Genomic DNA, 109,838 nt, shown 5'->3' on the forward strand with positions numbered 1-109,838 from the left:
AAATATGCCAATTTATTAATGTATTGGAATAAAATAAAGAACTAAGGTGGGTAAGTGGATGTCGCTCTGCTGTACAGTAGGTTACAAGTGGGTCAATGTAATGGATGGTGTTAAATTTGAATTCAATGATATAATGTCATTGTACAAGAAAAACGATTCTGAGCGAAGACGGTCAGTCAGCCTATGATATTACAAATTATATTTAATGATATTATTGTGAATAAAGTAATTCATATATAACTCATTTACGTGGAGCCTTGTTTTAAATTTTCAATCCTTAGCCATAAAAGTTGAACATTTTATAAATTTTTAACTACAAAAAAATTATTAAACTTTGAATTTGATACATTTTGTCAAAATTTGAACTTTAAATGCTTATACAAAAAAATTGAGCATGTGTATATTTAATATTTTTCAATTGCTATTGTAACAATATATCAGGAGCCTTGCATTAATTTTTCACGCTTTTCTACCCAACAAATAAAATATTATTGATATTTATAGAAAAAAACTAAAACAATTGAAAACTGACAATGTTCGTAAAGAGTCAAATTATTTTCAAAATTTTATCGTGTATAGAAAATGCTAATATAAACATTCAATGAAATTTTCAAGTATCTACAGTCATACGTTTTTTAATTACAACAAAAAAAGAAAAACGTTATACGAAAAATCGAGTGAATATCAAATGTTGTAAACATATAAATTTCAATCGCTCATAAAAATTTAATTTGACTCTCTTGTAAACATTTTTTTTTGATAAAGGTATACAAACTTATGGATAATCTTGTATTATATTTTCAAATCTTAGATTTAAAAAGAAAAAATTTTATGAATTCTCAGCTTAAAATAATTTGCCAATTTTAAATGCTTATAAATAAAAACTGTGACTAAGGATTTTCTATATTTTTCAAATGTCATTGTAACAATATAGTAGGAGCCTTGTATTAAAATGTCAATCTTTTTTACCCGACAAATATAGTTTTATTGACATTGATAGAAAAAAAGACTATTAAAATTGGAAACCAGAAAATGTTTCTAAACAGTTCAAAACAAATTAAAATTTTTGAAAATTTCATCGTATATAGAAAATGCAAATATAAACAACCAGTGAAAAATTCATGTATATACGTTCATTTGTTTTAAAGTTACACCAAAAACTAAAATTCGATTTGGTCAAAAACCGGTTTTGCGTAAAACTTCCCGTTTTTCCTTAATTTTTATATTGTTTTTCCTGGCGCTTTTGAAAAATATTGAAAATTTGACCTCCTGAAGCATCAATTAGATTCACTTTCCCATCAAACAAGATACTGTTGAAGAAAATCGGAGCAGTTTTACTGCCCCAAACCGTGATGACCCACAAAAATAAAAAAATAAATAAAAAACACACATCATTGTAAAATCAATACATACATCGCTCCGCTCATAATCGAAAAAAATACACAGATATATTATATTATTAAAAATATATATTATTATTATTATTATATTTATTAATCTATAGCTAAATGAAACAAATAATCTGATATTTATCACAATATTTTTTTTCGTTTGATTTAGCTATATAGGTTAATAATTATAATAATAATAAATATTTTTAATAATATAGTCAGGACCTTGCACCTGAATTAACCGGAACCCCTAACACCTGAAATCCATATAACCCGAATGATTCTGTTTTCAAAACACCCGAATAAAACATTCTGATTTCTGGTTAACCCGAAACCCCAGTGGCGTATTTACGATTTTGGCGCCCTAAGTACACATATTTTGGCACCCCTTTTTTTCTCAATTTCCTATTACTCATTGTCACAAAAAACTTATAAGTCCTTTCTAATTTACAATTTACTTTTTTTCTCCGTTAAAAATGCAGGGCTTGAAACCGGTATAAACCGTTTTAAAACCAAAACCAAAAACAAAATCAAAACTGAAACTGAAAACATTATTTATGTGTAGAAATATGTATAGAAATATAAAAGATATTATAAGAAAGATACAGGTTATCGTTTATCAGTTACCACTGATATAAATTCTCAACAAATCCAATACAATAAAAAAATATATTTTTTCTAGCCTCGGGGAAATTGCCTCCCGTCACCACCCCCTAAATACGCCACTGTGAAACCCGAATATTTTTGTTTTTTCACAATGTGAATATGTGATTTATAATTTTGTATGTAAGAGTGAGACTGCCCGACCAGTGAAATCTGTGACAAAGAACTGACAATCAAACAGATCACACTAGAATGCGCTAAGTTCAGCAGCTCCAGACAAAATATCGGAATCCAATCAACGATGCAACTAGCACTTGGCAAAGAAAAGTCCAAATCATATACAACTTTTATACACAAATATAGGCTTATATTTTAATATTTATATTATAATTATAATATTTAGCAAAATTACTTAAATAAAAAAAAAAATTATATATTTTATTTTACAAACTCCCTCTATTGTTAAACATAATATTGTATCCCCATAGTTATAAGACTAATACTTTTCGCGCCGCTGTCACCGCCGTACTCGCAGCATAATTATTAATTTATTATACACAATAGCAAGGCTGGGCAAGTTAACGATTTTTTTTTAACTCGTTAAGTTAAGTTATTTTAAAATAATTAAGTCAAGTTAAGTTAAAAGTTCCTCGTATTTTTTTTTCATTAACTCGTTAAGTTGAAAGTTAACTTTGAAAAAAGTAACTTAACTTAGTGTTAAGTTAAAATTTACTAATTTGCAAAAATAAAAAATTTCAGACACATCATATTATGGTTTATTAGATAGGTTTCCTTTACGTTCAAGAAAATTATTGGGGAAATTTAAAATAATACATCAAAGTAAAAACACATTCAAAAATTTGCATTATTCTACTTGAAAATTAACTTAATTTAGATATTTTTGAATTAAAATTATCTTGAAGTTAACATGTCAATCTTGAAAAAAGTAACTTATTAAGTTAAAAGTTAATAAACTTAACGTTTTAACTTAATTTTAACTTTTAACTCGTTAATGCCCAGCCTTGCACAATAATATATTCCACCGACTGACACACACACTCAATAATCACTATTTTTTGTATTATTTTTATTTCCGTTATTATTGTATTTAAATGTGTCTGTGAGTTATATAATATGTAAAACCGATCGCCGACGACTCACCGCTCTACGCACGGGAGTTTTACCACGGCCGCCCAAGCTATATTCAGTCACAAATTATTGTCGTGGGCAAATCGCCGTACTTTAATTTATAATGTCGTGGTCGCGAATCGCCCTTATTATGGGTATGGTCGAATTGCACTTATTTTAGTCAAACTGCACTTGGGTTTTAAAAACTGTCGAACTGCACTCGAGTATAATGAGCAGGTAGTGGTCGAACTGCACTTGATATATCATGCATTTGAAGGGATTAAACGTAAATTATTGTTTTATACATACCATTGTCCATTATGTTAATATAATATTATATATACATATATTAATAAATCATGAAATATTATTATTGTAATTATTATAACTTTTTTTTTAAACTAATTTTGATAATTTTTGTAGTAACAATATATAATATATAATTTATTTATTCTTTTTTTAAATCGAAAATATTATTATAATAATAAACGTGAACGTCCATAGTGACCTTAAATTTTAACTCTATATTTTGAAAGAGTGCAGTTCGACCACTACATGCTTTTTACCCGAGTGCAGTTCGACCATTACCTTTTTTGAACCCAAGTGCAATTCGACCATTTCTTTGTAGGTATTAAGAGCGATTCGACTATCCCGGCCATTATTATATAAAATTTGTTGTGTCGTGGGCACGAATCGAAATCGCCTCTTTAAGCCTGGATTAAAGGGGGTCATGGCCACGGGCCCACGGGCATAAGCATTAAGCATGCGTACGGGGGAGGAAGGGGAGGCAGCTCTTGGTGTAACTCTAAAACAAATTACTGTTGATATATGAAATGCTAACTGAATGTTCATTTTAACATTTTCTGTATACCATAACATTTTCAAAATATTTTGACTTATTTTGAGCTGTTTACGGACATCTTCAATTTCCAATTCTTTAGTTTTTTATTCTACAAATATCAATAAAAATTTTTTGTTGGTAAAAAAAAACTTGAAAATTGTATAGAAGGCTCATAGCATAATGTTTCAAAGACAGATGAAAAATATTGAAAATCATTTGTCACAATTTTTTTTTTTATAAGCATTTAAAGTTTAAATATTGACAAAATACGTAATATTTACGAAAATGTGCAAATTATTTTGTGTTAGATATTCATAAAAATTTTTCTTTTTAAATCTAAGATTTAAAATGTAATACAAAATTACTCATAAGTTTGTTTACTTTTGTCAAAAAAAAATTGTCTACAAGCAAATCAAATTAAATTTTTATGAGCATTTGAAATTCATATTTTTACAAAATTGGATATTCATTCGATTTTTCATGTAGTGATTTTGTTATTTTGTTGTAATTCAAAAACAAATAACTGTAGGTACATGAAAATTTTACTGAATATTTATATTTTAATTTTCTATACATCATACAATTTTGAAAATATTGCGACTCTTTTTGAGCTGTTTATGGACATTGTAATTTTTTCAATTTTTTTAGTTTTTTTTTTCTATAAATATCAATAAAATTTTATTTTTTGGATAAAAAAGCGTAAAAATTCATACATTTTCAAAATTTTGAAAAATGTCTTAAAAATTAAAAGACCCAGCTTTATTAATAAAAACTTGGAGCCAAAAACTCCGAAAACGTTGGAGCCTTGTATTATATTTTACATAATTTACATCTTCATTGTAATACCATTACATATACATAATAGTTTGATCTCACGTGTGTCAATATGTTGAGTTTCGGTGGGTAAACACAATGGCTCGTTTTTACATAGGTACCTACCACGCAGTCTAATTCAGTGCTCGTATTTGGTCGTCATCGATGTTATGAACATGGGTTTTCCTCATTAAATTGATTATTTCCGTCATTTGTTCAATTGTTTCTTGTTTCATCTCAGCAATTCTTTCTTTTTCAGATATTTGTTCGCTGATTGAAATATATTAACAAATATATTAGATAAATATTATGTCTCGTCTCTCGTGCATAAATAATAGATATAGGTATACACCAAATGAAACGAAAAAAACAAAATTACAATAATAATAATGCACTGTCTGTGTCTCACCATTTTTCGGAAATTATTTTGTTGTACTTGTCTGTCAGTTGTAAGTTTTTAACATTTAATTGTTGGTTTTCATTTTCAAGATTCTCAATTTTCGATTCAAATTGTTCTCGAACATACGCATTAATCCAACAACCAGCCCTGGTTTCCCACTGTTTTATTTCATTTTTCAACTCAACACCATCTTCTTTTAAACGGTCGATCGTGATAATATAGTCCTGGTTTTCAAGTGTCTGCAAGTCAGATAAAATTATATTTATTAGATAAGTATGTTATACTATAATTATACATTATTCATAAAATGAATCATTTATTTAAATTAGCGAAAATGTCTGATAAATGTTTTTTACTCATACCAAACGTTTGACCATCAATTCAAGTTCCAAAGTAATATCTTCCCTAAAATTAACAAATACACATTTGGCACATTAAATTATCAATACTGTATAGCTATATCGTCAAAATAATTAATCTCACATGATTCTTATCTGTTTTTGCTGTTTAATATTTAAGTCTGATTGTTCACTTAATCCCATAGAACGTTGCACAAATTCGTATCTCTTTTTTCCTACTTCGGATCTCAATTCTTGCAGTTTTTGATTAGTTTCTGTATATCTATTACAATTTTATGTAAATTAATAAAATATGATATAATTATAGTTTCTAGATATTTTACTTATTCTTAAGTACAATTATCTCTTCTTGAAACAAATCTTTCTCCCTCAAAAGCTCAATAAAATCATTTTTTAACTTATTTCTTTCCTTGAACAAGTTTTCGATTCTTATGGTTTTTTCAGAGTCTGTCTTTTTTAAATCATCTACTGTACTGTTTAAAATCTCTATTTTTGAATTTAATGACGAGGCTTGAGCAGCCATAGTCAATAGTTTTTCATTTTTTACACCTAAATCACGTTTTGTTTTTGTTATATACTTAGTATTATTATTAATTAGTTTTTTTTTTTACGAACCCAGTTCCAAAGTCAACAATGTTTTTTCATTGGTCATATTTTTCAAACTAATTTCTTGTTGTTCTAAATTAATTGCTTGTTGTTCTAAATTAATTGCTTGTTGTTCTAAATTAGTTTTTAAATGTTCTAAATTATTTTCTAATTCATCTAAACTAATTCCACACGTCTGAATTTCTTTATCATGTTTAACTTTATACAACTGCGCTTGAAGAGATTCTGCCATAAATTTAGTTTGTTCCAATTCAATTGTTACGTCCTTGTGTTGCTCTTCAAGTTCTTTATATAATGTTTGGTAGCTTTTTTTAGTCTTAAGAATTAAAATAAAAAACTTAAACATATATTAGGTACGTATACACAATTAATTGGTAGGTACGTACATAGGTCTATATATATATACATATATACTACCTATTACATGAGTTTCTTAAACGTTATATCTATTATTATGAATTAACTTATTTTTTATTTACGCTTCGTTAATTAATAATACAGGTAGGTAGGTACTAATTAGGTACCTAGTATATAACATGTATATTTACCAAATTGTCAGACCTGTCGATAAAATGTTTCCTAAGTTCACTTTGAGATGACCTCGGAATCGATGACGTCAGTGGATGATTTGATCCTGGAATCTTATCATACTTATGACTCCCTAGCGAATTTGAAGACACGCTACAAATATAACTTTTTTCCTCGGTATACGTGTTTTTTTTCTTTGTGAGTATTTTCATCGTGGTCCGGATCGGTGCAGATACTTGTTCTAAAATGACAGTTTATTTAAAAAGTTATTTTAATTCGTTAATGCCTGTTTCAGGTACCTACTCACTTTTAACCGAAGAAACGGGCCTTTTAGATTTATGTTTAATAACGCGATCGGGCATCGTTAAGTTGTTGAATATTTTGTTCTGCAAATGTTAACGAAATAAATTTTTAATAAAACTACGTATTCTCTCAACACATGTACCATGAATAATTAAAATGTGCAAAATTTAAATTTTTCAATATTGTTATAATTATTTACCATGGTAACGGAATAATCAATATAGTTTTGTCACTACACCTAACAGATAAAAAACATGTTTTTCCCAACTCTTTTAGGAGAGGTGTTAAAGTAATAAAAATTTTCGAAGTAAAACTTCTTTAGATAGTGTATAACGCTGAACAATTTGTAACGAAATAATGCGATACACCCCATGAGAAAGAAAAATAAATAAAAATAAATAACAATGATATTTATCTGATTATTATTTTTTTTTTATCTATTTATCTATTAAATAACTAGTATGAACTGTGAAATAGAATGTGGTTTAATATATTAAAAGCATATATATATATATTTGTTTATATATATATTTGCACTTATTACTTCAAGTGCAAATTAAATTTAAATAGATATATTGTTAGTATTTTAGATTCTGAGCGGAGCGAGGACGCTAGTGGTTTTACAATGGTGCTTATTTTTTTTTTATCCTGTATACAAAATTTCTACCAGAAGGAGTGCTTTGATTTCAACAAATAGTACCTTATCTTTTGGCAAATTTGATCAAGATGGTACTTTAGAGATTTTCTTAATGCCACAGGAAAAACCACCGACTAATTACAAAAAACCATTAAAAAATGGGATTTTCATTTTTAATGCTTTGTTTATCACCATAGAAACGAATAAAATATTATAATATTAATTCAACCTACAGGATATAATAAATAATAACAATATAAAATATCCAGACTGACAAACCGTCTTCTCCACTCAGAATCGGTTTTCTTATACAATAATGATAGTATATCATTGAATTCAAGTTTAATACAATCCATTATACATTGACCCACTTATTGTAACCTACTGTACAGCAGAGCGACATCCAATTACCCGCTTTTTATTGTTATTTTTATTACATGCACCTAAATTTAGTTTTATTATTTATTTTATATTTATACATTTAATAATTAAGTAATAATAATTTATATATAATAATTATAAATATCGAAACGATTGCAGGGCTTGATATTACAATACCTAGTATTGTACGCTATGGTTAAAACCATTAAAACCATGGTCCATGTCAACATTATCTTGCATTCTTGACAATAATATTCCACGTCGTATAACGATAACGGTCCAAGTTATTATGTCGGAAAAAAAATAAAATTTAATAATAAATAAGATAACGGTTAATAAAATTTAACACGATTTTTGAATTAAGTAGATTTAGTATTTTTGTAATGACCCAATGGTTTAATATAATATTAAAAATATAGGAAATAATTATAAGATCCAACCTCCCCGTGGTGTCTCCTGAGTAACGCTAATAGACTCTAAAAAATAAAATATAAAAAATATGTATTAGCTAAACGTATTGGTATCCACGCTTTGTATTAATTTTTAGTGTCTAAAAAAATGTGTACCTAAACCTTTTACTGGAAAGTTGTCCCAATTCCAATGTAAAAATACCTTTTTGTGCCCAAACGTGTTTCGGCGTTTATTTTTACAATAATAATCAGTATACAGCTGTTGAAAAATTTCAAATAGGTGCTCTTTTAAATAAATTGGTTTCACATTGACAATATTTATGTTATAATTTGAATCTTATTTTTTTTGCGTTTATCAGACAATAAAACGATTGCAGATTTTCTTTTGCTTTGTGACCCCCCCCCCCCCTCTTAATTCCAAAATCCTGGCTACACCACTGGTTAAAACTAGTGCTAAACAATGTCGTTTACTAAGTTAAATCTGTTAATATTAACATGTTGTTATATTGGTCATTTTTAGAAAAGCCCAGATACACTAAAAACTACAAAATAAATTTCACATCATAAGTGCGTGCTAGCACACACACCTTTTTTAATAGACATGCAAAAGATTGGAAATTTGGAAATAATGAATTATCATATTTTTCAAAACATAAAATACAATAGACGGCCAAATGTAAACTCCTCCACGAATAACCTTTTTACCTGAATTATCATTAAATGTAAACTCCTACACTAATAACCTTTTAAAATTTTTACCTGAAAATCAAATATATTGTAATCTCCTACATATCTTCCCTTTAAAAAATAGGGTTATATTACTTAAATTTACAATTTTGAAGTTGAAAAGCTCAAAAAGCTCAAAATTATCATAACTTGAAAATAATAAATATACATTATTTAATAAACAAACGCTTGAATAGAGCTTGTTTATAGGCTGTTTGATGATTGTCGAAGGTTAGATTATATCCATATTATATACTATACTATACTATACGTTCATATCGGCACTTGCAGTACAAAGTGTTTTAAATAGATCAGCGATATGGCATCGAATATTGTCGAATAACGATAAAACATGATAATCTCGTCTGTATCGGAAATTTCCGAACAAATTGGCGTTTATTGCCGATATTGTAGTCCGCTCGTAACTGTATAACTGTGTATTGTTTGAGTTTAGTCTAGTGAATCTTTTGCGTCTTTCGCCGTTTTGTGCAGTAAAGTTAGTCACTCTTATAGTCGTACATTATTACAAATTGCAATGGAATTCATGTATAGTCAGAATGGTAAAAAGTTATTAATAGTTGATAAATATAAATTTTTTTTACACTATACTGCAAAAAGTGGCCAAAAAACGGCGTTGTATTAATAATAAGTGTCAAAGTAAAATTTACACAAATAATACAGAGGATGAAATTATCGAAAAGCATGTAGTTCTAATTCACAATCGTGATGAAGATACTACATTAAATCGCCAAGAAGTCAATAATTCACTGAAAAGGAAAGTAAGTGAAGACAATATTGTAGAAAAACCTTCCAAGTTTATTTTAACTGAAAATAATTTAAATACAACTGATCTCAATTATATTAGACGAAATGTGTATAATGCACGTAAATCTATTTTGCCACCTTTGCCTAAAAGTATTGAAGAAGTTCACGATACTTTAAATGTAATGGATATACAAACAAACCGTTCTGAACAATTTATTTTATTAAATGATCAAGATAGCCATATTATTATATTTTCTTGTATAGAAAATTTAAAATTTCTTTGTTCTAACGAAAACATTTTTTTAGACGGTACTTTCAATTATTGTACAAAATATTTTTTGCAGTTATTCACTATTCATGGTTTTAAGAATCAAAATTATATAACATTAGTCTTTACTTTGCTTCCTGACAAAAATAGCCATACATACAGTACATTATTTTTAAAAACTATCGAAATTTGCTTGCAAAATAATTTACGGTTTCAACCAGTTACAGTTATGGTGGGGGCTAAGTAATGTGAAAGGGGCTAAGTAATGTGAAAGGGGCTAAGTAATGTGAATGGGGCTAAGTAATGTGAAAATGGGGCTAAGTAATGTGAAAACAGTCCGGCCCCCATGTAGTGATGGAAAAAAAAAAAAAAAGTTACAGTTGTGGTGGACTTTGAAATTGCTATTCATAATGCAATTAAAAATATTTGGCCAACAGTGCAAATTCATGGTTGTAATTTTCATTTGTGCCGAAATTGGTACAGAAAAATCCAGCAATTAGGCCTAACGAATGATTACAATCAGTGGCGTATCCAGAATTTTTTTTTGGGGGGGGGGGGGGTTAATAAAAGTGTAACATATAACATTTTATTGAATTGTGTGTTTTTATTATAATAAATCATCATACATTAAATATTTTATAAGTGTATAACTATTTTATAACGCTGACTATAAAAAGTTGAAATATGTAAATATTTTTTTTTTCAAACTAAATTTTTATTCAATTTTCGTTTCGATTTTTTAGCAAGTTCATCTAAAACATCATTAATATCCACGTTAATATCACGATGAATATTAAGTAAGGCTAAACCATTTAAATGTATTTGTCCAGAAGAATTTCTCAAATAAGTTTTCAAACGACGGAGTGTTGAAAACGATCGTTCTCCTGTGGCAGTAGATACTGGAAGTGTAATAAATATTTGAAGAAGCTTAGATATTATTGGATAAACATCTGGACAGGTTTGGAAGTATACTTCAATAGCATTTTTGTTCTTGAGTTCAGCAGATGTTAAAGTTGAATATTTAGAGGAAAACTTATGGAAAGTATTTTCACTAAAATAGCTAAAGCTGTTTGAAATTTTAACTGTCTTATCGCAGTAAGTAGATGACTTGCAGAACTAGAAGTGTCAGAATCTGGCCAAAGTGTTATTTTATCTAGTGCATGTAAAATGGCTGGTTGAAGTTCTTCAAATAATATAACTGCATCATGGCGATCGACCCATCGAGTTGCACATAATATTTTTAGTTTAAAACGATTAGTCTGTGGAAATATTTCTACTATTGATAATTGCAAAATACTTTGCCTTTTTGGATAACCGAAAAAAGTACTTAGGTACACTTTGTATAGTACCCATACAATTTCTTACTTCTGGGACTTTACAGCTAAAAGTTATTGCTAAATTTAAACAATGGGCACTGCAATGTAAATAAAAGTATCATAATGTCATGTAATTCGGGTTTTGCTAATTATTAGTCAGTTTTATACATGCGTCGTACACTATACGAAAAGTTATCTTGAAAGTTACAAGAATCTAAAAGTTATAATATTTTGACGTGTAATGGTGACCGCTGGGTGCCGCGTGCTGTGCCGGTCGATCATTAAATTAATTAAATATTGAACAATTTTCGGGGGGGGGGGGGGGGTTACTGTAACCCCCCCCCCCTGGATACGCCACTGATTACAATAATGGTAAATCTGAAATTGGAAAATTTTTAGTTCTCACATTCGGTTTACCATTATTGCAAGATGCTAACGATATTGAAGATTGCTTTGTATTTGATTTGTTAGAAAATATGCCATCTGACGATAAAGTCCAACAATATTGCGACTATTTATCTGAAAATTATATTTTTTCGTTTTCATTATTTCCTCCAAAATTGTGGTCTTCTAATGATACTACAAATGCATGTGAATCATTTCATTCAAGATTTAATAGTAATTTTTATCATCACTATCCAAATCTCCATTTATTCGTGAAAGTTTTGAAAGATATTCAGACCGAAACATACATTAAAATTAGAAGCAGTCATACAACACAACGCAGACAGGCAAAAACTATTTCTAAATATCAATTTATACTTAATCAAAAAGATAAATATATACGAGGAGGAATTTCACGTTTAGAGTTTATCTCCAAAGTATGCCACAAAAATATACGTAAATGATTATGACTTAGTATTGTTTTATTGAATTTTTTTATTATTTTTTTCAAAAAAAGTTTGTTTTAATCGTAAATGATAATGATTATTGTTTTATTAACATTTTTATTATATTTTTCAAACCATTTTTATTTTATGTGTTAATATATTGCAAGACTGATATTTTTACAGCAATACGGTATTAATTTTTTGTAGGAGTGAACACTATCTTTTATAGGAGTTAACACTATCTTTTGTAGGAGATAACACTACATTTGTAGGAGTTAACCATTTCCCCAATAGACAGGTATCCCATGGGTAGTGGTGAATTTAGGAGGGGCAAAAGGGCCAATTTTATACAGGGGGTAGTTTTTGTATATATTTATTAAAAAATAATTGTTGAATATAATTTAATATTGTATAAAAAGTAACATCATATTGTGCAATAATAACAACGTCGTTATCCTTTTAGATGCCGTCCATCGCGGTTGGTATTAAGGGGCCTCGCTACTGCCGTCAATTTTAGCTGAAAATACCTAAAGTATTGACAACATTTAAGTTAGTTGCCGTTGTCCGATTTTAATTCTGAAAAAAAATTTGAACTCACTATAAAATTGTCTATAGATTCTACGAAGCACTTTCTAAAAACCAAATTTTATATTATTGTGAACTGTAATTGAAAACTTGAAAATATGAACTTTTTCGAATCATAATTAAAATTAAAATTAATATTGAAAACGGTAAATGTTTTGTAGGATCTATAGACATTTTTCTGGAGAATTCAAATATTGTTTCAAAATCAAAATCAAACAACGTTAACCAACTTTAATTTTGTCAAAGCAAATGTATGTTTTTGTAAAATTTGTGTAGTGAAATTTAAATGGTTATCGAGTTATTGACATTTGCATGCGCGTACGAGATAGGATACCCGCATTTATTTTCACTCACACTAATAATCATTTACAACTAACACATATAGATCCCGGGCGGCTATGACAAGATTAGAAATTGCCAAAATGTTGCTCCTTAAAAATGACCGTAGCGAGACCCCTTAACCTGACCGGATATTCTATTTTCTACGAACGGCTAATTATATACTAAAAAATAATTTGAAGAAACATTTTACACATTTCTCTGGAATTCAACGAGTTCAAAACTTTAACGCCAATCAACAATTAATTTAAAATTGTCCAAGTAAAGTTTTCCGATATACATATAATATATTTAGAAAATAATCATCGTTTTAAATCCAAAAGATAATATTATTTTATGGTTTAGGTTTCTTAAGTTAGCAAAAAAGTCTTGGGCAAGTTTAATGATGAGTTTAATAGAAAAATTATGACTGAATTATAGATTTAAGATCTAAATTATATTCACATCGAATCTTAGATACTAAAAAATAAATTAAAAAGCTTAAGGTGTTAAAAAAAATATTGTGGGAAATAAACTATGTTTGAATATTTCAAAAATTGTTTATATAGTAAAAACCCAAAATATGTTAGTCAACATTTTTTTTAAACAAAGAAACATAATTGTTTTACAGTAGAACAAAACAAAAAAGCTTTTATGATGATAAAAGATTTATTTTGGAAAATGGAATTGACACTTTAGCTTGGGGACATTATAATACAAATAAAGATAGAAATAATTTCATATACCATCTCAATACATTAATTAAAAATAAAAATAAATCATAATAATGATTGGTTAATTTTGTGAAACATTTTTATATTATTAATACCAATTTCATTTTGCGATCGGTATCTTTAATAGAATGTTAGATTTTTTTTTATTTATGTTGCGATTAATTATATTAAGGTAGCGGTTTGTGATCTTATTTTGATAAATTTAATTTTATGATCTTTTGGGATCGGAATATGTTAGATTTATTTTTATTTATTTTGCGATCTTTTTATGATATTTTTATTTTGATAGAATGTTATATTTATTTTGTGATCTCTTTGCGCATTGTTTTCTTTGCGGTCTTTTACTGATGTGAAATGGGGTGTGCCAAGGATGGTAATATTATACTACTCCTATCAATATGTACCTCTTTTAAAATAATTATTATTACTTAGTTTAAAGTTATTTCTTCAGTAACTTTTTTTTTAAATATAAAAGTTTTGTGTTTGTATATCTAATATTATATAGACAATTCTTCGGTCATTATTATGATTATATTATACTATGTTACAATCATTAGTATTTATTAATATTATATGCAACAAGTCAACTATTGACACTGGTAGGTATATTATAATTGAATAGATGTAAATTTACCTTATTCACAGAATGAAAAAGCCATAATGAAAATAAGTGACATTAAGGGAACCTTAAATTATCATTAAATATGACAGGGAGACACCCATCGAGGGTACAATAAATTTACAAATTAAGTACATAAAAAAAAACTTTAACTTTTATTTCAGTAACATTAATAATATTAATACATAAACTAATATATGTTTTCATTATTCCAATGTTTTCATTAATCTCAGAAATTTAAATTAGATTAACTCAATAAAAATACTTACAAATATTTTTAATTTATTTAGCATTTTCAGAAAATTCTTAACTAATAATTGCTCAATTAAGAATTACAAAAACTTACGCTACAGTTTACTGATGATTATTTAATAGTTTTAAACTCAAGATGATTTACAATCAGAGTAGAAAGAATTCACATTATGAAATACGGATTTTACAAAATTACCATACGGTAAATGTGAGTTTTTTTTAATGAATCTTATAATATAAAATGGTATGTTTAAATAAAGTAATATAAATATAACTCATATAAGATATAATATATTATTTAGATTAGTACCTTAGAGTTAAAATCAATAAAAAAAAGTTATGTTCAAAATGATAATGAATTAGGATCATGTAATAAGGAATCCAAACTAAAATCATTGAAATTGTCTTGATTGTACTGCTGTTCTTCAATAACCTTGTCAATGTCCAAATCACTTAAACCATCCCTCTTCAAATCAGCTACAAATAATAATAATGATTATTAATATTTAAATGCCTGATTAATAACAAAACATATATTAATATATATTTATGTGTCATAAAAATTGTATGAAAGGGAATGAGTAGAATTATTAGTGTATACGAACAACAAAAGTCAGATGGGTAGTGTTATAAATTAATAATATAAATAATTAATTAACTTAGAAAAAAATTAAACTTATAAACTCTAATATAGCTCTAATATATATATACTTTCTTAAAAGTTAAAAGAATAAGCTCAATATGGGAAATTGGATTTGATGTTCCAAGAGTTAAATAAATAAACTAACAGATTTTAAATATGTTTTTTCTAGTTAATAAATGCAGTATTTTTAAACTTATTAGTTACTACATTGATAAATAAAATGGTTAGAATTGTGTTTGTATATTATATCAGATTACCAGATTGGTATAACAACATTGAAGGTCTGTCCACAATTTACTATTAAATTGTGCTGGGCAAATAAAATATCATCTGCACATGCTTCATTATAAATGTCTAAGTCTACCAATAAACTTTGACACAACATTTTAAAAGTTGATTCGAATTTTATATAAAATATGTGTTCTAATTCCACTTGATTTAAATGCACCAAAATTAAATTTAATAAATTGAATTACATTGTGTAGGATTACTGACAGCGTCGGTCTGTTTAGTCGCATTCAACATTTCAGCTACTGTTATTTTAGTGTTTTTCTTCAATACATTTCTTCCTTTATTCTATAAAAAAAAAATATTTATAAAAATAACTAATACGGTGGGAAACTAATAATATATTAAAAATTACCAAATCAGTTTTGAGCTTGTATTTTGCTTGTAAGAAACTTGAACCATTTTGAGGAATTCTCAACCCACTAGCAGGCTTTATTGCAGGCAGAGGTTTGTTGTTTAATTCATTACTCGCTTTGATTAGTTCCTTCATGAAACAATTCAAAATACAGTTTTATTTAAACTTTAAATTTTAACTCTGTAGTTCTGAACGTTTTTGAGTAGGTACCACTATTTAACCAGCAATAATTCATACACACTTTGACCAAAGTTGTGCAAAGGGCAATTAATATAATTGTCCTTCGACACCAATGATCATTAGCACAGCACTGGCTATAAAAAATATCTAAAAACGGTTATTTTAAATTCTGTCATAGTTGTAAGCAAAAAATTTAAGTAACAGAAAATATTATACAACATTATCATCAATAATATACCTATAGTATTAAAATTAGTATATTAATTATATTATATTTAACTAGTATCACAAGATTCAAAAACAAATTAATCACTTCATTGAAATTAAATATGATTTTTAAATACTAAAACAATTTTAACAAATATAGTAGGTATAATGTTAACTAGGTAAATTATAATATTTATTGTAGAAAATAAAATAAAATATAATTATGTAATACAATAATCTATATTATAGATTTAATAATATTATCTACTATTACATGCACTATTGAGTATAATAAAACTGTATATAATATTATGACTAATGTAATGCATCTATTAAAATATAGTATGTACGATAATAATAAGCATTAACACATTTTCCAGTAAAAAGGATAAGTAAATCTATTTTTTGTCTAATTAAAATGAAGTTTTCCAAACATTATAATTAAAAACCAGATTTTTGTGAAGCAAACACTTAAAAAACCTTCAATTAAAATGCTGAAATGTGTGCAAAATCGTACAAAAACAAATTAGGAATTATATAACAAATTTTTCTTCAAATTAACTAACTTCAAATTTTATTTATTTTTTTGCTATTTATTATTTATTAGTTTGCATTAAATATTAAAATCATACAAAAATATAAAGTTAAAAAAAAAAATTAACTTTAATTTAAATGAAATAATATATTTACAAATTTAAAATATACAATTTAAACTGATTTACAATATTTCATGATATATAGATATGTATATCTGGATGTAGAGTATATCTATTTTATATTGGTTATTTTACTTTTTCTAATAATTTAATTTGGTTATTGAAACTGTATACAAGGTATACCTAACTGTGTATGTTGGTAAGTACAATTTCTACTAATATTATCAAATGGATTGAAACATTTGCCCCCCCCCCCTACCACCACAAAACACTAAAAAAATTATTTTGGTTTATAACATATAAATCTCTCAGTCCAACCATTGTCATATGTAATCTGTATAATGTAAGTAGGTACATGTATAAATGCATGCATACATTAAAATAAATAATTAGGCGCGTACTATTTAATAAAGTTTTAAAATGTACATTTTCGAGTAGATTTATGAAATCATCTGCGTAGACGTAAAATACTCAAAATTGCAAACTTCAAAAGGTTGCAACCCTGGAACTAAGTCTGACCAACAAACTCTGATTACACCATTAATACTGAAAATTTTTTTTTAAAAATCACTCTACAGCTAAACTGCATTTTCTACGTAGATTTGTGGAATAATTTACACAAAATCTTGAATTTCAAAATGTTATAACCATTGTGCTTAACTAGTTGAAATGAATCCCAAAAATTAATGTAAATTGCATTATATCAATATATTTGTGCAATATTGCAATAGTGTTTATTACCTAGTAATATTATCTTAGTTACAGCTACCATAGGGGATTTGGGTTTTTATTTGTTGTTTCTATAAAATACCTATACCATACAGTAGGTACAATAGTACCTATAAATAATAATATTTATATAATTACATAAGTTAGTACATAAATATCGTTTTCCAGCTTAAAAAAAGTCATAGGGGAATATGACACCCAAATTAAATTAACGAGTAAACGGTTAAATTCACGGATTCACGTGAAGTTTAATTCACAGATTCACGTGAAATAAATGCACGTGATCGCATACGTGAATTTTAATTTCACATGAACTATACATGAAATTGAGACCTTTAATTTTGATATAATAACTAATAAGATTGGTTTAGACTTTAGACTTTCAACACAGGAAAACCGTGACTTAGATTATTATCTACTTTTTGTAATATAATTTCTAAAATACAAGTTAGGATTGGTTCTTAAATGAAAGATATTCTTCTTCAGCTACAAAAATAATTTTAAAACTTTTAAGATTAAGAATAATATTATATTAGATTACATCACGTGGAGGAGATTTAAGAAATACACCATCTTCGGTCATTTGAATTGCCATTTTGACATCATCCGCATCAATTTTCTCCTTATTAGCAAATTTTGAACAAGCCTTAGCTTCTTCCAGAATGAGTGATGTGTATCCTAATAAACAAAATAATAAATCAATACTTTTATTTCACTGCAGCCTGCAGGTAGGTACCTACTGTAATTAAATTCTAGCAGGTGGTTTAAAACTTGTTGTTCATATTCACGTATTCCTAAATCATTCATCATCGACACTATGGTTTGAGAATCTTTAGGCATGCGGTTTCCTTGCGAAGACGACATTTTGCAAGATCAAAACCAGAATAGTTATCTTTCGTCTTCAGATTCCTGTGAAATAAAAAAAATCAGATAAAACGACTTGAACACATCGATATTATAATAGTGCCTACTAAAATAGTTAAAACAAAGATGTGTACTCACAATGAAAAAGCGCAAATGCCAGAAAACAAACGAAAATACGAAATCAACAATTAATAAATTATTACCAATGCTTTATCACGATTTAATGTAAATATGATAATGATAATGTTTCATTAAAAAGGGATTCGCATACGGACTGTAGTGTACCTACTGGTCGGACTGTAAACAAGCAGCTTATCAGTGACCACGAATGTTTGTACAAGCTACAAGACATACAGGGAGGTCGCATAATATTAAATTGGGAATTAAGATTTGAGACAAATAAAATCACCGGTAGCTGAATACATTCAATGTCCTATAACCTTTTGGTAACCGTCCCCCGGCCCCCGCCAACCATGTCGTTACCAGTTCATAATATTATAAAAAATTGAAAATTTTCGTAATATCGAATGCAATGCGCATGATTCGTTAGCGGAAATTTCGCTTCCAAGGCCACACTCTTCAGACATTGTTACTAAATTGTTATAACTTACACTCACAACTTACACTTACAGTAACTACTGTACTATACGTACTTACTTCTAATTTACACTACCCACGTACTACGGGCTACGTGTCGAAAATTACTTGAGGCTATAAGAGGCAATAGCAAAGTGTATCAATACCATAGACGTATACGTCTATGATCAATACACCTTGGACAATAGAGAGATAAAAATTTAATGCAAGGTGTATTTTTTATAAGGTGATTAAACTAACACCCTCCCGCCTATGCGGAGGGGTACGCTGATGGTAGTTGGTGTCCGATTTTTATCATTTATGAGTGTCCGGCAATTTGTACTATACTACTTTATATTATTGTACTTGTACTTGATCCGTTTTCGCAATATCATATTTGAAAATATTTCTTTCTTTATTTCAGTAATTTATGTTACTGCAATAAAATGAGTAAAAGCAATAAATGTATCCACCTTGATTTAATGTTACCAATTTATCACAGAACAAAACAATGGATGATAATATTATCTATTTTAATTTTTATATTTGAACCAGGGCTTATATTGCTTATAAACGTTATAATAACGTTATGATTATAACGTTATATTTGACAAAAAACGATTGAAATTTGTAAACGTAATAATAACGGAAAGCGATAATCAAAAATAATTAAATACCGCTAAACAAAATATAACGAATAACAAAATATATTATATATCATAAAACAAAACATAACGTAAAACGTAATTTATACAATATCATTAAACGAAAAATAAGGCAAAACGAAATATTTTAAAATCTATTTATTTAAAAGGTCTATTAGTTTTGTAGAAACATTTATTTCATACGACAATCTAATAATTGATTAAATTATATTTAGAAACCAGGCTATTATTTACCCGAATTAGTTATTATTTTTTAATTTTATATATGTATTAACACTATTTTAAATAACGATAAACGCAAAACTTGTAAAACGTTTTAATTCTGTATAACGATAAATGCAAATCTTGGTTAATGTTTTAATTCTAAATAACTATAAACGCAAAAATTGCGTAACGTTTTAATTGTAAATAACATAAAACAGAATTTTTTTCAAATGCAAGCCCTGATTTGAACAAATTCGCCACTTTCGGGAGTGAGAGACAACCTTTCTCCTCTTCCCCATTAAAGACCACGACCACTTGCGTTGTATGCATTAATATGACCTATCTATTCTTCTATTAACTTTGGTTTTCGTCCTCAGTTTCACATGGTTTCACCCACGAATTAAGATATACCCCCATGGTAAAATTGTCAGTCAGGGGGGTAAAATATCCTAGTATATAATTAACGATCTGTTTAAAATACCTATACTAGAATATATTTACCTCTCAGGTGAATTTATATAATAGGATATTTTTACCCCTACCGGTAAAAATGTGTTTTTAAGGCGTGTAAAAATATATTAGCATATTCTTAACAATCTGTTTGAAATATACTAGGATATGTTGTATTTTCTGTTTATAAAAGTTAAAATAAAAAAGGTTTTATTAGACGCGCAGGCATCAATAATGTATATTATAATATATGAAACAAAAATAATTAAAAAAATATTGATTAGGTAAAAATGTATTGTATTTGTAAGATCTTGAACTCTATTTTATAATAGTTACAGGGTTAGTCTACGCGTGGACTGAATAGTTATTAAAATTGTACTAGAAATCAAATTTATTCTACTGTATTTATAAACATTAGTTAAAATTTCTATAAATCACTCTACAATTTGGTCCAAACAACAACTTTAAATGTTGATAAAAAAATGGTATCCATGTATTTTGTATATTATAAAATTACTTTAACGAGTACGTCTTGTACTTATGTGGAATCTTGTATAACATTGTCTTACATTTTTACCGGGGTGTAAAAATATCCTACGATATAAATTAACCTTGGAGGTAAATATATCCTAGTATATTTTAAACAGATCGTTAATTTTATGCTGATGAACAATTTTACCGGTTGGATAAAATTATAACCTAGTAGGTATATTTTCACCCCCTTAAAATTTTACAGGGGGTATAAGTAATTTATTTTATTTTACCCCCGGTAAAAATACTCTAGATTAACTAACGGAAGCACCGACTGACCTAATATCGCAAGGATGTGATGCGTCACAAATTGCGACAATGGTAGAATTATGGTGATTTGCGCCAAAGTTGTTATGTTTAAAAAACAAGAAGGGCAGTCAAAAATGACTAAAATAAGTTTTAGGCAATCAATTCAAAATTAAAAATATTCCCGAAGAAAAAACGTTATAACTGTAGGTAAATTTTATATATTTCGTCGTTGGATAAAATAATACGAATTACCGCGTACCTATAGCGTGCGTTTTTATAATAAAACGAAAAAACCAAAGATATCATTGATGTGCGGAGTCTAAACAACAACTGAGTTACATAGTGTAAATTAGTTACTTATAATTATAAGTAGAGTACAAAAGGACCATTTTGCAATTAAACTAATTATATACGGCAAATGATCAAGTATTGTCAAAAAGCAATTTATTCCAATTGAGACCGTTTTTCTAGAAAAATGGATTCATCCGCTTGAGTGGGCGGCTAAAAAATACTATCATTAGATATTTTCCAAAGGCACCCCAAAGGACTCCGCGTGTACTAATTTTTTGTTTCAACGGGAGTATGAACATTTATTACATGGTGGCCCACAAGCAATGTAAGCGTCGATCCGGCAGCAATATTGGCCACTTAATGCCCGGAACATAGCACGCATAGGTGTGCGCACGGTGGGGAGGAGTGTCCGCCCCTCCCTCCACGGCACCTGGCTTTCTCTTTAATAAATACATAGATATCGATAGCTATGTTATTCTAAATAGTGAACGTTTTTACATTTTACATGAAAAAAGTGAAACCAGTTTTAATTTCATAGTATAGATATCTGTGAATAAATGTAATAATGTTATTAATTAATCAGTTATTATCGTCTATCGACCAAATGATTTATTATTATCACAGAGTACTCTACTATCCACTACCTATATTAGCTAGTCGACTATTTTTTTTTATCACAGTGTATCTGTAAACTAGATACTTTATTTATATATTTACGTTATTTAACGGTTGTAACTTTTAAATAATATTATATAGGTACCACATAGGTTAGTTAAAATAGAAATAACAAGTAACCAATATTTCAGACCTAAAAAAACAGAAAATTTTTATTACCTACATTAAACGTTTACATATTATACCTAACTAGTAAATAAAATACTGTTATACTGAGTGAAAAGGAGATCATATAGCAGAAAAATAATCATTAAGGTCATTAAAGTTCACACTTTTTTTTTAAAGTTTAATTTTGTCCGGAGTGACCCGTAAAATGGGGTGACTTTGGCCTCGTACCTACCTATTAGATTTCATTAAAAACCGATGTTAAAATAACAATGGTTGACTTCGGACAATATATATGTTTTTAAAAAACAATTTAAAACCCCATACTTACATTAATCACAAATACAACATAATTTATTTTATATTCTAAAAAAATAATTCTTTACTTTTCTATAAACATGTCAACTTAAAATTTATTTTTTACTTTTCTGTTTTTACTTATTGACTATTGTATTGTCATTTTTTTATAACTAACACCATCAACGACATTTTAAATATCATTAGGATCATAATTCTTATACACGGACGACCTCCTACATATTATGATCTGGGCATTGTTAATGTGTTGTCCGAAGACAATTTAACACTACAGTGTGAGATCAAGTAACTTAACAATTTGCACATATACCAATTAAACAGACAAGTTAAAGAGTATAGCCGCAGGGGCGGATTGGCCTATCGGGAAATCGGGAATCTTCCCGATGGGCCACTATAATTATTATAATATAATCACCCAAAAAAATTATATTTTTATAAATTAAGTATACAGTTTATTGAAAAATCAAATACCTACGAAGGTATTATTTTTAATATCTTAAACTATTGAAATTCATATCGTAGGAATTTTGGTATTTACACTTTTTCCACCGATTCATGCTAATGTTTTATTTAGAAATCGGTGGTATTGGTATTTTAGTATTAATATTATATACTCAATGGTAGAATTTAGTTGGTTGCGTGATAACCTTATCTTATCGTTTTTTGTTTAGTGTAAAAATTCAATTGAACTGTGCAATTTAGATTATGCGTGGTGCTGGTGAAAATCAAAAGAAAGGTGGCGCTAAAGGGGTACGAGAAAAAAAGAAAAAATTGTTAATGGAACCCATTTACGTGGAACATTGTTTTAAATTTTCAATCCTTAGCTATAAAAGTTGAACATTTTATAAATTTTTAACTACAAAATAATTATTAAATTTTAAATTTTATAAATTATGTCAAAATTCGACTTTAAATGTTAATAAAAAAAAATTGTGCCTTTGTATTTTTAATATTTTTCAATCGCTGTTATAAAAATATATCAGGCGCCTTATATTACATTTTCACACTTTTTTACCAACAAATAAAATTTTATTGATATTTATAGAAAAAAAAACTAAAAAAATTGAAAACTGGCAATGCCCGTAAACAGCTCAAAAAGAGTCAAATTATTTTTAAAATTGTAGGTATGGTGTAAAAACATTCAGTGAAATTTTCAAGTATCTACAGTCATTCGTTTTTTAATTACAACAAGATAAGAAAATCATTACATGAGAAATGGAGTGAATATCAAATGTTGTAAAAATATGAATTTCAAACACTCGTAAAAATTTAATTTGACTTTCTTGTAGACATTTTTTTTTTGATAAAGGTAGGAAAACTTATGAGGAATCTTGTTTTACACTTTCAAGTCTTAGATTTAAAAAGAACATTTTTATGAATTGCTAACTCAAAATAATTTGCAAATTTTCGTAATTTTTACTTATTTTGTCAATATTTGAACTTAAAATGATTATAAAAAAAATTGTGACTGTGGATTTTAAATTTTTTTCATTTGCCTTTATAACAATATACTAAGAGCCTTCTATTAAACTTTCAAGCTTATAGAAAAAAAACTAAAAAAAATGGAAACTGAAAATGTTTGTTAACAGCTCAAAATAAGTTTAAATATGTGGACAATGTTACGGTTGTATAAAAAATGCTAATATTAACATTCAGTCAAATTTTCATGTAACTAAGGTCATTTGTTTTAGAGTTACACCAAAAACCAAAATCGATTTTCTCGCAATCAGATTTTGCGTGAAAATTCCCGTTATTCCTTAATTTTTCTTATGTTTTTCACGGCGCTTTTGAAAACTACTTGGAAATTACTTTTAACCCAATGTACCAACTAGATTTACTTTCCTATCAGAAAAGATACTGTTCATAAAACTCTAAGTATTTTTACTGTCCTAAAAGGTGATGACAGACACAAAAAAAAACAATTTAAATAAAAATTAAAAAGAAGAATTAAAAATTAAAAGAAATAACACACATCATTGTAAAGTGAATACATTCATTGCTCCGCTCAAAACCTAAAATATAATAAGATTAAACTTCAAGTTCAAGTTAGGACAGTCTGAATAGGTTAACCTTATCTAACTAACCCAAAACTGGGTTACATTTTTGGTGCAGGGCCGGTTTGATCCATATTTCCCTGACCGAAAAAATTTACCAATCCACCCCTGAGTATAGGTTACCGAAAACCACAATCAAATATTTATATTTGTTGTAGTGCTACAGTAGTCAATGTACCTAGTTCTGTTATTTAAAAGTACAAAAATATAATATTTTGTATTTACCTCCATAACATGTACCTACTATGACATCAATAAATATTATTTTTATGGAGGTTATAATAGATATTACCTTGGAGCAGTGTTGGGCGTAATCGATTAATTTACAATGAAATTACGTAATCGATTACGATTAATTTATTAAATTACATTAGTTATTAATCGTTTAATCATTTTTTAAAGTAATCAGTAATGGCGATTACATTTGTAATCGTTAACCGTTATTACTGATTTTATTTATATTATATTTCTTTAAATAATAAAATTCCCGAATCTCTTAATGCTGCTATAGCAGCATTGTCTTATCCGCGTTTTAAAAAACGTTGGTTGACATGCGTTAAAATGGAATTTCACGACAAGCTCATACAAATTTTCAAAAAAACAGCCAATGAAATACTTGTTGAAAAAAATACACCATTAGAATCAGAAAAATCACCTGAAAATCAAACATAACTGACGACTTTTTTGACTTTGGATCTTCTTCTTTCACGTTAACCGGTATACCAAAATCAGAATTAGAAGTTTTACATTACTTCGGTGATGAAGAAAATGACCTTCAAATTCTTAACAAATATCCAACAATCAAACAAGTATTTATTCGTTATAATACTCCGCTTCCGTCATCAGCTCCGGTAGAAAGACTCTTTTCATTTGCTACAATGACAAATCAACCAAAAAGCCATAAAATATCGGATCATTTATTTGAAAAACGTGTTGTGTTAAAGTCAAATATATTAAAAAAATGTTTTAAATTCTAAATTACTATGAATATTATATTAACATATATTATAATTATTTTTTATTAACATTATTGAATTATTACAATGATTGTTACTAAATTAATAATACATACTAATTATTATACCTAAATAAATATAAAAATAAATTTATATATTGTATATAAGTGTCTTAACTGGAAGGCTTCTTAAATCCGTCCTTTCCTCAAGCCACTTATTCTATTATCTATTTTACTTATTGTTCATTTTATTGTAACAGATTGTAAATAAAAATTATAAAAATAAAAAAAAAAAAAAAATATTGTATATATTGTGTATTGTTATTATCATCATATTAATCATTACATTTACAATAATTTTGTCATAAAAAAATATTTTTTGTTTCTAAAATGCGTAGTTTTTTTTTATTATATCGTTAATTTTGTTATCATGTGTCAAATGTATTATTGTAAAATTAATTTTTATTTTTAAACTAGATATAAAATACAATAATTATATAAAAAATAATAAAGATTAATCATGATTACAAATTAATACATTTTGTAATCGTAATCAATACTATGATTAAATTATTATTTTAATCATTTGGAATTATTTTTAATTGTGATTAACGATTACATTAATCTTTATAGCGATTAACGATTATACAATTTAATCATAATCATTAATCATTAATCAGATTACAATTTGCCCAACACTGCCGTGGAGTATATTATATATAGTACCTATCAGTTTTCAACTTTTATTAAACGTGTATTGTAAAATTATAAGATAACTAAAAAAACATGGTGTTGTCTGAATTCACCCCACATGTCCGAAGTCACCCATTTTTATGGTAGTCATAGTACAAGAATCTTTGGTTCAGACATTTTTAAGGGGCCCCCCTGCGGACAAAGCCTGCACACGCCTATGATATCACGAAAGACGGTGCATAACCATGTGAAATGTTTTCGGATTAAGCCTATTGTGGTAGGTACAACCAATGATGGGTAATTTACCAAGAGAGCGCATAGAAACTCAATATCGTGCATTTAAAATCTGCGGTGTCGATTTCACTGGGCTTCTAATGGTTTTCACCCTAGAAATTCACCCTCGACAAAAGGCGACAAGCATCCTTGTATATTTGTATTTTTTTGCAACTAGCTAGGCGGTGCACATGGATGCAGTTATAGATTTGAGCACTAAGTCATTTTTAAATGCGTTGAACAGTTTTTTTTTTATCGCAGAGGTACTACAATTTATTCTGACAATGCTATACACTTCGTAGGTGGACACTAGAAAGAAGTATATCAACTTTTTCAAGCTCAAGAGTATCAAGACATCGTTCAATCTAGTCTGGCTACAATAGGGGTACAATAGAAATTTACCCCCCCCCCCCCCCACCACCAAGATTGCCTTATTTTGAAGGGATATGGGAGGTCGCAGTTAAATATATAAAAACATTAATACGAAGTGTACTATACTCATTATGATAGAAGCGTGTCTAAATTATCGGCCTTTAGCGCCCTGCTCTCTAATCCTACCCATTCACTATACATATTATATCACTCCAGCTAGTCCAACTCATTTTCTTATCGGACACTCCCTATAATATCGATACCTATAATATCTTAAAATATTTTCCGATATTGTGAGTATGGTATACATATATATTATATAGGTACGTGTCTCCTTCACTGAGCGTTACGATGAAAGCCCATGGGTGCAACAAATAACTCCGAGAAGTTGATGGATAGGTCTGTTAGTAACATTAAACGTATGCGTTATTGTGTGTTCCAAATTACGTTTTATTACAATTTAGTGGATAGATTTTTTTTATTAATTGTTAATGTGTGAAAAAGGTCATTGGCATTGGCGCAAATAGGGGGGGGGGGGCTTAGTCCCCCCAATTTAAAATCTAATAATTAGCACTTATTTTTATATTCTGTGGTACTAAGCAATATGGCTATGGAAAGGGGGGCTTGAGTACCCCCAAAAAATTTAGTCAATTTGCGCCTATGGTCATTGGGTATTTAAATTTGTTTTGAACCATGGGAAATATGGCAAGTTTTAAAACGAACCCCTGTAGAAATAAGTTTGTGATGCCTGGCTGGTATAGACCGTTGGCGCCGCGTTCAACAATTATCACTGATTTTGTAGAAACGTTGGAGTCGTATTAGTAGTATTTGTATTCATTCCAAGAGTGGTCAAAATGGACGAGTGTAAAAGGCCTCAAAACAGCTGTCAATAGTTTAGTTCATATCCGTAAAGAAAATCTACCACCCTTACGGTGGAAAATTAAACGAGTAATGGAAGTGACACGGGGAGATGACGACATCATTCGCTCAGTGGTAGTCACAGCGATTGATGCAGAGGTGATTCGGACAGTGCGCAAGTTCTGTCCACTACCATTTGAAGGAAATAATGACTAAGTCGAAGGCCGTAATAAATTAATTCTTTTGTCTTAATTTTTAGTGTTTTTTTTTTAAATGAATATTTTGGTTTTTTTTTTTTATTAAGCATCAGCGCAAGCGCACGTTAGGGTTTTGGGCTCCAAGCACTGTCAATCGATTTCACACAGATTGTTTAGGGTTATTTGCAATAGGTGCCTACACCTGCTATTGTATAGCTTATTGTTGTTACTTATAAAACACACACAATTCATATGCTAATTTTGTATAGATACAATACCGATATATTGTAATTGTATTATTTATACAATATAATCTTATTTTACATTTACAATAATAATTTAATTGAATTTGAATTTGAGTTGGCGCTCACTGCTTAAGTGATAGCGTATTAACTATAATAATGGTATTAAACTTTGTGACCGTGACCACCATCGGTTATGTGATACGTGGAACCTGCAACTGCTTCGATGTACAGTCGCAGCCGGCTGTATTGTATTATCTAATATCAATGCCCAAAGCCCCAATGGCCAATGGTATTTATACACGTCTGGTCGTCAGAATAATATAGTACCTATATTATATCACACACTATGTACCGATGTACATTTGCCTCCTAGTTTATGGAAATAAATTAACTTTTAGTTATCAAAAAAATATTTTTAGTGCATAAATATGAGCCTAATGGATCAACTTTTTCCAGCAAATCATAAAACCACATTCGTGGTGGACCACACTCCAAACTTCGGATTGACTAGTGACTCACACATCAAAATGGTCTTCACCAAACAGCCATTTGATGGGATACCACCCGTAACCATATACAAATCGATTTGGACGTGTAGCATTGAAGCTGTACTCGAATACTGCCGTATCGTCTGGGATCTGTTTCCAGAAGGGAAACTTATTCGTGTTATAAGTAGCGACGTACGATCTCGCAATTTGAATAATTGGTCATCTAATCAACAAAATGTTAACATTATGTTAAGTAGTTTGTCACTTTTGGGGCCACCCGATAAACTTGTACCAAACCCAAATCGAGACTACAGTGTTGTGTATGGATTTCGCACTGCAGCCGAAGCAATGATTGAGTGTACTAAAGAACAAATGGATCAAGAAAAATCTAAGAAAAATAACATTGAAATTCAAAACAAGTAATTTGTTTTAATTATTTTAAATTATAATTTTACCTAATATATAAGTACTGTACATGTTATATGTACAATAATCAGGAAATTTATTTTTATACCACATTTTCTGAGTTATTAGTATTTTTTTTTAATTATTTAAGTTTTCAAGCACATATCAGAAACTTTTTTCAGTTCTGATTGGAGAGGTATAACTTTTTTGTTACCAACTACCTATATGCAGTAATAATTATTTTGAATTAAAAGTTTCCTAAATAAAATATACTTTAGGTTAGGTAAGGAACAACTTACTGTTTATTATTATTTTATCTTTCACAAATTCATTATTATTTTTGTACCTAAATATAAATCTTTAAATATGTATTAAAAACTATTATTATAACCATTTTTTACTAGTATAAAAAGGGCCTAGCCCATTTATCAATATAAATAAATAATCCATAATACTTAATATATTGAAAAATACCTCATGTCTAGTTCATTAATATAAAAGAATCATTTGAACAGTGGTTAAACTATGAGTTAAGCACCGTGTTATGTTTAATATATTGGTTATATTGTAACTTCGGTTGTGGCAAAAGGCCTAAAAGCCTATACTAAATCAAAAAAATAAAAAATAAAAAATATTGTAACTCCAGTAATTTATAGATTAGATGATTTCTCATGTTTTAATAAGCTGCTGAAAATGTTCATTCATTTTTTTTAAAATAATTAACCCGTTTCACACACGCTTCACGGTCAAAATGACTGGATGTTTAGAATTTTGTTCATTGTTTCAAAAATACGAAATATTAACCTAATCTAACTTAGGTGCCTTCTAATAAGGTGATACAGTAAAATTAGAAACAAATCCCAACTGTATACGATCTGATGTCAGTAACATAAAAGTGTTCAAAGTTCATTAAGGGACATTACCTATTAATATACGGTCAAACGAAATTTGAGGATTAAAAAGTTTTAAGAATAATCATTGTAATAAGTAATAAAAATTAAGTTATACACATGTTTCTTATTAAATACTATTTTATACAATTTCAGATGCAGAACATTTATTATCACATCAGCCAGAGACAACCAATCAATAGATAATCTCACATCCATGTTTCATAATGAAATGATCAAAAGCAACAAATCTGTATCTAAACCTATTTCGACGTCAATTCATCATTGTCATTTAGTAATAATTAACACATATCCAGATTCTATAACAAGCGAAGTCACTGATCGTCCACTTTATCCTATATCACCAATACTAGATTTGGAAGTGCATTCTATTCCTGCATCCAAAATTGGTATTAAGATATCAAATCTTTTATTAATACACTACAATCTAGCTAGTACAACAGTTATCGGTATTCCCATGAAGGAAGAACAAAATGGCAATTCATCAGCAAATTATGATGTAGAAATATACCATGCTGCTACTGTGCATACAGCTATTTCAAATGCAAATGCAGCCAATTCCAATGCCAAAGCAGTGGTTGCAAAAAAAGAAGGAGCGGACTATGAGACAATTAAATTAAAATGGTGCACAGCTAGGTTAAATAACAACTTGCCAGATATTCACAGTTGTACGACGTTACATAGAGTAACTCTAGTTGATATAAACAGCAGACCAAGCACATGTTTGATAACATTTTTACTGAATGGTCGATCAGTTTTCCTTGAGGTGATTAAACAAGGTGGTGGTAAAACCATATCACATGTTTTAAAATCGTATAATGGTGAAATATACATACATACAGTGTCGTCTGGTCGCACAGTATTTGAAGATCTACCGTCCATTAGTGAAGGCCCCGGAGGGAAAGTAATTCAGTACAGAGTAGCCGATTTTAGTAATTTTATGAAGTCAAATTTACTGCAACCAACAAAAACAAAACACACAGGTGATAGAAACTATATTGAAGATGCAAAAGAAAAATTGATGAAACAAACTGCATATTGGCCACTAGTATCATCGTCAACTATAATATATAATTTGAAACAATACACTGAACCACTGTTGTCATTAATGGTTAAAGATAACATTAGTGATCAGGAAGTAATGAATTGCAAACAATGTATTCAAGATTTGACGACTGCTGAATTAAATAATCATCGCCTCATTTCACCTAGTCCATCATTTCCACGAAATATGAAAAGAGTTGACCAGTACAAGCTTATGTGGACAGAGTTGGAAAAATTCTTAAGATCAAACTTACACACTGTTAATCACTGTAAAGTGTTGCAATATTTATTTGAAAGCTGTTGTAAACTTGATGAAGAAAAAATCATTGAGAAAACTTTAATGCGCTTAAAGGAACCTTTAGCAGACGGGCCAAGTGTAATACGAGCTACCACTGATTCGCCTATGTCTCCGCCATTAACTCAACAGACAGGAATAAATCATAATATAGCACATAAAGCTGTTGATGTGGGTCCAAACAGTATTATGTATTTGCAAATAATTCGGGATCAAGACAATAGTGCAACAGTTAACCCTTCTTCACGACCTCAGTTTGCTGGTAGATTAAAATCTATTCAAAATAGAAATGGAAATTTGTTTGCCAAACTTTATGAACATATAGACGATGACACGGATACCAAGAGTGTAACATAAAATATTTATTAACTGTTTGACTATGGTATCTTATAATATATTTTTGGATTTTATTTGTAATGCAATGCATATGTCTGACTCAAATATAATAATATTTTAATATCTATCAAGTAATAAATTATAAAACATATTGTACTGTATTATATTTACTGTATATTATTGTTATCGTAATATCACTATTATTTTATCCCAAACATCTCAATTTCAATCTAAATAAATGGCAACATGCTTAAAACAATCATTAATGTTTTCATTAGCAAACAAGGCAATCACTTCTGCTACATTGATAACCATCACTGCTCCCCCGTACCGATACATAAAAAAAAAATATAAATATACACATCACCAATCACTAATAAGCTTAAAGAAAAAAAAGAAACAAATTGCATATTAACCCTAATACCACTCGACGCGCAGATATAATAACTACAAGAACCAGAATTACAAATACCTACCTTAATTTGCAACTTTTCTTATACTGTTCCAATTTATTGAGTAAGTTGGTTTTAACCCTTTAGTGGTAAAAACTAGAAGTATTTATAAACAATGTTACCTACTGAATACTGACTGTCGCTTTCTGACATTTTTTTATATTCTTATGATCAGTGGTGATTAATTATCTACCTTGTTTTTATTTATGAGCTTATTGAAACTATAATGCTATATTTGTACGTGATATTTTTTTTAATCGTTCTATTATTTTGAGGTATTGCTTTGGGTATTTAAAAAGTATTTGTAATAGGTGCCTACACATGCTAGGCAACCTGTGCCCACAAATTTATTGAGTTTTAACCTTTTAGTAGGCACAGAAAAAAAAGTAAATTATAAAATTATAAAATATATAATATAGGTACGTGTCTCCTTCACTGAGCGTTACGATAGATCCTATCCCTTATGGATTATAAATAATACAATTACAATATATCGGTATTGCATCTAAACAAAATTAGGATATGAATTGTGTGTGTTTTATAAGTAACAATAATAAGCTATACAATAGCAGGTGTAGGCACCTATAAATGCAGTGCATAAATGCAGAATATAAAAAAATGTCAGAAAGCGACAGTCAGTATTCAGTAGGTAACATTGTTTATAAATACTTCTAGTTTTTACCACTAAAGGGTTAAAACCAACTTACTCAATAAATTGGAACAGTATAAGAAAAGTTGCAAATTAAGGTAGGTATTTGTAATTCTGGTTCTTGTAGTTATTATATCTGCGCGTCGAGTGGTATTAGGGTTAATATGCAATTTGTTTCTTTTTTTTCTTATATTTTTTTTTTATGTATCGGTACGGGGGAGCAGTGATGGTTATCAATGTAGCAGAAGTGATTGCCTTGTTTGCTAATGAAAACATTAATGATTGTTTTAAGCATGTTGCCATTTATTTAGATTGAAATTGAGATGTTTGGGATAAAATAATAGTGATATTACGATAACAATAATATACAGTAAATATAATACAGTACAATATGTTTTATAATTTATTACTTGATAGATATTAAAATATTATTATATTTGAGTCAGACATATGCATTGCATTACAAATAAAATCCAAAAATATATTATAAGATACCATAGTCAAACAGTTAATAAATATTTTATGTTACACTCTTGGTATCCGTGTCATCGTCTATATGTTCATAAAGTTTGGCAAACAAATTTCCATTTCTATTTTGAATAGATTTTAATCTACCAGCAAACTGAGGTCGTGAAGAAGGGTTAACTGTTGCACTATTGTCTTGATCCCGAATTATTTGCAAATACATAATACTGTTTGGACCCACATCAACAGCTTTATGTGCTATATTATGATTTATTCCTGTCTGTTGAGTTAATGGCGGAGACATAGGCGAATCAGTGGTAGCTCGTATTACACTTGGCCCGTCTGCTAAAGGTTCCTTTAAGCGCATTAAAGTTTTCTCAATGATTTTTTCTTCATCAAGTTTACAACAGCTTTCAAATAAATATTGCAACACTTTACAGTGATTAACAGTGTGTAAGTTTGATCTTAAGAATTTTTCCAACTCTGTCCACATAAGCTTGTACTGGTCAACTCTTTTCATATTTCGTGGAAATGATGGACTAGGTGAAATGAGGCGATGATTATTTAATTCAGCAGTCGTCAAATCTTGAATACATTGTTTGCAATTCATTACTTCCTGATCACTAATGTTATCTTTAACCATTAATGACAACAGTGGTTCAGTGTATTGTTTCAAATTATATATTATAGTTGACGATGATACTAGTGGCCAATATGCAGTTTGTTTCATCAATTTTTCTTTTGCATCTTCAATATAGTTTCTATCACCTGTGTGTTTTGTTTTTGTTGGTTGCAGTAAATTTGACTTCATAAAATTACTAAAATCGGCTACTCTGTACTGAATTACTTTCCCTCCGGGGCCTTCACTAATGGACGGTAGATCTTCAAATACTGTGCGACCAGACGACACTGTATGTATGTATATTTCACCATTATACGATTTTAAAACATGTGATATGGTTTTACCACCACCTTGTTTAATCACCTCAAGGAAAACTGATCGACCATTCAGTAAAAATGTTATCAAACATGTGCTTGGTCTGCTGTTTATATCAACTAGAGTTACTCTATGTAACGTCGTACAACTGTGAATATCTGGCAAGTTGTTATTTAACCTAGCTGTGCACCATTTTAATTTAATTGTCTCATAGTCCGCTCCTTCTTTTTTTGCAACCACTGCTTTGGCATTGGAATTGGCTGCATTTGCATTTGAAATAGCTGTATGCACAGTAGCAGCATGGTATATTTCTACATCATAATTTGCTGATGAATTGCCATTTTGTTCTTCCTTCATGGGAATACCGATAACTGTTGTACTAGCTAGATTGTAGTGTATTAATAAAAGATTTGATATCTTAATACCAATTTTGGATGCAGGAATAGAATGCACTTCCAAATCTAGTATTGGTGATATAGGATAAAGTGGACGATCAGTGACTTCGCTTGTTATAGAATCTGGATATGTGTTAATTATTACTAAATGACAATGATGAATTGACGTCGAAATAGGTTTAGATACAGATTTGTTGCTTTTGATCATTTCATTATGAAACATGGATGTGAGATTATCTATTGATTGGTTGTCTCTGGCTGATGTGATAATAAATGTTCTGCATCTGAAATTGTATAAAATAGTATTTAATAAGAAACATGTGTATAACTTAATTTTTATTACTTATTACAATGATTATTCTTAAAACTTTTTAATCCTCAAATTTCGTTTGACCGTATATTAATAGGTAATGTCCCTTAATGAACTTTGAACACTTTTATGTTACTGACATCAGATCGTATACAGTTGGGATTTGTTTCTAATTTTACTGTATCACCTTATTAGAAGGCACCTAAGTTAGATTAGGTTAATATTTCGTATTTTTGAAACAATGAACAAAATTCTAAACATCCAGTCATTTTGACCGTGAAGCGTGTGTGAAACGGGTTAATTATTTTTAAAAAAATGAATGAACATTTTCAGCAGCTTATTAAAACATGAGAAATCATCTAATCTATAAATTACTGGAGTTACAATATTTTTTATTTTTTATTTTTTTGATTTAGTATAGGCTTTTAGGCCTTTTGCCACAACCGAAGTTACAATATAACCAATATATTAAACATAACACGGTGCTTAACTCATAGTTTAACCACTGTTCAAATGATTCTTTTATATTAATGAACTAGACATGAGGTATTTTTCAATATATTAAGTATTATGGATTATTTATTTATATTGATAAATGGGCTAGGCCCTTTTTATACTAGTAAAAAATGGTTATAATAATAGTTTTTAATACATATTTAAAGATTTATATTTAGGTACAAAAATAATAATGAATTTGTGAAAGATAAAATAATAATAAACAGTAAGTTGTTCCTTACCTAACCTAAAGTATATTTTATTTAGGAAACTTTTAATTCAAAATAATTATTACTGCATATAGGTAGTTGGTAACAAAAAAGTTATACCTCTCCAATCAGAACTGAAAAAAGTTTCTGATATGTGCTTGAAAACTTAAATAATTAAAAAAAAATACTAATAACTCAGAAAATGTGGTATAAAAATAAATTTCCTGATTATTGTACATATAACATGTACAGTACTTATATATTAGGTAAAATTATAATTTAAAATAATTAAAACAAATTACTTGTTTTGAATTTCAATGTTATTTTTCTTAGATTTTTCTTGATCCATTTGTTCTTTAGTACACTCAATCATTGCTTCGGCTGCAGTGCGAAATCCATACACAACACTGTAGTCTCGATTTGGGTTTGGTACAAGTTTATCGGGTGGCCCCAAAAGTGACAAACTACTTAACATAATGTTAACATTTTGTTGATTAGATGACCAATTATTCAAATTGCGAGATCGTACGTCGCTACTTATAACACGAATAAGTTTCCCTTCTGGAAACAGATCCCAGACGATACGGCAGTATTCGAGTACAGCTTCAATGCTACACGTCCAAATCGATTTGTATATGGTTACGGGTGGTATCCCATCAAATGGCTGTTTGGTGAAGACCATTTTGATGTGTGAGTCACTAGTCAATCCGAAGTTTGGAGTGTGGTCCACCACGAATGTGGTTTTATGATTTGCTGGAAAAAGTTGATCCATTAGGCTCATATTTATGCACTAAAAATATTTTTTTGATAACTAAAAGTTAATTTATTTCCATAAACTAGGAGGCAAATGTACATCGGTACATAGTGTGTGATATAATATAGGTACTATATTATTCTGACGACCAGACGTGTATAAATACCATTGGCCATTGGGGCTTTGGGCATTGATATTAGATAATACAATACAGCCGGCTGCGACTGTACATCGAAGCAGTTGCAGGTTCCACGTATCACATAACCGATGGTGGTCACGGTCACAAAGTTTAATACCATTATTATAGTTAATACGCTATCACTTAAGCAGTGAGCGCCAACTCAAATTCAAATTCAATTAAATTATTATTGTAAATGTAAAATAAGATTATATTGTATTTACATCATAATTCAGTTATGTAAGCATTTAATAATATAATTCCGCGGAGGGAAAATCTGTTACTGGTATAAAGAAAACTTGTTGATTTGTTATTTAATTTTATTGATAATGTTCTTGTACCTATTCTTATTTCTAAAGCTTTTAAATCACATTGTACTATTGTAGTATTACACTGTAGTATATTGAGAATATTATTACCATTCGATAAATACAATTAATAACATCTTCCCACTTTTAGATTATGAGCGGAGTGATTTTAATTTATAATATAATCAATTAAATTATTAAACATTTTAATGGATTTTATTTTCAAGAAATTTCCTATGATTGTTTGTTAGATTGTTTCTTTTATTAATATTATTGATTATTTAACTCTAAAAAATCGAACTCACCACAAGAAATACATACGAAATGATATGTCGCATGAAGAATGAGAAAAAAAAAATTATTCGGGATTTCGGGTTAACCCGAATATTTATTCGGGTTTTGGTTAACACGGGTGTTTTGAAATTACTGCGGTGAAAAAAAAACGTACTGCGAACATATACAAATGTATACTACCTAAGTGTATTATTTTTTGGGGGATTTCGACAAAAAAAAAAATAATCATCATATTACCTACATTGCCTGTACATTATTATTGTTGTTATTATTATTATTATTATTAATTATTACTCATTATTTTGGGGATTTTGACAAAAAAAATAATAATCTTATTACATTCTACACTATTGTCTTTATTATTATTATTATTATTAATTATTACTCATCTTTATTATAAATATTTTTTTGACTTACATGTGGTAATTTTTGTTAAATCATAAATTATATTTAACTGGTCATTCCTAACCACGTTACAATTTATTATTGATTATATTTTGACTCATCTTTATTATTATAATTATTTCTATTTTACGATTTTTATTAATTATATATGATTTATATGTGGTGATTATTGATTATGATTATATTTTGACTCGTCTTTATTAATTTTATGTGAATTATTTAGTAATTATTGACTTTATAATATGTGATATATATATTTATTTAAATACTTATAATGATTAATCTATGTTATTTCTTATATTATTATTAAATACTAGGTACTTTGTAAAAACTTTATTAAGTAATAAGAACTTTTTACTTATAGGCAGGATGTGTTTATCAATAATAATTTTTTTACATGCAGAATTTACATACGCCCCTTTATCCCATGTTTGAACCTTACCCGTAACATACCCGTAACATACCTATACATATTATGTATTTATGTGTATTTGACATTTGTTTGCGACTTTACGACTCATTGAGATATAATACATTTAAATCCTATCCCTTATGGCTTATCAATAATACAATTACAATATATCGGTATTGTATCTATACAAAATTAGCATATGAATTGTGTGTGTTTTATAAGTAACAACAATAAGCTATACAATAGCAGGTGTAGGCACCTATTGCAAATAACCCTAAACAATCTGTGTGAAATCGATTGACAGTGCTTGGAGCCCAAAACCCTAACGTGCGCTTGCGCTGATGCTTAATAAAAAAAAAACCAAAATATTCATTTAAAAAAAAAACACTAAAAATTAAGACAAAAGAATTAATTTATTACGGCCTTCGACTTAGTCATTATTTCCTTCAAATAGTAGTGGACAGAACTTGTGCACATTACTTTTAAAAAGTATTCAGAATACTTAAACAATTGTACCTATTGAGAATACCATAAAAATACTTTAAAAATTATTTAAAAATACAAGTATCCAAATAAAATAAATATGGTCCACAACTATTCTAAATTTTTTCTATAAATGCCAATCAAATTTTATTTGTTGGATAAAAAAGCCTAAAAATTTATTACAAGACAGTTGAAAAATATTAACAATACATAGTCACTGTTATTTTTTTTAAATTGGCCTTAGTTTGTTTAAGGTTGCGTTATTGATAGGTACGTTGTATGTACAATGTACCTACATAATATAAGAATACAATTTATATGGGTGCTTTATACTTATTAGTTACCTATTATATAATGCTCTGGGGCAGGGACACAGTACTTGTGCATATCAAATTACTGAGTAATCTTTCATATATTATTTTTTTAATCTATGGCTATAGCCTATAACTATGTATAAAAATATATTTTCAAATAAAAACAAAACTATTAATCGTTACAATATTATGAACTTCAGCTGAAAGTCACGAGTTCAGTATACGCTCTACCTCAAAATAATAGAACGATTAAAAAAAATATCACGTACAAATATAGTATTATAGTTTCAATAAGCTCATAAATAAAAACAAGGTAGGTGATTAAATGCAGTCACGCAAGTACATTACATTGTTTTATAGCGAGAGGTCGGTAGGATTAAATTCTATTTAATAAATATAAATATATAAATATTCAGTTTGTGTATATTTTTCATTGAGTTTTCATTTTTTTTTTTTGCATTCTCAAAATAATTTTTGACTAAATATTTATATTCATATTAATTTTTAATAATAATATAATACCAAGTTATACATTTTTTAAATTTAATTATTAACTATTATACCAAACAATTCCATACTCTATATATTATTATGTATAATTTGAAATGTTGGAAATATTATTATTATTATTATTATATTATTAAATTAAAAATATATATTTCAATGAATCCAATAGTTATATATTTTATATAATTTGTTATTTTTACTAATGTACATTAAATGTTTATTCAAAATTAAATAAATAAATAGTTTTTAAATAAAAACAAAAAATATTCAATCTATGCTCCAATCAAGAGTTTTCTATACCAAAAGTCGTCTGAACAAGTCAAAAATACTGCTGAATTTGGAGAATGCACTATTGAACGAATAGGTCCATTATGGTCTGTAAAATAATTCACAATTAAAACATTTTAAGAGGACGCTACACAGCCATTTGTTGTATTCGTCTTACAAGTGCGTAACATAGTAAATTTACGTTCAGGAGAAAGCGTTAAGCTCCGCTAGTTTAAAAATTAGACTGAATCCACCTATTATAAAACTTGATGGTAAGAACATTATCTATGTTTGTATAAGGGTTTTTTATGACGGTTACATTTTTTAGTAAATTATGTGTATATAATATAGTGTAAATTAAAAATGCTCATAACTCACTTAAAAACTGTATTATTGTAAAAAAAACCCTAATACAAACACAGATAATGTTCTTACCATCAAGTTTCATAATAGATTTTGAACTTACTGAGTTAAACGTGATCTGCTGAGCGTAAATTTGCTATGTTATGCACTTGTAAGACGGAAACAACTAATATCTGTGCTCTTATTAAAATAAATGCATTTGACAAAACTAATTACCTAGAGATAAAAGTTGCTGCCGAGAAGCATTGCGTGCATTCCATGCGCACAAAGATGTAGTGGCTTCATCTGGAAGCATGACATTTTCCTAGGTATGATTAAACAATGCTTGTGTACGATGATCTTGTTTTCCTATTCAGAAAAATTGATTATTTATACAGTTGTAATGAAAACAAACATTAGTTTACCAGTTGTTCTAGGCTCCAGATCCAGTATATGCAATCAGACATATTCTACTAGTGGATAAGTCCCAAAGTTTCAAAAAAGCACTTTTAGATTATGAGCGGAGCAATTAATATATTAATTTTACAGTGATGTGTTTTTTTTTTTTTTAATTTTAAATATTTCTGTCCGTCACCACCGTTTGTGGCAGTAAAACTGCTTAGATTTTCTTCAACAGTACCTATCTTGTTCGATGGGAAAGTGAATCTAGTTGGTGCATTCAGGACGTCCAAATTTTTAAATCCCAATAGTTTTCGAAAAGGCGACGGGAAAAATAACATAACAATTGAGGAAAAACAGGAATTTTTACGAAAAATCGGTTTTTGATAATATCGATTTTGGATTTTGGTATAACTCTAAAACAAATAAAGATATGAAATTTTCACTGGTTGTTTATATTTGCATTTACTATACATGATAATATTTTCAAAATATTTTTATTTGTTTTGAACTGTTTAGAGACATTTTCACTTTCCAATTTTGTTTGTCTTTTTTGAGAAGGTCAATAAAACTTTATTTGTTTTGTAAAAAAGCTTGAAAATGTAATACAAGGCTCCTACTATATTGTTACAATAACATTTGAAAAATATTAAAAAACACAGTAGAAGTCACAGTATTTTTTATAAGCATTTAAAGTTCAAACCTTGACAATATACGGAAAAATCACGAAAATTAGCAAATTATTTTGAGTTGAGAATTCATAAAAAATTTTCTTTTTAATCTGAGATATCAAAAAAAAAAAAAAAAATGACTTAAAGCAAATCAAATATAAATTTGTATGAGCGTTTGAGGTTTATATTTTTACAAGATAGGATATTCACTCGATTTTTCATGTAGCGAATTGGTTATATTGTTATAATTCAAAAACGAATAACTGTAAATACATGGCAATTTCACTGAATGTTTATATTTTAATTTTCTATAAACCATAAAATTTTGAAAATATTTTGACTTTTTTTGAGCTATTTACGGACATTGTCAAATTTTAATTTTTTAGTTTTTTTTTTCTATAAATATCAATGAAATTTTATTTGTTGAACCAAAAAGAGTCAAAATTATTAATATTAATTAATACAAGGCGCCTTATATATTGTTTAAATAGCAGTTGAAACATATAAAAATTACATAGGCACAATTTTTTTTGATAGGCATTTAAAGTTAGATTTCTGACAACATTTATCAATGTCCGTAAACAGCTCAAAAAGAGTCAAAATATTTTCAAAATTGTATGGTTTATAAGCTAGTATCGGCAGTATCGATGTATGTCATTATAATTTATAAAGTGTTTATTTACTCAAATAGTAAAAATTATTATTGTTTTTTTTTTTATAACTGTGAGCGCCAGAAGGGCATATTGATATTATATTAATTGTTAAGTAAAATTGTGGGCACAAAACACCCTTTTATATTATATTTTGTGTTGCGCGAATACCGACGTGTGGTGTGCAGTCAGATTTATTATACTTATTTTATAATTGTGAGCCATAAAGGCAATACGTTTATACTATTGTGTCGCATCACCGTTTTATATTAAATAGCCATAGGCGCAAATCGCCACCTTTTTAATATTACCTAATTATTTTATTATTGCAAACTGTGCGTGAATTGGCACCTATCATTATTTTTTGTCACGCCTGCATCGAAAGTTTGGTTTTCGATAGCGGTTGAAGCGTTGGAAAGCGTCCTTTTTCAGTCCCATATTTTTAAAAAAGTATTCCTGAGGTTCTAAAATTATTTCCTTCTTTTTGCACTCCACTTCGATATAACCAAAGACGCGATCAGGAGGAATAAAAGAGTGCCCTCTTACTGGGAATACAACTTCAATTTTTGAAATTACATTTTGTTTGGCGAGCCAGTTGCAACACATTGAAATTAGTGTTGTGTTTTTGTTCTGGCCCACGCAGCCATCACACATAAGCTTAATAGTATGAATATCATTAAAAGTTGACGATGTCAAAACGTGATGAATACAGGAAGCAATCGCATTTGAATCTTTGTCGTATTCATTTTCAGTCCAACAGAAACTGGTGACTGTATTGGGATTTATTTTGCTTTTACAAGTGCCTCTCACAACAGTAAAGTTAAACTTGTAAATTTAGATTAGTACGCTTGCTGATCAAGAACTTTCGGTAGAACCTGATTTTTTTGACAATCAAACGAAAAAATTACGACACCCTCTCTGCAGATTCTCTTAAAATTTGGTAAAATGCATCTGCTCTCATTTTATGTACCTTTTTCTCCGTCAATAAGCTAGCCTTGATCATTGCATCTTTTAATTTTTTCGATCAACTGTAAGCATGTTGAGCAAACGTCAGTCCTAGGCGTGCCGAAACCTATGTTGTATTCAGTGTTAAAAATGAATCTAAAATAACTCTCTTTTACTGGAAAGTTGATGTTTTCCTTCATGTACATTTTCCACATCAATCTGATATTCAAAGTGAAGTCGAGATATAAACGTTGGCTGTGTCCTCGCCCCTCGGTAATAGTGATATTCAATTACCTTAAATTTGTTTATAAAATGCATAGCTGAATCTCTCTGTGTCCTGTTTTTTTCCAATTTTCTATCGTCTCCACGATTCTCCTCGGATGGTAAAGAGGTATTAAAAAAGTTTCTAGTGACAGTGTCAATTTTTCTTCTAGTTATGCGTAAAATGTCCATAAAACCTTTTTTACAAACAGGCAAAAAAGTTTTTTGCTTAGTGAGGACGAAAAATTGCGCTTGAAATACTTTTTGAGTATGTCAAGCATTTTTTGGTCATTTCGCTTTACAGGAACAGTTTTACAATATTTCAAAATAAAATTGTCTTGTACTATTTTTTCTTTCGTTTCGTAAAACTTCGAATGGAACTCTTTTATTTCAGTCATAGTAATGGAAGCACACTGAAATGCATTATTTGTTTTATGTCCACAAGTTGGGTAAACTGGAAGCATATGCAGACTATACCTAAACAATAGGCACCACCTATTAGTTACGTCAAAGAAAGAGTATTGTTATTCAATTGTGTCATGCGAATAACTAACTTAAAATTGATTTTTTTTGCTATTTTTAAATTGTTCAAAACAATATTTCAATTAATTAATTCATAAAATTTACTGCTATATATATACATATATATTATATGGAAATAAAAACATTTTATAAAATATATTGTCATGCGTGTTATTTGTTGTCAGAAACTTTAGCACCATTTCTTCTTGGCGTACGCTTATAATATTTGACTGAACTATTTTCAACTTCATTTTAAATTGGTCTAAACTACTCTGGGCGAAACGGGAATTATAATGAAACACAATTTGGGCTAAACGGGTAGCCGGGGAAACGGGCAGGGTCATTTTTGGGTGAAACGGGCTACGCCCAAAAAATAAGGTCAGGCGGGATAAGATCCTAATGGGGTTAGTGTTTATTCAGGTTGTATTGTAAAATATTATATTTTTAATTTTAAAGTTGATAAGTAGTATGGATATTAAAAATTAATCAGAATTATAATCATAAAAATTATAATAATTTCCATGTCCACGTCGACGAATAAAAATAAAAAGGTTTAACTTGCGTCATATTTTTTTAGGACTATTTTTTGTATTCTTATAGGTAATACTAACACTAACCGTATTTTTTTCTGCTGGTTTCTTTTCCATTCAGCTGTATTTCGTATCCTTTTTCTGGTTTTACTGTCGGTTGTAGGAGTAATATTAATTTCCATTATTCTTGTATTAAATTTTAAACAGAATACACATACACAAAAAAACTATACGTATGAACAAAATATAATAATAATTATACACGGACGAAAGACACGGCGTGACATTTACAACAGCGCACAGCCAACTGGAAACGTAATACCTATCCTAATATTGTATAATAAAATATTATTTTCAATGATCATTAAGACGTCATTTTCGATAAGCGAAAAACCATGCAAACGGTTTACGATGCATTTATAAATATTATAAATCTATTTTTATAGTAAAACTCATGAAAAATAATATTTTATTAGTAAGACAATAAGATGAAAAGAGATTGTACGTTTTGAAACAAACTTGTCAAAGGAGATTGTACGGTTTGAAACTAAAGGAAATTTTCAAGCTTAAAATACACTGGAGATTGACTATTTAGCTCGAAAACAGTGAGTTATTCTAATTCAGCTCTGAAAATTGAATATGCAACATATATCTCAGTTTTCATGAAACTTGGAGATTGTACACTTCGAAATAATTATAATATATAATTGAGTCCTCAATATATATTATTCTGTTCGACCATAAGGGCCAGACATTTATATAATATATTTTAATTATTATCTTTATTATTACATATTGTTGGACCAGAAGGGTCATATTATTTATACGTGGTAGCTGCTCAAATAGCTTTTCTATATTATTTATTATTATTATTTTGTTGAGCCAGAAGGGCCGCATATTATTTTATACGAGCTTCAGTTCAAATAGCAGCGTCAGTATTATAATTTATCCTAGTTGGCCATAAATGCTGTAATTTATTATTATTATTATTAAATCATTTATACATTTGTGTTACGGTTAGTTTTGTTATATATTTCGAACTGATATTATTTAAATTTGTGTATTAACTTACCTACCAGAAACCGTGTTACCATTGTTTTATTATTTTTGTATACACACCCACACACATACACATATTCATACACAAATACACATAATTACACACCTAGCTTGTCCTCCATATTTCTATAGGACTTAGGTGCTAGTGGTGTAAAGACCCTAAGTTGGTGTCCAGGTGCGCGTATTATTATTGTACGCTCCCGGCCCGCACACTGTGAGTATGGATTTTTAATATTTTTCATTTGTCTTTGAAACAATATATTAAGATTTTAGAGTTATACTAAAAATATGAAAACCTATTTAGAAATTCCTGTTTTTCTTTTCTTTTTCCCTGCGCTTTCGAAAACTATTAAGAATTTTTACTTTTGACCACCTAAAGTACAAACAAGATTCACTTTCCTATCAAAAAAGATACAGTTGAAGAAAATCTATGCATTTTTACTGTCCTAAAAGCTAGCTTTGACAAAAAAAATTTTAATAAACACACCTCATTGTAAAATCAATATAAATTTTCATCGCTCCGCTCAGAATCTAAAATATATCTAAAATATGCATTTATACTCAAAATATGCATTTAAAAATAAAATTTAATCCTGGCAATCCGACATCACATCGTAAACGATTATCTATCTGACTACCTATTAATAAAATAAAATTAATACACTGTTAATTCAGCTTATATCATATTATTCGTATTATCGACGATCTTCAAGCTCCTTTAGGAAAAACGTGCGCTCTCGCGAGGACAGTTAAAAACCATATTATTATATACGACAAAAGTCAAAAACAAATTTATCTTTTGTATTAATTAATATAAAAACGTCAGTGGAGAAAAATTGATAAAATTATTAATGAAGTGCAAATATTATGTCTCCAAATGTATGAAATTGAAGAAATATGCCCTAAAATAAAAAAAACTGAAAATATGCATTTATATGCAAAATTAGTTTTGCGAAAACATAAAACGTATTTGTTTTACACTCCACTATTTTTGTGACTGTGTAAAACAAATATACAAATCGCAAATGCTAGGCCTCTGCTCTAGTTATAATTATTACCTATTGTGAACGTAAAATTGTCTATGTTGCGAGTGTGTCAGATCGAGATACCAAATACGCTACACTGACATCCTCTTAAAAATAATTAGGTATGATAGCTCGTTTTTTTTTTAAATGTGAGTTTTTATCCTTAATATTTTGGTGGTATCAGAAATTATATATCGTATTTAGTTACTTTTTAGGGTTCCTTATGGTAAAACGGGACACTATTACTAAGGTTCGAAATCCGTCTGTCACCAGGCTGTATCTCATGAAAGTTATAGACAGTTGAAATTTTCACAGATGATGTATTTCTGTTGCTGCTATAAAAACAAATACAAAAGCGGTCAGGATATATAATATAAGCAGTGTTTAAAGATAATGGTACGGAACCCTTCGTGCGCGAGTCCGACTTGCACTTGGCTGGTTTTTATTTTATTGTTTAATGTTTATTAAGTCATTTAATTTTAAAAAAAACCCTAGACAGGTGGGAATACGTAAACTCACGGACTTCAGAAGGTTATAACTTTGAAACTAAGTCCGACCGACAAATTTTGATTGCACTATTGTTCTTAACTAATAATATTTCGAAAAAAGTTATAAAAAAATCGCTTGGGAGCTAAACTACAAGAAAATTGTTGAATATTTTCATGATTTTGTTAAAATTTGAGCATAAAGTTACTGTAACAAAATTACTTTTGAAGTAATTTTATGGTAATTTAAATGTAATTTAAGTTCGGCGTCGCGGCAGCAATGCGAGAGCAGTTCCCGCGGTGCCGTCGGTTACAAACTGAAAAAAAAAATGTAATTTAAGTTACTTTTTTGTAGTAATTATTACTAAATTACTCGTTACATTTTTTTTGGTTTAATACATTTTTAGAACGTTCGGGTTCGTAGTTGTAAGTATCTTGCCACGTATACACGTGTTTTCTACACTTTTTAACAATTTGAACAACCAAAAGAAGCGATCAAACGCCAGAAGATCCTGGAGATCGTGTCCAATCTATCCATTTACAACGTTCGTGACGGATTGCTAGACGCTCTAACTTTTAAACATTCCCGCCAAAACGTCAAGCCTTATCTCCAATCCATATCACTAATCCTAAACTTTCATCTTACAACTGTCGTGACTTTTATAATTCAAACGACTCTTACTCCAAAATCTGTACCCACTCTCAGCGAGTCCAATCATAGATAATATAAGAATGGATAGGACATGCCTATACCAGTTTCATATGGGGCCATGTGCTTTTTTGGGGAAGAGAGAACGTAAAGAGATAATGTAATATGGGGCTTTTTTTAAGTTTATGTTCAAAAACTGTTTACAATATTTGTCAATTTCAAATTTGTATTTGTGTCTAAAAATGGAAATTGGAGTACTCAAATTACTCTAAACTCTGCGTACATAATTAATTGTAATTATAATTTAGAATAATATAGATCGTTAATTTTTACTAATTAATCATTAATGTTATTTATTATCATTTATTAATTATCTTATCAATATTGGCCACAAATAACCATAGACCTATAAGCTAATGGACAGCGCTTAGAGAGAGAGGTCAGGGGTACGATATAGAGTAAAAGAGAAAAGAGAACGTGGGAGAAATATAGTATTTGTTTCATACGTCAATGATTACCCTCTTTATGTTCTTTCTCTCTTTTCTCTCTTCGTTCTTTCTTCTTTCTTTCTCTTATATGATTCCCGTGCATTGATGGCAGGGTGGAGTGGAATGCGCTGTCAATTAGTTTATAGGTCTATGCATATAACATTAAAAACGTATCGCTAATTTTTTTAGTGATAAGTTCTTATGTCCTATCCATTTTTATATTATCTAAGAGTCCAAAGGGCCCCCGGGTTTCACTTAGAGCTAGTAATAATAATAATAATAATAATCTCCAAGGAGATTAAAGACTAATTTTAATTTTGATGTACCCAACCTAACTTGATTACATGTTATCAGTGATCACATTATTGTTCTTTATTCTTTGTTCTATAGGTTTTAACCAATTTTTTTCAAACATATTTTTCGACCCATGTATTTCTTATGGAATGAACCGTGATAACAGCTTGTTTTGAACCGTCGGTCTTATCAATAGACAATTTGACGTCACTACTATTTGTGCCTATTAAAGAATTCTTTAATATTTATTATTTGTATACATTTTACTTCTTTGAGATACGACGCTATATTATTCAATATTCATCATATTTAAGATTTACTTAGTTACATTTTCGTAAATTATAAAAACAGTACAACTTTGAATAAAATTGGTCCTTGTCAGCTGTTGTGAGTATCCAAAATAAATATTATACTTTTGCAAATAGATTAAGTACCTACTTTAAATTAGTTCTGTTTCTAAACAAGAACTCTTACTTTTTTTTACGTAAAGTGAATTGGAATATAATTAAAAACTCGATTGTTCAACCAAAAACATGTAATCGGTATATTATAATTTATAGAGAAGGTTATAAAACCTAGTTCAATGCATTGCTTTTTTGATACACCTATTACCTATTTACGTTTGTGTAAATAATTAAAATTAAAATATTATTCTATTCAAAATAAGGATCAAAATGATGGACAATTTGGAACCTCTGAACACCGATGGTGGTCGTACAGTAAAAATGGATGTCCACTACAGTGCTATGTGTGATGAAACAATTGCCGTCGCCGAAAGTTTGGCAGCCAGCGGTAAACTACCAGAAGCATTGTATATGTTACTCATGCTTGAAAAACAAACTAGAAACGTAAGTGATCTCTCTTTTTATATTATTATAACTACACATTTTATCATATTATGTACTGTTATTAGTAATAAAATAAGCATGCATATTTTTAAATTTTTTGGAGCATAAACATCCGCTCCCTAGTTATAACTTTATTAGTGTCGTCCGTACATATAATTTATACTTATTTGTATTTTATACCTATTTAATATAAAGTACATACCTAACAGCTAACTGGTCCTTATCACCCATGTATTTACTCTTTAGAAAATATATTTTGAAATATTATTATTTTCAATTAGCTAGTTCAAATTTTTATTACATTCATTTAAATTATTATTAATTTACCAAATATTTAAGGGCAAATAAAATGTGTTATGACCTATGTTTTAGAGCCTATATGGAAATATTACTGATTTTATAATAAAGATTAATAAATTGTTTGGATAATAATTCATACAAACTTATAATTACCTATTTTTAAATAAAAATCAATTTTCTAATGATTATTTATTTTTATTTTAAGGGATCTGATATAGCTTCAACTGGTCGACTTTTGGTGGCTATAGTAAAACTATGTTTTCAAGCTAAAGAATGGGCATTACTTAATGAACATATTTTTCTGTTAAAAAACAGAAAATCACAGTTGGAACTTGCGGTTAGAGCTATGGTCGGAGAATGTTGTATATTCATTGACCAAATGCCGGACGAAAAAACAAAATTGAAGTTAATTCAATCTCTTAGAATCGTTACTGAAGGACAGGTAAATAATTTAATGTTCATTTGAAATTTTAACAATTTGATGTTACAAATTTGAATGTTGTATTATTGAACATCATTATTAATTTAGTTTATTAAAATTAAAATATAAATATTTTAGTATAAATGTACAGTTTATTATTTTTATTCTTTAGATATCTATGGTATTGGATAGAGTTCAACTCACACAAAAGTTGGCTCAAATTAAAGAAGATAAAGGTGATGTAACTGGTGCTGAAAGTATCACTCAAGAATTGCAGGTCGAGGCTTATGATTCTATGAAAACACAAGAAGAACTCATTTATGAACAGTTTCGATTATGTTTGGCTATGCAATTTGAATCAATTACCTCATGAAGCTACCAACAAAGAAGAAATGGTCCATAAACATTTACAGACTTGTTAGAAAAATAATTAACTGTAAATTTCTTCAAAAACACAAATTTAAAAATAATTTATATGTTTTTTTTTAATTATGATGAATTATAACCATTTAATAAAAAATATAAATTAGATTAAATATATAATAAAAATGAAATTAATTAATATACAGAATGCAAAATTTTTTAAATATAAATACATTTATAGTTATAATATTATATTATAACTCTGAAAACAACCATTTATACATTTTTTCTCATTGATTAAACCAGAATGAATATTTTTTTTAAATACAGTAGGCATTTGATTAAAATAAGTTGGACCTAGATAATCAACATAAAGTTACTTTAAGTATTACTTCTTCATTTTATTTTTATTTATTAAATTTCTCGTAAGAATATTGGGCCTCACTGAGAAGACTTGTGTGGGGGCCTGGGATTATTAAAATACAAGGAAAAGTAAACAATAACATACATACAAATACTCAATTAGAAGCAGTACATGAATAATGGTATTAAAAAATAGTATAAAAATAAAAAAATTAATTTACAGGAAGTAATAATAAATAATTTATGATTAATAAGGTTAAATAGAAATTATTATAAATATATACATTTTTTATAAGAAATCATAATTAAACTCATGAAGAAACCATGTGGAAAAATGTTTCTTAAATATATTAAGTGATAAATTACCTATGCCATCTTTGGTATTAAGTCATTTAATTTAGTTCAGACAATAGGTCATATTATTATTGTATAACTGTACCTGTTTTTTGAGACAAATCAGATCAGATGTTAACACATTGGTATAAAAATTACAGTTCATTATTTGTTTTTCGAATAATATTGAAATAATAATCTAAAATAATATCAATCTATTATAGAAGGTACACTTTCTATTTGATTTTCGAATAATAACTTATTTTTTTTCTTTAAATGATGGGCTCTCCAGTTAAACATAAAACCGGGTCAGAGAATGCAATGCATACCTTGTGTTCCCTATTGTTGCAGCACTCCATTACACGGAGTTTCATGGACCTTCATCGAGAAAAGAGAGTGAATTTTTCCATTTTAAAAACATATGTAGGTAATTTAAAATTTACAAAATTATTGTTTACAAAAATAAATAACAATAGTTAATAACTGTATGTAAATTCACCATAGGTAATACAAAACATTTTTCTAATGTATCAGGACACTTAGATACATTTGGATAAAATTATAAGAACTAGTTTGACTTTAATGTACAAAACAATGTGTATTGATTAAAGTAATAGGATATAGACAGCCTAATTGTAAGTTTTTTAAATTTCCAAGATGGCCATTTTGTTAATCGTATTTTTTAAAACAGTTAAAAAAAAACATTAAAATTTAATGAAAATCGCCCAAGTTAGAGCCAATTATTATTTTGAATTTCTAAGAATAATAGTTTTGTTACTATGCATACGGCATTAGCAAAATACGATTCGCATGCTTTAATCAGAAATTGGAATGCTGATATTTTATAAATTCAAAATAATAATTAACTCTAACTTAGTCGATTTTTATTAAATTAAAATTTTATTTTTTTTGAACTGTTTTAAAAAATACAATCAACAAAATGGCTATCTTGGAAATTCAAAAAACTCATTTCCCTAAACAAAATTTTTTGTAGTTTTTGAATTTTTGTAAAAAAAATCTTATTTTATACTAGTCAATCAGAATTTCCATACTTATTGCTGTAAAAATAACTATATTTAAATATATTGATTTTCCACGGACATACTAAGGGTGATACGGGACTTACTGTATAGTAGGTTTAAAACTATTTTAGCATCAAACACTGATACACTGTAGAAGTTAATTTAAGTTCTCACAAAAGAACAATTTGATATATTGATTTGAAATTATAACATAGCCATATCCGTATTATTACAATTATTTATATTATCTAAGTAATATAATATGGAGCACATATTTTGAAAGCACGTAAAATATATAAAGATTACAAATATGAAGGTAAGAGTTGTAATTTTAGAAATTGTAAAAATTAAAACACTAGGGTCTAGTGGGTTAATATTTTGGGAGATTTTAGAAGAAGGTATTGCATACAGTTTAATTGATCAACATTATTTATATAAAAATATCTATTAGGCAATGTTTAATGTTATTTAATATAAATTATAATTTTATAATCATAATATAATATCATTATTTAAATATGGTTAGATAGGTATAGATTATCGAACTAGAGGGCAAGACTTTCTGTAATTGCATTATTTTTAATTTTTTAAAACTTTAGTGACAATTAAGTCAATATCATCTACATGCTTATCTTTATGAAAATTTAAATACTTAATTGAGATAACTCATCCAGTCTACACTCAGCCATTGTAAAGCGCATATAATTTTTAATTTTCTTGAGGTCAAATATTTTATTTACATCTAAGATTTTTATCGTACATTTATTATTATCAACTAATAACTATCAAGTTATAGGTTTTGATTTCTAACCGTGTAGGTATTTTAAATTAAATATTCAAAATTAAATTTTTCAATTAGTAAAATCTAACTAAATATTATTACAAGAACGATTTATTTTTGATAATACGTTTAAAATTTACTAACCAATATCTTGATAATCAACAGTTCAGTATCAATTTATTCAAAAGTAATAGACATTTTAAAATAATTATTACCTGCATTGGCTGAATTTAAATTTTAAACCTTGCATAAAAAACAAAAAATTATATATTAAGCAGATAATTTATTCATTATTTAAATTTACTTATGTTACAGAACTATTATGAACTAAAAATGCATTTTTAGTCAATTTTAAGATTATTTACCAACATTATTTAATTAACATTTATCTTGATTCTTGAATTATATTAATTATTGTAGAAATAATGATTTTATTTCTTTTAGACAACTCCACTATAAGTCATTAATAGGCAACTAAACATACAGAGCTCACGGTTATCAGTAAGTTATCACCAATCAATATTAGCTGAGTGATAAATATGATAAAGTATTATCATTTATCACTAAACGTTCTGATGTATAATTTTTCAAGGTAATATTATATTTAAGACTCAGTTTTTTTAGTTTTACAAAGTATTTATTTTCAATAAAATGGAAGATTTAAACACGACACCTAATGATAAATGTCGGAATTTAAATGAATTGAAGTAATTATGAACAATTTATTGTGAAGTATTACGTGTATATTTTTTTACCCGTTAAAAACATAAACCTTATTATTTTTTTTAATTAGTTTAGAAACAAAGCCCGGATTAATAGTAATCAACTCCTATTTAAATCAAATAAATCCAGATTTGAAAGATGTTCAATCTGAAATTAAAGAAGTTGTGTAAGTACCTAGTTGAAATACTCAGAGACAATTTGATTGAAGTATAACATTGTAGTCATAGTATTTATTATTTAATTTAGTTACTATAATTTATTATTTTAATGTTTTGCAACTTATCCTCTTGAATACCTTAATCGGGCTTAATGGTACTGGTTTGTTGTATCCCCACTCGGGGCGTGTATAAACTTTATAGCCCCGCCACTCCGGTTTTTTATCTTGCCATCATCCATAATAAGAAGTAAGTACCTATATCGAAAAAACGTAAAAAAAAATAATTATCCCATAATATTATAGTATATATAAGTGATAATAATTCATTTTTAATATCTGTAATAAAAGTACCCATATAAGTAATAAGTATATAAATAAGCGATGGGAGGTGACAACATTTCAAACCCTACTAAGACCCACCGTGGTTATTGTTATACTGTTTGATGTTTGATCGGTATTATTGATCTATTATTGGTTTTTAAACAACCCATTTTATATGAACCTATAGTAGAAATAGTAAATTTTTTTTCTGAGAACTAGCAAATTAATAACTCGTTAATGATAGTGAATGTTGACATTTATATAATGATATTGATGAATGTTGTTAATGCTGATATTATTTAATCTGATCTAATCATACTATTTAATATTCTAGTTTCTATCAATACAGTAATGGTATTGTACAAGTTGATAATTTCAATACATTTTAAAATAATTAATACATAAATATGTTTTTTTAAATATTAATTTTTGTACGGCAAAATAATCATGAATTAAATTAATAATTCTAGTATAATATTGTATCTTATATTATCGTCTATAGACTATACTACTATACTATAATATTATGTGCGAATACGTACCTTTGTCAACATTAACCAAAACCATGTTGTGAATGTCAACATTGGCCAAAATCCTGATGTAAATGTCAGCATCCACTAGTAAAGTCTATATTATTTAAATTTATCAACATTCACCAATTTAGTAGGTGTATGTCAACATTCACTATGTGATTGTCAGCACTCACCGATTGTGGACAATCACCGTAACATATATATATTATAATATGTAATAATATTTTATTGTTGATAAAGATACATTTAGTATTTCAAGTCAATGCTTCTTAATATATAAACACTCCATAAATAACTATATATTTAGGAGTTACTTACTATTTATTAGTTAATGAAATATAAACATTTTACATAATAAATATTCCAATTTCCAGTACTATGGAAAAAATAGGATCATCGTTTCAAATAGATAATTACTAATTAGTATAAGAAAAAGATTTGTATGAAATGTAAATGACACTGAATACTGAGGTTATTGAGGAAAATTTTTTAAGTTATTCATACTTTCATATATATTCATAAAATACACCAGGGACACAAAATACATTAGCCCCCCTCCATATATTAACCCTTAATGCTCCCCTGGGTACACTATTGAATGCACTAATGGCTATTTCATGTTTATATTATTAAAATGTTATTAATGTTTTAGTGGCAAACAAAAATCACTTATAGATGCTATGCTCAAAGAAAATGAAGAACTATCTAATTTATTAAATGAATCAGAAGTTCAAAATATGGTGAAATAATATTATTATACTTTTAGTATTTCAGTTAATAACATTATTAATTTTCAGTTCTCATCCATTAAACATTGCCATGGACAGTTGGTTGAATTAAAAAAAAAACTCATGTTTTTACACAAGAAAACTCTGACATTAGAAGTAAGTTTTATTATCATTTAACTATATACATATTTTACTGTGTTTTGGAAACTTTCTATTTGTTCTAATAATATAAAACATATTAAAATGTCAATGGATTCTACACATATTTTAGACACAAAAAACCCAAAATATTACCAATTATTAAAGCATTGACATCAACTTTATAGCTAGTACGCTTTATTGATATATGTATGTATTTTTGTACACATTTAATTTTACAATACAACATTTCAAACAGTATATTTTTTATACGCTCAAAATCTAAAATAAATAATTAATTACATTGAATTAAAAAACTACAACAAAACATTCTTATTTTTTAATGAAAATTACAACCAATTTTACTAGTATTTTGCTACTACAACATCTGTGCTCTAATAAGAAGTAAAAGAAAACACATTTAAACAACATTTTTATATTAGTACCTATGATAAAAATGCTATTGGTGTATATTCATTTTTATTACAATCAAGAACATAATAGAAAATATGTATTATAATTAACTGTAAAGCAAACAATACACTAACTGTTAAATGTATATAAGTATATTTCTGTAGTTTGTATGATTCTATAAAATCATTAATTGTGCATTTCATTAATTGAATAAGTTTATAAAGTTTAAAATATATATATATTCGTAATACGGAAGTGTAGGGTCAATCCACAAAAAAATATTTTTTAATGTTTGTTATTACAATTAATTTTTGTGCTATAATGGATATGATTTCTGTAATTACAAATAATTTATTTGTTATATATTCTAAACTTAGTATTATGATGTTCATTACTCAAAAACATATCCATTATAACAAATGAATAAATAATTTTAATAAGAAATATTGAAAAACATTTTTCTTTGGCACTTGTATGAATAACATACAAGTAATTTAAAATTATTTAAATATTATTATTTATTTTCAATGTTATAGAGAAACATTATTTGTGTAATTTAATATGTATATAAGTCGTTTGTTAAAATTAAAACCTTATGTATTTTATATTATTGTTTGAGTGTATAGTAAACATGAAGAGTTTATTCTTAATATAAAATAACCAAATCATTATTTATTTGTATGTTGTACCTAATATACTATTATTATAATTTAGAAAAGAGCTAATGTTTTGCGCGTGGCCAAACAAAGAGAAGCATTACAAAGAGAACATCAGAAAGAATCAATGTTGGTACGGGAACAAGAACTTATATCAAAACAGTCATAGAATTATGCACTTTTAAAAGAACAGAGATAATTCACATTCATTATTTACACAATATTTACTGATTTAAATTAACTTAAACTCTGTATATTATTTTTAAGTTGCATAAAATTAAAAATATCTAGTTTGTTAAATGTTTTAGATTTATTAAACATTTAAAGCGATAATATTATATTTTAATGTACAACTAAATATAATGTTTTTGTTTGAAAAAGCATAATATATTATAATTTATATTGTAATCCAAACAATTATTATTGAATGTATAATATACAGAATGGAACTAAAAGAACTATCAAATGTAATTAATCAACCATCTTATGACTTTTGTTATTATTCATCTTATGGCATCAAAAAAAAATGCATAGCATCACAATTATACTATTATTAACCATAAAAATAAAATTCTCTTTAATTTGATCAGTTATCTCTGTAAACTCTGTATATTATATTATTTACATGTTTGAACAAACTATCTAAATTGTATGTTGTTGACATTAGACTTCGTTATTTCTTACATTACTGTATAATATTTTATGTTTAAAAAAATTGTCTTGCATATATTTTTTATAAACTATGACTAAGTTGTTCTTCCCAAGTATTATATTAATAATAATTAATTTAATATTTTTATAATTTAATGTTATTATATTGGAATATGAATATAATTTATTATTTTTATTCAATTGTACTTAATAACTATTCTATTATAATGTTCTTTAACTAATTATTCTGTTTCAAAATTAAGTTATAAGTTCACTTAATTAAATTAGTTACATTTATTCTGTCGATAAGGGTTATTTTTTTGTTCATGGTATTTTCTAACTATAATGCATCTACTCTAATAACAATGAATTATAAGTAAAAAAAAGGATTTATTGAATCTGCTTGAATGTTCTGCTGTGAAAATAATAAAATATATAATATACCTATATCAAGTTCACTGGCTACTGTTCATACTATTTAGTAATTACTAATCAATTCATTCTAGTCATAAATTTATAAAAATTGTATAAGCTAGCCAATAGTCCTATATAATATATTGCATTAATATTTTACTGAATTGTTTATAAAAATAATATACAAGTCAATCTAAAATATGTATTTATGTATAATATGGTGAATAATTTATTAAAAAAAATGAATACTTAGTAGGTAGCCAGGTAGGTTATACATCTAATTTACAGTCTTGTTAAGTACCCTTCGAATTGTGATTTGTATAATTGTAAGGTTTCCACACTTTTATAGTTAATGTTATCCAATAGGTAATAAGCAATATGTTGTATTTTTTTAAAAATGTAAGTTGTTTTCTTTCAATAAAAAAAACTGGTTAAAATTTTTTTTTTCCATAATATACAATTAAAAAACTTACAAAATGGCTATTTTAGAATTTTAGACCATGGTAAAGGGGAGGCAATATAAGGGACATAATATTCATATATATTATATAATTGTTCAAATTACATTAAAAAATTGCGAATAAAGTTAATTTTTTTGTTTATTTCTTTCCCATTTGGTTAGATGCTAAGGGTTGCTGTTGATCGCTGTGGCAGGTAGCTGGATTTGCCAGCTAAAATATTTATGTCCAAAAATATTTTTCGGCTGAAATGCAGTTTAGACACAATATTTTTGGATTTTTTATGCGCTACACGATTTATCATTAAATTTAAATTTAAGTGGCTTTAACACATAAATTACAGTGACCAAGTCAATGACGAGGTGTTGAGGTACACTCGAGTACTCGACACCTACCTACTATAGGTACACCAGAGCGGTTTTATATTGTCCACCTTTTAGATTCTGAGCGGAGCGATGAATGTAATGATTTTACAATGATATGTTTTTTTAAATTTTTATTTGTGTATCTACCTTCACGATAAGTATTTGAAATATCTTGTTCAATGGGAAAGTGAACTACTAGGTGTATTGGGGAGGCCAAAATTTAAAATTCCCATCGAACAAGATACTGGAGTTTAGAATCGAAGAGTTATTTCAAATACTTATCGAGTACAGACACAAATGAAAATTAAAAAATTAAAAAACATACATTATCGTAAAATCAATACATTCATCGCTCCGCTCAGAATATAAAAGCTGGAAAATATAAAACCGATCTGTTGTACAGTAGGTAGGAATTGAGTGTAGGTACCTCAATATCCAGTCATTGACTTAGGCACTGTAATGTATCTGTTAAATTTAAATTTAATGATAAATCTGGTGGCGCATAAAAAATCTGAATATATTGTGTCCGAACTGCATTACAACCAAAAACTTTTTATTGGACATAATATGTATTTTAGCTGGCAGCAGTGTGTAGTTTAAGCTACCCGGCGATCACCGACGGCCTTAAGCACCTAACCAAATGGGAAAGAAAGAAACAAAATCCTAGATCCGCCACTGACTAAAATAAAATCAATAATAACTCAAAAAATAAATTGTAATGTATATACATTCGCCGGCAATAATATTATAACAATATAGGTATTTTCCAAGCCTGCTAGCGTTTTGTTTAATTTTATTATTTAATTAATCTGTCGGTCGTCGGAACGAAACATTGAACCATAGAACAATTAATGTAATATTAATGTTCTATGATAATTGATAGAGGAAATCGGGACAATATTATTTATATTTATATTATCTATATTAACTATGATTGCTGATAAAGTGATAACGCATTAACGCGCCCGCTCGCCTTCGCGTCAACCGATCATAATATTGTACTGTACTGTATAGTCCGATCATCACTCGACTCATTCGTTTGATGGTCGTTGCCCTGTTTGTGTCGCCGGTGATAATATAGTACGCGCGTTTCTCCTAGCCGCACTGGCGTTATCATTATTATTTACGGAATAATTTTAAAAAATAAAATCGATTTTGTACAAACTACAATAATAACAACAATAATTTTGCCACCGAAGTCGTTTGATTCGAAAATCGATGGAATTCGTGGGTTCGTCGCACATTCGAGACGGTGAACTCTCCACAAGGCTGCCGTCTTCATAGAACAATGAAGTCCGGTTGATGGACCTCGGCGTCCAAACAACAGTACAAAACGGTGCCTTACACGATTTTCATTTCGGAACAATAAACGAAAGGTAAACGATCCGACGATGCCGTTTTATAAATTTTTATTTTATAATATTATTGCATGATTGCATTTGTACCATCTATATTTGTGGTGCTAATTAGCAACGCCTTTGTTACTGTTAGTACTACCACAATTATCAACTGCAATAATGTTGTGTGTGTACTGGTTGTAAACTATTGGGCATTAGCCAGTATAAAGAGGTTAGGTTAAATAAAAATTACATCTATAGAAGCAAATTGCATCTAAAAGAATTTTTTAAGGATTTTTGTAACGCTTTAGTTACTAGGATTCATTGTTTGACATAAAATATTTACTTTACTTTTATATCAATATAAGAGTAAAACCTTTTTCAGATGTATTTATATTATCATTACTATTGATATTACATTTGGAATAGATTTAACTACCTACCATTTGAACTGAATGTACAGCTAAAAATATTTTTCTATCTTGATCGTTGGTAAACATAGCAATTTTTAATATTTGCTTGAATTTAATTAATTTTTGTTGTATGTGTACTAGGCATTTAAATGTAAATATTACTGTTTATATAACCATAATAAATATACATATAATGGATACTAGGCAGATATAAGTAGCTGGGTTGGTATGTACAGAACAGGAAACTGTTTACCAAAATTGAGTATGTAGTTTGTAGAAGTAATATTACATCATTATTAATTATTTAATTAATACCGAAATTATAAAAGTTGGTGTGCAATTCTTTTTTCTTGGATGTAGTTATGTAGGATGATCTAGTATATACATATTGGTATTAAAATATACCTTTTAAGATTATTCAATATTTTAGTAAATTAATAACCTATTTGTTGGTATAAATATGTTCTTGTAAATTGTTATAAATAAATACAGAAAAATAATGTTATCATGTCATATTTCTCTACTTAAATGAAACAAAACGAAAAATCTTTATTTATTAACTGATTAACGTATATTTTAACATTTTTTTTTTAATTTTTCAGTTATTGCTAAAATATGGAACCAGTTCGTAAAATAGTACACCCCAGGACATCAGGTCCAGTGGATTTGTCACTGATATTAAATGCTGCTGTGAATATGAAGGTTAAACTGCAGCTTGTACAAAAGATATCTGAAAGTATTGAGGTAACTTAAATTGTACTTCAAAAAACAATATTATAATTCTCAGACAGTAATATTAATAATTATTTTTTTAAATTTGATTTTCAGGAATGCTGCCGAACCCAAATTTACTTTGATAATATGCTTTTTGTTTTACTTAAACTGTTAAACTCGACTGAACCAGTTTTTAGCCCAGACAATGATGTATTTGTAAGTATTATTTAAGAGTGGAAAACGGTAAATATTAATAAAACATTTTTGAAATTAATACTTTTTATAATTTAGCTTATAATTACATTACAAAACAATGCAATTAAGTATTTAAAGTTGTCTGTGGTAGGTTTGAAGTAAACCTATCCTACCAAGTATTATCATATATTAATATAATATTTTAACTGTATAACTCATATTTGTATTGTATATTTTACAGAAATTAAGAAAGGTTATACTTCAAATAATTAATAAAGTCCTCCCTAGACACGAACAATTAAAAATTCATCTTCATAGTATCTTTAAGTCTTGCATACAAGTTGTTGAAACTGATAATGAACAGAGTGTCCTTTGTGGTGTATTGATCCTTAAGGATTTAATAAATTCTTTTAAACCAAAATACGATTGTGTTTTAAAAGCAGAGGTTTGTTGCGTATTATTTATTTTAGATAAAATATATATATTTTTTATTATATTAAGTTTATTTTACAGTACAGTTTTTTATTATATATTGTAAATTGGTCTTCTGACATATATATATATATATATAAACAATTAATTAATAAAATGTAATACATTTTTAAAAATGTTATCAATCTGATACATTAATTGTACCAGTATTATAATACTATAAAACTGTAAAAATAATCATATGAATAATTCTGTAAATATTTGTTTAGGTTTATAGATTATTAATGCTTATTAAGGATATATATAATAATTCTAGTAGCCCAGAGAAAATTTTCAATTTTCAAAAAACTTCCGATTTAAAAGTATTAATCACTACTATTCGTTTAACTACGACTGTCACAAGAAACTCTGTTAATGTAAGTAATATTTATATATATTTTGTTAAAATATTCATAGAACATATTTTTATAAACTATTTTAATTATATGAAATATAATTTAGATTTTAGATTTGCTCATACATAATTTACTTATAATATTAATTATTTATGAGTAATTAAATTTATATAATCTTATTACTAACATTGTAAAATTACAAGTTTGATTTTTCAAACTTATAATTGATATGATTTACCATGTTATTTGTTTTTAATTGTTATTATATGTATTTTACTTAGAATTTATTTTATTTTATAAACTTAATTTGTAGCCAAGATTTTTAATTCTTTATAAAGTTTTTATTTTGTTTATTTTTAGTATGTCTTTGTTCCAATGGGAAAGGTATCATTTAAAGTTTTAAAGGAACTTGCGTTGCTATTGAAAACCTATTATACATTTTATAGTGAAGTTCCAGCTTTTAAGAAGGACATTTTGGAATTGATTCCAGTACTCATGAGTTTTTTTAATTTGGATATTCCCTATAAGTAATTAACATTACAATTTGTATGATAAATATTAATTTACAAGAATTATATTTATTTTATATTTTTAATTATGTTTCAGACCAGACCATAGAGATTTAGTATTAGATTTAAAACATGCTCAAGTGAGATTATTGTTTTTTTTTTCACCATTTGTAAAAGGTATTAAGGATGGAGTTCGTATACATTGTCCTACATTGCCTGGTAGAATTATAAGTTTAATGAACTGTAATGTAGCATCAGATATTAGTAACATTCGTTCAGAATTACTTTCTGGGTTTGAAAGTGTTGTACTTAATGATTATAAACATGGTATGTTCGGATTAAATGTTTGACTACCTTGAGTAAAATTTATCTTTAATTGTCATAACTTTTTTTTTTATAGAATTTTTACCTTACATGGATAAATTTTTAGATGAGACTTTAATCACTGGAAGAAGTTGGTCATCAAAATCTTCATTAAGACCTAAAGCTTATATTTATATTGATCATCTTATTACACATTTACACAGTCAATTATCATTGAATTTTCTAGTTCGTGTAATTCATTTACATTTTTCTAATTTATTAGATCCTACTCTACAACCTGAGTAAGTTATTACAGTATATTAATACAGTTCAATATTAAAATATAATATATTTTTTTAAATTGTATTCAAATTTTCAGTTGCTCTATTACAAATTACTGTATTTCATTGAAATATCTTATATATATTAAATATTAGTAAAATAAAATAAATAACTTTATGATATATTCACACATAAATATATTTTAGATTCAAACTAATTTGATATAGCATTTTATACGACCACACATCTGCTAATAATAGAACAAAATATCTTTAATTCATAAGTTTTAAATAATATTACTTTATTTTTGTGGAATCGTTTGTAAATGTATGTGTACTATATAAATATTTTGCAAATTAACACTAAATTGCAGTTTTATCTGTAAATAATGTGACATAAGTTTTTTGTTTTATTCAGATATATGTGTGATTAATATCTATTTATTTTTTAGATTTCAAATAAATTTGTGTAACATGGTCATGAATGTATTAAGTTACATTGTTCAACGACAAAATCAGTCTATTACAAACTTGAATTTAATTGAAAAAGATAAGAGTCCTTTAATAGATTTATTTTATCGAGTATTTCAAATTTTTGTTTTAAAGTTGAAGCAGTTTCAAAAGTTTTATTTACCACAATTAAATGAGTAATATTTTTTTCAAGTATTTATATAATATTCTGTTATTAATTATAATTGTTTATCTTATTCAATTATTTGTAATATTTTAGGATTAGCATTTCTAAAGAAAATGTTAATGAAACGATTTCATCTATTTTGGCAGGTATGATAAAATATAATATTCTAAGTTTTATATTATTTTTGTGAAATACATTGTATAATAGAGTGCTTTTGATTTTTAACAAATGGTTTAATTTTTAATATTGAATTGTGTATTTACAATTTATATTCTCTTGTTTATAATTTAATTAATATTTTATTAACTTTATTCAATATTTCTTAACGGTTATTATTGCTTGATTTAATTTACTGATATCCACATTTTGGTGTGAGCTAGGTGGAATTATTTTATTATAATAGTTTATTTTACTATTTTTTGACATTGACATTAACAGCAATAATAGATTTTGTAATATTTCTGTAAATTTATTTATATGCTTAATAAAGCAACTGAGGTGCCCAAAAATGATATAGAATACCATTTTATTATATTTTTACCTCCTTAACTATAATAAGTCTCTTACATTTTTAACATAATTTACTATCCAAAACAAGTTTGCAGAAGAAATAAAATAATAACTTCATGTAATAATAATATATTCTTGCATATTAAGGGAACGTTACACGGACATTTGTTGTCTCCGTCTTATAAGTGTGTAACATACCATATTTATGCTCAGCATATCACATTTAACTTTGTTGGTTTAAAAATTGCTGTGAATCGACATATTATGAAACTTGATTTTAAGAACATTATCTGTGTTTATATGTGGGTTTTTTTAACGATAGTTCAGTTTTTAAGTGAGTTATGAGGATTTTTAATTTACGCTATATTTTAAAACTTGCTCAAAAATTGAACTATAGTAAACAAACCATACAAACACAGATAATGTTCTAACCGTTAAGTTTCATAATAAGTGGATTCACTCTAATTTTTTTATTTACAAAGCTAAATGTAATATGCTGAGCATAAAATTGCCGGTTATACTCTTACACTCTTGTAAGATGGAGACAAATGCCTGTATTACGTCCTCTTAAAAAAATAAAAACTAAGTATAGGTATATATTTTTATATTTTTATATTCTCTTATAAGGTTTAAATAAATGACTGACGTTTTTATTTTTGCAGATATCTTTATATAATATATTTACTTAATATATTTATTTAATATATTTACATACATATTATATTTTTCAGAAAAACAATCAAAAGAAAAAGTGGATTTTAAGTATGGTTATCATCCATCACAAATAGCTCCTTATTCTTTGGCAGATTCTAAACGATTTATAAAAATAATTTTTCCAGCAATTAGAACAGTTTTCCAATTTATTGTAATTACATTTTTAAATCATGATTTAATAATAAAATTAATAATCACTAAATAATTTTAGGTTAAAATTGAAGGAGAAAAATTTTCAATTCACCGTCATTACAAGAAAACATTTAATCATTTTTTAAATCATTCATTATTGTCATTAAAAATTTGTGATTGCTCATTGCAAAAAAAAGAAATGGTCAAAGAAATACTTAATGCTGTAAGTAAATATATTTTAAACAATATTTTGCATGTTATTTATTTTTTAAATAGATGCTGAACCCGCATGTGTTGTCTCTAAATTACACACATATAACATAGTAAATATGCATTGAAAATACCCAAGTTTGTGTTAGCATACAGGGAGGGAGGGGTGACAAATGGGTGTTGCCTGACCACCGCTTAACATATGCAAATTGTTGCAGAGGTTCTATCTTAATGTGAATATAGTATAAATCAGTGGTTTTCAAACTTTTATTAAACACGCATACTGCTCTTTAAAAATTATTTATGGCACATTGACCTTTTTTTTTGCTCCAAATAATTGGATGAACAAAATTGTTTTGAATTATAATTTAATTAGAAATGTGTGTTTGACGCTAACAAATTTTTATACTTTTATTCTTGGACGAATAGTTAACATTTTTCAGAAGACTACACTTAGTGAATGCTCACGGCCACGCACTAAAATATAATGGACTAGAAACGAGCAGCTTATCAGTGGCCTCAAAAGTATGTACAAGAGGCAAATGGTGAGGGGGGGGGGGGTGAATCACAATCATATTAGAGAGTTTGCAGCACCATCTGTATAAAAAACGGACTGAGATACAAAATGTGACACTAAATAAAATCACTGGTAGTGCTGAAAACATTCAATTATGAGTGTTGATGATAGAAGAGGAACCTTTTATATCTAAGCCTGTGCTCGCAGCACACCAGTGTGTATAGGTTAACAACCATTGGTATAGATAGTATTATTTTTAAATTATCAAAATCATCAATTTTTCGTGATAACAACACGTTTATAATTAAACTTACCTTACCTAGTTGGATATAATATATATATTAAAATTGATAATTAGTAATAATAGCCATAGAAAAAATGTTATTAAAAAGGTTTATTTTGTGAAAATAAACTATTCACCCAATAATATTTTAAATAAAATAAAATGTTTGCAAAAAATACCTATAAGTTATCAAAGATACCATATTATTACCTCTATTGTCGATTCTGAGTCTAATAGTGTGTATAATAACCCGTTACTTGTATATCTAACATAAAGTTAAAATAAAAGTTTACATTTATAATAAATTCCTTTAGTTAAATTTAAAGTGTGTTAAAATTATGTTATTATAGACTTTACAGTATGCAATTTTTTCCTTGACATTTTTACCGTGGCCTTTTTTTTTAAATCTAGATTCTTTAAAATTATAATTTATAGTTTCTTCTATATAGTGAAAGCTATAGTTAAATATGGTTAGCTATCTTACTATTTAATAGTAATGCTTTCAAATGCTTGCATTAATGATTAATTTTAATTCTTTTATTTCAAATTCTTCAACATTTTATTTTAGTGACATAATATATTTGTGTTTCTTTGTAGTTATGTATTTAATATTTAATTATGTTTCAGCTTTCGTGTATCAGTCCAAATCATCTAATGACATTGATCACAGGGGATCATTTAGTTAAACAGATTTATGCTAACAATCTAGAAACATTAGTCTTTGAAATGGCACTGAAGGATGAAGTTCTAGTTTCTATTTTTAGCAGCTTAATATTTGATTATATATTAAACAATCTTTTTGATGAAAAAGAAAAATCACGTATATCTGATTTAATTGATAAGATTCAGTTGAATGTCAAACTAAATCATAGTGATGATAAACACGATGAATATGTTTATAAAATTATTCAAGCGTAATTACATAAATACATAATTAAATAGTTATTAAATACTTTTACATGTACTCAATGTTTTGGTATGGTGATTACTTTAATGTTACTACTCAAAATTATTTTATAGATTGAAGAATAGTCTACAAGATACAAAACATCCCGTGTTTTTTATTGGAATATTAAAAACAATGCTAATTATTGTTGAAACAGCAAGTTATGAATTTGGAGAAAATATGTATTCAGTAATTAGATGTCTGTTTGGCGGTATTATAATTTATTTATTATTTCACTATTTTTAAAATCTTGATTGGACGACTTGATAATACGTTGACTTACAAAGGCATAATATAGCAAATAGTACGCTCTGAATAATCTATTTAACTCTGTTATACTTAATGTAAGAGCAAATTAACCTAATATATTTAAAAGTAAGAATATTATCTAATGAACCTCATAGATTTTTTTTAATATTTTAATTTTAAAAGGATTTATGAGTGCTTTAAAATTGTAAATTGATTGTAAATCATATTCTCATAACTTGCTTTACAATTAAAATATAAAAAAAACCTATGAGATTCACTAAATAATATTACTTCCAAATTTGATAATACATCAATTTGTTCCAATATCAAATATAACAGAGTTAAATGGGTTATTTATTGAAAATGTACAATTTGCTATGTTATACACTTTTAAGACGGTGCCAGCGCATGCGGGTGTAGCGTCCTCTTAAATATTTACTACTTATAATATACAGTGTGTTCAGGCTAAGAGACAGTGGCGCCGAACACGGTATAAAGGTGTGACAGCGGTAACACCTTTTTAAGGGGTGGGTCGTGGGTGGGTAGGCGTAGGTACCATACTACTGTTAGGTGTCACTTATGCAATACAAAAATAGTAATACCTAATAGTATATTAACATTGTATATAGTAATAGCCACAAATTAAGATATCTTGTGTACAGTTAGTATGTTTGTATTCTATTAGTAATACAATAAGCGGATAAGGTATATAAATAACATGCAGGACGGTCTCGGTGACCTGTGCATTCGCCGTTGTATCTTTCTATTTTGTCATAATAGTTTCATTTAATTTACTATTGATAACAACCAACTATCAGCACCCAGCGATAACTGGAAAAGTTTATGTCCATGATAAAACAGTTTTTTTATTATACGTTTATTTGATAAATTTTATCAAAATATTCTTTTATTTTACTCTTATTACTACTACTTGAATAATATTTATAGTGCTTACTTTATTTGTTAAAGTTGAGTTGAATCTACTATTCTAATCCTATACCTTAATATATGTGTTTCAAATTGCTGCATTTGATTCAAGAAATAAAACTTTGTTTCTTAGAAGTCATGTAATGAATTAATTTGATTCAGTAATAATATTCACTATTTCACTGTATCTTTTGTGAAAGTTAAATTATAAAATGTATTAGTAGGCACTAGCCACTAAGTAGGTACGAGGTACCTAAATAATATTTAATCATAAATGTAATAAACAATTAATTTAGTATTTGCCTGTACCCTAATTTTAAATAAATAAATAAATGTATAATATAAAGTAACTATTAATTATAAAAGTAAAATATAACATAACTGCAATTTAAAATTAATTTAAATTCAACAGTTATGAGTAATTTGAGTTTTGAAGATGTGAGATTGCAATTTTTAACCTTTGCGGCCTATACTGCAGTTTTGATTTTTTGGGGGCTAGCAATTTTTTTTTTTTTTTTGGGGGGGGGGGTCTTTAACACTCACGAAAATATACCTTTGGGTAGGTGGGTGTGTGTCATAATGAAATGTTGTCACACCTTTATTTTGGTGATCCGGCGCCACTGCTAAGAGATACCAGTAAATATGACTTTGAATAAACTTTGAATTAAAATAGGGTATTTTGGAGGTTTAAGAAAATACCAAAATACACAATTTGAGAATATTTAAAATTTGAAAATTAATTTTCTTCAAAAAAAATTGTTTTCACTAAAAAATTGACAAAGTTTAATAATAATGTCTAATGTATGAATAATCTCTGTTTTTGACATCTTCATTTTATACTCTCAATATTCCCGATATCTTTAAATTACTATTTGTTTACAGATATGACGTTAATACACACCAAAATTATTAAATAATTAAATTTACAATTTTATGATTGTCATTAACCTAAATTATTTATTTTACTTGTCTTGCAAGTAAAATTAGAATGAATACGAATATGTATAATTAGGTTTATTATTTGTGAATTTAAAATTTCTCTAATTTTGTCAATTATTTCATTAGAAAAAAAACTTTAAAAAAGTAGGGTATATAATTTGTAAAGAAAAATTTGTATTGGCATTAAAAAAAAAAAATTAGCTGCATTGCGCATGCACTTATAGAAAGGGGTAATAATTTAAAATTTTTGCAAAATTAGTAGTAATAGCATTGGTTTTATAATAATTAGATAAGCCATCCTATTGTTAATATAGGAAGCTTTTAATTGTTGTCAGCCCCTAGGTTCACTATATCCGTTTATATTGTGCTATCTGTAGACTATAAAAGCAATGGTCAACGTAATAGTAACAATAGTATTTTGGTACTCCCTGTCACCTATCAAAAACCCACTAAAAGCTAAGGTTTCAGCTTAAATATTTAGTATGAACACATACTTTATATGTATATATATTAAATACTTTGTACACCGAATAGTAATTAAGTACTTAATAGCCTTGATTTAAATAAAATATTATTTTTTCAATATAATTGTTAACTGTTTAGCTGTTACTTTGCTTACTGTTATGTTTAAATTCTAAAATGTTTAACCAATTTATAGGATTAAAGTTTGTTTAAAATTATTATCTATTTGTTTTATTCAATAATACATTTAGAAAGTGGAATAGTTTTAATTCTTAAGAATAAAATATTAATTTGGAGATTTTGGTAATATTGTATTAGTTAACTATTTTTACAAATAGACAAATGTAAAATAACAAATGCTCAATCTTAAATAACATTGATTGTACTTTTAATTGAGCGTTCTTTCAATTCAAAATACATGTTTTGTTGCAACTACAGAATCTCCTGAACATTATTTTTACTTTGCTTCTTTGCCTAAATCATTTTAATAAATAATTGATTTTTATTGTTGTACAGATTTGCTTTCATACCACAAAAGTTTAACAAGTGATTTGAATGAAACAAAAATTGCGCTTGCAGAGTTGTGTTTGGCTGAGTGTATGTTTAAAGTGGTTCTTCATTCTCATATAATGGATCTATTGTCAGTAATTGCTTATTCATTACAAATACCAAAATTAACTCCACAAGTATGTACATAATATATTATTTAATGTATGTTAATATATTTCATTGTATATTAGATAAATACATTTATATGTATTATATATTTTGCATATTATGAAAAATATTTAATTATTATAATATTTATTATAAGAATATGACATAGATATTGGTCAATGTATATTTAAGATTCTATTAAAAAAAATATTTTCCATTTTGTGTATAAATGTATATTGCATAAAGTTTAGAGAAGTGTAGTTGTAAAATTACATTACTTTACTTTTCAAAAATGTTAATAAGGAAGTGGAGTTGTAAAATTACTTAGTCATAAAACATTTAATTTTCCCAAAAATTAATTTTTCTCTCGAGTCAGCAATTTTTCATTTAACCGACACAGTCAGTTAACTGATAAAGTAAAAATATTCATTTGATTTTTGATTTTCATTTACAAAATATGACATAAAAAATTAAAAAAAAACAAAGATTTTAACATTTAATATTTAAAATTTAACTACTTAAATAATTGTTTATATAATTATTTTAATTAATGTGTTAAGCTATTTCATTTTTTATACAATTTTATATAGGGCCTTGGTATTTTAGAAAAGTGCTTAGATATCTTGCCAGTTCAGTTTTTAGATACGCCTATTCTTCCAGTTCGAAATGAAATCATGAAAGGATTGTGTGATTGTATACAAAGTCCATATGAATCGATTTCACTGCCAGCTATTAGGTGAATTTAATTGCTCAGAGAATATTTGGTTTAAGTTATTACTTTTAACATGGAAATTTATTTTATTTATTAAAGTTTACTTGGAAAATTTGGAGGTCTCAATCGAAGTTCAGTTATAAATAGAGACCACCTTAAAGCTCAAGAACAATTTCATAAAGTTAATTCTAAGAAACCTAAAATATATATAACATTTGATGACTACGATAATACTGAATTGGAAATGGATGTTGCACCTGTAAGTAAACAATAATGATTAAATAAAATTTAACAATTATATTCATAAATAGGTTTTGGTTATCTTTTAAACACATACAATATGAATGTGATAAATAACACATGATTTTATTTTTTAAATTAAATTATATATTTTGAGTTAAGTTCAATACTATAATGATTGAACTTCAAAAATATGACCATAGTTAGTATAGGTATTATAGTTGTACGAAAGATAATTTTAAATTATTTGAATAAGTTCAATTTATACATACAGGGTGATTCATTAAGCGTAAAACATTCATTATCTCAAAAAGTATTATTGTTTTTGAAAATTTTTTTTACATAGTTTCAAGTTGTTAAAAAACAAAGATTTTAATGATATAATTTTAATTATATTATTTTAAGTTTTTTACTTTTTTGAACGACAGCACAGAATTTTAATTTCATATTCCAAAGCAGAATATTTTTCTAAGTAATGATACATAAAAATCGAATTTAGGACGAGTTATAAATATTTATAGTTTAGACAAGCGGAGTTGTGGACAAACATTTTGCGGGGTAAGCCCTTACCACTCCACTCCGCCCATCTAAACTTTAAATATAACAATATATAAACCAAATTTATAACTCATAAACTACTCGTCCTAAATTCAATTATTATGTATCAAAATACTCGGAAAAATATTCTGCTTTGGAAAATGAAATTAAAACTCTATGTTGCCATTCAAAAAAGGAAAAAAATATATGGATAAAAAATATTAAAAAATATGATTTTTGAATAAAAACGTTGTTTTTTTAACAACTAGTAACTATGTAAAAAAATATTTTCAAAAACATTAATACATTTTGAGATAGTGAATGTTTTATGCTTAATGAATCACCCTGTATACAGTAGAATTTGTTTATTACGATGGCGTATATAATGATATTCCTAATAAAGCATTTCCCAACCATGTACTTGGTTGGTTTTATATCACACATTCAGTATGTTTTTGTCATCCGCATGTAACGAAAAAGGAATATAACAATCTGATTTTCTAGGTCCCTTGAAAATTATTATAAGCGGATTTTAGTATTGTACTGTTTGATAATTGCCATAAATCATAATATATTAAATTAAGCATTTGGACTAAAATGAATTATAAGTTAACTTACCATAATTTTTCCAGATTTTATTTAATTAATATTCATTATCATTTATAAACTTCATTCAATTAAATTGTAAATTATTTTAACATTGTATTTTAATTTATTAATGTGTTATAGGGTGTGCATACTGCTGTCCAAATATTAATCTTGGACGATGATAGATTCAATAGATTACAAAGTTGGAATGTTATAAGAGGTTATCTAGTGATATCAATGGAATATGATTCTACTAGAGTTTTACAATTACTGTCAAATATCAAGTATTATAATTAGCAATTATGTTTTTAAAGTATTCTTTTGTAAATATAATAACTAACATATATAATATTTATGCAAAAGATCATTATTTTGGTACGCAATATATTACTCATTTCTAATATTGTGCAATAGGATAATAAGCTATTTAAAATTTAGTTTATACACAAAAATGAATTTGCATGCGCTTAGATAATTTGAAAAATAATTTTCAAGATCTTTTAAAACATTATGAAATTAATGCAATATTTATTTTAGAAGTTGGTTCAATAAATATTTTCTCAAATCTTGAGTTTAAAAGTAGATTTATTGATCTAGTGAATAAAGGAACCCAAGAGTAAGATAAAATTCAAATATTTTAATCAACCTAAATCTAATATCTAAAGACCGGATTTATATTCTCTTAAAATACCTAAAATATGATGCTAATATTCTCTAAAAAACCTTCAAATATTCTCATTATATTCTCTTAAAATTTTAAAAAATATGTTAAAATATGCAAAAAAAATCAATAAACATCATTATATGCCTAAATTAACTTTAAAATTTTTTTTTTCAATATTACTTTAATAGTGAGGTATTAATTAGGTATTAAAAGTTGCGTATCCTAATGGAATACTATTTCACTTTAGTGAGAGTTGGAAATGATAAAAAAAAAAATTGTAAACGTTCAATCATTTTTTCTGGGTACTGTAATATTAAAATTCAAAATAAATACAAATTTTTTCTCACAATTTACGAAATATTACAAAATATGCTAAATGGGTTAAATATTCTCTAACCCATAAAATATTCTCAAATATGCAAAAAAAACTTTTTCCTACGCATTTGAAATTGAACGAATCGTCCACATTTTTTACTCTCATAAGACTGCATAGACCCAGTAACGATATATAAAAACATATAAATCCGGTCTTTACTGATAACTTATCTTCTAAATAGTGAATATTGTAGAATTTAAACATTCAATAATAAATTATAAATATGAATTTTAAAATACTCTTACCACTCACTTGTTATACCTTAATATTATTTAAAGGGTATGAATAATGAAGATTAGAATATGGAGACCAAACTCATATGCCCCCCCTCCCCTCTACTCGAAAAAGTTCTGTAATGAGTTACACGATTAAACGGTCACAGGCTGCGTTACAGTTGCAAAGGTAGCTAATAAAGCACACTACACAAAAAAATGTTTTCTTCAAATTACTATTAAATATTAAATTATTTAAGCAGATATTAAGGTATATTTTAGTATTACCGGCTGACGCCATTGGGCTTGACTTGATATAAATACCTATATTACATGTGCAAAATATTGTGCTAAAGATGATAGTAGTATCAGAATTTCAATAAATTACATTAATATTTTAAAAAAGATAATGGCTGGTTGTACCATGTTTTGTTGAGATAAGTGATTGCTACAGTTATAAAGGCGTATGTATCAAAAATTACTTTTAAAACGTCTTAAATATTTAAAAAAAAAAACAAAGGAATTAAGACAAATTCTGGTTCTATTAACATTCTCAGTATATATAAACACATAATTTATGTACATAAAAAATTCAAAAACATACTTTAAAGCCAAGTAAACTATTGTGTGAAGCAACCAACTTTTATACTTATAAGATAGGCAATTACTGTGAGCCCGAACCAACAACGCTGCACAATTATAATATTCAATTCCTTATAATTCTTTGAACAATGTGACTATATTAGTAAAAATGTTAAAACTGTACCATTTTTCTTAGAATTAAAAATTCTTTCAAATTAAAAATATTTTTTTTTTGTTTTGAGCTTCTTTAAGGTTGTTCCCACGTAATATAAAGATTATTCACGTTTTTAAGTTTTTTGAAAAATGTATGCATTGTTTTGAACCATTAAATGAACCCATTATACGTTGTTTGGATATTTCTGTTACGCATTAATACATGTATATAAATATTATATGATGTATGTTTCATTAACATTTTTTTTTGTTTTATTACACGTTCAAAAAAAAAATTTTAAAAAGATTTGTGGGAGGGTACTTGCCTCTAGTTCTACCAGGTTACAGCACCGCATGTATGAATGTTTTATTTTACAAGCTATAAAATGCATAATGAGTAAATGTTCAAAATAATGCAATCATTCCCAAAAAAAAAACATTAATAATCCCTATACCACAAGGGTTAAAGTAGCAATCATGCGACCGCAATGCTGCCTGTGGTCATTTAATCATCCTATTATGGCGCCAGGTGCTGATGCCATTTTGTCCTAAAAAATACACTCTGCAAGAATAACGACACTGCCTTGTAAAATCAACCAATTTCATAATTTTTTTTTTAAATGCTAGAGGAAAATATTCTACAGCCCGCATCAATCTCTGTTTATCAATATTTTGTTCCCAAACTTAATAATATGTTTAAAAAATACAAGATAAAAAGCATTTTTACAATTTTTTTAATACAATTATTTGAAATTAAATACAAAATCAGAGATCAATGTGGGGTGTAGGAAGTCTTCTTCTTTCAGATAAAAACATAATCATCAAAATCTGACAATTCTATAAAGCTATTCCCGTGAAGTCATTTTTTTTGATATAATACAACCTATCAACCCCTTCTGAATAGGTATCGGGTAGTAGATTAATGAAAAAGTATTATAATTGAGGTGGCAACTAAAATATAAAATTGTATTGAATTTTGGAAGTTTTAGAAAACTGGTTTCGGACATCTAAATTTCTGGATGTTTTCAGAAGCGGATTATAGTCTTCTTATCCTAGTCTTCATGGTATGAATTGTTATGAGCTAAGTAGATAAAAAAAATGTATTGATCAAGTGTGTATTAATATTAATTAAAGAATTAATAAAATGTGATTATATATATTCAGATCTTATATTTGAAGAATTAATATGACTAGGTTATATAAACCTTTATAACATTGGTTAATTTATAAAATATGGCCTCATTTTACATACATGCAATATTTTACAATATATTTTATAGTACAATCAATATATCTTACAACCATATTATTTAATACTGATTTATTTAAGATAAAATAAACTTCTTGTATGTTGTGGAGTGTTAATCTTATGTTAATCAACTTTTATTGAAATTAAATAACATTTTACCTATAGTAATATGAATGATTTTATGCTTACAAATTGTATTAAGTTAGGAATTATTAACTCGTCTATTGATTGAAAAGTCAATGAAGTATGCTTCATTTGATTAAGTTTATAAGCCGGTTATTTGTTATATTTAAATATATAAATTTTAAGCATAAGAAAAAATTTAAACCCATACAATTTTTTAGCTTATTATCATTAATGTTATTAAGTAGAAATTATTTTTGTTGTGAGGCATATTATGTATGTTAGATGCTATTATAAATAAAATATATTTATCAGCACTTATTTTTCTAACAATTGAAATATTATGTTATATGGAAATTATTTGTAAATTTCAGATTGGAAACATTGATAAAAAAGTTTGCAGATAATGAGTTACAATATACTAATACTATAACTGATGAAACATATATTAAAGCATTAACTGGTAATTACAAATTTTATTTTTTCTTTAAATATGAAACATTATAACTTATTTTATTGTTGAGTATAATATTTAGTCACCTCTTGGTAGTTTGATGTTTAAGGAAATTGAAAAATATTTAGTCACCTCTTGGTAGTTTGATGTTAAAGGAAATTGAAAAATATTTTAATCTTCAAAAATGTTGATTTGAGAAAAAAAATACTTTGGTTGTTAGAAGATATTTTTAATATAACATTTATAGTGATTGATGTTCAAGTTATCAGAGGATTGGCTGTATTATGAAATTTATTAAGTTTATCAATATTTACTATTAAGGTTTAATGATTTGCTGTGACGATGAATATTTGAAAGTGGACGCTTTACAATTTTTTAACGAATTCTTCAAAAGAATTATTTATATTTCCATATGCCACTTTAGCGATATTTCGTATGGATACATTTTAGAAGTTAACCCTTATATTATAACTGATGCTATTTGTGCAGTATTAGCAAATGAAAAAGAAAATATTTTTCATTTTGGTGTAAAAGCTACAGAATTTATCTTGAGAGAATCGCGCAATATCCTAGGAGATAATGTATGTATTAATTATTTAATATAATTATAAGTTATATTTATTTTAATCTTAATAACAAATATATTGCTATTTTAGGTGGTTTATTTTCCTTTTATTACTTACATGTTCCGGCAATTTTGTGAACTTTGCTATGATTTAAGTTGGATTCATAAACGCGGAGGTTGCTTGGGATTACAAACTTTGTTTTCAAATTTACTAAAAGAAGATACTGAGGCTAACGATTATTCCAATTGGTTTATTAAACATTTTAATGATACATTTAGAGCCACGCTGTTCATATTTTTCGATTATAACAGACATGTATTATTTTTAATAATTTATAATTTATCAATGTTATAAATATATTTATAACTGAATTATGTCCATTTTAGTTGACATTTGGTACTCTAAAAATTGCCGAAAGTAATTTAGATAACATGTTAAACTGGCTTTACTGGGTTAAACCAAATAATCCATCACATGATTTGATACAGGACACTATTTTGATGGAGATTACTGATTACATAACTGGCCCAAACGATTTGCTCAGAGAACAGGTTATAAAATTATTAAATATTAAAAAAAAAACTTTTACTTTTTAACTCTTCCTGGTAATAATAAGTTGTCATAAATTAAAACCTAAATTATATTATATTTTACATTTTTGTTTCAAGTGCATTTACAAGTATTATATTTGATGTCTATACTGATTCTAATTTTTTTACAGTCCATAAGAATTATTAATTTAATGGCAAAAAAACAACAAAAATCGATTTCGGATATTTTAGAGCCATATCATAAGCAAATTCAACTAGCAATTCCGGGAAATCGATTATTTGATACTTATACTTTTAAATCACAAATTGGTATGATGAAAGGGCACATATTTTGTGCATTGCATTCTATTCCTACTGAACAATTTGGTAAGTTATTTATACAGATTTACCTATGTTATAATATTTTAAAATTGTAAATCTCATTTGTATTTTTTTTTTCAATCATAGATGTTTTAAATAAAATAAATTTATTTTATTTTAATATAATCAATATTGTATGCAAAGGTGATAATAAAGAAATTAGTTCAATAAAGATGTTGAAATGTTTAACATCTACTCAGTTATTTGAATTTCGTCAAACAGCCATGGAAGTTTTAGTACACTGTTCAAGTTTTATGGAAAATTCAGATAATATTTTAATATTTGAAATATTTTTAAACGCACTAATGAGTTCTGATATTAAAATGCAAGAAATAGTGTACCAATGTTTAAAATCTCGTAGTATAAATCTGATCATAGAATTAAAAATGGTAAAATAAATTAAATGAAAGATTATTTGTAAGTACTTTTGTAGTTTAACTAAATCAAATTTTGTTTAGGTGGATAAATTATTATTATATTATAATGATTTGTTTCAAGACCCAGAAAAGGTTACATTAATAAATATTAATTACATTTTTTATATAACAAAATTATTTCCATCTGGTCCAAATAAAATGTTTTGTACAACTTTAATAAATTCATTTCAATATTTATGGAACAATCAAAATCGTTGTATTCATAGTAAGTAAATAATAGTTATAATTATTATTCTTATTTTAATTTTTAAAATATACTTAAATATATTAAGAATTTAAAATTGCTAAATTAATTATAATACATGCCTTTTAATAAAAATTTTGTTTTAGGAACATCTATGTATGAACTTGAACTTAGTTTAGAGAAAATTTTACAAATAGTTAGTCAAATAACAGAAACACATTTTTTTCATATTAAAGAAATTTGTGAATTTATTTTGAATCAAAATACTTTAAATGTTGAGTTGTGTAATAGATTATATCCATATTTGACTGAATGTTTGTTGAAGTTTCCAGTAGACTGTGTACAATTATTTTTTTTAGAACAAAATATCAAGGTTTGATTTTTTTTAAAAAAAATATAATTTAGCATGTTTTGAAAATAATACATTCAGATGTAATTAAAAAAATTTGATTTAGAACTCAACTTGGACTTTATTTTTTAATTCAATGATACGGAATAACAAATGTGAAATTCTCAGAAATGTGATGACATCAGACTGTACGCACCTTGAAACTTTATTGTCAGCTTCTAGAATTGGTTAGTTTTTGTTTTTATCTTAAAATGTATATTTTTAACATTGTTGAATTAGTTGTATGTACAAATTTGTGTTATTGACATTTTGAATTTTTAAAAGCATAAAAATGACTATAGTACTATAACCTCTATAACATATTAATAACTGTTTGTGTGTGTATCTTATATTTTATGATTTTACTTTGAATTATTATATCAGTAAGAATGATGAGATACAAGTACAATCACAGAAAACCTAGGTTTTATAGATTACTGATGGTAAATCGGTACTCGTTTGATTTTCAGGCTTTTAACAATTGATCTAGTAAATTGTAGGAAAACAAAATAATTTCAATCAAACTCCTGACTATTTTTTGTATCATGTTTTACAAATGAGAAATGGTAAAATTTTAGAATAAATTTAAAATATAAAAATAATATACAAGTCATGCAATTCAATTTTGTTTGTGCTTAAATATAATCAGTGAAAATGAATAATAATAATACAGTGAAACTTCCATATAACAAAGTCGAATAAGCAGCAAAAAAAATTTGTTATATAGAGGAATTCGTTAAATAGAATTACGTATTTTTTTCAACTTTTTTTTTATTATTTTTTTATTATGTATATTGTATGTATGTAAAAACAACATCAAACATCATATTACAGTTTAATTTAATTTTTAACCTTAAATATAATTTAAAAGAAATAATCAGTAAGTTTTGTTTGCTTATTATTTTTGAAAATTGTCCTTCTTTCGTAAAAAGTTTCTATATCGTCAAGTTTTAAAAAAATTTCATCGGGAACATTTGCTTCTTGTCTAAAACCATTTCTTACCACCGATAAAGCGTTTAATATGTCTTCTTCTGTGAGTTTGGATTGTTCTACTGCATGTTCCCCTTCGTCGTCTTCTTCTTCAAATTCATCAGGTTTTTCTTTTTTTCTAACCTCTTCTACAATACTTTCTTCAGTAAGTGATTCATATACGGCGATATCTTCATCAATTTTCAAATACTCTTAGTAAAGTAACACCTTCGCAGTGAACTAACTCCCATTCTCGTTGTACATCTGGTATTTCAATATCGGTTTCAATATTTTCATTTGTAAATCCAGCTTTGAAAAAACATTTTTTTATGGTTTCGGACGTTACATCACTTCTCCAAGCTTTCGATACCTCAGAAATACAATCTCGCAGAGTAATTGTTGTTACCTACCTTCGGTGTCTTATCTTTATCGGGTACATTGTTCATGTACAATTTTAGAACTATGACATAAACTATCAATTTGATAGTGACAACATTTACAAAAACTGGTTTTTATCGAATAATTATTTCGTTATATAGAAACATCAGATTCGTTATTTGGAGATAAATTTACGTGTAATTAACAATGAAGGTCATAGTTCTTAAAAATATTTCGTTAAACAGAAAATTTTGTTAAATGGAAGTTCGTTATATGGAAGTTTCACTGTAATAATAATAACTAGACCAAAAAAACGAAGTATCAAAATCAAGTAGTGAATGCTAGGTTTTATCGGTAGTCATCGGGGCTCAGACTTTATGCAGCCCGGACTTTATGCGCTAAAAACCAATAAAATATGTACATATGTACTAAAAAAAGCTCAAATATGCAGTATAATATGCAATTACTTTTTTATGAAATATATATTTATATAATAATAAACTTGGAAAAAACATAATTATTAAAAAAAAATGTATTTACAAATTGTGTGTGTATATTTTTTGTTTATAGATCTTAAAGCATTCTCAGTCCTAAATTTAAAAAAAAAGTTAAATAGATCAAATACAGCAAATATTAAATCATTATATTAATTTAAAAACAAAATATATTTTATTATTCAAAACATGTTAAATATGACCGCCCCATCATACAACTATTTACAATTAATACTCGATATATACTATAGTTCAAAATATAGACAAGGTGACGGTGTGCAGCAACTTTTTATTTTTAATTTATTGAAAATTTGTTTGTTATTGATTAATTAACATAATATGCATTAATATGCTTAAAATCTTTAAATATTCAATATCATATAAATTTATTAAAGTATGCAAAAATAGGCAACAAATATTTGTATTTCGACTGTATGCATTATGGAATGAATTTATGTATTGATTCAGATTTTGAATATGCAGCTTCCTAAAAAATGCGTGAAGTACCGAGCCCTGGTATTATTCTTTTATTATAACATATATATCCATTATATTATATTATTCTGTAAGGAACCAAATTAAATGGTTTATACAAATTGGCAGTATGTTAGGCCAATGTTAATATGTTTATGACTTAAACTTTCAATAAAATAAATTTACATACATTGTCATATGCTAACATGTTTTTAGTTGTCATTAGTATATAGCATTATTTGTTCATTGTAAACTTAACATTTATTCTTTATTTTTTTTACATATATTTAGATCCATCAAGAACTATTCAATATGAAAGTATTCAAATAATTTATAATTTGGTACAAACGGCAAAAAAATGGATTTTTAGTTCAAAAAAAATTATAAGCATAATACTAAATATTTGGACCAGTCCTCAGTACAAAGTAATTTTTATAAATTTTATTTCACATTATGCAATTAAATTAAAGTAGTTTAAGTAAAAAAGTGAAACGTTCATATAATAAACACTTTTCACTGTGGTTCCGTGATAGTGATCTAGGGGTTCCGCAGACCCATCCAAATTCAATAATATTAACTTTATTGTAATGATCATTATAATTAATTTAGTTAATTGTTTTTATAAATTGATATTCTTAATTTTGGGGCTATTTAGATTTTTTTTACCAACTTGATGGTTACATGAACAAAAAAGTTTTTACAAACCATTGGTTTATTCTATTAAGTTTAACCTTAATGTTTGATGTTACACAACTGCAAACTTTTTACTTTTTTGATAACACATTGCAAACATTGTAGGCGGATTAAAGAAATAATATTTTTTCTTCCTAAAATTTGAGTAACATTGGTAGTTGTAATTTTTATATAGTTGTATAGCGATAATGATAGTAAAAATGATTTTCACTATCATAAATTATTATAAATATAAATAATATTAAGACGTTCAAATTTAAAATTTTTTTTTCAAAAGTCATTAATTATCAAATTAATAATAAATCATAATGTTGAATTATTTATTTTGATGACTTTTTAAGGAGCGTTATAAAAATTTAGCTGCTATTAAATCAACAGAATGGAATGAACCCAAAATGCTATTAAAAATTGTACTGGCATATTATCGAGATAACAATGATGAAGTATTTATACTCTTTCAAATACTTCCCGTGTTTTCAAATCGATTTCCTATCGATATAAATGTAAGTTTTATTTGAAAGATTTGTTATGTGTTCATATTTTTTAAAATGTTATTGAAACAGTTTTTCAGAAGATTTTTAGAAAATGAAATAATACAATCAAGTAGCATACAATGGAAACGAATGGTCTTTTTTAAATTTATTGAATTGTATCAAAAAAGAACTGCAAATACTGATATTTTAGGAAAAATACTTCAATATATAATACTACCGTGTTTTTCATTGTGTTATAAGAGAGGGGAAAAACAACAACTATTATGTACATTAGGTAAAATTGATGAAAATATAATTGGAGTTGTTTTAAATAAAGTAAGTATTTCCTTTTTTAAAAATAGTAAATTAAACAATATTTTTACACTAAATATGTTCATGCACAAATATTATGTCTACACATTACACATACATTATTTTCATGATTTATTTATGTAAATCATCAATGATATTTAAGCTTTGTTAGTAAAAAAACATTTTTTGATACATGTATCCATTACACTTTTTTATATTTTATAAATTGGAGTTGTTTATAAAATCAACAAATAAGTAATAGTATAGACTATAGATACATTTTCTGGAAGCTGTTATTTGAGTTGTATAAATTAAAAATCTTGAGAAAAAAATAGATTCTTGAGGATTTGCCTTCTACACTTTTTATATTTTCTAAATTGGAGTTTTTAATAAAATCAACAAATAAGTAATAGTATAGATTAATTTTTTGGAGGCTGTTATTTGCAGTACATAAATTAAAAATCTTGAGGAAATTATAGATCCTTGAGGGTTTACCTTCATTGGTGAGATTTTGTTCAGTATTAAAAGTTACGTGTGTTTCTAATATAAAATAAATTAAAAACTATTTGTCATCTTAGACAATACAAATGTTAAGTGCAAAGAATAACAATTTTAGCCAATTATTGAAATGTATTAACAGAGTACAATAAAATTACAAAAATATTTTATTTTAATTAAGTTTATCTAATAAGCTTTAGAACATTAATGGTTTGAACGATTTTGTAAACCAGTCTACGGTAGAATATATTTTTTATACTATTATTTTATATTAATAATAGCTTTCCATTAATTTATGTATTTAGATTTTTAACAATATTCGAGTTGTATTGAGTGGATGTGATTTTGATGGAATTAAAGTATTCTTATGCCAACTTATTTGTCTGTTAATTGAAGATTTACTGTGTTTCAATGACAGTATTTGTGACTTGATATATAATTCCATAATATCTTGCACATGGTATAAATGTACAATGGATATAAATGTTAAATATCACTGCTATTTGATCTTAACATACATAATGTTATCTGACAATCCTCCTAAAAGAGAAAAACTTAATCAAAGTTAGTTGATTTGGTTATCATTAACTATTCATAATTTAAATACAATGTTCTTTATATTATTTATAAATTATGATTAAAATATATTGTTTAAAGGCTGTGTTTAGAGACACTGACGTCAGCAGGGCCGGGTTTGAAGGAGGGTTTTTTAAGGGCACTTGTCTCCCGGTCAGCTGATGTTTGGGAGCATCTGTATGCCAGAATACTATAAAAAAAATGTAAAACTTTTTGACCCCCAGTTTAGGAAATGTATGAAAAAAAATGTCAACGTCAAAAAATAAATATTGATTTGTATTTATATACATATTTGGGCTGCAAACATGGGAGGATGGCATTGGGACATCAAGCAAATACAAAATACTGTAGTATATAGGTATAAACGTTCAAAAGCTTATATGATTTATTTTTAAACAGCATGGTGGTAGTGCCCAGATAACCCGAGTTTGATAAGACTTGACATAGATTTCTGCTTCTAAAGGTCACCAGATTTTTTTTGACATCATTTTTAATGTACTATTTACAGTATTACATTTAATTAAACTTTATTTATAATTTATTATTAATATAACAATCTAAAAGTACTCAAGGCTTAAGTTCAATATGTTAATAATTAACATGTTATGGGATTAAAATACTTATTTATTTTCACCCTTCAAATTATGAAGGTTTAATAAAATTATTATAATATTGCTATCTTTCAATGCATTTTTAAATTTGTGATATATGAGCAGCGGTTTTAAACTTGAAATAAACACGTTTTAGGTAGATAGTTTTAACATGCAAGTTTGCATATTTTTAACTTTATTCCTTAACTACTAAAAAAATTAGCCTCGGGCATCCAAAAGTCTAAATCTGGCCCTGGACATCAGTGTTTGTAATGTGCATATGCACCTACTATAGGTGCATCATGCAGTTCTCTCATTATCAACATTAACATCCATGCATACTTCATCAACACAGATATCTGTGCACACATCATAAACACGGATGTCCGTATCTCTAGACACAGTATTGTTCAAATGATTTTTTTAAAAATTTTTTTGTTTTACTTAATTATTATAATGGTTCTAGTGATACATTATGAGCTTTTAAAAGCTAGCTTTAGTGAAGCTTTACCAGTAATAAATTACTCATTAAACTTGATAGTTTCTGCTATCTGTAAAAAAAATGGTAATGTACAAGGTTTAGTTGCATGCATTAAGAAGATATTGTTCAATGAATCACAAAATGTGCCAATTCTACATCATATTTGTTTATTTGTAATTAAGTATAATACAGTAAGTTATTATGATTATAACTTGAATAATTTCTATTAAAACTAAACTGTTTGTATTTATATATTATTTCAGTTGTTTTTCCCTTTCAAAGAGTTTTTGATTAATAATATCATAAAAGCTTTATTTCCAATTGCCAAAACTAACAATATACCTGATTTTAAAAATACAGCAATAGAATTGGCATGTTTGATAATAAGCTGGGAACTTACGGATAGTCCTTCAAATTCGGTAATATATTCAATATTGTATTTTTACCAAATTATTATAATATTCCTTTTTTACCATTTGTATTAAATAGACATTAACACTACCTCTCAAACGTTCAATTGATGATGCAAAATCTAAAGTAGAGAATAATAACTCGCAGCCACAAAAAAAGAAATCATCTCAATGTATTGAAAACTGTTTGAACTTTTTGGCAATGGTTGGGTGCCAGGTACTGTAATATAATAACTATACTTAAATGTTTATTATTTGTAACCAAATATAAATTAATTTTTATTTAGACACATGATGATAAACCGGAAAGCTTGATAAGTAAACTAGCAATACGCAGTAGAAAGTTATTTAAAAAAATATTGAACACTGAACCAATCGATACTGCGCAACTACAATTAAAATTTGGATGGTTTGAAAAACTTTGTGACTCATTTTTGAAAAAAGAACAACTTTTTAAACAAAACCCAAAATCTATTCATGGCAACTCTTCTGCAAGTTTAATGAATTTGTTAGCAGCGTTTGAGACTATATCATTTTTGCTAAGTGTGTTACCACAACATACAATGATAGAAGCTATAAAACCTGTCGAGGATCATCTTATCAAATTTCTTCAATTTGCATTTATTGAAGTAATATTATTACTCTTGAATAATTAAGAAGTTTTGTATGAAAACTTAATAAATATTGCATTTCTTATTTTATTTTAATAGGGACCTACTTTAAGCAATCCTCATAACCATAGAGATATTATAATAACTAATCGACATCTCACTGTACTACAAGTCAAACAAGTTAGTTATTTATTGTATTAAGAGATAGTATTTTTTGCTTAAATATTTAAAAGTCAATGAAATATTTCATTTATAAGTGTATTTAGTTATATTCATTGTAATCTTTAGGTTAACGAAGGAACATTAAAATTCATTGCTGATATTTTAAAAACATTTTCATCAAATGAAGGATTAGAAAAGCTGCACTCATACATACAAACGGTACTAATGAACTTTTCAAATCATATGACTCAATTGACATTATAAATGTATGTTTTAGATAATTTCAGAGGGTTTGAGTAGTAATTGTTCAAACAAATTAGAAATCAGTTTGACGTTATTAAGAGTTTCATTAATACATTTTCCAAATTATATGAATAACGAATTACTTAATACTATGGGAGATATAATGTTTAAATTTAATGAAAGTCAGTATATTGTGAATAAATATATTATGTAGAAATAATAAATACTAGCCAGTTTGATAAATTCAAATATACAACTACATATTTGTTATTAAATCGAAAATGTACAAATATTTTTCAGATAACAGAAATCCAAATGTTAAGGTATTATGTTTAGAAATACTAAAAACTCATGTTGATACATTGCCACGTGTTGGTAAACAAGTATTTATTGAGAAAGTAGTAATAGAAAATTTGGATAGAGCGAGAGATTTTGAAAACAATATACCGTTTGAAGTGCAACTAAAATGTTTTGAACTTGTCATTACTTATATAAAAGATATATCTGAAGCTGCTGAAGGAGTATTATTAAATTCAACACTTCTAGAGTATATAAGAACCACAACTGATGAACGAATAATGATAATAATTTTAAACGTAATTTAATTACAATTTTTTTTTATCAATACTTTATTGTCATATTAAATAGTTTGTTTTTAAATATATTTTAATTACATTTCTTTATTTTAAGATTTTTTAATTTTAATAAATTTTTTTAGGTAATCACTAAATGGATTGAGATTTGTAGGGATGAGGCTGTATTTTTTAATTATCAAGTTATTAAAATTTTAAAATCCATCACTTTTATCAACCGGTTTCCAAAGTTAACCGATTATTGTTATAAACTGAACCTTGAAATTTTCAGGTACTTTGTGTTTAAAGCTATTGTATTATATTTTATTTGTCTTTTTAATTTATGTCAATTAGGGTTATCCTAATCAATTGCACTAATAAAATAATCAAAAATATTGAACTAAACCATTGGAGTTAAGTTAATTACAACAAACAAGTTATGAATACTAAATTTGAAATAAATTAAAAAAAATTGTCAGCTAATTAAAACCTATAATATTTATGAATTGCAAAAATACAAATATTCTTACATACTACAATAAATATTGATAAATGTATTTTAACAGTTTTTATGGCAAATATATTTTTATTTAATAGTGATTATAATAATAATAAGTAATTTAAATAATTTAAAAATTAGTTAATTAATGTAATAATAGTGTTATATTAATTAAGAATTTAGTACTAATTTAGTATACTTGTAACTGTTTTCTACATTTAGGATTTAATTTAAATTACTTTATAATAAGTACTTTATAGCATAACAGCTAGTAACCACATAAGTATTGTTGATTATTCCATATTATTGTAATAATTTTAATCAACATAATTTATATTATTTTATTAATTAATTTACTTTATTCAATTGTTTCCCTAATTTAAATTAATATGACATAGCCAAAGGTTTACAGAGCATTATACCTTGTTATTAGATTTCAATTAATTAAATATTTTTCTAAGTCATTTCAAAATTATGAAGTCCTGAGCATAGGTTGTCTATAGACAATAAACATGCCATTGATTATGACATTTTATAATCGTCCATAGCCCATATATATTATTAGTATTATTAAAATTATTCATATAAAATAATTTAAGTGTATAATTTTCAGAAATTGGTATTTTACGGAATGTATAGAATATGGTATCAGTTGCAAATCTCCATCAATAAGATATGAGTTTTTAAATTTTTATGATACATTATGGCGTGACGGTGGATTATGCATAAGATTGTATACGTTAATGTCTAATGAATTAAGTTATAATTTAGACGCTCCAATTGCATTTTATGTTCAACTATTATTGATAAAGATATCTAGAAATACTAAACTACAAGGAGATTTTCCATTATTAGTCATAAAGGATAGTGATAAAATTGTAAGATACATTACAAGAATAATTACATTCCTTCGTTATTTTTATTGTATATTATATATTTATTTTTAGGGGGCCATTTCACCAAATAGTAGTTTTCTAATATCATATCAAGTACAAAATATTTCTGCTTTTGATATGTGTTTCTCTTTAGCACAGTTGTGTTTTTATGATGAGGACTTAGCTAAATACTTATGGATATCATTACTTCCCAATGTTTGGAGTTTGTTTAATGATGATCAAAGAAATTTACTATCGACAAGGGCAATGAATTTTTTAGCAAAAAGTAAATTAAGAAATAACTTTATGACAGCGTTTTATGAAGCTATTATTCTTTGTAAACCACACTTAAATTTCAAACCGTAAGTTATTTTTCTTAATTAATTCAATTTATCATAAAAATGTAATATATACAAATATTTATTTTAGTTATCAAATGGTATATATTGGGAAAACGTATAATTTATGGTATTTAGTTATTGATCAAATGGAAAATATTAGTAGTTACTATGTACACGAAAAACATGATGTAAGTAATATAAACCAAATACACTTATTTTGTTAAAGTTAACATTTTGTTTGAACATATTAAAAATTATTTTTAAGGAAGCTGTTGAAGGACTGATTCAGATATATTCTCTATTGCGGGATGAAGATGTTCTGGAAAGTCTTTTTCAAAATACTATAAAATGTGAAGATACTAAAAAAGCATTATCTCTTGAGCAACAAGGATACATTAAAGAAGCTTCACAAATGTACAAGGAATTATTAGATCAAGAAACAAATGGAACAGCAATTTACCAAAATAATTCTTATAATAAAGATATCATGTTTAGAAAGATTCGCTTAACTAAGTAATTATTGATTTTGCTACATTGCTACAGTGTTCTAAGCTAATTCACCTGTTAAATTATTATACACACATTGCAGATGCCTAAGGGAGTTAAACGAGTGGAGTTATTTAACTGAAAATATATTAGAAGATGATAACTTTTTGTTAAATATTGAAAATAGGTGGAAAAACTCAATTGAAAAGTCTACTTGTGATGATTTAAGGTGGTATTTGGAAAATAAACAAAATATTTGGCCATCTAAATTAGTTTGGAAGGTGATTTTAAAATAATAATGTTAACTTATATTATGTTTGATAATTAAATATTGATGTAGAGCTCTTATTTTATTAAATGTGAACATATATTTTTTTAGCGTTAAAACAAATTATTAAGTACTACATTTGTTTTTTAAATTAATTAATAATTTATTTTATTTTTTATTTATAGTATCATTTTTATTTGGGAATGTTAAGATTAAAAGAATTAGATCAACAAGTAATGTTCACTGTCCAGGAACATATTGACCTTGCTTCTGCAGAAATTATCGATGAATGGAAAATATTGCCTAAGTATTTATGCAATGCTCATATCCCTTTACTTCAAGCCACCCAACTGGTAAGTTGGTTATATTATATTAAATAGTTAACTAAAATTGTGTTATATTAATATTAAATAATTTTGTATAAAATATATAAACTGTTTTGTACAGATAGTCGAATTACGAGAAGCACTTAATATTCAAAACAGTTGGTCTCATTCAATAGAAAATATCAATAATATTGATACATTAATTCAGATTTGGCATAACAGAAATCCGTGGATTGGAGATAGTTTAAATGTATGGAGTGATTTGATTTCATGGAGACAAACATATTATTCATTTTTGAATCAACGCAATTTAAATTTAAAAATAAATTTAAAATCTGCTCAGGTTATTATTTGTAAATATAGTTTAATATCAAATAGTAACCATTTTTGATAATAATTTGCAGGATAAATCAAAATTACTTTTTGGAGAGATAGCATTAAAGCATAACATGACTGATGTATCGATTAATATATTAAACAACATTAATCTTAGTAATATTACAATATCCAATTGGTTGCATAAAATGAACTTGGAGGTGAAATGTAAACAGTCAAAAGTTATAAAATTCAACAAAGTTAGTATAATCAGTATAAATTAGAGAATATTAGCTGCTTTTTTATTTGTATATCTCAAAAAGTACTCAACAGATTTTAGTACAGTTTTCATTAATGAATTTGTCAATTATAAGGGATAGTTAGTCTTAGACCAATAGTTAATTAGGATTGTCAAAAATAATAAAAATGTAAAAACCAGTCTATCTGTACCTATATAAATAAAAATGAATTGTTGTTGTTTATCACATCACTTGAGAACGGCTAAACCGATTTGGCATTTTTTCTAATGTTTGTATTAGTCCAAAAAGGTGTTTATAGAAAGAACAACTAGAAAAGTTTCCTCAAAAATTGGCTAAAAACTGGAAAGTGCTGTTCTTATTTACTGACTACCTAAACTATGATAGCTGGAGAATTGACTTTTTTATGGCGCCATCATGTAGTGGTGCAATAAAAATGGATTTCCAACATTTACATTTTAAATGGGTGCTCACAGAAGGATTTTGTTATATGATTTTTGCTAATAAATGGTTGACATTTGTTACATCTTACAGAATATAATCTAATATGAATAGTAAAAATTAGTTTATAATTCTACTAGCTGAATAACTCTGCTTAGCCCGTTTGAAATTTTTTTGAGGCAAATCCTTTACAGGGTTTAATAAGAAGATTTAACAAATAAAATAACTTTTGTTTTAATCAATATTATAAATGTTTTCTATATATAATTTATTTATGTGGTAAACATATAATATTTGAAATCATAAATTTGGCACATAGGAGATTTGTTCCCGTGAACGAGATTATGATATATCATTAAGTAAATATTTTTTTTTACCACCCGAAAGTTTTTTCTTATAACGATCAATGATCTTTAACAATACATTTCAGAGGTGTACATAAATATTAAATATTAATGAATAAATATTTTAGTAAATATATACAAAAACATGTTTGGGTTATCACTTCCAGTGGAGAGGTCCCAGCGTTAGTCTAATATTTTATACTAAGTCATATTATAGTCTTCGGGTTTGAGTTGCCTTATGTCTTGAGAGTTATCAAGTAGTAAAGGGTCATAAGAAAAAATTTCCCAGTAAATTTTCAAAAACGCCGTGAAAAACAAAAAAAAATTAAGGAAAATGGAATTTTTACGCTAAATCTGTTTTCGAGAAAATTGATTTTGGTTTTTGGTGTAACTCTAAAACAAATAACCGTAGGGACATGACATTTTGACTGAATGTTTATATTAGCATTTTTAGCATTTTATGTACACCATAAAATATTTTGACTCTTTTTGAGCTGTTTACGGACATTGTCAGTTTTCAATTTTTTTAGTTTTTTAGTAGATATCAGTCAGTTAGGTCAAGTTCTTTCATATATTATATAGATTTATAATTCATGTTCATAGGTTCTATATTTATATTGATCTCGACAACTTAACAGTTAAATAAGGGAAATAAGTATATACAATAATTATAGCAGTTTCAATTTTTGTATTGAAATCATTAATTTCTCAAAATATTCAACAGTTGTAATTAAAGAATATGCAAATGCAACATGTCCCAAATCCTGATTATAACTGTATATAACTGTAATTAATATTTAAAAAAAGAAAACTGATAACTAGTTATAAACTTATAATATATACTAATATTATATTATAATATGTTCACAATTCCAATCACTTATTTTGTTTTTTTTAGAAATTCAATGATCTAGCAAATTTGCCATTAAACAATAATTTTATGGATGACATGAAGCCTCTATTATTAACAATCATAGGTAGCTTACAAGATTATTGTGGTAATACAGATATTGCTTCAAAATATTATGGCATGTTTTTTACTACTAAAGAAAGTAATAAATCTATTGATATTGAATGGCAATGTGTAATAGAAGATAATTTTAAATTGATTCCTCTACATTTGCACAAATGCTCCAACCGACAAACACAATTAAATACATTTTTAACAACATTAAATTGCAATGAAATATTAGAAAATGCTTGGCTTCAATGGGCAACATTAATTGAACACAATTTTAATCAGTTATCTATTAAAGATGTTAATATAGCGTTATCAGCTATTAAATGCTACATTATAGCATCTACGTTTACTACTAATATTAAATGCAATATTGTAATAGCCAGAGTAAGTATCAATTGGAAAGTTACAAATTATAATTATTTTTTACTAAATATCAATTGTTTTTATTCAGATTTTATGGCTTTTAACGTATGATGATAATAAGTATACATTATTACGCGCTTTTGAAAATTGTAATTTTATATTTTCTGATATATGGCTTCCTCAAATGCTAAATACCTTTGTAGAAAAAAATATTAAAGCCATTGATAAAATTATTTCGAAGGTAATACAATTTATTTTATTTTTTCAATATTGATCCTGTAATAGAAATTAAAATCTAAATGTATGATTAGATTTGAATTCAGTTTTAATATTATTTACCATACTATTGAATCTTATTTTATTGAATCTTATTTAATTTACTTTTGTAATATTATAGATTGGACAATGGTATCCACAACAAATGTATTTGACTCTGAATAGAATGTACCTCACTGAAAAAATGAATAAAACAATGGTAATATAAATTATAAATATTAGATAATATAGAATTATAGTATTTTTTATAATAAAATAAAACCATAAGTATTAATATAATTTTTCTTTAGGAAACTATGTCTGCAAATACACCGACAAGTATGTACATTATTTTTCACATTTACTACTTAAATTAATTTTTTTAATATGTTTTAACAATATTTTATTATTTATAAAGCAGATGATGTTCGAAAAAAAACATACCAAATGTTAAAAATTGATAAGATCAAACAAATGATGACTTTGATGCAGAAGTGTAATTTAGGTATAATTCAATTGGACTATTTTGTTGATCAGGTTAGTTTAATACAATTTATTATTTAGAATACCTTATTATTTATTTCTATCTTAATTGAATACTGTTAAATATTCTAATGTATAGTAAATTTTTAGACTTCATGAATTAGAACACTTTGATTTAAAATTCGATTGAATCTAAACTATGTAAAAAATAAATTTTTTAAATTATATATTGTCATTAATGTACCTACACAATAATTTTCTAACTATACAAATTGTTATAAGTTTCTATTATGTAAAGCAATCAACTAAGTGATACATTTCATATTATAACCTTATATTTATGTTTTTAATGTTATTTTCTCATACATACAAATCTTATAGAAAGAATAATAATGTTACTATTTGTTAAATAAATATATTTTGTTACAATTCAAGCTTTAAATAATTATTCCTGTATTTGTACTTGGAGTAACATATTATGATAAAATATCTGCAGTTTGAATATATGATGCTTGATTCTCTACTTATTTATTGACAATATTCATAAAACAACTTTAATATTAATTCAATTTTATATATCCATCATAATAATGATATATTAATAGTGTAGACAAAATAAAAATAATTAAACTTATATTAATCTTATTATATATTATTCAAAATTTTGAATGTATGTATTATAAATACTAGAATAGAAAATCAGTTTAAATGTTATGGTCCAGAAAACTATTATAGTATTTAAAATAAATTATTTTAATTTAATATTTTTTTTTTTACCACAGATAACTTCATTAGGAGAAAGTTGGGATGAAGAACTACGTCGAAAATTATATGAGTGCTTATACCTTAGTTATGATTTTGGATTTGAGAATAAAAATTTGAATGTACGAGTTCCAAGAAAAATTTCAAATTTTATTAAAACCATAGTTATTTCGTTTGTTGCTGAAGATGTGAACACAAGTATGTATTTATTAGTTATTACTTACCTATAATAAAATAATAAAATGAAAAAATCATTTCATTTAAATAATTGTAATTCAAATATAATAAATAAAAATATTATTCGTGGGGACTTAAAACTTTTTATATATTATACATTTTATCAAACGCAATATTATTTTCAAAACATTTAGAATGATTATAGGCTATTACTTATTTATACCATTAATTCATATTTTTACAACATTTGATATTCACTCGATTTCTCATGTAACAATTTTCTTATTTTATTGTAATTAAAAAACAAATGACTGTAGATACTTGAAAATTTCACTGAATATTTTGACTCATTTTGAGTTGCTTGCGGACAATTTCAAATTTCATTTTTTTCTTTTTTTTTTATGGTTATTGATTCGTTTTTTTTGTTGAAAATTTATTCAAGTCTCCTGATATAATGTTACAATAGCAGTTAAAAAATATTAAAAATACGTATGCATAATTTTTTTTATAATCATTTAAAGTTCAAATTTTGTCGAAATTTATCAAATTGAGAATTTACAAATTATTTAGTAGTTAAACATTTATAAAATGTTCAACTTTTATAGCTAAAATTTAAAAATTTAAAACAAAGTTCCATGGAAGTAGTTAATTAACTTCCATTCTGTTACCAAAAAATCTAAAAAATACATTAACACAGTTTATCTTTATAGTTATTTTAAGTTCGAATTTGGACGAAATTACATATCAAAAAATCAATAATAACTATTTTAGGTATTTTGTTATAATTGTATAATATAAAATATCCATACTGACAAAATCACCGCTCAGAATCGTTTTTCGTGTACAGTGATATGATATCATTGAATTCAAATTTAATACCATCCATCATATAGTGACTCTCTTGTAACCTATTGTACAACAGAGCAACATCCACTTACCCACCTTTTTTTATAATTTTTATATTTTTGTGACTGTCACACATTTGAACCTTTCGTTTTTGACTTCATTTATTTTATCATGTAAAATAGATCACTCGTACGGTGCCATTTTTCCCGTACTTTTCGTTTTATCTTTACTAGCTCCCTGATTTTCATAAGGTAGGCAATTTCATGATTACTTCTTGCTGGTATTTCAGGCGTTGCCAAATTTCCTGCGTTGATAACATTGTTAGTTAGTTGTCCAATAGTGCTAAAAAAAAGCATATAGATTAGGTCTAAAGAGGTCCTAGTTAGTTTTTTATTTGTAAGCGACACCTTTCGTTTTTTTTATAACATTTGAGCCTAACATGAGAAATACTGGTATGTGATCCGATGTTTGTTCTCATGAGTTATATTATTTCTACATAATTAGAGGATATACCTTTCATTATGAAGAAGTCTAGTAAATCTGGAATTTTGTTCTGGTCAGATGGCCAATATGTTGCTTTTCTTGTAGAAATTATTTCAGCATTAATATTGCTTACAGCTTTTAGTAGAGCACGTCCTTTAGGGATGATAAGTCTCGAAACCCCAATGGGTATAGTTAGGTTATAGTCTCCTTCAGCTATGAATCTAGCCCAATGTCAATTTTTTTAAAGATATTAGCTTATTATTACTGTGTTTCCATCATCATGAAATATTTTTTCTTTTTAGATTTATAAATTGTAAATTTAAAGTAATAATTTTATCTTAAGTTATAAAATTCCAATCTCACAAAATTTCTTAGAATAAAATGATTACCTTTTTTCTTTTTTCTTTACGATTTACGACTATTGAAGTTACCTATACTATATTGTATTTAATATTATCAAACCGATGAACAAAAACAAAAATAAATCAATTCCCATGGGAATGAATGTTTGATTGTCGCCCCTACTGAAAAATAAAAATAAGAATCATAATATTTTAGTTATTTAATTTAAAAATGTTTATCATCGTTTCATAATAAACAAGTAGGTATTAAAAAAGAATTACCATAACTGGAATGATAATAAAAAAGAAAAAAAATCAATCTAATATTAATTTAGAATCAACATTTCATTACATTAATTTAATTTAGAAATTGTGATTCTATCACAAATAGAAAAATAAGTATATTTTACTAGAAAATCCAAGCCTAATCATAGTTTATAAGTAAAAAGTACTATAATTAATAAATAATCTTATTGACTTGGCTATTAATTGTGTCCCGCTGCATTTTACTGCCACCGCGGCAGTGTTTGCGAACCTTTTTAGCCTTCTGATGTGTAAAATTAACATGTTTACAATGTTTTACCATAGTACAATTGCAAATGAAGAAAACATTTTTCGTTCCGGATCATTTATCAGAATGTTATCCATTCTTCAAGCAAAAGTTTTCGTCGGATTTCAGCTCTACTTCAGTTCCTACTATCAAACTGATGATAATACAACTAAGAAGATGGATCAAGCACATAGAAGACAAATCTAAATACCCCACGAGATTTATTCATCATTTTCGATGTCCCACAATCCACCAATTTGATTGGTCTGTAATAAGGATACCCAGTGACCATTATATCGACGTAATGATTAAAAAATAAATTTATAATATTTTTATTAAACGCTAATCAACTGTTCTAAAAATCAATTATAATATTGCAATACTTTTTGTTACTATTAATGTATTAGGATTCTTCCGGGGCTGTCAGAATCCATAATTTCAGTGGTCATGTACATCTTATTGACAAAAATGGCACTGTTGTTAAACAGTTGTCTATTCGAGGAACTGATGGTCATATATATACCTATAATGTTTCAAAAGGCCAGGCAATTGAATCCGAAGATAGAATTTTTCAATTATTCCGAGTAGCAAATAGTTATTTGCTTGATTTTAAAGTAAAGTAGTTTCTATAGTGAAGATTGCACATTTCATAATTAACTAATAATAACCTAACAATTTTACCAAATTGTACAAATTATTTTAGGAAACTGCTAAGAGATATTTAAAGTTCTCTATACCAAATACATTCACAATTGCCCCGAATATAAGAATGGTTGAAACTAAAAAGAACTCAATATTTTCACTCTTTGAAATATACACGAAAATGAATAAGAAGCCTGATAAGCCAGAAGCGTCATGGATTCATGAAGATATTGATTTTTGGTTTTCAGTATTGAATACATGTATTATTGTAAGTCAAATATATCATATATTTTTTTAAACTTTAGTAAAATAAAAATGTCTTGTTTGATGTGTGTGTTGTATAGACTGAGAGAACTAAGCCTTTAACGGAATGCCTAATTGCAGTAGGCAACAAATATGGCTCTGATGAAGTGTTGAAGAATTGGGTTTCATCGATATACCCATTGCAATCGGATTATTGGACATTTCGCAAAACTGTAAGTGATATTCTTAGAATATGATTTTATACTGAAACTATACCTATAATTATTTTAAAAATATAATTGTCATAAATATAATTGTCTTTAATATTATCTTTAACGAACATTGTTTTTAGTTTGTTGAACATTACTCACTACTTTGTTTCTTTGAGTATGCATTTAACCTTATCAAATTGACGCCCGAGATGCTGAATATTGACAAAAGCAATGGAGTGGCTGTTGCTTTATACTATACATTTAATATGAGTGAAGTTCATGGTTAGTATTTCTGTTAACTCAACATTTTGGAAACATTTGTGGTTTAGCATTAAAAAACAATATTTATATCATTGCAGGAAACTTAGTTCAAAATCATATAATACCTTTTCGTCTAACACCAAATTTGACAAAGTTTATTACGCCTTATCGTAAATATCAAATGATAAATTGCTTAACTGTAACTGGCCATTGTTTAACCAACAGTATTGACGATATTAGTGTTGTAATAAAATTATTATTGAAGGATGAATTTATGGCTAATTATAATATTGTAAGTAATTCAATGACTTTTATACTTTCGAGTATATTCTACAATATATTATTAAGTATTTAGTACTAATTCAACACTAATACTTCTTCCCAATATTATTTTAATATTAACATTAATTTATTTTGATTACATACAATATTATATTTGTATAATAATGATTGAATATTATATTATATGTATATGAAAACAATCGGTTAAATTATTTTTAGTGGGAGGTTATTTATAACACTAATAATATTAAAATTAATGAAAATGTAGTTTTCAACATGTTGTAATAATACAACAAAATAATTAAGCCAAATTATTATTGACACATTAATTAATTTGTATTTCCATTTAACTAGATTTTAATTTTTTTTTACTGTTTAACTGCTGTAAATAAATATATCTCCATTGTTATAAACATTCTAATACTATCTTATATTGTGTATTAACTATTAAGTATACTGAAAAATGAATTACAGAATTGTATTCATGTACTATTGTGATTTATTTTAGAAAACTCACAAGAAAATATCAAGGAATGAAGTACACATTTTTGAAATAGTTGATGAAAACTTGAAGTATATCTTGAAAAATTTCAACAAACTAAAAAATTCTTCAATACACAATCCAGTAATACTACTAAAATAATAATATTATTATGTTAACAACTGTTTTTATTTTATTAAAATTATTTCTATTATACTTTCAGATTCCTGATCTCCTATACCAAGCTTTCCATAAAGAATTAATATGTTATGAAAGTCCAACATGGCGTGCCTGGTTGTAAAGAACTTACTAAAGATGTGTTTGTTTTGATTATAATAACTTTTGTATTGTCCTTTTTATTATTATGAATCTTACATTATTATTATTTTTTTTTTTTAAAGACTGTTAATCGTAAACTTTTTATAAATGTCATTTGCATAAAATACTTTTACGATTGTAATATTTTATAACAAACTTAATTTTTGAACAAACATTTATACATTTATTAAATATAATCTCATTTATTATAGCTAATATATGAATCTTTACTATCGAAATATATTTTAAAGTTCAAGTATTATATTGTTAAAATCAAATTTACAATTATAATTGTTCGTGTTTATTAAATGATAGTAGAATTATAATAGACCCGATTTTTTATTCACAATAATAAAGCTACAGTTGTAATTAAATTTACTAAATATTTATTTATATTAATAACTAAATCATGACGATTTTAGTGTCAAATTATATCTACAAACTTATGTTATTTTCTAAATATTATACGATTTCCATATTATTTTCTTGTATTGAAACCAATTAAAGAGTAAATAATTAAATCATTTATAACAACAATCAAGACGACGTTGCGGGTGCATGTGTTGGTTCCATCTTACACACTTACGACATAGTCAAAACACGTTTATGCAGTCTGCGAGTAGAACTCGCTCAATTTTGGTTTTAGAATAAAAATACGTATTATAAAATTGAAATATAAGAATATTTCAGTGAAAAACGGTGTTTTTTAAAAATAAAATGTTTTTTAAAAGTTACAGGTCGTTTAAAAATGTTGAATCAGTTGTTATTTCTAAGTAATATATTGAGTGTTATATGTTGAATAATGAAAAAACGTACTATGCTCTTCAAAATATTGTCATCTTTTCATTTTAAAATAGGTATTTTTACTTTAGAAGCAAAATTGAGTTTGTTCTAATCAGACTACGTAAACGCGATTTACCTTTATTGTACATGTGTAAGACTGAGACACACATCCTCTTAAGTTAGTTAACCATATTTCTTAACTCTTAGGAGTCATAAAATTAATAAGTTTTATTAGAACTTACACAAGGAGAAATTTATTTTAATATATTAGTTACTATTATTAGTTCTTGAGTACTTAATGATATTAAATAAATTTGTTTTTTATGTCAAACAAGGTCGTTTATACGCTAAGTAGAAGCAGATTAAATTAAGTTATGTCTCTTTAACATTCAGAGTAGTAAAATTGAATGACTCATTAAAATTGGATGTTGGATACATTTTTACGAAGATATCACTGTTTTTATATTTTTATTTATTATTTTATTTTAACAAATAAAATTAGTAATAAAATTTAAAATAAATTATGATAAAATATCTGTATTAACAAAAATAAATAGTAAATGATTTAAAGTTATAATATAAATATTTTTAAGTCGTAAACAACAAGTATTTAAATTTTAATACATTATTAGATAATAGTCATAATGTTTAAATATTTAATTTTAATTATTTTTAAAACTATCCTATGGTATTTGTGTCAAGTTCGTCATTTGATGTTACTTTCCTTTGTACAAATTCTTCTTTTGTGGAATGCAATATTTTTGAATTATTAGTTGAAATTGCAATTTCAGTCAATTTTCTATAAGTAGAGTGATCCAGCATATTGTGTTTTGACATGTATCTGCGAATTCAAAACATAAATAAATAAAAGATTTATTTTAATAATTTAATTTTCTTTGTAATAGAGCATTAATATAATATAAATCGTAACTTCTTGGCCAGACTACTTATTTACTTCAACATTTACTGTATATGAGTTGTGAGGGCACTAAATTAAAGTGGATAGTTCTTTCTTCAGCTTGTGCCAAAGTATTTTTTAAGCGCCTACAGCTGACATAATACAAATGTCTAAAGAGGACGGCACACAAACATGGCTGCATGTTATTTTTTCGTCTTACAAACATAACACATTTTCATTTAAAGAACCATATTGGCATTATTACTTTTAAATTGTATAGTGAGTTAACCTATGATTAAACTTAAACGAAAAAGAACATTATGAGTATTTGTATCTACGTTGTAAGAACATTTTAGTATTTAAGTGGTTAAAAGTATATTCAAATCACAATATTTAATATTTTACATTAATATACTCACAACTCACTAAAGTGTAAATTTAAATATTGCATAAAAACATAAACATAGATCACGTTGTTATTTTTAAATTAAATAATAGGTAATTTACTGTGATATTAAAGCTAACAACATAAAATTAGTTCTGCTAAAAGCAATATATATATACTATATTGTATATTTGTAAGACTAAAACAACATGTGAGGGTGTGATGTACTGACAGACTGTTACACTTGCCTCATGGACGGGATGACTTGTTTCTTGGAAAGTAAGACTTCAACAATCTCTTCATGGGCTGTATTCAATCTATGCAACATGTCAAGCGCCATCTGATGAGCTGGTGAATAAAGTGATTCCAAAGATAATAATAAACAAGCCTGAAATAAAACGGCAATTCTAAATTAATGCACAACTTGCTCTATAAAACTTTTGAATATGAAAAAAAAAAATAGAAATTGAACTTTTGTTCAACAAATTACACATTCAAATTTACCAGTGGCTTTGAGTCGATAACAATATGGTATTGCACCATCTGATGCAGCTGATAATACATTTTATTGATTACTAGACAGTTTATGAGCAATTCATAAAGAAAGTGTTCAATAGTTATTTTGTTATCTGTTAGCGACCGTATGTATTCAACTAATATTGAAACTGTAAATTTTTTATCTTCTACAACACAATGATAATCAAATATTTTAATGCTTTATAATTTAGACCAATACAATATTATTTTTTTAGATGAATATTAAAGAAAAGAATGTCATAAGCTTAAATAAATATTTTAATAATACAGATTTTTAAATGATTACGCACCTTTAGTATTTTCTAATTTATCTACTAATTTTACAAACACATGCATGTAAACATCCAACTGTTCTATAACGACTTTACATTGCAATGATTCAGCAACAATCATATAGTCATTAGGTAATGGACTGGTGTTCATAATCTGATTGTTGAGGTGTTTCTTGTAGACAATATTCAAATGATCAAAAACATTACCTATTTCAATCAAATTACTTCTTTTTTGTAAAATCATATGTTGTAATACCTAAATTAAAAACAAATATAATATAATGTCTGTAGCCTTAATAATAATAATAATAAATACACTTGTAAAGTTATAAATATATAACTTAAGCAATTGTTTGTCTTTAGCGTACAATAATATTGGGCATAATATATTATGCTGCAAACATTTATAATACAATTATTTGGTTTTTAAATAATTATTTTTAAAATATGAGGTATATAAATAATTAAATACATACATTAATAGGTCTTATTTAATACTATTTAATTTCTGTGAATTATTATAACATAACATATCAGTTAATAATTTAAAATACTGTCAGTTTTTTCTTAATAAAAAAAACATTGATCAATTGGAAGTTGGGACTTGACACATCCACTTATTGATCTAGATCAGGGTTCTAGGGTTCTCCAAGCTAATTAGAATTTTTTAGTACGAAAAATAATTTTTAAAAAATATCTTCAACTTCATTACCTCTCTATTTAAACAATTTTTGCACATGATGCCAAAGTGTATCACATATTTGATCTACCGTTAAAAGTTTGGAGACCTTTGATCTAGATAATTAAAAGTATCTCATATATTTAAAAGTATTTACACATTGTTCTTCAGTCTTTTTTAACTATACAAAGTCGAATTCAGTATTATTATTAATTATTATTATATTTTGTACAAACTAACCATATTTCCCAGTTAACAAAAAATTAAAAACTACAATGTACATTTATATATTTAAACATAAGTATTAATAATAATACCTCCAAAGTGATATCTTTTGATTTTGGACGTAAAAGAAGAAAATCAATAAGTGAACATTTATCCATAATTATTCTGGATACAACTGCTAAGTTTAGTTTGAAATGCCTGTAAATAAAATTTAAAATGTCAGATAATTCAACTAAACTTAATGCATAAATAAATGAAAATGTATATTATATAATGCATATTATTGAGTATCAGAAGCAAATTAAAAAATGTATAGAAAACTGTAGTTTTTAAGCCATTTCCTCAAAAGGAGAGTCTTGGCATAACTTTAAGGACAGTAAGTTTATGTCCCGTGACCAAATATTTATTTTAACAAGGGTTAGGGTTGGAGGGTTTTAAGTTTCTTATGTAATAGCTAAGGCTGCCACCAGATATGACCAGATTTTACCAGATTAAGCTAAGTCTGAACTTATAAGACTCAACTGTACCCAAACTTTATAAATTTTCAGAGTATATATTTTATAAATTTTTCAACTTTTTAGTGTAAAATTAAGTAAAACGAAATATTGTCTCATGAAATTTTATTTAGATAAATTTAATGTCCACAAATCACAAGTATAAAATAGTTCAGTTAAACATAATCTTGGTTTTATGTTTTTGTATGTTTAGAATAAATAGTACAGCCCAAAGATGATATTCTTCACTAATAACTAATAAGCAAGGCTTATCGGAACTTTATACGCTAAAAAGAACTCAAATATGGGCAAACATATGTGTTAAAAACATCATAATATAAAATAAAAATTTAGAAAATATGAAAAATATTTAATTTATTGAAGAAAATATATGTATATAATATATGTGATAACTGATGGTGCTTTTTAAAAAAAAAATTTAACTTTCGGTACAATTTTTTCGATAAAAAATTTGTTCATGTATTACTTTAGAATTCCATATGGAGACCATGCGAAGCGCATGTCACGTGAATCAATTTTTAGTATAAAGATAAACGATCTTCCACTCTTAACCATAATATAGGGCACCACATACAATAGCATTAAAAGGGAGCATTTCAAAAATAGCTGTTGATGAATTAGGTAATTAATTTTTAATTAATTGGTAGTTATATACTAATATTTTTTGTTGTACTATAAATTTCTAAAAAAAAAAATTATTTTCACTAAATACATGAAATATGCATATAAATGTTCTAAAACCTAAAATATGCAAATTCATACAATAAACAATGAAATATGCAAAGTTATGCAATAAAAATGTTTGTATATACAAAATACGTACAATGGGTCAAATTTGTATCAAATCAGAATTGAAGTATGCACTTTCTAAACAAATATGCAAATGCCCAAAGTTTAGAGTCTTGCTAATAAGTAATAACTAACCGTCACCGATCACTGATGAGTTATTAAAGATATTTTTGATGGAATTTATGAACTTCTTTAAATATTAAAACACGTACTAAATTGATTTATGAAATACAATTTTTAAAAAAAACAATTTTTATTAAACTTTTACAGACATTGTTTGTTAAAATAGTTTTTAGGGTATTTCTGGGTAGTTTTTAAAATACTTAAATACAAGCTCTAGTACAGGTGCATGAGAGCATAACTAATCACCATCAGAAAAAAAATTATTTAATAATTAAACTATTTTGTCACGGTTATAATGGTTTATTAGTAAGAAAAAAAAGTGAAATTTATCATTCTTAATATATTTTTATTTCCATAAACATAGAAAATAGTTCAAAATATTCTAAACAAAGTAATGAAAGTTTTCATCTTACTTAATATTAAAATTGTAGATACTATCTGTGATACAATTTTTTCAATTTACTTCAATTTAATTAATAATCCCAAAAGGGTATCTATTCCAAATAGATGTAACAGAATTTGTAAGTGTTTGCATTACACATAGCTTTTATTAAATATTGTTTAACATTATTTATAAAAGGCCTTCAATCCTTTGCATTACTTAGAAATTATTTTATAGTTGTTGTATTAAGTACAATGTTACTGGAGCTCAAATTATAAATGGTAAATTGGGTACTTAATTATCACTTGGATATGATATCAAAGAACAATAACTTACTATTTATATTGAAAAGAAGGCAATTACCAATATGTAAATCATATGCTATGATGATTAATAATAAATCACAAAAGGATACTTTATATTCAGTTGGTATATATGTCAAATACTTATTTTGCTCATGGTTTAGTAAATTATATGTGATATTTTGTGGCTATATCAACATTGGCAGTTACGGTACTAATTAAACATTTTGTCAAAAACATAATATATAAATACATTTTAGATAAATAATTTAAGTTAAACATTTTTAACTAATCATCATTATTATTATAATATGTTATCAGTTATATTAATTTATATTTTCAATGACATTATTATAAGTATGATAATTCCACTGTTTTATTATATTATATATAAAATAGATGCTTTAAAGGTTTGTTATAGTATATAAATTATTCACTTTTTTGTGATGTATTCATTCGTACTAAGCTTTTGTGCAAAAAAGTTTGACCCGGTCCAATAAATATTTACTATTTACTACTTTTTATTAAGCATAAAAGATTTATATAGCACCAATATAATATAACTTTATTTTGATAGAACTAAATTATTTTATATAAAAAATTAAAAACCAAAACCAAAAACTGTGAAGTACTAGACAAACTAAAAATTGTAATATAAAATTAAGTACATACCAGAGATAACCTAATTTAGCATCTATTATTATGTTTGGTTGAAATGAAATGCAAATACTTGAATCTGTGATAAAATATTAAAGAACTTTAGGATCAATTTATTTCTTATAATAATATATAATTAGTATAACAATTTCATATAATATAGCAAAACTATTTATAAATATTTTTATATGAATGACCAGTTTAAAAAATAGGTTACTAAGTTTAGGTGCAGAATGATTTTTATTTGTACAATAATAAAAATATCATAATTGGAAGTAAAAATTACTTTTTTAATTGTAGTAAAGAATATATTTAGAAATAAATACGTATAGTACCTAAGTTTGTAATCATTTTTTTTTCAATTCAGAAGAGTGAAATAGAAAAAACTACAGCATATAACATTTTTTTCTATCGGTGATTTTAAATATTTATTGGCTGTAATTTATAAGTTATAATACCTTATAACTAAGATTACATAATATAGGACTTCATCCTAAAAATACCTTTTTAATCTAGGTATTAATAAATTTAAGTACCGATGATTTTAAATTATTATTTAAATTAATTTAAAAAATTAACAAAAGAATAATATTTCTACAACTGTAAAGTGGGCAAGATATACCAAATATTTTATATAGTGACCCAAATATTTATTTTGCTATAAAACTTAAAGATATAGTGAATATAATTAAATTTCAAATTGCTTTATATTTTAATTATAAAAAGGATACATAGATGAGAAACATAGTGTGATCCTCCTTCTCTTGGAACTGTTCTTTTAATTGATAGATCATCTAAGATAGGTAAATAATGTGATATTGTATGTTCTTTTGCAGCTTCCATATATATGTCGAATACAGAAGAAGACTAGACAATACAAATTATATGTTATAGAATAATATACTATATTCATAAATACCACAAGTTTAAAGATAATTAACCTTTGTTTGTTGGTAATGAACGACAATCAAATTATCAACTACATTAATCAACAATTTACCATTGTGTGTCAATCGTAGAATATGTGATTTTTTAAACGTCATCATTCTGCAATAGAAACAAAAATATTTTATTAGTAAAACATAAAATATGCAGCATATATGCAATATATACAGATAATTAAATTTTTATACACTATACTTGTTTAATGTATAAACTATTATTTCATTGCGACTTTGACTTGTTGGTAAAACTAATATCCTGAGTGTGTTGTACACAATTGTCATTACAATATTTCGTTCACTAATTGATTGATTTGGTATATTAAGAGTAATATCTAAATCAACTAGAAAAAAATAAAAAAAAACTATTATCATTATTATTACTTAAATTATTTTGGCAATACCTTCTAATTTTGTCAGTTTGTTTATATTTCCAGGTAAAATATGAAGGGGTTGAAAATCTCCAAAAGAATTCATAGACAGTAGTAATATTTTTGAGTGATTTGAGTAAATAAACCAATTCACATGCAAATTAATAGATTTTGAAAAAACTATGCGTTGCTTAGGTCCTTGGCCTTCAACCTAAATAAAGAAATTACACAATCATGATTTAAATAAGTTTAAAGTATTAGAGAGTTTAATTTACCTGGTATAATTCTACACCTTTATCACTAATTAAAAGTATTTCGTTGTTACCAGTCCAAATAAAGCCCAACAATTTGGCACCTTTGAATTTACAATACAAAAAATAAGGACTTTGTAATGTATTTTCTTTAATATCCATTAATTCCTATAAATGATAACTATTATGTAATAAATTACAACAAAAATACCAGTACTATAATAAAATATATCTAACAATAATACAATTTGACAAATTTAATATTTCAATATTTAATTATTTATACTGTCATTTATTCATTATTTCAAACCTATAAAACTAAATTGTAAAATTATATAATAAAGAAATAAAGCCTATTTTATTAATAACTTAGAAAGTTGCTTTATATGAAGTTTGAACTATGAAACTGTAGTATCAACTATATTTAAATTAATTTTCAATACCTAATACTGAAGAATTTAATTTTTATATAATCATAACAATGGTTGAAACATTATCATAAATTTAGAATACAACTAATACTTTTGCATGAATATTTAACTAAACATTAAAAACAAATAAACCTACCTAAGTGCTAACATTTAATAATTTACATTTTTTTTTTTTTTTTTGGAGAAAACCATAATATTACATAAATTATTTTTATTTATATTATAATTATTATATTATATCTATATATAATACGCTTATACAGCTCTATTATGACATAATGCAGCAAATAATAAAAATCAAATATATTAAGATTTTCAACAAAATAAATTGAAAATGTAAATTGTGTTTGTTATGGTTTAATAACAATAACCATTATATTATATATACTATACACATTCTATTTTTACCTAACTATTCAAAGTCAATTACAATGTCAACATATTACATTAATATTATGATTAAATAAATACAAAAACTTACCACGGATAATGCTGTTCTCATCATTGTTAATATTTTACAGTCCAGGGACATTTTTATTGAAGATACTGGTCCACGATCTTCTATTTTAAACACCATATTTTCTCTATAGCGAGTGCTTGATGTTACAATTATTTCAGTCAACTCACCAGAATGAACAGTAATTATCTAAAATAGTGTAGGTACGCATAAATAGTAATAAATAATAAATAATTGGTATTTACAGTTTTACAACTATTATAGGAAAAACGTTTATTAAATATTATTATCAATTTAACAACAATATTAAATCATAAATGAATATCAATACTTCAAAATTAAAATCTTATTTAATCAAATGTTTATGTATTGCCAATGTTTTGTTTACCTGTCCAGTTATCTCATCGTAAAACACATTTGTTGTTTTGCTTACACTTGCAGGAACAAACTGAATGGGATCATCATTCAGTTGAAGACAGTTATCATCATCCATAATTAAAATTAAAACAGCTAACCGAATTATTATATTCACTATTTAAATATTTAATCTGGAAATATTAACAGATTGATTAAAAACAGAATAGTCATGGATTTTATAGTACCTATTTTTCTGAATGGCCAAATTATAAACAAATTGTTGTACCTTCCTCTCCTCATTTAACCATTTCAAAGATGGTAAGATAAAATAAGTCTGAGTATAGTTTGCTTACATATTATTAAATATTGATATTGATACAATATTGGAACAATGGTGTTACAGACCTGTATACTACACTAGATAAGGAACTCATCATCAAATTCATTTTGTAGACAAATTTACATTTTTATGTAAATGTTCAATATTTCAGTATGTTACCTACCTAAATAATAAAGTAGTAGGTAATTAGTAATTTTTACATCCATAGACATTTTGCCAACCCAAAATATAATGGACAAGCTTCAGTTATTTTGTATTTCGTTTTATTCAGAGTTCCTAATCTAGTATAATATAAACATCTGTGACTGGTGTACATACATTATTATTTTTATCATGATAATTTAAATGTCACCAATAATATGCTGTTGTTTGGTAAATAATTCAATAGAATATTTGAGTACAACAAATAAAACATTTCGTAAAAATGTATTTGAATGTTGTTTGGTGAACATATACTTTATAAGTTATGACTTATGCTTAGATTGGTGACTAAGAAATATTTATTAGACAGATTTTTTTTAAAAAAAAAAACAAAAAAAATTATCAAAAATTTCACTTAACATTGAACAATGCAGAATGTTTATCAATCATCACACAAAACACGAGCAATTTTTTTTTTCTTAATAACCCACAGTGATAGGGAATGTAGACACTGTTGATTTATCAGTGAACATTTTACACAAAATTCCTACCTCGGGCGGCGGATGACAAATACGATCGACTTTAGTGCGAGCCACGGGTAGCCAAACACCAAAACGGTTGATGGACTATACATCTACACATCGACAGCGGTCGTCGGTGGAAAGTCATATTATTTGTCAACGTTATGAGATAAAATTCAACTTACGTTCTGCAGCAAAATATACAGGACACTGAACTTAAAATCATCTACACGGTCACACGGACATTGGCGGGGGCATCGACAGATAGGTATGAGACGTTAGTTTTTCACATAACTCGCGTACGAGTACTGAGTAGTGTCTCATTAATGTATGAGCAGACTACCTACGTAGAAACAAGAATACAAATTGGCCAAATCTCAAGCTTGAAAATCGTAAAAACTAATTTAGGTACCTAATATAAGTATTTAAGTAATTAATTTCTATACTCCGTCCCACGAGAGAGTGCGACTAGGCGACGACAAGACTGTAACTATTATTATTAATATTATTAATTTTACAAGCAACGTATTAAAAAAATTTTCAATTCAAAAAACTGATAATTACCTATTATTTTGATTGTTTGATTGAAGTTAATCTGATAACGATAAACGACTGGACTTCCTACGATGTTGTTAAGTACGTCTTGTTCTGGCCAGTCAAGCTTTTTAAACCAGCCCACCTAGCCGACTTATGTTTTGATCTTCAACTCCGAGATCCTACTATGATATCCTAAGTTGTGTGTCGGTGGCTTTTTAAATAGCCAACTGCTGTAACCAAAAAAAGCGTATTCCTACGGGCTACGGGAGATCATCGTGTTAAGTATTTACTATTTACTAAAATAATCGTTTTTATTCAATTAGTATTTTTTTTTATTCTTAGATTATCGACGATTCGATTATTGTATATAGGCAAGAATTTGGTTGGAAATTATTATTTACATCGGCAAATTTCTTTGTATTTACAAGCTATGGTCACACCATTTGTCTACATAATATATATTATTATTATGACAGTAATTTTTACTGTAGTGATTTGTATTAGAATTTAGAATTACTTAGTAAGTAGTAGTCATTAGTCAGTACTGCATTTAACACAATAATAATAATAAAATTATATTATTAATTATTATAATATTATTAGGTAGGTATTATAAAATTATAATAATATCTACTATCTACATTCTACAAACTACAATAATTGTATTATCAAATAATATTGTTATTTTCTTATGATAAGAAATACAGATTAGTTCAAACGAAACGTTTCATTTTGCTATGAACTGTTTTATTTTGAAACGTTTCAAAACGTAATGTACCCATCGGCCATCACCAAAAACTGAAAAACTTTCATATTATGCAAGCATTTTTAATTCAGTATACTTTCAATTGGTAACTACTATATTTTTTGAAGGATTCTGTTAAAGCTTTTTTTTTCTGAACATTTTGACGGTCAAACTTATGAGGAATCTTGTTACCGTAACAAAAATCATGGAGAGATTTCAAGCTCGTTATCCACCTTTTTGCGCCG

The 109,838-nt window shown here is 26.4% G+C and overlaps 8 protein-coding genes and 1 long non-coding RNA gene across 13 annotated transcripts; 4 read left to right on the top strand and 5 right to left on the bottom strand.

The window, feature by feature from the left end:
* Nucleotides 1–4,910: 4,910 nt before the first annotated feature.
* Nucleotides 4,911–7,052, bottom strand: LOC132933822 (uncharacterized). The gene is made up of 8 exons (XM_061000098.1): nt 6,977–7,052; nt 6,690–6,910; nt 6,151–6,457; nt 5,859–6,084; nt 5,660–5,797; nt 5,539–5,581; nt 5,186–5,415; nt 4,911–5,046 (listed from the first exon to the last, which is right to left on the bottom strand). Exons 1-8 carry the CDS (start codon nt 7,029–7,031, stop codon nt 4,911–4,913), a joined length of 1,356 nt encoding a protein of 451 aa, XP_060856081.1. The 5' UTR covers nt 7,032–7,052.
* Nucleotides 7,053–14,738: 7,686 nt separating this feature from the next.
* LOC132935934 (transcription initiation factor TFIID subunit 9B-like) lies at nt 14,739–19,003 on the bottom strand. Its single transcript, XM_061002585.1, has 6 exons — nt 18,874–19,003; nt 18,612–18,780; nt 18,413–18,549; nt 16,100–16,228; nt 15,933–16,032; nt 14,739–15,290 (listed from the first exon to the last, which is right to left on the bottom strand). The coding sequence occupies exons 2-6, from the start codon at nt 18,733–18,735 to the stop codon at nt 15,157–15,159; spliced, it is 624 nt and encodes a 207-aa protein (XP_060858568.1). The 5' UTR covers nt 18,736–18,780; nt 18,874–19,003; the 3' UTR covers nt 14,739–15,156.
* A 9,739-nt stretch (nt 19,004–28,742) lies between these two features.
* Nucleotides 28,743–32,164, top strand: LOC132935895 (integrator complex subunit 13-like). Its single transcript, XM_061002531.1, has 2 exons — nt 28,743–29,353; nt 30,386–32,164. The coding sequence occupies exons 1-2, from the start codon at nt 28,875–28,877 to the stop codon at nt 31,944–31,946; spliced, it is 2,040 nt and encodes a 679-aa protein (XP_060858514.1). The 5' UTR covers nt 28,743–28,874; the 3' UTR covers nt 31,947–32,164.
* Nucleotides 32,165–33,327: 1,163 nt separating this feature from the next.
* Nucleotides 33,328–36,897, bottom strand: LOC132935829 (integrator complex subunit 13-like). Its single transcript, XM_061002461.1, has 2 exons — nt 36,140–36,897; nt 33,328–35,107 (listed from the first exon to the last, which is right to left on the bottom strand). Exons 1-2 carry the CDS (start codon nt 36,616–36,618, stop codon nt 33,547–33,549), a joined length of 2,040 nt encoding a protein of 679 aa, XP_060858444.1. The 5' UTR covers nt 36,619–36,897; the 3' UTR covers nt 33,328–33,546.
* Nucleotides 36,898–39,555: 2,658 nt separating this feature from the next.
* Nucleotides 39,556–44,311, bottom strand: LOC132934757 (uncharacterized). Its single transcript, XR_009663077.1, has 3 exons — nt 40,527–44,311; nt 40,339–40,470; nt 39,556–39,868 (listed from the first exon to the last, which is right to left on the bottom strand). It is a non-coding gene; the product is annotated as an uncharacterized LOC132934757 (long non-coding RNA).
* Nucleotides 44,312–47,784: 3,473 nt separating this feature from the next.
* LOC132935904 (26S proteasome non-ATPase regulatory subunit 12-like) lies at nt 47,785–50,212 on the top strand. Its single transcript, XM_061002540.1, has 4 exons — nt 47,785–48,466; nt 48,747–48,927; nt 49,433–49,669; nt 49,821–50,212. The coding sequence occupies exons 2-4, from the start codon at nt 48,754–48,756 to the stop codon at nt 50,019–50,021; spliced, it is 612 nt and encodes a 203-aa protein (XP_060858523.1). The 5' UTR covers nt 47,785–48,466; nt 48,747–48,753; the 3' UTR covers nt 50,022–50,212.
* A 2,862-nt stretch (nt 50,213–53,074) lies between these two features.
* On the top strand, nt 53,075–57,765 carry LOC132936915 (biogenesis of lysosome-related organelles complex 1 subunit 6-like). Of its 2 annotated transcripts, XM_061003725.1 has the most exons (5): nt 53,075–53,217; nt 53,304–53,399; nt 54,897–54,984; nt 55,042–55,128; nt 56,239–57,765. In XM_061003725.1, the coding sequence occupies exons 1-5, from the start codon at nt 53,162–53,164 to the stop codon at nt 56,347–56,349; spliced, it is 438 nt and encodes a 145-aa protein (XP_060859708.1). In that variant the 5' UTR covers nt 53,075–53,161; the 3' UTR covers nt 56,350–57,765. The 2 variants fall into 2 exon arrangements, with proteins under 2 accessions (XP_060859708.1, XP_060859709.1); XM_061003726.1 differs by lacking the exons at nt 53,075–53,217; nt 53,304–53,399 and adding an exon at nt 53,406–53,637.
* Nucleotides 57,766–59,107: 1,342 nt separating this feature from the next.
* On the top strand, nt 59,108–98,328 carry LOC132933647 (transformation/transcription domain-associated protein-like). 2 transcript variants are annotated; one of them, XM_060999909.1, is made up of 62 exons: nt 59,108–59,444; nt 60,421–60,562; nt 60,647–60,748; nt 60,969–61,172; nt 61,429–61,575; nt 61,915–62,081; nt 62,161–62,390; nt 62,464–62,668; nt 63,100–63,294; nt 63,378–63,430; nt 64,526–64,659; nt 64,720–64,863; nt 66,278–66,564; nt 66,671–66,807; nt 69,690–69,859; nt 70,421–70,566; nt 70,642–70,801; nt 72,049–72,191; nt 75,641–75,729; nt 76,042–76,301; nt 76,377–76,601; nt 76,673–76,837; nt 77,008–77,203; nt 77,285–77,586; nt 77,656–77,839; nt 77,965–78,191; nt 78,274–78,394; nt 80,813–80,946; nt 81,556–81,717; nt 81,778–82,023; nt 82,803–83,061; nt 84,130–84,335; nt 84,408–84,563; nt 84,634–84,771; nt 84,842–85,183; nt 85,265–85,345; nt 85,454–85,546; nt 85,605–85,752; nt 85,871–86,166; nt 86,289–86,434; nt 87,255–87,519; nt 87,589–87,878; nt 87,946–88,045; nt 88,123–88,370; nt 88,447–88,624; nt 88,797–88,964; nt 89,059–89,280; nt 89,342–89,512; nt 91,193–91,639; nt 91,707–91,859; nt 92,016–92,093; nt 92,185–92,212; nt 92,292–92,410; nt 93,139–93,316; nt 95,554–95,816; nt 95,923–96,129; nt 96,219–96,425; nt 96,502–96,633; nt 96,753–96,894; nt 96,972–97,165; nt 97,664–97,780; nt 97,860–98,328. In XM_060999909.1, the coding sequence occupies exons 2-62, from the start codon at nt 60,434–60,436 to the stop codon at nt 97,935–97,937; spliced, it is 10,914 nt and encodes a 3,637-aa protein (XP_060855892.1). In that variant the 5' UTR covers nt 59,108–59,444; nt 60,421–60,433; the 3' UTR covers nt 97,938–98,328. The 2 variants fall into 2 exon arrangements, with proteins under 2 accessions (XP_060855892.1, XP_060855893.1); XM_060999910.1 differs by having other exon boundaries at nt 92,295–92,410.
* Nucleotides 98,329–98,941: 613 nt separating this feature from the next.
* On the bottom strand, nt 98,942–109,477 carry LOC132933648 (regulator of MON1-CCZ1 complex). Of its 3 annotated transcripts, XM_060999912.1 has the most exons (16): nt 108,876–109,477; nt 108,724–108,801; nt 108,497–108,654; nt 107,341–107,500; nt 106,977–107,141; nt 106,089–106,232; nt 105,847–106,024; nt 105,642–105,786; nt 105,443–105,548; nt 105,233–105,368; nt 104,517–104,580; nt 101,826–101,931; nt 100,848–101,085; nt 100,525–100,703; nt 100,269–100,408; nt 98,942–99,578 (listed from the first exon to the last, which is right to left on the bottom strand). In XM_060999912.1, exons 4-16 carry the CDS (start codon nt 107,443–107,445, stop codon nt 99,416–99,418), a joined length of 1,869 nt encoding a protein of 622 aa, XP_060855895.1. In that variant the 5' UTR covers nt 107,446–107,500; nt 108,497–108,654; nt 108,724–108,801; nt 108,876–109,477; the 3' UTR covers nt 98,942–99,415. The 3 variants fall into 3 exon arrangements, with proteins under 3 accessions (XP_060855895.1, XP_060855896.1, XP_060855894.1); XM_060999913.1 differs by lacking the exon at nt 108,724–108,801; XM_060999911.1 differs by lacking the exons at nt 108,497–108,654; nt 108,724–108,801.
* Between the last annotated feature and the right edge of the window lie 361 nt (nt 109,478–109,838).

This window comes from Metopolophium dirhodum, chromosome 1 (genome assembly GCF_019925205.1).
Source record: "Metopolophium dirhodum isolate CAU chromosome 1, ASM1992520v1, whole genome shotgun sequence".
NCBI classification, from domain to species: Eukaryota; Metazoa; Arthropoda; class Insecta; order Hemiptera; family Aphididae; genus Metopolophium; species Metopolophium dirhodum.

Bases quoted from the DNA above. Each gene is read 5' to 3' on its own strand.
- LOC132936915 (XM_061003725.1), top strand. From the start codon at position 53,162: ATGGAAGATTTAAACACGACACCTAATGATAAATGTCGGAATTTAAAT. The intron at 53,400-54,896 runs GTAAGTACCTAG...TTAATGTTTTAG, and splicing joins TCTGAAATTAAAGAAGTTGT to TGGCAAACAAAAATCACTTA. The intron at 54,985-55,041 runs GTGAAATAATAT...ATTAATTTTCAG, and splicing joins AATCAGAAGTTCAAAATATG to TTCTCATCCATTAAACATTG.
- LOC132933822 (XM_061000098.1), bottom strand. From the start codon at position 7,031: ATGCCCGATCGCGTTATTAAACATAAATCTAAAAGGCCCGTTTCTTCG. The intron at 5,798-5,858 runs GTAAAATATCTA...AAATTGTAATAG, and splicing joins ATAATTGTACTTAAGAATAA to ATATACAGAAACTAATCAAA. The intron at 5,416-5,538 runs GTATGAGTAAAA...TCTGACTTGCAG, and splicing joins AATTGATGGTCAAACGTTTG to ACACTTGAAAACCAGGACTA.
- LOC132933647 (XM_060999909.1), top strand. From the start codon at position 60,434: ATGGAACCAGTTCGTAAAATAGTACACCCCAGGACATCAGGTCCAGTG. The intron at 83,062-84,129 runs GTTAGTTGATTT...TAATGGTTCTAG, and splicing joins AAGAGAAAAACTTAATCAAA to TGATACATTATGAGCTTTTA. The intron at 88,625-88,796 runs GTGATTTTAAAA...TTTTATTTATAG, and splicing joins CATCTAAATTAGTTTGGAAG to TATCATTTTTATTTGGGAAT.
- LOC132935895 (XM_061002531.1), top strand. From the start codon at position 28,875: ATGAGCCTAATGGATCAACTTTTTCCAGCAAATCATAAAACCACATTC. The intron at 29,354-30,385 runs GTAATTTGTTTT...ATACAATTTCAG, and splicing joins AACATTGAAATTCAAAACAA to ATGCAGAACATTTATTATCA.
- LOC132935934 (XM_061002585.1), bottom strand. From the start codon at position 18,735: ATGTCGTCTTCGCAAGGAAACCGCATGCCTAAAGATTCTCAAACCATA. The intron at 18,550-18,611 runs GTAGGTACCTAC...TTTGTTTATTAG, and splicing joins CCTGCTAGAATTTAATTACA to GATACACATCACTCATTCTG. The intron at 16,033-16,099 runs GTAATTTTTAAT...TTTTTTTTATAG, and splicing joins ACAAGCTCAAAACTGATTTG to AATAAAGGAAGAAATGTATT.
- LOC132935829 (XM_061002461.1), bottom strand. From the start codon at position 36,618: ATGAGCCTAATGGATCAACTTTTTCCAGCAAATCATAAAACCACATTC. The intron at 35,108-36,139 runs GTAATTTGTTTT...ATACAATTTCAG, and splicing joins AACATTGAAATTCAAAACAA to ATGCAGAACATTTATTATCA.
- LOC132935904 (XM_061002540.1), top strand. From the start codon at position 48,754: ATGATGGACAATTTGGAACCTCTGAACACCGATGGTGGTCGTACAGTA. The intron at 48,928-49,432 runs GTAAGTGATCTC...TTTTATTTTAAG, and splicing joins TTGAAAAACAAACTAGAAAC to GGATCTGATATAGCTTCAAC. The intron at 49,670-49,820 runs GTAAATAATTTA...TTTATTCTTTAG, and splicing joins GAATCGTTACTGAAGGACAG to ATATCTATGGTATTGGATAG.
- LOC132933648 (XM_060999911.1), bottom strand. From the start codon at position 107,445: ATGGATGATGATAACTGTCTTCAACTGAATGATGATCCCATTCAGTTT. The intron at 107,142-107,340 runs GTAAACAAAACA...ACACTATTTTAG, and splicing joins ACGATGAGATAACTGGACAG to ATAATTACTGTTCATTCTGG. The intron at 101,932-104,516 runs GTATGTACTTAA...TTTTATTTACAG, and splicing joins GCTAAATTAGGTTATCTCTG to GCATTTCAAACTAAACTTAG.